The sequence below is a fragment of the Elephas maximus genome, chromosome 1, assembly GCF_024166365.1.
Source record: "Elephas maximus indicus isolate mEleMax1 chromosome 1, mEleMax1 primary haplotype, whole genome shotgun sequence".
NCBI classification, from domain to species: domain Eukaryota; kingdom Metazoa; phylum Chordata; class Mammalia; order Proboscidea; family Elephantidae; genus Elephas; species Elephas maximus.
Window position 1 is genome coordinate 48,854,921 of NC_064819.1, and position 144,179 is coordinate 48,999,099.

Below are 144,179 nucleotides of genomic sequence, written 5' to 3' on the forward strand. Positions count from 1 at the left end.
TTAGCCTACCTGCTCTGAAAATGACAATGTGGAAGGGAAGGTGAAGTTGTTGGCCAATACCGGCTAATACGTCTTAGTGAACTGTTCAGCCCAAAGCCTCAGAAGCCTCGGTTTCTTGCTTTGCTTCTATCTCTTGGTTTTGTTTTGTTCTTCTTTTATCAACAGAGCAGCAGGGCAGCTACCTAAGCTGTGTGCAATAGTGTCTTGCCCTTAAAATGTCTGTGCAGAATAATATTATCCCCTGGGAGCTGCCCCCTCCCCCGCCTCTGGTTGGTGATCCTTCTGTCTGTCCCTGAGCCCATGTGGTGTATAGTCCCCTAAAGCAGTGACTCTCTGCCTTCAGCCCCCCAAGAACGTGCTGATATGAAAACAAGGACTATCTACCCTAGAGCTGGGAAGAAGGCTTATTTTTCACTATACACCTTTTTAATATTTAAATTTAGTAACACATGCATGGATGACCTATCACAACAATTTAATATTCATTTTTTGAAATCGCTTATTCTACTTGTTTCTGGAAGACTAAATAAATAGCAAACCACAAACCTCTTTCATGACGACAAAGGGGGGAAAAATCAGCTTCTGAAGTGACATCAGTAAGAAATATTGTAAGTAGCTATAATTTAGCCCAGGAAAAGCTTTTAGATCTTTTCAAAGAGCAACATCAAAATGTCTAAAGCCAATCATCAACTCTTCCTGGAGAATTCTCCCAACCTTCTGCTCACTCTGAATCCTGCTTTGAAAGCGAGTGCCACGGATTCCTTTGGCCCAGCCCATTCTCCTGTGACCAGACCCCCTGCTGTAGCCCCCACTCCGGACCTCCTCCTCTTCCCAACAGCTGGTTCTCAGGATCACGCAGAAGAGAGGAAGTGGGTCACATAGGGAGCACATGCCAACAGTGAAGACACTTCCTGCCACCAGAGTGGACAGCACAGAGCTGGGGTAGTTTCTTCTTCCTTATTCCATTACCTTGTGTTTTGCCTTAGCAACTCTCCAAGCTGACTGGTGCATGGACTTGCTAGAGAATAAAAAAACTTACTATAGCCAGAAGGGACCAGAAGATACTCTGGTTCAACTTCCTGAGGAGAGTGGCACTCCCAAAGACCCCCAGCAAGTTAGTGCCAGACCTGGAGCTAGAATTCAGGGCTCCATACTCTGAGCCAAGTTCTCTTCCAATGACAGTAATTTCCCAGAGTCACTGTTCAGGGTTTGCCCAAGAAACAATTTTTGTCCTAGAAACATGATGAGCAGACAACTCTATTTCCACCCCACAGCTCACAACATTTAAAAACAGAACACTGATATAAGAATCAGCCACCATGATTAAAGCTAACTGGATACTTTCGTTTCTTAAATTAGATCAAAGAAGGTCGTAGAAGCAGTATAGTTGTCTTACCACTACTGACATTTTCAGTCGGATCATTTCCTGCTGTGGGGCCACCCTGTTTAGCAGCATCCCTTGTCCCCACCCACTAGATGTCAGTAGCATCTCCTCTCTCAGTCTTGACAATCAAAAATGTCTCCAGACAATGTCAAATGTCCTCTGGGGGCAAAATTACCCTGGTTAAGAACCACTGGTCTAGAGGAAACTGCATTAATTGGTTGTCACTAGAAAAACTTATTAACAAGAAAAAAATCTGTTCACAGTGGGGCCTTGTAATAACACAGAAAGCAGAGGGAGTCTAAGCCGTCCCTCTTCGTGGGCTCAGTGCTTCCACATGGCCAGCCTGAGCAATCACACTGCCGGAGTTCTCAGTCCCCTGGCATAGCTGTGAATCAGTGGAGCAGGTCTGGTGCCCTGCAGCCTACCTGCGTTTCCTCCGCCTGGTGCTGTGCTCACAGGGAGGCAGCTGTTAGCCTCCTAGGCGCTCCCAGCTTCAGGCACTGCAGTCAACACTGGGCTCTATTTGTGTGATTTGGGGCGAGTTCCTTTTCTGTGTGTTTCTTTCTTATTGTCTTTTTTAAAAAATCAAAATATGAACAACACATACATAAACCCTTGCCATTGAGTTGAACTCAACTCATAGCGACCCTATAGGACAGAGTAGAACTGCCCCATAGAGTTTCCAAGGAGCACCTAGTGGATTCGAACTGCTGACTTTTAGGTTAGCAGCCTTAGCTCTTAACTGCTACACCATCAGGGTTTCCAACACATGCGTAGTGATTTTAAAATCTAACAGTACAGAGATATTGAGAGTACAAAGTGAAAGCCCCCCCATCTGGCTCCCTTCCCCTTGGATAATATCCAGTATCAGTTTGTGGTGATTTTTCCAAATTCTTTAGCATACATTTACATAGGTAGGTTAGTCTTATGTGTCAACTTGGCTAGGCTACAAACAGTGCTCATCAATTTAACTAAACAGGCCAAAACCGAAAAACTCTTCACTGTCGAGTGAATTCCAACTCACAATGACCTTATCGGACAGGTTAGAACTGTCCCATAGGGTTTCCAAGAAGAGGCTGGTGGATTAGAACTGCCGAACGGTTAACCACTGCACTGCTAGGGCCCCAATCTACCCAAAACCCAACCCAGTGCCCTCGAGTCGATTCCGACTCATAGCGATCCTACAGGATGGAGTAGAACTGTCCCATAGAGTCTCCAAGGAGTGCCTGGCGGATTGGAACTGCTGACCCTTTCTTTGATTAGCAGCCATAGCACTTAACCATTACGCCACCAGGCTTTCCAGGGCCCCAATTTAGATGTGGTTAATATCTTTTTTTTTTTTATCTACTATCAGTTGACTATAAGGAAAAGAGATTATCATAGATAATGTAGGTGGGCCTTATCTAACCAGTTGGAAGCCTTAAGAGCAAAACTGAACTTTCCCAGAGAAAAAGGAATTCTGTCTGCACCAAGACTGCGGAGTGATCCCCTGCCTAGGTTTCCAGCCTGCTGGTCTGCCCTGGGGATTTCAGACTTGCCTGTACCTGCAACCTTGTGAGCCAGTTCTTTAAAATGAATCTCTCTCTGCACGTACAAATGGGTGTGTGAGTGTGTGTGTGTGTGTGTGAGTGTGTGTGTGTGACCTTTTGGTTCCATTTCTCTGATGAACCCTAATACAATGAAGATTAAAATTTTATTATTATTAATGTAATTCTAGGCTTAGTATTCTAGCTTTATTGCTCTGTGATTATTTTAAAAGTATTTCTTAGAGTTTTTTCACGTCAGTACACAAGCCTCCTTCTTCTTATTTTTCACTTTAAATCAACTTTATTGTGGTACAATTTACATGCAATAAAATGCACCTACTTGATGAATATTCACCTGTGCGGCCACCATCACAAGCGGAGTACAGAACATCTCAATCACCCCAGAAAGTTCCCTCAAGGCCCCTTCCCGGTAGATCTTCCCACCCCTAACCCCAGGCAGCCAGGGATCTTCTTTCTGTCACTATAGATTAGATTTGTCTTTTCAAGAGTTTCAGGTAAGTGAAATAATACAGCACGTACTCTTTGTGTCTGTCTTCTTTCTCTCAGTATAATGTCTTGGCAATTCACCATATCGGTTGCATGAATCAGTAGTTTGGTCCCTTGTATTGCTAAGTAGTGACTGCGGTAGTGACATATCGCAATGTGTTTATCCACTCACCTGGTGATGGACGTTTGGGTCATTTCCAGCTTAGAGCTACTGTGAATCACGTCGTGAACAGTTGTGTTCAAGGCTCTGAGCAGATTTGTTTTTCTTTTTTTTTTTTTGGGTGTACTACTGGGAGAGCAATGGCTGGGTCTTTTACTAAGTGTATGTTTAACTTTATAAAAAAATGGCAAACTATTTCCAAAGGTGGCTATACCGATTTACATTCTCCCCAGCAGTGTGTGAGGGCTCCAGGGGCTCTGTTCTTATTAACCTTTCTGAGCATCACATTCCTTATGTAAAATATGCAGACGGTTGTGGAGTCTGCCCCTCAGGGTTTGAGGAAGGATCAGATACGACTGGGCCTAGCCCAGTGCCTAGAAAATAGTAAAGCTCAATACATATTATTACGGGTTAGGGATGTCACCGTCACACTTTTTTTTAAAGGCTCTTGCTTGCCCACACTGGCCTCTCAATTAGTGTTGGGTTCTTTTCCATTCCCTCATCTTCAGACTTCTCAGAAATATAGTAAATTCTTTCTGACTTTCCTCACTAACTCACCAACCCACAGCCATCGGACACCCATTTCCACTGCTTCTCTGAAAAGGCTTTCACCAAGTCCCCAATTACGTCTATGCACGTGATCCCTAAGTCTGCGTTCTTGATCCCAAATGCTGTCCTGAATCCAGAACCCAATTCTAATTATGTGCCTGGCACTGCCACAGAAGCAATTTTATTAGCCTGCAAAACCCTTTTTCCATCTGTGCTCAACCAAAGTTCTCCAAAGGCCACCCTCTCATATGCCTTCTCCGTCTCTTAATTCCTGACTCTCCAGAGAACCTTCTGTCTCTACCATTAGTATGGCCAAAACACATGCATAAGAACTCACAGCCATAGCTCAGACTTTAGGGAAAGGATGCTGCCAAGAAGAGCTATTTAACTCTATTTTCCCCTTCTGAAAAATGGGGACAAAAATAATACCTACCTGTCATGGATGGAATTACGTCCCCCCAGAAATGTGCATATCAGTTTGGCTGGGCCATGATTTCCAGTATTGTGTGGTTGTCCTCCATTTTGTGACTATAATTTTATGTTAAAGAGGATTACAAAAATAAACACACTTTGCCGTCGACTCAATTCCGACTCATAGTGACCCTATACGACAGAGTGTAACTGCCCCATAGAGTTTCCAAGGAGCACCTGATGGCTTCGAACTGCCAACCTTTTGGTTAGCAGCCGTAGCACTTAACCACTAAGCCACCAGGGCTTCCAAAGAGGATTAGGGTGGGATTATAACACCCATACTAAGGTCACATCTCTGATCCAATGTAAAGGGAGTTTCCCTGGACAAGAGATAAAATGAAAGGGAAGCAAGCAGATAGTTGCAAACCTCCTACCACCAAGAAAGCAGTGCTGGGAGCAGAGCACACCCTGGGGTCCCTGGGCAGAGAAGCTCCTAGTCCTGGGAAAGGTTGATGAGATGGCCAGCAGAGCAAGATAGCCTTCCCCTGGAGCTGAAACCCTGAATTTGGACTTCTAGCCTACTTTACTATGAGGAAATAAACTTCTCTTTATTAAAGCCACCCACTTGTGGTATTTCTGTCATAGCAGCACTAGATAACTAAGACATTACCTCATTGGATTGTTAAGAGGACTGAATGAGATAATATGGATAAGGTCTTTAGAACAGTGCTAGTTTTTAATGCCAAAGCAAAAAAATTTTAAAAACCTGAGCAAGTAAGGAAATTGATTTTATTCAGGCTATTGCAATAGGACCACAGCCCAGGTTGTTATACTGTGGTAGCTTGTGTGTTGCTGTGATGCTGGAAGCTATACCACTGGTATATCAAATACTAGCAGGGTCACCATGATGGACAGGTTTCGGCAGAACTTCCAGACTAAGACAAACTAGGTAGAAAGGCCTGGCAATCTACACCTGAAAACTTTCCAAATAAACCATATGTATCACAACAGAACATTGTCTGATATAGCCCTGGAAGGTGAGCCCCCTAGGTTGGTAGACGCTATACAATAGCCGCACCATGAACTCAAAGGTGAAGATGGTGCAGGACTGGGTAACATTTTCTTCTGCTGTGCTTAAGGTTGCCATAAGTCAGAGTAGACTTGGCAGCAACTAGCAATAACAATTGTAGTAGAAAGAGCACCCCAGATCCAAAGATGGGTAGTTTTGTCTAGACTTTAATAGGGGAGAGTAGATAAATTATAGAGTCCCTGGTTGGTGCAAACAGTTAACACGCTTGGCTACTAACTGAAAGGTTCAGTGGCACCTCTGAAGAAAGGCCTGGCAATCAGCTTCAAAAAAATCAGCCATTGAAAATGCTATGAAGCGCAGTTCTACTCTGACACACATGGGGTCACCATGAGTCGGAGCCGGCTCAATGGCAACTGGTACTGATAGACAAATTATTAGGTGGTGCAGTTTTACATTTGGGCTTGTTTTTGTAATCAGAGTGAGTCAGTGAGCTGAGCAAGGAATGTTTCTCTCTGACTAGTTAGTTTCAGGAGGACAAACATTTCAGCTAGTCATTTTTGAGGCAAAGCATGAAAATTTGGAGGGTGCAGTACAGTAAATTCTTTTACATGGCCTTTCTAGCCATGCATGGTCTTGTAACTCCCACAAAATGACTAACTGGGACTATGCAAATAAGGTGTGTAAAACCCTTGCAGGGATTGGACAGTTTACTACAACCTGAACAAATAAGGTGGTTGTGGCCTACCGAAGGGATTGGTCAGTTTTGCCATCCTGCTAGGCTTTAAAGGGCTAATCCCAGAGACGTTCAAGTGGACCCCATTATCATCAAGAAGAGCCTGGAGCAGAGCTCATCCTTTGGACCAAGGGCCCAGGATCCCTGCACTGAGAACCTCCTAGACCCAGAAGAGAGAGTTAAAACTAAAGACAATGAGAGACGGTGGTGGTCGGCCTGCCTGGCCCATGGAGCAAGAGCTCAGCATTTTGGGGAAGGAGGCTTGCCAGCAGAGCTAAAAGAGCTGTAACACTTTCTTGTGGAGGGCAAGAGAGGCCTAAATGTGCCCCATTGTACATCTCCTCCTGTGGGCAGTGCGGGCCTGGATAGTGTTGTGGGAGCTGGCAGCAGAGGCTTAGAAGAGCCCGGTGGCAGAAGCTCTGGAGATCTCATTCTGGGTCTGCCAGGGAGCTGCCAGCAAGGCCCAGTGGCAGAGCAGAAGCCTTGGGAGGCCTGTAGGCTTGCTGAGCAGCATGGTGGTAGCCAGAAGCAGCAGTGACATGAACACAGTGACTGACCTGAACCATACCACGCCTGCCCAGCCATAGAAGATGGACATGAGTAGTCTGGGAAGGGTAAGCTGTTCTCCTGTGGGAATCTGTTGTTATTATTTAATGTTTGCTTTCTATACTGTGTGTGTGTGTTTTTTTTTTTTTTCTATACTCTGTGTCTCATGTGTCCGGCTCAATCACAGATGAGCTTTGCACCCATAGAATGGTTGATGCCAGGGGGTATATGTTCTCATTCTCAGCAGTCTAATGGCTGCCTGGAAGTTTGAAGCACAGCCTGCTCGCATGCGCAATGCAGATAGACAGACACGTACATACCGGGGGTCAGTGTCTGGCCTTGTCAGAGGTAAACAAAGATCACCCACAAATCTTCTGGGAGTCACAAGAAAGGGTGGACAGTGTGTCTTATCTAAGTCATACATGGAAGGCCAGTTTTTTGCAGTGAGCTGTTGCCTGGAGTACAAAATGTGGGGGATTTTGGAAAACAAAGGTTGGGGGGATTAAACTTTGCAGTTTTGGGGGAGCACGGGGATCAGGTAAAGGTCAACAGAGCTGGTCTCCCCCATTGATCAAGTCAACCATAAGGCTGTGCTTGAACAAGTGGAATCAAGGCAGTGGAGGATGCCCAGATGTACACCACTGTCAGCCCAGATTTCGCCTCCTTGTGTAAATTTTTCAGCTCAAAAGCAGCCTCTAAACAAACTCAGATGAAGCAGAGTTGTTCCCAGGCCCACTGGGTCATGCTGCATTGGTGCATCATTTGTCAGGTCAATGGCTGTGTGGTAGCTGTGATGATTAAGGTTGTGTGTCAACTCGGCTGGGCCATGATTCTCAGTGGCTTGGCACCTCCGTGATAGGATCTGCTGTGAGTAGCCAATCAGTTGAAAGAGAGTTTCCTTGGGCTTATGGCCTGTATCGAATATAAGTGGACAGTCCAACAAGGCTCCTGGGCTTTTGCTCGTGTTGGATCCTGCAGCTGGCTCCTGTTAGTCTGACCTCTGGCTCTGGGGCCTTGAGCTAGCAGCTTGCCGGTGGTCTTATCTGCTGATGTTGGGATTCGTCAGTCTTCGCAGCCTGGGAGCAAAAGCCCTGGTCTCTGACCTGCCTGTCTTGGGTTTGCCAGCCTCTGCAGCTACACGAATCAGGAAAGGCTCTATTCTGACCCATGGACTTGGGACATTCCACCCTGTACAACCATGTGAGCCATTTCCTTGGTATAAATCTCTGCCTATATACACACATACGCTTTACTGGTTTTGCTTCTCTGGAGAACCCAGCCCAAGGCATCAGCATTTAAGATTCTGAACAGGATGCATGACCTACACTTCAGTTGTCATCCACTTGTTCCATGGGTCTTGGGAAAGCTCTCTACTGCATGTTGTCGTCTGCTTCTGGGGGATCTCGAAAGAGGCTCTCAAAAAGCCTCAATTTAAGGTCTCCTGTTGGGGAAGATTTACATTCAAATTAACTAAGGCTTGTATGTTTTTATTGTGAAACATGAGCCCAAGGGTACACTCCTTGCAGTTTTGCAACAGTGTTGGTGGTTAGGAAGACAGTGGTTAGGAGAACAGTATTGGTGGTTAGGAGAACCTGGGTTCAAGATTGGTCTTTCAGTGGTGTCTTTTCCAGAATACTAAGTCTCCAATCTGAACATTGTGTAAGGGCTGTATTTGGATGTCAGGGGAACGGAGATGACCTGTTTTTGGTAAGTATGACTGTATTGAATAAGACTTTGGCAGTTTTCAAGGATATTGGATTGGATGGGATTGGAGAGTCTCCTGAGGTCCAGAAGTAGTAAGGAATCCTCATTGACCTACCAGTAATTATTTCATAAGAGAGTAACCAATGTTGGCTGGAGCAGAAGCATCAAAGTGTCATCAGGACCAAAGGCAAGACTTTGGGCCAAGTGAGGTTGATTTCTTCAGAGACTTTGGCTAATTTAAGAGTGCCACTGACAATTCTATTTTTCTAGAGGAATGAAGGTGGTAAGGACAGTGCAGTTTTTGTGCGAGTGGCAATACTCGTTGAATATCCTGAATAACCTTACCAGTGAAGTGAGTTCCTTTGTCACTAGAGAGGAACAAAGCAATTCCCAAGTGGGAAAAATTCTTTCTAGTAGCAGCTTAGCTACAGTGGTGGTAGGCTCCTGGTAGATTGCAGGGAAAACATTCCAGCCATCCTGAAAACATGAGGACTATGATCAGAACATATGCACACCCATGAGACTGTGGGAGATGAATAAAATCTGTTAGCCAATGGAGAAAGGGACACGGGAGCTGGCTGTCATCCTTGCCTCACCTTTGTGTTTCTGGCAGATAGAGCAACTTGAGGTTACCTGCTCAATATGAGGGCGGAAGTGTCCCCACCAATATTTGTGGAGGAGACCTTTAAGATTCTCTTTGCCATGATGTGTAAACTTATCAAGACTACGAACTAAATTTTCAGGCTAGGAACTGAGAAGAGACCAAGTATGTGTCTGGGCCTCCATAATCCATCTGAGTGGATAAAGCATCCAGCTTATTTCCAATTAGCTTTTTCAGCCTCAGGTGCTAGCTGTTAAGTTCTTTAAGCAGAGGTTCTGTCTCTAAAAGAGGTTAAGCAATGGGAAGTGTGTAGGTGATTCAGGAAGAGTTTTCTTGGGAAGCGGTTATCTTAGCATGTTTGTCAGACAAGGAGTTTTCTTTAGCTTCAGGAGTCTGGTACTAGTATGAGCTTCAATTTTAAAAATTGCTAATTCCTTGGATAGTATAAAATATCTCAAAGGCTAGCTATTTTTGGTTCTATTTTTGAAAGTTGTCCCTGAAGCTGTCATGTATCTCTTTGTTTCCAGAACATAACAAAATCATGTACAACTCTAAAAGGGTATCAGCCATCTGGGTTAATGTTAACTCTCTTATCTTGTGCCAGTGTGATAGCTCCGGTAAGGGTTACAAGTTCAGCCACTTGGGCTAAATCAACCTCAGATAGGGATTTGAACTCAATCGGTTGTTGAAAATCTGTGATAACTTAAAATCCTCTATACATATGCCTGAGGTAAGAGCCATCTACAAAGAAGGTGACATGGGGTCTATGAGAGGAGTTTCTGCAAGAACAGAGTGAGGTCAGAGTGAGGAAGAGTTAGAGGATGTGTGATGGTGAGACCATTGTGAGGTTATTCCTCAGAGGGAAGGAGAACAAAAGGAGCCTATATGAGGTTTTGAGAATGGTAGGTACTGATGTGAGAGGGGGACAGTAGTACGATTTTGTAGGAGATGAGTTAGAAGTGGAAAAGTATTGGACTTTCTCAGTGAGTAGTAAGGTCTGAGCTATGTGAGATATGTACAGGTTGCATGGATGACTCAGAACTAAATCATCAGTGGCCTGGATCAATTTTGCAACAGCATCAACAATGCACAAGCAAAGGGGAAATGCCTGAGCTGCTGGGTCTAGTGGGAGACTAGAGTACCAAAGAGGCCTTTGACTTCCTTTGTGTTTTGGGATGGAGACCCTCAAAGCATGTCCTTCCCTTTTGTGTATAAAAAGGGAAAAGGTAATGATTCCAAAATAATGAGTCCAGAAGTAGGAGCAGAGGATAGAGACTATTTGAGGTTTAGACATACAGACATAGAAGGGGAGCTCCAATTAAGGGGTTCAGGAACAATTTTTAGTCCTGGTATACAGGGAGAGGCAATAGCAGAAAGTTAGGGATCCAGTTCCAGCAATAGTAAACTAATCCCTCAGAGTTGTCTTCTGGTCTCAGGGAGAAGGAAATTAATGAAGTGGTTAATTCATTTAGGGAATAAAAAGGAGATATCATGTCCTAGGTAATGCATCTGAGAATTGTATAATTGCATTTTGTCGTGAGAGACCTTATGTCCCTTGCGGGCAAGAGTTTGAAGCAAATATTTGATGTCAACAAGCAAGCTGTGAAAATCAGGTGAGCAGAGACGATAGTCTTCTACACACCGGGTAAGGACAGAATTTCGAGGGAAGGTTAAATCTCTCAGATTTGCATTCAGTGTCCTAGAGGAATGAGTAGGGGCCTCAGTAAACCCCTGAAGCATGACAGTTTATGTGTATTGTTCGTTTTTCCACGTGAAACCAAAAGATATTGTGATTCAGGGTGAAGTGGTACACTGAAAAAAGCAGAACATAAGTCAATGACTGTGAAGTGAGTGGTTTTGGGTAGGATAGAGGCCGGAATGGCATTGGGTGTCTTAGTCAGGGTTCTCCAAAGAAACAAAGCCAGAGATAGACAGACAGATAGATAGATAGTGTCTTAGTCATCTAGTGCTTCTATAACAGAAATACCACAAGTGGATGGTTTTAATACAGAGAAATATTTTATTCTCTCACAGTCTAGGAGGCCAGAAGTCCGAACTCAGGACGCCAGTTCCGGGGGAAGGCTTTCTCGCTTTCTCTCTCAGTTGGCTCTAGGGGAAGGTCGTTGTCATCAATCTTCCCCCGTTGAGGAGCTTCTCAACGCAGGGACCCCAGGTCCAAAGGACGACCTGTTCTCCTGGCTCTTGTTTCTTGGCGGGAGAGGTTCCCCACCCCACGTCTCTTAGGTTCCTCCTAGTCTTGCCTCTGCTGCTCAGACCGAGCCCACTGCAGCTGCAGCAGCCAGAGCTGCACATGCAGTTCAGTGATGGCCTCTCACTCTTCATGGACTGTTTGATTCAAATGATTATTCTTTATTTCCAGCTCTTCATTCTGTCTCTATAAATCTTCTAGAATGATCTACAGCCCCTTTCTGGGACCTCCCTGAAGGACGGTGGTGAAGGGAAATCCTTCCAATGGGCAGAACTTCAAGCAGTGCACCTGGTTGTTCACTTTGCTTGGAAGGAGAAATGGCCAGATGTGCTGTTGTATACTGATTCATGGGCTGTGGCCAATGGTTTGGCTGGAAAGCCAGGCACTTGAAAGGAACATGATTGAAAAATTGGAGACAAGGAAGTATAAGGAAGAAGTATGTAGATAGACCTCTCTGAATGAGCCAAAGAAGTGAAGACATTTGTCTCATGTGAATGCTCAGCAAAGGGTGATCTCAGCAGAGTAGGATTTTAACAAACAAGTGGCTCGGATGATGCATTCTGTGGAAACCAGTCATCCTCTTTCCCCAGCCATTGCAGTCATTGCTCAATGGACTTGTAGACAAAGTGGCCGTGGTGGCAGGGATGGAGGTTGTGCACAGGCTGGCAACATGGACTTCCACCCACCAGGGCTGACTCGGCTGCAGCCATTACTGAGTGCCCAATCTGCCAGCAGCAGAGACCAACGCTGAGTCCCTGATAGTGGTCAGTCCCTTAAGGTGATTGGTCAGCAAACTGGTGGCAAGTTGTTTACATTGGACTACTTCTATCATGGAAAGAGCAGCAGTTTGTTCTTGCTGGAATAGACACTTACTCTGGATATGGATTTGCCTTCCCTGCATGCAATGCTTCTTCCAAAACTACCATCCATGGACTTAGAGAATGCCTTATCCGCTGTCATGGTATTCCACACAGCATCACCTCAGATCAAGGGACTCACTTCACAGCAAATGAAGTGGGACAATGGGCCCATGCTCATAGAATTCACTGGTCTTACCATGTTCCCCATCATCCTGAAGGAGCTGGCTTGAAAGAATGATAGAATGACCTTCTAAAGACACAATTATAGCGCCAGTTAAGTGGCATTACCTTGCAGGGTTGGGGCAATGTTCTCCAGGAGGTTGTATATGCTCTAAACCACTGTCCAATATATGCTGTTTCTCTCATAGCCAGAATTTGTGGGTCCAGGAGTCAAGGTGTGGAAATGGGAGTGGCATCACTCACTATTACCACTAGTAACCCACTCACAAAATTTTTGCTTCCTGTCCCCACGACCCTATGCTCTGCGGGTCTAGAGTTGTTAGTTTCAAGGGGAATAATGCTTCCATCTTGAGACACACCTGTGATTCCATTGAATTTGAAGTTAAGAATGCCACCCAGCCACTTTGAGCTCCTTATGCCTCTGGATCAACAGGCAAAGAAGGGAGTTACCATATTGGCTGGTATGAAATCAGACTGATATTACATAATGGAGGTAAAGATGAGTATATCTGGAATATATGAGATCCCTTAGGATGTCTCTTAGTACTACCATGCCCTGTGATTAAAGCCAGTGCGAAACTACAGCAATTCAATGTCGACAAGACTACTAATGGCCCAGACCGTTCAGGAATGAAGGTTTAGGTCACCCCACCAGGTAAAGAATCACGACCAGCTGAGGTACTTGCTGAGGGCACAGGGAATACGAAATGGGTGGTAGAAGAAGGTTGTTCATAAATACTAGTTATGTGTGACACACTAAGGTTGTATGTCAACTTGGCTGGGCCATGATTCTCAGTGGTTTGGCAGTTATGATGTCGTTTGGCAGTCATATGATAATGTGATCACTTCTCTGATGAGATTTGATATAGTGTGATCACATCCATGATGAGTAGCCAATCAGCTGAAAAGAAGTTTCCTTGGGGGTGTGGCCTGCATTGAATTTAAGTGGATTCTCTGGCAGTGTTCACAGGCTTTTGCTCAGTCTGGATTCTGCAGTTGGCTCCTGTTTGTCTGACCTCTGGTTCTTGGGACTTGAGCTAGCAGCTATCCTGTGGTCTTGCCTGCAGATCTTGGGATTCTTCAGTCTCCACAGCCTGTGAGCAAGAGCTCTGCTGTCTGACCTGCCAATCTGGCGTTTGCCAGCCCCCAAGGCTACGTGAATCAGCAGAAGCCTCCAGCCTGACGTGCAGATTTGGGATGTTCTAGCCTCTATAACCGCAGGAGCCATTTCCTGGATATAAATATCTTTATAGAGATATTTATAAGCTTCACTGGTTTTGCTTCTCTAGAGAACCCAGCCTAAGACAGATACACATATAAATAGATGATAGATAGAGATATACATACATGTATACACAAATATAGGTTTTATATGTATATATAGAGAGAGATTTACTTCAAAAAACTGGTTCACATAATTGTTGAGTAGGGGCTGGCAAGTCCAAATTCTGTAGGTAGGTGACAGGCTGGAGACTCCTGCAAGCTCACATCCCAAAACCCATAGGTCAGGTGATAAGAACAGTGAAGAGTGGAGGAGTTCTAGTAAAATGTCTATTTATAGTCTGGATGGAGTCCCTGGGTGCTGCAAATGGTTAATGTGCTCTGCTGTTAACTGAAAGGTTGCAAGTTGGAGGCCACCCAGAGGTACCTTGGAAGGCCTGATGATCTACTTCTGAAAAATTAACCTTTGAAAATCCTATGGAGCACAGTTCCACTCTGACACAGATGTGGTCACTATGAGTCAGAATTAACTTGATGGCAATTGGTTTGATACTTTGGAGGCAGAACACACCCCAGGGAACTACTCCCTTTTTGCTTTTAATGCCTCCAACTAATTGATTGAACCCTGCCAACATTATGGAAAATAATCTGCTTTGTTGGAGGCCAACTGATGTAATCACATGTAACTATGACAGCAACTAGAATAGTGTTTGAACAAACAACTAGGCACCATAGTCTAGTCAAGTTCACACATACAATTAACCATCACATAGGTGTTGGAAACTAGAGGAAACCTGGCTTTGACTAGTTTGTTTTTGCTCACAAGTCTCAGACTAGCTAATATTCCTTACCACTAGGGTTCTTTAAGGGGAGAATGGAGCATTACAGGATGTAGACATGGAGATGAAAAGTCATGTCAAGGAGGCTTTGGAAGGTTTCTGGTTTTACTGAATATGATGGAATATCTTGGGAATGGCACAGAAAGGGTCCGTTTACTTTAAAAGGTTTGGCCTCCCAGATTCGGTTTATGTCAGTGGAATGAGCAGTTCAAAGGGAGTCAGGTACTTTAGTTAACATAGTTTGCACTTGAGGGCTTAAAGGGGGTTTGGAGGACTTGACAGGAACAAGAAAAGTCGGATGGTCAATGAGAGCTGTTAAAGGGCAAAAGCGTAATGACCGCCCTGACAGGGAACACAACAGAAAGTACGTGATGGAGCAGGAGAATATTGTGGAGCAGAGCTCAAATTCATGTAAAAAGACCAGACTTAATGGTCTGACTGAGACTGGAGGAACCCCCAAAACTATGGCCCTCGAACACTCTGTTAACCCAGAAGTAAAACCATTCCCGAAGCCCACTCTTCAGCCAAAGATTAGACTGGACTATAAAACATAAAAAAATACTCATAAAGAGTGTGCTTCTTAGTTCAAGCAGATACACTAGACCAAGTGGTCGGCTCCTGTCCAGAAGCAAGATGGGAAGGCAGGAAGGGACAGGAGCTGGTTGGATGGACATGGGAAACCTGAGGTGAAAAGAGGGAGTGTGTTATCACATTGTGGGGATTGCAACAAGTGTCACATAACAATATGTGTATAAATGTTTGTATGAGAAATTGACTTGAGCTGTAAACTTTCACCTAAAGCACAATTAAAAAAAAAAAAAAAAAGAGGGCAAAGGTGTATAGGTGCAGAGTCAGGGACTTCAAGGGTGAGGCCCTCGGGTGAGCAAAGAATGGAGAGTAAATCTGTTCCCAATAGTTTACTGGAGTGGTGCAGCTAAGCCGAAAGCTGTATTGAATGGTGAGAGGTTCCAGTAAGACAGAAAGAGGTTTAGATAAAAGCAAGTCACATGGTAGTTTATCAAGTCCCACCACAAGTATGATTGTATACTCTGAGGGAAGATGGAGGGAAAATAAGAGGTCTTAATGGTGGAATAAGAGGTTAAGTGCTCGGCTGCTAACCAAAGGGTCAGTGGTTTGAACCCTCTAGCCACTCTGTGGGAGAAAGATGTGGCAGTCTGCTTCCATAAAGCCTTGGAAACCCTATGGGGACAGTTCTACACTGTCCTATAAGGTCTCTGCAAGTCAGAATTGACTTGACAGCAATGGGTTTAGTTTTTTGGGGGTTTTTTAATGGTGGGATGTGGTGTCCTGTGCCAACTAGGAAGGTAGTGGGGTGTCCATTGATGGGGGTGATTATTTCCCCTTGTGTGTTAGTTGGAAAGTCAACGGGGAGGTGGATTTTTGGACTTTTGTTCTCTTTTGCATGCTAAGACCAGACAATCCCAAGTTCAGTATCCTTTTTTATTTACAGTATCTGCAAGTGTCTACATCTATGGGGATTTTGGATGGAGCAGATTGCCCTGGCTTGTCTCCTTGTTTATCAAGCTGTGAGTTTATGGTATGTGGATTTGACCTTTTCCGCAATGGAAGCCTCATGGTTTTGAGCTAGTGTATGTATACCAGAGGAGCATTCCACCAGTTTACATTATGTTTTTCAATAACATCTCTAATTTCTGGTCACAAGCTGTTAAGGAAGCTAGTGGCCAAGGCAGAAGCAGTGGGTCACTGAGAGTTTGACTGGAGTAGTCCTTCCAAACATCTTCTAATCTATGTCTATGGTTAGAGATGGGTTCATCTCTTTGTTGCCTGCAATATTGCATCTTTGACCAATTAGTTTGGAGGGGAAGACAGTAGGAACGGATTCTAAAAGTCTCTCACCTATGATTTTAGCCTGTATAAGCCTCTTGAAGAGTGGCCCATTTGGCTTTTTCCAACTATGAAGTGACATCTCTGGGGACCACTTGTAGCTGCATAAGTTGATATGACTCGGGGGGCCCAGGGGAATGTACCCCCTAAAGCAGTCCAAGTTGATTACTAAATTCTTTCCTTTTCTCGTGGGGTCTGGGAAGTCCTTAACAATAGCATATAAATTTGAGTGAGTATGTTCAGGTGGGCACCCTGGTCCTTGACCTTCTGTCACAAGTGAGGAAGAGCCAATAACACCTGTTAGGATGGGGAGGTGGGGCAGGGGCATTTAATGGAGGCAGGGATGGTTAAAGAGGAGCAGTAGGACCGATGGGGAAAATGGAATCTGCAGAAGGAGGAACAGTGGATGGAGAAAGGGCTGGGTCGTGCCCGGTTTTGCTGACGGTGAAGGAGCAGAGGGTGGTGAGACAGTCCTAAGGGGCTGTACAGTTTGAGAGAATTAGGAGACGTAGTTCTCGTTTCTCAGCCTTTTCTATGCAAAATAAACTGAGATGAGATCTTAATGCCCCAAAGACTTGAGAATGCCTCCTAGATTAACAAGTTTAGGGAGATTCCAAGTGCCCCAAAGGGGCCACTGGAGCTCTTCAGTAAAACTGTTTCCCATTGTTGCCCTTTTTCGAGGTAATGAACTGAATTGGCATCATGGTGCACAATATATAGTGGGGGGAGGTAGAAAGGGGTTGAGAAGAGGATTAAGAGTTTCCTATTGTACCAAGAAGGATCCTTGGTGGCGCAGTGGTTACATACTCGGCTGCTAACCAAAATGTTGGCAATGTTTCGAACCCACCAGGTTCAGTATATCAGAATCAACTCTACAGCAACGGGAATTATACCAAGCTTCTACAAAAGCTGGTAACAAAACAAAACCAACAGAGCACTCGAACAAAGAGTCAAAATTAAATCGTTATCAGGCTACCACAGACAGGTGTCCAGAGGACAGGGACCAGCAGCCACACTCTCTGTGGGACCCCCAAATTGCCAGTCAGGGAAGGAGCACGCAGGCTTGAGAGGCCTCAGCACCTGGGTAGAGAAGACGTGGTTCCGGAGGAGGGCTTTCAGTCCTGTTAAAGTCATAGTACCAAACTGTCAAAGACAAAAACTCAACACCTAAGGACGTTGATTTTATTCAGGCTGTTGTGATGGGAAGAGCACCCCAGGTTGGGAAGATCCAAGTGTCTCAGCAGGGTGGTTTTGTCTAGACTTCTATAGGGAAGAATAGGCAAGTTATTAGAAAGAAAGGCCTGGTGATTTATTTCCAAAAATCAGCCAATGAAAGACCTGTGGATCACAACAGTCTGATCCACAACCAACCATGGGAATGGTGCAGGACCGGGGAGTGCTTTGTTCCATCGTGCCTGGGGTCGCCATGAGTCAGGTGTTACCTTGACGGCAGGTGACAACAACAGGCAATTTATAGGTCGGGCGATTTTACAGTTGGGCTTGTTCTATAAACAAGGGGAGTCTGTCAGCTGAACAGGAATGTCTACCTTTGTGTCTCGCTAGTTTTGGGGGACAATCAGCTCAGCTAGTCATTTATGAGACAAAGCATGGGGATGTGGAGGCCCATGCCTGGCCTTGTAGCGGGTAAACCAGGTGGCATCTGCGAGTCTTACCTGAACCAGGTGGGGAAGGGCGTTTCTTTGCAGTAAGCTCAATAAGCTGTTTCTCGGAAAACAAAAGGGTGGGAGGATTCACCTTTGCTGTTTTCCTGGAGTGTAAAGCTCAGATACAGGTCACCACTATCGGGGGGAAACCCTGGTGGCACAGTGGTTAAGTGCTATAGCTGCTAACCAAAAGGTTGCAGTTCAAATCCACCAGACCCTCTTTGGAAATCCTATGGGGCACTTCTACTCTGTTCTATAGGGTTGCTATGAGTCAGAATCGACTCAACGGCAATGGGTTTGGCTTTTTTTGGTCTTGTCATGAGGAGGTCTTCTGTCTGCTCTGCCTCCCGCTCAGCCTCTACTAACTGATGGGGAAACAGGTAGATGAAAACAGAAGAAACCTAGAGGGGCTCAGCCATCTATTGAAAAGAGCTCATTACTCTTCTGGGTTTGAGATAAATGTTGAAAGAGAAAGGCAAACAGGCTGGGTTTCCAACACCCAGCACCATGGCAGCCCAGATGGCTGGGACAGAGGGGCGGGGGGGAGGGGAAGGGCACTCTCTGTGAGGTCCTGGGGCAGAGCACGGAAAAGGGGGTGCTATGGATCAAGTTGTTTTCCCCAAAATATGCGTTAGAATCCTAACCCCTGTATCTGTGGAAATATTTGGGGACAGAGTGTTCTTTGTTATGTTAATGAGGCCATATCAGTAGAGGGTGTGTCGTAAACGTCATCACTTCTGAGATACAAGGAGCAGCACAGACACAAGGCCAGGCAAGCACACACGGGGGACAGAGATGCCCGGGAAGGCCACCAAGGAACCCAGGAACAATGGAAGAGACCAGGATCTTCCTTGTGTCCAGAGCCGACACAGAACTAGAGCTCTCCTATTTTTTTTTTTTCTAGAGCTGGTGCCCTGATTTGGACTTCTAGCTGCTAAACATGAGAAAATAAATTTCTGTTCTCTAAGCCACGCATCTATGGTATTTCAGTCACAGCAACACTAAATAACTAAGACAGGGTCAGGTGTTGGGGGGGGTACATCCAGCAGCCAAGGCGTCTGAATCTTGGGGCCCTAACCTCATTTTATATGCCTTCCCCAAGCAATGCCCTTGGATGGTCTGGAACAAGATAACTGCCAGGAAGAAAGATGTGGGATGAGGGCAGCCAAGCAGGACGTCAGGGAGGAAAATGTCAGCCGAGCCTCACAGCAGCCTCCTCCTTAAAGAGCACTCTGCTAGGTGTCCCCTGGGCCAGCCTTCCTGCTGCCGCCCCTCCAGACGCCAGGCCTTGTTCTAGGGCGAAGGAAGAGGACCAGCAAGCAGTGGCCTGGAAACTGCCCCAAAAGTAGACGAAGGCCAGGCCCGATGTCTGAGTGTGTTTTCTTTCCAGGAGATGCAGCAAACGAGGATTCTGAAAGTGAGCAGTGACGCCTCAGAGCAACCTTGGCAAGCGCCAGAATTCAGCCAGCTCTCACACAGAGGGTGTCGCTGGCTGCCGCAGCACTCGGCAGTTACTACACTGCACGGAGCGGGTCTTACAGCTCTCTTTGGCTTCCCAGCTCTCAAACACAGACAAGCTGGGGATGGATGGTTTTCAGAACCATTTGTGTATCGTTAAAGCAAACTGCCTGTCTTCCTAAGGGTTGCTGAATTCCCAGCGTCTCAAACTGCAATGGAAAAAGCCCAGAAAAACAAATACAGCTAGAATATCGGGTTTTCTGTGTGCCAATGTCCTGGCTCCTGCCTCGGAAAATGACGCTTCCACAGACTCACCCTCTACCAAAGCACGGTATTGTCTCGTAAAATAAAAATAAAGCCAGCCACTCAACAACAAAAAAATAAACAAAATTGTAAAAATAAATAAATTAAAATAAAGCAGATGGAGAAGTGTAAGGTATGGCACCACTGACATTCACCTCTGCAGGCCCACTTCCAGGAGTAAGTGGCCACTGGGCACCCACTGGAGGATGCACCGGGTCCCACAGAGAGCCTGGGTCAACAACGCCCTTAAATCCATTTAATGAAGGGACCCATGATACTCATACCTGTCCAAGGATTTTAATAGGACAGGCAAATGGCATCGTTAACAGCACTCTCTGCTGTTTGGGAGAGGTTTTGCATTATCGGGTGTTACAGGTTGAATTGCATCCCGCAAAAAACATATGTTGAAGTCCTAACCTCTATAACTGTAAACTGACCCCATTTGGGAATAAAGGTTCTTCTTTTGTTACGTTAATGAGGTCATACCAGAGTAGGGGAGTCCTAAACCTGATCCCGTCTGAGTTGTGTCTTATAAAAAGGGACAACAGACATGGAGAGAGACCACACAGAAGGAAAAGACCACGTGAGGAGCCATCTACAAGATAAGGAAGGCCAAAGAACGCCCAGGGCTACTGATAAGGAGGGACCCTCTCCTAGAGATAATGCCCTGATTTGGGCTTTTAGCCTCCAGAACTGTGAGAGAGTAAATTTCTGTTCTTTGAAGTCACCCACTTGTCCTATTTTTGTTATAGCAGCTCTGTATAACTAAGACACTGGGCTCACGGTGGGCCTGGCATTTGTCGGCAGCACAGGCCATGTTGTGTAATAGCGTGCAAGGTCCCACTGCGGGAGCTGCCTACCCAGGAGGGGTTCTCACACAGCTGCACAGCCGGAGAGGCCTCATCTACTTCCCACCCCTGCCCTTGCTGAGCTGCTGCAGAGACAGGCGGGCTGCAAGCCCGCTCTCCACACACCCCGCTCTCCACACACTCCGCTCACTTGTGTTCCTGCTAATTAGAGCCAGGAGGCTGTGGAGATTAAACAGTGTTCTTGAAAGCGATCTGGGGAAAGCCATTAGGCCTTCAACCAGGTCCCTAGATTCTGGACTTCATCTCATGTAAGAAAGATGTTGTATGTATATGGTTAAAGTAAATAAAATAATGAGGAGAGGAGAGAAGGGAAAAGAAAATCGTTTTCCAAAGCTGTCCTTCAATTCCCTGAGGAGAGCAACTCTTGGCGTCTAAAAAGGGCTTAGTCTGCACTTGATCAGTGGGCCAAATCGTCCCTGTGCTCAGCCAAACAGCCGTCTCTGCAGACATACCCACCACGTGAGCACCAGCAGTGGCGGCAGAGCTGGTGCTGGTGAGGGCTGAGCCTTCTGAGCTGCCCAGGACTCTGTCCTCACAGCTGGAGGCCACTAAGCAGATTGCTTCATCTCCAAGTCATGCACAGGGTACCCCTCCTCTTCGCCAGGATGAGCCTCTAGTCCTCACCTGGAAGGCACTTTCCACTTCCAAGAGCTGGGACCGCACAGCTAACTCAAGACACCCAGTGGAGGCGAGAGACTGCTCAATCTCCTACCCAGGGCATGAGAAAAACTGGGTCCCTGGAGGGAGAAAGGTCAGGATACAAACTTGCGTCAAAGTGCTGGGAATTTGTGAGTGTCAGTCTGCCCCTTGACATCCATGTGTCTGGGGACCAGAGTTCCAGCAGTGAGCCCATGATTCTACAGAAGGGGCTGGGGTGCGACCGACATGGGAGTAATCTTCTTCCCAATCACATTTTAAAACAGCTTGAACCTCTTTTTCAACTCTGTTGTTGCTGTTAGTTGATGTCGAGTCAGCTCCAACTCATAGCAACCTTATGTATAACAGAATGAGATGTTGCCTGGTCCTGTGCTGTCCTTACCATCACTGGTGTGTTTGAGCCCATTGGTGTAGGCATTACTCTGTCCCAAACAGGTGCTAATGAGGCAGTGGTGGTTCAGTGGGAGAATTTTCACCCTCCGTGCAAGAGATCCAGCTCTGATTCCCACCTATCGTCAGAGGCTTGCCTGTTGCTATGATGCTGAACAGGTTTCAGTAGAGCTTCCAGACTAAGACAGGCTAGGAAGAAAGGCCTGGAGATCCACTTCCAAAAATCAGCCAGTAAAAACCCTTGGAGCACAACAATACAATCCTCAACCAGTCATGGGGATGGCACAGGACCAGGCAGTGTTTTGTTCCATTGTGCATGAGGTTGCCATGAGTTGGGGTCCAACCTGACGGCAGTTAATTACAACAACAACAATGACAAAAAGGATGGCATTGCTTGAGTCCTACTTACTCACCCTCTAAGGAGTTAATGAGCAGTAAAAGCAGAAAGGTTGCAAAGTCAAGCAACAGTCTAAAGGAAACACAAATGAACGAATGAACAGTTGCATATGGTTTGTCAACAAACAAGTACACCGCTGATGGAAAGCATGCTCCAGTAGTCAGGAGGGCGCCTGGTCAGCAGAAACTTGCAGCAGGGCCCCTCTCACCATAGAAACTCGACAGGCTTGAGGGCACACAGGTCACAGACTCAGGAAGTGAAGTCTGAAAAAGTCTACGGGGCAGGGGACACAGGGAAAAGAAGCGCTGAGTCAGGAGCCCCAAGGTCAGGCCCATGGCCCAGGACCAAGACATCCAAGGAACTCTCACACCCTGACATTGTCAATGGAGAGTCAAGGCCATCCACAAACCAGAGCAGGGGTGAACAACAGGCTCAGCAGAAGAAGAGGAAGGAGAGGAGACACAACAGCAGCAAAGGAGGCCCAGGGTCAGGAGAGAGCACCTGTGGCATTAAAAAAAAAAACAAAACAGTGCTATAGCCAGATTATTTACCATTGAAATGAATCAGAAGGACAAAGGCTAATTTAATGCCTTAAGCTGTTCTCTGAAATTCATTCATTCATTCAGCCAGTCTCCTGCCCCATTATAGGAAAAAACTGCAAGTCCCATGCCTATATTCTTACGGGCAAAAAGTGAGGCATTGGTGGTTCAGTGGTAGAATTCTTGCCTTCTGAGCCAGAGACCTGGGTTCAGTTCTTGGCCAACCACCTCATGTGCAGCCAGCACCCATCCATCAGCAGAGGTCTTCGTGTTGCTATGATGCTGAACAGGTTTCAGTGGAGCTTCCAGACTAAGATAGACTAGGAGAAAGGACTGGCAATCTACTTCCAAAAACCAGCCCATGAAAACCCTCTGGCTCACATGGGTTACATCTACAACTGATCATGGAGGTGGTGCAAGACTGGGTGATGTTTCATCTTGTTGTTCATGATCATCAATTAACAACAGGAATAACAACAAGGAGAGCAAGGAAAAGAAACACCATTGGTCATTGTACTTGTAAGCTGCAGCTTTCAGTCCCTGGGAAGCACTTTTCACTCCTTGACTGGGGGGAATAAACACTGAAGTGGACATCCAGGAAACTCTTCCTGGTCCTCGTGGAGTTGAGCAGAAGCCTAACCTTGCTGGTTGATGTCCTCTGACTCAGGGCTTTGAAGGCACCATCCTGAGCTGGGAGTGTCGAGCTACAGAATTCCTGCTAGGTTCTTCATTTCCTTTGCCTCTCGGGTGAGTCCACAGGTTCTGACAAGTGTATGAATGTCCCCCAAAATTTTCGTGTGACACAAAAGAAACCTTTGTGCTGTGGCACTTCGTGGGGACTGGGTTTCTTGCCTGTGGCTTGTGTCCTGTCATTTACATTCATCTGCTGAGCTTCTCTGGAAAAAGATTGGGAACACTTGCGTAAAGGAGGCTCACAGGCTCCACTCGGTGCCTCATCCCACCTCTGTAAATATAAAAATATTTTTAAAAACTAGTAGATTGGTCTAGACCAGAGTTTGGGTTTCTCAACCTTGGTGCCATGGACATTTAGAGCCAGATCATTCTTTGTTGTGGCGGGTGGTCCTGTACTGACATTGTAGGACATTTAGGAGCCTCTACCCATCGATGCCAGTAGCACATCCCAAGTTGTGGGTCAAAAATGTCTTCAGACATTGCCAGTTGTCCCCTGAATCTACAGCTGCACCGTTCAATACGGTAGCCGCAAGTGGTCACGGAGGACTTGAAACATGACTGGTCCAAACTGAACTGAGATGTGCTGGAAGTATACAATATACACTGGATTTAGAATACGTAAATGAAAGGTGAAGAATGTAAGAAGATACTACATTAATATTTTTATATAAGCATTTTCTTTTCTATATTTTTACATTGATTACACATTGCAATGATAAGACTTTAATACATCGGTTTAAAAAATAAATTATAAAAGTGAATTTCGTGGCCCTAAGTTTCTGTTAGTGGTGGTGGAATAAATGGATAGTGGCGATGGTTGCGCCACGCGATGGATGGAATCAATGTCACTGAGTCGTACGTGTAAAAAACGTTGACTTGGCAAACGATGCATTACATTGATTTTTACCACAATAAAAACAAAATAAAAATTGTTAAAAAGCAGAAAAAAATTCATTTCACCTTTAAAAAAATTTTTTTAACATGGCTACTAAAAACAATAATAAATTACTTAAGTGACTGGAATTGTGGCTGGCTTTAGGTTTCTGTTGGTCAGTGCTGGTCAGGTTGCTGTCCAAGCCCCCACCCCCCACACCCCCCTCAGGTAGTTCAAACTCCCGGTGAGTGGCTCGGTGCAGCAGGAGAAACAGATCGCCAGCCAGCACTATCTGCAGTTGCTATGGGCCAGCACTTGAGACCTCACCGGGAATCCTGTCAGAAAATCTCCAGTATTCCTCACAGTGCGGTGGTGCGTGAGTCTCTCTTTCCTCCAGGATAAACCGAGCAGCATCTGCAGCATCGGGGTTTAGAGGGAAGCCCAGCTCACCCCACAAATGCCCCACCCGTCAGCACCCTGCTTTGCCACGGTGATGTGTACACCTCACACAGAAGCCTGGGGAAGTTTCCTCAGTGTGGTCATTGTCTTAGTTATCTACTGCTGCTATAACAGAAACGCCACAAGTGGGTGGCTTTGACAAACAGACATTAATCTTCTCACAGTTTAGAAGGCTGGAAGTCGGAAATCAGGATGCCAGCTCTAGGGGAAGGCTTCCTCTCTCTGTCAGCTGTGAGGGAAGGTCCTTGTGTCCTTAGCTTCTGTCTCCTGGTTCCCTGGAGATCACATGTGCTGTGTATTGCTCTGTCTTTACCCAACTATCTTGCTAATCCTGTCTCATTAACGTAACAAAGACAACCCATGCCCACATGGGATTACAACTACTGCATTAAACAAAAAATCAAACCCATTGCCATGGAATTGATTCCCACGCATAGCATCCCTATAGGACAGAGTAGAACTGCCCCCGTAGGGTTTCCAAGGAGCACCTGGAGACCCTTTGGTTAGCAGCTGTAGTTCTTAACCACTACGCCACTAGGGTTTCCCAGCTACGGCATAGAGGTTAGGATTTACAACACATATTTGGGGGGGACACAATTCAACCCATAACAGTCAGTTTCTGTCCCTGCTGCTCAGTAGGAGAGTGAGAATGCACCCAGGCCTGTCACTCTCCCTCCATAACCACAAGAAAGGAAAATAAAATGAACAGTTGCCATTGAATCGATTCCCACTCATGGCAACCCCATGTGTTTCAGAGTAGAACTGTGTTCCATAGGGTTTTCAATGGCTAATTTTTTGGAAGTAGATTGCCAGGTCTTTCTTCAAGGCACCTCTGTGTAGACTCGAATCAACAACCTTTCAGTTAGCAGCCAAGTGCTAATTGTTTGTACTTCCCAGGGACTCCACAAACAGAAAGGAGATCCAGGTCCTAACAGGAGTGGGCAGAAGCTTCACAATCGGCTGCTTTTCACACACATCACCTCTCCAAGGCCTGCTGAACGAACACTAGGATGTCCCGTTGTATCCATGGCTAATATGCGTTTTGCTCCAGAAACTCAAGTCATAAGAAGTGTTAATTTGTTTCACCTTTATTAAACCTGACAGATTTGATCCCACTAAATCTTAGCAATTTCTGCCACTATCAGCTCCCACCCCAGCCCCTGCAGGTGTTTGAAAGGCAGAAGTCCCAGGGTCGAAGCAAAGGAGAACATTCAAGGCAGCCCCTCTGGCTTTCTGTCTCTGCCTTATCCCACCCAGTACCATGGAGGCTTCTGCACGGTCTACAGGGAGCAGCCAGCAGCCTCCCTTTCCCAGGTTTGGCATCTTCCCAGGACACTACAGCCATGACAGAAATAGCTCAGATTCCTAGGGTGCACCCAGGAGTCCCCAAACCACCAACTGGTGAAAACACCCCCTCTTGTCTCCACTTCCAGCTTTCTTCCTTCCCTGAAAACAAAACAAGAGGCACCAGCTTCAAATGCCTCCCCCACATACACACCCCATCCTCTGGGCACTAGCTAGAATGATCTCCTAAATGACTTTAAGCTTTCAAAACAAATTCCACGAGGGTGGGTTTGAGTTCTGGCAAAGTCTGCTTTTAGTCCTGTACCACAAACCTCCCAGCAAGATAGGAACTCGGAAGCTTGGCTATCTTCTTGGAATACAGGCATGGAAAATGCAACAGACAAACCCAATTTAAGATCTTGATCAATTGCGCTGTCCTGCACCATGGGGAAATCAAGACTCTGCAGGTCAAGTGACTTGCTCAATATCACGTTTCTGGTAAGTGCCAGAGGAGGGACCCAAACCCAGGACCTCTGACTCCATCCAAATGCGGCTGCTCCCCCACTCCTCACTCCATCCAGGAGACTGTTAGACAACATGAAAGGGGCCCTGCCTGCTCTTCGTAATCCCACCCCTGATGGCCCCAGGGAAGGGGCAGCTACTCCTCGAGGCCCTTTTGTCTATTCTTGGGCAAGTCCCTTCCTCTTAAGAAACTCCTCCTATTATGTAGTCACCACACTTCCACAGACCAAGCTTGGACACATTTCCCTTATTCCCTTGATCATCCCTGGAACTAGCCTGAAACGTTTAAACCAGACCTTGTTAATGTGCAGCTAGACAATCTGGTTTATGAGACAGTTTTCTCCCTCAGCTCTCTACAAAAATTGTTCTAGAGAAGTATTCACTGAAACCCACAGGTGTTTAGGGGTTCTGCAAACATGTGATTCAAATTACATTTTTTTAATGGATGGGTGTGGATTCAAGGGGGGCTCATTACAGAAGTCAGTTTAGAGGAGGTGTGGAAACGCAGGGTTGTTTTATCACATGGAGTGGTTATCAGCCGAGATCATTAAACTTGGGATCAAAGTGCTCTGTCATAAAATTCTAGAGTCGGTCTAAAACTTGGCGAGGGCCTTTGCCATACTTTAGGTCCAGTTCTCACACAACACAGGGATCTTCATTCGAGTATCTGCCACTTCAGCAAGCCAAGTCCAGGAAAACAGGAGAAATGGAAAGGGGCGGCTGCTGTCCCCACGAGGATAAGAATCACAGAACCTAACATGACCTCGGCAAGTGTGTCCATCAAGGGCTTCCGGTGAACTTTAAAGAAGGAATATACTATCCTACTCAATAGTCTTATAAAACGCTACATGGGGAAATAATAGAACTGGAAGGATCTAGCTCTTAAAAAAAAATGTTTTAATAAGATATGGGAGGATATGAGACAAATCAAGTAAATGGTAACTTCTTATAACAATGGATGCCTGTTAAAAATTATATCAACAAAATTCGAATTTCACAAGTACAAAGTCAAACAAAAAAAGCCAGATACAGGAAAGTATCTACTGCATGATTCCATGTATATAAAGTTAAAAAGCAGGCAAAACTGAATTACGGTGGGAGATGGGGGCTCTAGACAGCGGGGTGAGGTGGCCCCTGAGTGCTGGCCGCATTGTTTTGTATCTAAGTGCTGGTCCCATGGTGTTTTCCATTTGTGAAAATCAATCAAGTTAGACAGTTATGATTCTGGAACCTTTCAGAATGCGTATTATAGTTTAATTAAAAGCTTAAAAAATATATTAACAAAAATCAAAATCCAGCTGAACAAGAAAGGCTACAGTAATGAAAAATAACCTAAGGTCTGTAACATGAGAGAGAATAACGTTAAAGGCAACCTTACTGTTAACTTCCACTCACATTTTGTTCTCTAACAGCTTCTGGCACTCTCAGATTTATAGGGCAACTTCTATTATGGCCACTCTGACTCAGAATCAACTGGACGGCGGTGGGTTTGGGTTTTTTTTTTCACAATTGTTTTCATTGTCACTTGTGTTAATAGGCAAGAGCAACCGCCAAACAATGTGCACATACACACGTCAGACTTTTTAAAACGTTCTCCCACGACTCCCTTCCCCCAAAGCGCAGCTCAGCACAACCCGTGCTGTTGGAGTGAAAACAACCTGAGTGTGTGAAGAGGCCAGAGCGAGCTTTCTGTGGATTATGTAAGTCACAGGTGCACACTTACCCACCTGAGCCAGCCCACAGCTTATTCATTAATCAGGTGCTTAACAGGCTGTTGCTCCAAGTTCCCCTCTCAGGCGGGTAGACTGGTGGTTTTGGATTGGTTCCCAGCTTTGGGGGGCTCCCCAGGTCCCCTTTTCCACTCCCAGCCAAAGCTTCTTTTTGCAGGCACCCAGGCTGTAAGCTCATCGTTCTGTCAGACTCTGTTCTCTGCTGGATCCCACCAGGAGCAGATTTACCAGGCTTCTCCTCCCTGTTTTTCTCACGTCTGCTCCCCACACTCTTCACATGGCTCAGGTTGTAAACTGAACTCCTTTCTCCAAAAGAGGCTCTGATCTCCTCGCTCTCTGCTTCCTCATCTTATTCCCAAAGCTTTGATTTCTACTTTTATACTAGGTTCCCTCCCTTCTCTGACCACAAGCCCAGATGCAGCCTTGGGCTCAGAGAAGCCAGTTAGACATTCCATTGCAGTATTTTTATTAATAATAATACTGACTTCTTACAATATGCCAAGGGCTTGACTCATATAATTTAATGCTGATAACATCCTCATTTTACCAGGAAGGAAACTGAGGCTCAAAGAAGTAACTTGCCTGTAATCCTAAATAACTGGCAAAGCTAAGATGTAAGCTCTGCCTGGATTTCACGTGCTAACCCATTATAAGAAACAAAAACAGCTGCTGTTGACCCCAACTCACGCTGACCCCATGTGTGTCAGAGTAGAATCCATAGGGTTTTCAGTGGCTGATTTTTCAAAAGTAGATTGCCAGGCATTTCTTCCCAGGTGCCTCTAGATGGACTTGAACCACCAACACTTCGGTTAGCAGCTGAGCTTGTTAAACATTTGCACCACTCAGGGACATCAACCCATCTTACTAATATGTTTGGAGGCCCATACATATTGGTTTGTTAAGGTCCTGCTGTTGAGGGCTTGAACCATTTCCCCAGGTGGGTAACACTCAGGTCATGCCCGTGCCCTCTACCCACAGAGGAAGAACAGTAAAGGGTTTGGTGGAATGTCAAGGATTTAAAGAAGTCTTAGAAGCCTCTGGTTACAACCTTTTGCTTTAAACATCACATATACGTCCAGGGCTCTCTTTTTATCTTCAGTTTTACCCAAATAAAACTAGCAAGCCTAATGATGTATACAGCTCAGCAAGAAGTCGGCTTTGGGGAAACATTTAACTCTCCGTAGATGTTACAAACGAGGAAGGGAATTACCTGCTGAAGACAGAAAAACATCCACGAAAGCAACACCACGCCATCCTTAGGCTGTGGGGTGGGGAGTGGGGTATGTCTATAAAACAAACCAAATCTTGTGGTAGAAAATATAGGTATTATTTCAAACCTGGCTGTGTTCCCTCAATGAGGGGGGCACTGAAAACTAGCTGACGTTGTTGATAGCTGCCACCGAGTCAGTCCCCAACTCATGGCGACCCCATGCACCACGAAACAAAGCACTGCCCAGTCCGGAGCTGTTCCTGTGATCAGGCACAGTTCAAACCATTGTGATCCACAGGATTTTCAATGGTTGATTTTCAGAAGCAGATCTTCAAGCCTTTCTTCCTAGTCCATCTTAGTCTGGAAGCTCCGGCGAAACCTGTTCAGCATCACAGCAACACTCAAGCCCCCACTGACAGATGGGTGGTGATTGTACATGAGGTGCATTGGCTAGGAATCGAACCCAGGTCCCCCTCATGGAAGACAAGAATTCTACCACTGAGCAACCCTGCCCCCTAAGAACTAGCTAGTGTTGCCTTTACTCACTATGCTCGTTGGCTCTGAAGCAGGGTGCAGGCTGCCTTCTGTCAGGCCTTGATAGGGTATGCACAGGGTTACAGCCTTAGAAAGCTACGTCAGACATTTTGGGGCTATGTCAGCACCATGAGGCATCCAAAGGAAAACAAGACCAAATTTTCAGGTCGGTTCTGGTGAAAGAGAGGAAGCTTTTTCATTATTTTCAGAATTTGCTCAAAGTTTCCAGGAAAGGGAAAAACATTTATTCTTAAAAGATGAGTGGGGAGGGGCAAGGGAAGATTTATTTCCAAAGAACAAGTTTCTACAGAGACCCAAATAAAATAACAAATAAAAATGTTTCTTTTATATTTCTATGAGGAGTGGCCATAAAGCAAATGAGACCAACCGCTTAAACCAAATTCATCAACTCAAATTTCCACCCCAACCTTCTCCACAGTTTGCCCTTTGTCACCCCTCCTAGGGACAAAAGAGAGAAGGCTTGCCCCCACCAAGCAGCTGCTCCAATTCTTCAGGAATTACCTCACTAAACTCTGGGACTGCCAACCCCAAATTTAAGAAAGACTGAGGAAGGCCAGCGCCACACTCTGTTTTACACGAAGTCTGTTTCCCACAAGGAGCTTCACGACATGAAGCCTTTTACACGTGTGAGTGTTAAACTTCAAGTTGTTTCCCGCCCAGTAGCAGAGCTGGTGGCTCATGCTCCAGTTTCGACAGATTTGGGCTTGGGAGGAAAAGCCAAGTTCCTCTGTTTGCTCCTTTCCATCATGTCTGGAGACAAGCTCCCCAGCTACCAAAGCACGGCGTCCCCAGGTCTTCCTCCCACACCTCTGAACTTTGTTCCTCCATTAAATCCCACATTCCCCTCTAAACAGAACTGGCCTATGTCCAACCCATTTCTTCAGGTTCTTCAAATATTAACTCAGCAGATGTTCTTTCAAGAGGTTAGTGGGTTCTCCCTCCCTCTCCTTCTGGCCGGTGAGTTGTCCCCGAGGTTCCGCCTGAAGGTCTGAGGAGCAGTTTCCCCACCCCGCCACCTCTGGCTGGAAGTGTCCACAAACCACTGGCTGACGCAGACCTTCGGCACACACTCTCCATCCCTCTCCTTTGTGCAGTAAGGAGCTGAAAGGCAGGGAAAAAAAACAAAAAAAACAAGTAGACTCCGACTCACCACGACCCCATGTGTGGCAGGGTAGAAGTGAGTTCTACAGGGTTTTCAGTGGATGATTTTTTGGAAGTAGATCGCCTGGCCTTTCTTCTGAGGCCCCTCTGGGTGGACTTGAACCTCCAACCTTTCAGTTAGCAGCATTCATCATTGGCAACAACCAGGGCCCTAAGGCAGCAGGTGGAAAAGATGAGGCATGCCTTCTGGCACAGGTAGTGTGGGCTGGTCCGAGAAGCTGTCCTGGAAGAGTGACTTGGTGTCTGGCCATGAATGTTGGACCGTTTTCTCTCCCAGTCGGCTCCCACCAAAGTTGCCTGATATTTAAAATTTTCCCCACCACAAGAGCAGTGCCGGCTCTTTGAACTGGTTGTCGGGGGAAGAGGGCCAGCCTACCTGGAAGGAAACTCCCTGGCCTCAGACCCTCCCAAAAGGCCTGGGAACTCTGTTGAGCACAAAGCTGGGACAGCCAGGGCCGGGCCGTTAGAGGGCAGCCTGGGCCTACCTCACGGCACCGAGCAGATGCGTTTTTTCAATTACAGGGTGTCTCCTAAAGCAGAAGCACTAAGGCTCCAGCGTCAGCAGAAAAACAAGTCAGAAAGACGGGGGAGGGAGGGGTGTGAAACGCTGCTCCTGGGAAAGCCGGCAGCCTGCCCCGCACATGCCAGGAATATAAACCTGTGGAGAGCCGGGCAGCTGAGACACGCGCCCCTGGCCCACTGCACCGAGTGTGAAAGGACCCCGGGGCCCTGAGCCCAGAAGCGGGTGTAAGCGCCCGGGGCCGGAGCAGAGACGGTGCGCGGGGGGTCCGGGCGTGGACGCTGTGCCCTCGCGTCCCTCCGCGTCTCGCCTCCTGGGACAAGAGGACAAAAGAACGCCTTGATGGCTGGCAGAAGCTGGGGGCACGGCTGGGTTTCACAAAGAAGACGAAACCCGACCCCAGCAGTCTGGATATATCATCTCCGCCTGTTGATGAGGTGGCCCACTTCGGGCACCAGCACTTGGCCCTGGCACGTACTATCCCACGCTGCTCGTTGCCCAGGCCGGCCCAGAGGTGCGAGTGTGGCATTCCTCCACAGGACAGACCCAAGCTGGCACCAGGCCTCTGCCACGGGCAGCTCTGCCTTGAAAAGAGCCCCAGGCACAAAGCCACAAGGACAGGCCTTCCTCTCCCCTCCCACAGTGCACTCTTCTTGACCCAGCGAGTGTCCCACCCACTGGGTGTCCCACCCAAAGGAGAGAGCTCGGGACAAGGAAAGAGACCTGGGTGGTGGAGCGGCCTTGCCCCAGGCCGGTTAACCAGGGGCAGGGCACAAAGGGGACCTGGGCAAACTTGTTACTTGTTCCTCCCCACAAGCTCCCCAGGACAGCCCTGATTCATCACACCATGTGCCTGGGACACTTTTAAATGAGAGTTTCTCCCCCAAAAGGCCTTGGCAGATTAAGCTGCCAGGGTAAGATGACAGGTGACTGAACTGCCAGCACTGAGTCCCCACCATGTGCTAAGGCCCCATGCTCTCCCTGCTCCTCCCACTCGGCCCACCCTGGCCTCAGGGCGGGAGGGGTTATACTCCACTTCTGCATGCATGGGCTGTCCTTAAGGCTGTCTCCATGTCCGGACGTTTCTTCCCCCGCCGCCCCCCCCCCCCAAAAAGGGCCCGTTGCTGTGTAGTCTATTCTGACTCATAGCAACCTGTGTGTTATAGAGTAGGGTTTCCTTGGCTGTTATCTTTACAGAAGCAGATTTCCAGGCCTTTCTTCTGTGGTCCTGCTGGGTGGGTTCAAAAAAAACCTTTGGTCAAGCACAAACCATTTGTACCATCCAGGGACCTGACACTACTTTATGGAGTCATTAATCTTTATTGAGCATCATTCACAAGGATTTCATTTTCAAATGCCAGCAAGACATGGCGGGACCCTCTGACAGACTGAGCCAGGCCTTTCTCCCTGCAATTCTCTACTCCTGGCCATCAGGACTGGCCTGCAGGCCTTCCTCCTCCCTTATCCTCCTCCCTTATCCTTCAGTTCCATGGTTTTAGGAGAGAGGGCAAGGGATCCTCTAAACTGGGCATGTGCTGACTACAGAAACAGAATTCACAGTCCAAAACAGAATGTTCTTAGAACTGAGTGCACAACTCCACACCGTGGAATGGGCTCTCAGTTCCCAGCAGCGGTTGGCTAGGTATCCGGACTAAATACCCACCCCTGACAACAATTTCAAAGCTGGAGAAAATATAAAAGAATGCCAAATCTTTGTTGTAATTGTTAAATATTAACAAGAACATTGGCTACTGAAGCAGGAATAAAGAAAGGTTAGGAGTCATTTCTCTGCAATCAGATAAGCATCAGAAGCAAACTTTTGGTGCTGACATTCGCAACTCAAATTGATATTTGAAATTTTCCATGAAATTATCAAAAAATTTAAGTAGGACAAAAATTGCATTGTATTGATATAAGTGTGATTTTCTTCTTCTCCTTTTTTTTTTTTTTTTTGTAAACCAATTCCACCTAAATAGAGAAGAGAGTTCTGTTACGTTCCTCCGGGATGTACTTTTTTGGTCTGTCTGATGGTTCTACCATTTCTATACAGAGATTCCAGAAGCTACCTCCCTTGGCTGTTTGCAGACACACTGGAGGAAACCATTCAACTCAGCTCCAGCCCTCCCAGTCTATTAAACAATCTCACTAGATATCCTTTTAACCTTAGCTGTTAGATTTACAGCCCCATTCACCAATGAAGCCTTATTCTTTACTGTCTGTGACCTTGGGCAGGTTCTTCATCTCTCTGAGCCAGTTTCCTCATCTCTAAAATAGCAATAGTAACAGTAACTACCTCACAGTGTTATTGTATGGATTGTAATATTAAATAAGATAATGCAGATAAAACATTTAGCATCGAATACCCAACCAATAATAAATGGTCAATTGTTAGTTATTATCATTGTTATTACTATGTTGTTGTTGTTAGTTGCCGTCGAGTCAACTCTGACTTGTGGCAACCTTATGAATAACCAAAACATTGCCAGATCCTGTGCCATCTTTGTGATTGTTAGTATGTTTGTATCTCCCAGCACTGTATCAGACAATGTTCTGTTGTGATCCATATGGTTTTCATTGGCTGGTTTTTGGAAGTAGATCACTACGCCTTTCTATCTAGTCTGTCTTAGTCTGAAAGCTCAATGAAACATGTCCATCATGGGTGACCCGGCTGGTATTTGGAATGCTGGTGGTATATTATAGCTTCAAGAATCACAGCAACAGGCAAGCCACCACAGTATGGCAAACTGACAGACAGGTGGTGATTATTACTATACTGTTGTTGCTGGGTGCCGTCGATTCCAACTCATAACAATGTGTCAGAGTAGAACTGTCCCATAGAGTTTTCTTGGCTGTAGTCTTTACAGAAAAAGATCACCAGGCCTTTCTCCTATGGTGCCTCTGGATGGGTCTGAACTGCCAACCTTCTGGCTAGTAGCCAAGCACTTAACTGTTGCGCCACCAGGACTCCTTGGTTATTACAATGTTGTTGTTGGGTGCCATCAAGTTAATTCCTTCTCATAGCGATCCTATGTATGCAAGTACTCGAGTAGTATTAGTAATACCATAGCATTGCTATCAACTGTAAAAGGTTATGATTGACATCTTATCCAGCCACATAGCCAGTGTTTGAATCTCTTTTGAAATATTCCATAGAGCACTCAGCCATTTTCCATGAGATGCAACAAGCTTCCTTGCAAGGCACCCCATTCCATCCATGGCAACGTTGACTGCCGCACACAGCTTCCTTCTGTTCAACATGAAGTCCGCCTCCAGGGAAGCCTGTCCTTTTCCTTGGAGCCATAGTCTGATTTTTCTTCCTCACTAAATGTTTCCCATATCCGAATATAGTTTTCTCATCTGACCACTCCATCCCAACTGACCACTCCCAGTTCTTTCACGCTCTCCTGGCATGGTGTGTTTATAAAACTTCACCATCCTGCTGACTCTTGGCAAATATAGGGGGTGGGCTGTGCCCTCTGAGGTGGCGCCTGAGTGGCACAGCCCACCTGGCTCTGTGCTTCTCTGCTGCAGCTCAACATCAGGCTCCCTCTGGGACCACCCCTGCGGGCAGCTCCTCCTTCCCCCCCACCCAGCCATGTCTCCCCCTTCGTGGTCTAGTAAAATTCATTCGTCCACCCAAGTGAAAAAAGTGACATTTTCCCCCTTATTTTCTTATGAGATTCCATCCATCATCACAGCCTTCACAATCTTTTCAGGTCCTGATACTGGCACCATACATGTTTGCTAGTCTCCCAACATTTAGTGATTAACAAATATGGGAAAGAGTGACCTCTGTGACTTCACACAGGGAACGACTACAGTGTGAACAAGGTGTGGCTGTGGAGTGCCCCCTGCAGGTGCCCAGCCCTGATATTCAGAGGCCCCCACCCAGTCACTTCCACCACATGTCTTCCTTCTCCCCGTCTCCGAGCCACCTCTGCCCATTCTAGGCCTTCTAGTAAGTTGCAAGGAGGAAGTCAAAAGCCTTTAGGGAAAAGGGAAGGGAAGCAGACCTGAGAGGGAGGAAAGGGAAAAAAAAAAAAAAAAACACAAACAGGCAGGAGGAGAGGGCAGTGGTGGTTCAGTGGCAGAATCCTCCCCTTCCACGTGGGAGACCTGGGTTTGATTCCCAGCCAATGCTCTTCACGTACAGCCACCACCCATCTGTCTGTGGAGGCCCGCATGCCGCTGTGATGCTGACCAAGGTTTCAGCAGCACTTTCAGACTAAGACCACCTGGGAAAAAAGGCCTGGCAATCTACTTCTGAAAATCAGCCAGTGAGAATCCTATGGATTCCAACAGTCTGATCTTGTTGTTCATGGAGCCACCGCGAGGACAGCTAGCAACAAATGGACAGGGGGACAAGAAGAAAGAGAAGAGAGCAAAAACGACAGTAGCCAGTGGCTCCATGGGAGAAAGACCTGACGATCTGCTCCCATAAATAACACAGCCTAGAAAACCCTGTGGGGCAGTTCTACTCTGTCACATGGGGGGAGGGGACACTATGAATTGAAAATCGACTCAATGACACCAAACAACAAGGAGAAGGAAAAAACAAGGTAAGACATAAATAATTAGATATCTAAGTCAAAAAAGGAAGACAAAAAGTGGGGGAGGAAGTAAACACAGATGAACAAAAGAATTAAAAAATGAAAAGCAGAGGATGGCGAAGAGATAAACATGGGCAGGGGAAAAGGCAAACACCCAGGTAATTGTTGTTAGTTGCCCTTAAGTCGGTACCACAGAACAAAACGTTGCCTGGTCCTGCGCCATCTTCACCATCATTGCTATGCTCCAGCCTATTCTTGTAGCCACTGTGTATTTTGAGTGCCTTCCAATCTAGGGGGCTCATCTTCCAGCACTGTATTAGGTAATATTCTATTGTGATCTATAGGGTTTTCATTGGCTGATTTTTGGAAGTAGGTCACCAGGCCTTTCCTCCTAGTCTGTCTTAACTCTGGAAGTTCTGCTGAGACCAGTCCACTATGGGTGACCCTGCTGGTATTTGAAATACTGGTGCCATAACTTCCAGGATCATAGCAACACACGAGCCACCACAGTGTAACAAACTGACAATAGGGGGTGAACCCAGCCAATAGGGGGCAAAAAAGAGGTGGGCTGCCAGGCTGTGAGGATGTTTCAGGCTGCCTCTCTGGCCATGGGGTGGTAACCAAGGGTGCAAGTTACCAGGCGAGCTGACAGTGATCTCAACCAGAGAGACGGAAGAGCTTCCCAACCAAGAAGAATCTGGATTCTAAACACATTGATTTCACAGAGGATGTTTTCACTTCCTGGAATCTTTCAGCACAGGAAACACACACATCAGTCCCTGCTGGATACAACGGCCCAGAAAGGGCAAGACTGATTTAAAAGAAGCCTTGAAAACAAAGATCCTACTACATTTTTTTTAATTAATATTTTATTGTGTTTTTGGTGAGAGTTTACACAGCAGATTGTTGTTGTTAGGTGCTGTCAAGTCAGTTCCAGCTCACAGTGACCCTATGTACAACAGAACCAAACATTGCCCCTCCTGCACTGTCCTCATGATCATTGTTATGCCTGAGCCCATCATTGCAAATTAGGTTCCCATTAAATAATTTCTATACAAATTATTCAGTGACATGGGTTACATTTTTTACAATGTGTAAACCTTCTCTCTAATTCCACTCTGGTTGTTCTGTTCCCAGTAATCTAGTTTCCTTACCTCCTTACCTCTTCATCTTTGCTTTAGGGTAATTGTTGACCATCTGGTCCCATACGGGTGATTTTTTTAAAGAAGCGCAGTACTCACATGCTATGTTCTTTATTTTATAAGCCACCCTCTTATTTAGCTAAAAAGTAACCTCATGAGTAGCATCTGGGGTCTTAAAAACCTGTGAATGGCCATCTAAGATACTCCACTGGTCTGACCCCTTCAGAAATAAGGGAGAATGAAGAAAACTAAAGATACAAGGGAAAGATTAGTCCAAAGGACTAATGGACCACATCTACCACTGCCTCCACCAGACTGAGTCCAGTACCACAAGATTGTGCCCAGCTACCACTGACTGCTATAACAGGGATCACAATAGAGGGTCCCAGACAGAGCTGGAGAAAAATACAGAACAAAATTCTAACTTACAAAAAAAGACCAGAATTACTGGTGTGACAGAGAATGGAGAATTCCTGGGAGTATGGCCCCCAGACACCCTTGCAGCTCAGTAATAAAGCTACTCCTGAGCTTCACCCTTCAGCCAAAGATTAGACAGGCGCATAAAACAAAATGAGACTAAGGGGCACACCAGCCCAGGGCCAAGGACTAGAAGGCAGGAGGGGACAGGAAAGCTGGTAATAGGGAACCCAAGATCAAGAAGGGAGAGGGCTGGTATGTGGTGGGGTTGTTAACCAATGTCATAAAACAATACGTGCACTAACTTTAATGAGAAGGTAGTTTGTTCTGTAAGCCTTCACCTAAAAAAAAAAAAAAAACAGGAAAAAAAAAAAAGTAGCCTCAGAGGCTAGTTTCAGTTCAAGGATTAAAGAGTATCTCAGGGCAGTAGTCACAGGATGTCTTCAGTCTCACCCAGCCCAGTAAGTCTGGACTTTGTAAGAATCTGAGTTCTGTCCCACATTTTCTCCCCATTCTCTCAGGAGATCCTACTACATTTTGAAGCTCCCACTTTACCTTATGCAACTCAGCAGAAGCCCAGCATCTCTTCTTGTCTGAGGCTCTCCAAACATTTGGGGAATGCAGCCTTTTGAAAGGTGTTTACTGAATGGACAGGTTATACCAAGAAATGAGTAGGCTGATAACATAAACACATTTATTTCCACAGGGTTTTGAGTTGCTCTGAGGGAGAAGCAGGCCTTTTCCTTACACGTACACCACGTGTTGTACCTATTGAAGTTTCATGAGCTTGCTGTGAAAACCAACCAAAGTAAGATTGTAGCAGAGCACAAAATGGTCAGAAGAAATTTCTTAAGAGCAATGATTCCCAGAATTTTTTAGTGCAACCTACAGCAAGAAACACATTTTACATCCCTACCCAGTACACATTAACTAATTATGGATAATATTACAAAGAAAAAAAATTCCAGAACACTTAATTGTACTCATATGGAACCTGTACATGGATCAAGAGGCAGTTGTTCAAAAGAACAAGGGGATACTTTGTGGTTTAAAATCAAGAAAGGTGTGTGCTGAGCAAATAATCCAAGAAGCTGGACTATATAAAGAAGAATGTGGCATCAGAATTGAAGGAAGACTCATTAACAACCTGTGATATGCAGATGACACAACCTTGCTTGCTGAAAGTGAAGAGGATTGAAGCACTTGCTACTGAAGATCAAAGACTATAGCCATCAATATACATTACATCTCAACATAAAGAAAAAAAATCCTCACAACTGGACCAATAAGCAACATCATGATAAATGGAGAAAAAGACTGAAGTTGTCAAGGATTTCATTTTACTTGGATCTACAACCAATGCCCATGGAAACAGCAGTCAAGAAGTCAAATGACATATTGCATTGGGCAAATCTGCAAAAAACCTCTTTAAAGTGTTAAAAAACAAAGCTGTTACCTTGCGGACTAAGGTACACCTTACCCAAGTCATGGTATTTTCAATCGCCTCATATGCATGCAAATGCTGTATGTATGTGAAAGCTGGACAACAAATAAGGAAGACCAAAGAAGAATTGATACCTTTGAATTATGGTGTTGGCGAAGAATATTGAATATACCATGGAGTTCCAAAAGAACGAACATATCTGTCTTGGAAAAGTATGGTCAGAATGCTCCTTAGAAGGCAGGATGGTGAGATTTGGTCTCATTTACGTTGGACATGTTATCAGGAGGGACATCATGCTTGGTAAAGCAGACAGTCAGCAAAAAAGAGGAAGACCCTCAATGAGATGGACTGACACAGTGGCTGCAACAATGATCTCAAACACAGCTACAATTTTGAGGATGGCGCAGGATTGGGCAGTGCTTCATTCTGTTGTGCATGGGGTTGCTATGGGTCAGAAATGATTCAATGGCACCTAACGATAACAACCCAGTACACACACACACACACACAACACACACTAGTTACCTAGTGCTGCCATAACAAAATATACCACAAGTGACACTAATTTTTACTATAACCAAAAAACAACATAATTCATTATTTTCTATTCTATTTAATTTTTAAAAATTCTGATCATAGCTTACTAACAAGTTATAAATCACAGTTTGAAAAATACTGGTTTAAAATACATGAAAAAGTAAAGATGAAAAGCCTTGGCTGGAGGGCTTCCAAATAGAGATGGCAGATAGAACATCCACATTTATCAGCTCTCCCTTCTGAGTCAGGTCCCATTAAAACAATAATAAAGCAACAAAATAGCATAAACCCACAAGGACAAAAAGCACAGAGAGAAGACATCCACAGAAAGCAGATTTCAACGAGATTTAGAAGACAGACCACCAAGTCTCCATCTCAATGAATGGTATAAACACCCACACCCATCACAGCAGACATTTTTAGTTGTCTACTCAGAAGCTCCTACCTTATTCTTCCTTGTATCAGGACGCTAGAATTTATTTTAAATCCCCATGTTTTACTCAAGGTGATGTTCTCGGGGAAGGCTAATGTCATCCCCAGCTCCATGAACTAAATTTGATGAGTCTAAGGTAATCATATTAATTTATTCCCCTTGTCTTTAGGAAAGGGCAATTAAACCTAATAATGGCTGTAGAACTAAGATGGAAACTTGGCTGAAGATGTGGATTGACTCTGGAAGATATTCCAGTTTTAAAAAGAGTCACAGGAAGAGATAGTCTCAATTTCTGCCTCTGAAATATGAAGTGCTGCCATTTTTTGCCCATAAAGAGAGCTAGTTAATATACTCTTGAAGAACAAACAGATCTTTAAAACCTGGGTCTTTGATCACGTAATTAGCCACTGAGTTACTGAATCACAGAGCTACCTTACCTCTGGACTTCAGATTATGCAACACACTAAATCCACTTCCTGCGTGAGCCAGTTTTAGTTGAGTTTTTCTTTACTTGTAGCAAAGTTTTCAAACTGATATACCAAAGTCCATGATCATAAAATTCTACAGCACTAGGTTAAGTTCCACCACCCTTCTCTCAGTTTGTTATATTATGGTGACTTTTGTGTTGCTATGATGCTGAAAGCTATACCACTGGTATTTCAAATACCATCAGGGTTACCCATGGTGGACAGGTTTCAGTGGAACTTCCAGAATAAGACAGACTAAGGAGAAAGGCCTGATGATCTACTTCCAAAAATTAGCCAATGAAAACCTTATGGATCACAAAAGAACGTTGTCCAACTTGCTTGCTTTGGACAGGTCCTCAGGAAAGGTCCATCGCTGGAGCAGGACATCATGTTTAGTGAGGTAGACACCAACAAGGATGAGGGAGAGGCTCAGTGAGATGGATTGACACAATAGCCACAATGATGGACTGACTGAACATGCCAGTGACACTGAGGATGATGCAGGATTGGGCAACGTTTTGTTCTGTTGTACTTAAGGTTACCCTGAGTCAGGGTCAGCTTGACACCAGCTAAGAGCAGCAACAAGCAATATCCTGAAGACCCTAAAATACCCAACCCTTACCCAAACCCACTGCTGTCGAGTTGATTCTAACTCATAGGGACCCTATAGGACAGAGTAGAACTGCCCCATAGAGTTTCCAAGGAATGCCTTGTGGACCTGAATGGCTGACCTTTTGGTTAGCAGCTGTAGTACTTAACTGCTATACTACCAGGGTCCCCAAAATACTCAAGGAGGGGGAAAAACTAGGTCATATGCTTAGAAACAAGAACGAAGCTGATACTGGACTAGAAGAGCAGAATTGAATGCTCAAAGACAACAATACAATCAGCTCCTTAAAAATTCTGAGAGAAAACAATTTTCTACCACCCCCACGTGTCTGTCAGTTTGCCGTACTGTGGGGGCTTGCATGTTGCTGTGATGCTGAAAGCTATGCCACCGATATTCAAATACCAGCAGAGTCACTAAGACAGACTGGAAGAAGGACCCGGCAGTCTAATTCTGAAAAGATTTAGCCAGTGAAAACCTTATGAATAGCAGTGGAACATTGTTTGATATAGTGTGGGAAGATGAGCTCCTCAGGTTGGAAGGCACTCAAAAGATGACTAGGGAAGCATTGCCTCCTCAAAGTAGAGTCGACCCTAATGATGTGCATGGAGTAAAGCTTTCAGGACCTTCATTTGCTGATGTGGCATCACTCAAAATGAGAAGAAACAGCTGCAAACATTCATTAATAATCTGAACATGGAATGTATGAAGAATGAATCTAGGAATATTGGAAGTAGTTAAAAATGAAATGGAACACAGAAACATTGATATCCTAGGCATTAGTGAGCTGAAATGGACTGGTATTGGCCATTTTGAATCAGATAATCATATGGAATACTATGCCGGGAAAGAGAAGTTGAAGAGGAATGGTGTTGCATTCATTGTCAGAAAGAACATTTCAAGATCTATCCTGAGCAACAAGGCTGTCAGTGATAGGATAATACCATATGCCTACAAGGAAGACCAGTTAATACAACTATTATTCAAATTTATGCACCAACCACAAAGATGAAGAAATTGAAGATTTTTACCAACTTCTGCAGTATAAAATTGATCAAACATGCAATCAGGGTGCATTGATAATTACTGGAGATTGGAATGCAAAAGTTAGAAACAAAGAAGAAGGATCAAGTGTTGGAAAATACAGCCTTGGTGATAGAAACAATGCTGGACATTGCATGATAGAATTCTGCAAGACCAATGACTTCTTAATTTCAAATACCTTTTTTCACCAACATAAACAGCAACTATACACGTGGACCTCACCAGATGGAATACACAGGGGAAGAGGCAATGGAAAAGCTCAATATCTCAGTCAGAACAAGACCAGGGGCTGACCGTGGAACAGACCATCAGTTGCTCACACAAATTCAAGTCGAAACTGAAGGAAATTAGAACAAGTCCATGAAGCCAAAGTATGACCTTGAGTATATCCCACCTGAATTTACAGACCATCTCAAGAATAGATTTGATGTGTTGAACACTAATGACTGAAGATCAGACGAGTTGTGGAATGACATCATGGATATCATACGTGAAGAAAGCAAGAGGTCATCAAAAAGAAAGAAAAGACTAAAATGGATGTCAGAAGAGACTCTGAAACATGATCTTGAATGTTGAGTAGCTAAAGCAAGAGAAAAAAATGAAGTAAAAGAGTTGAACAGATAATTTCAAATGGCAGCTTGAGAAGACAAAGTATTGTAACAACATGTGCAACAACCTGGAGGTAGAAAACCAAACCGGAACAACACATTCTGCATTTCTCGAACCGAAGGAAAAATTCATGCCTCGAGTTGCAATACTGAAGGCTTCTATGGGGAAATATTAAATGACTTAGGAAGCATCAAAAGAAGATGGAAGGAATACACAGAGTCACTGTACCAAAAAGAATTGGTTGACATTCAACCATTTCAGGAGGCACCAGATAAGCAGGAACCAGTGGTACTAAAGTAAGAAGTCCAAGCTGCACTGAAGGCACTGGCAAAAACAAGGCTCCAGGAATTGACGGAATACCAATTGAGATATTTCAACAAACGGATGCAGTGCTGGAAGTACTCACTCATTTATGCCAAGAAATTTGGAAGACAGCTACCTGGCCAGCTAACTGGAAAAGATCTATATTTATGCCTATTTCCAAGAAAGGTGATCCTACCAAATGCAGGAATTATCGAACAATATCATTAATATTCACACAAGTAAAATTTTGATGAAGATCATTCAAAAGCAGCTGCAGCAGTATATCATCAGGGAACTGCCAGAAATTCAAGCCAGATTCAGAAGAGGACGTGGAACCAGGGACATCATCGTTGATGTCAGATGGATCCTGGCTGAAAGCAGAGAATACCAGAAGGAATGTTTACCTGTGTTTTATTGACTACGCCAAGGCATTCAATTGTGTGGATCATAACAAATTATGGATAACATTGCAAAGCATGGGAATTCCAGAACACTTCATTGTGCTCATGAGGAATCTGTACATAGATCAGAAGGCAGTGGTTTGAACAGAACAAGGGGATACTGAATGCTTTAAAGTCAGGAAAAGTGTGCGTCAGGGTTGTATACTTCCGCCATACCTATTCAATCTGTATGCTGAGCAAATAATCTGAGAAGCTGGACTATATGAAGAAGAACGGGGCATCAGGATTGGAGGAAGACTAATAAACAACCTGTATTAAGCAGATAACACAGCCTTGCTTGCTGAAAGTGAAGAGGACTTGAAGCACTGGCTGATGAAGATCAAAGACTACAGCCTTCAGTATGGATTACACCTCAACATAAAGAAAACAAAAATCCTTACAACTGGACCAGTAAGCAACATCATGATAAATGGAGAAAAGACTGAAGTTGTCGAGGATTTCATTTAAATTGGATCCACAATCAATACCCATGGAAGCAGCAGTCACGAAATCAAAAGACACATTGCATTGGGCAAATCTGCTGCAAAAGACCTCTTTAAAGTGTTGAAAAGCCAAGATGTCACCTTGAAGACTGAGGTGCGCCTGACCCAAGCCATGGTGTTTTCAATTGCCTATTACGCACGTGTTTTCAATTGCCTACCCACAACCATTATGCCTATTATCCTCGGAAATTCTATGGGGCAGTTGTTGGGTAGGTTATTATGCATGTGAAAGCTGGATGATGAATAAGGAAGACTGAAGAAGAATTGACACCTTTGAATTGTGATGTTGGAGAAGAATATTAAATATACTGTGGACTGCCAAAAGAATGAACAAATCTGTCTTGGAAGAAGTACAACCAGAATGCTCCTTAGAAGCAAGGATGGTGAGACTATGTCTCACATACTTCAGACATATTGTCAGGAGGGATCAGTCCCTGTAGAAGGACATCACGCTTGGCAATGTAGAGGGTCAGCGAAAATGAGGAAGACCCTCAATGAGACGGATTGACACGGTGGCTTCAGCGACGGGCTTAAGCATAACTATGATTGTGAGAACGGCACAAGGCCAGGCAGTGTTTCGATCTGTTGTACATAGAGTCGCTATGAGTCAGAACCAACTCTATGGCACCCAACAACAACAACCTAGTATTCTATAATCAACCAAGCTATCAATCAAGAATGAAAGCAGATTAAAAAATGTTTTTAGACATGCAAGGACTAAGAAAATAGGCCTCCCATGCATCTTTTCCTGGCAGCTAGTTGTTAGATTGAAAAATGAAGAACATGAAGAACAAGGGATATCAGAACCACTGAATCCAATTGGCAGAGTGTGAAAGATGACAGTCCAGATGTCAGATGGGAGCAAGAAGATGGAGGGACCCAAGAAAGGAATACACTTTGACAGAGTAGATACTATGGCAGGTATAGTGATGAAGTGATCATCAGGAAGAAATCAAAGCTATTGTATTAATTATCTATTCCTGCGTAATAAATTACCCCATGACTAGCAGAGTTAAAACAAAAAGCATTTGTTATCTCACACGGCGAGATTACCAGATAGTGGGGTGGTTCTGGCTCAGGGTCTCTCTTCAGGTTGCAGTCAAGATGCCAGCTGGGGCTACAGTCAACTGAAGGCTTGACTGGGGCTACAGCATCACCTTCTAGGATGGTTGACTCACATGGCTATTGGCTGGAGGCCTCAGTTCCTTGCTGGCTGTTGGCAGTAGGCGTCAGTTTCTTGCCACATGGACCTGTCCATAGAGCTGCCTGAATAGCTTCACAATATGGCAGCGAGCTTCCTCCAGAACAATCCATGAGAAAGATCAAGGAGGAAGCTGTACTACCTTTTATTACCTAGTCTCAGAAGTCACACGTCCTTACTTCTGCCACATTCTATTTGTTAGAAGCAATTCACTAAGTACAGCCCACATACACGAGAACGGAAACTGGGCTCTACCTTTTGAAGGGAAGAGTATCAAAACATTTGTGGATGTATTTTTAAGCTACCGAGAATATGTACATAAAAATAGCACACACGCAATAAGTGAAGCAAATAGGTACCTGAAAGAAAAACAAAAGGCAATAGAAAAATATAATCATAATGCACTACTCGGATTTGCTGTAAACAACATCAACATAGTTTTGGTGATAAAACCAGTAATTGTCGAATTACTTAAGAATAGCGATGTAACTCTACCAGGAGAATGCAGAGGTGAAGGGGGAGTATGAAAATGCTAACTCTTCATCTATCTTCATAGGAAGTCAGCCAACATTACCTATAACTGACAGATCAAAGCTAGTGCTATCCAGGTCTACCAGGAGAGCTCTACCCCTATTCCCAGAAGACCCTGTCCATCCCCTTTGCTGTATCTTCCTCCAGTGGGATCTGGTTTCAGTGTGTGGATTACCAGGGGAAGTAAAAGGAGCCCCAAAGGCCTGCATCTGGATAAAACACAGAGAGTGAAATAAATTTGTTTTTCAAGAAAGGGAGAAGGACAAGACTCAAGCCATAACCCTCAATTCCTCTGGCCCCTTGTCCCTCTTCGATCTCACCTGTCTTCAAACTTTGAACCCTTCTCTAGTCACCCAGACACCTTCTTCCTTCCTGCATCCAGACTGCATTGCTGGAGAACAACACTGCAGACCATCTGTGCCAGGGACACCATAAAGACACGGTGTCTTAACTTCCACGGGCACTCAGGGAAGAGCCCCTTCTACCAGCCCCTGCTCAGCTCCCTCCCCACTCCTCTCAACAGCAAAAGCTCAGTTTTCTCATCGAGCCTCATCACATCCTTGTCTTCCCACACCATGTGTGACCTTACCTCCACTAAACAGGGACAGCAGAGCTCTCAGGCGTGAAACTCCCCAACCCTCCTGACCTTCGCTCACTTTGCCCTGGCCTCACTGGTATTCTTGACACCCCTGGTCTTCCCTCCTCTAGAATCCCCTCCCTGTTTGCTCAGCCTCCCCCTGTCCACTCGTCTCCTCTGTCTCATCATTAAGATTCTCTCCAGTTAAACCCAAAACAATAACAAAGATGAACCACCACAGAAACATTCTCCCAGTAATAGCAGGAGTCACACAAAACAGTTGCTTTAATGGGGCTGCAACGTCAAGCTGATTTTTATTGGGTACTGGAATGGGTGAGTTTTCCAGGTTCAAATGTTAGGCGTGGGTAGAACAGATTCACCAAGGTGCCAAGGTGAATGTGAAAAGTGTGTGGCTGTCCTGGTTCATCACTACCCCAGACTTTTTATGGCACTCATAACCTTCCTCCAGACACACCTGGAGAGGGACCAATTGTCTTCTTGACATAAATCCCGTTACAATCCCTCTGCCCCACTGTCCAAACAAAATAAACAAAAACAGGCACGTCAAAATCCTCCTCCAGTCCCAGTACTTCCACCTCCCCCCCCGCCCCCGCCCCAGCTTCTGCCCTTTGTCTCTCTTCTTTGCCAGATTCTCTAAATAGTAGCTTCACTTGGTGTCTTGATTTCCTCACTTTTTAACCTAGTGTAGTCTGGCTTCTGGCCCCACCACGCCTCCCAGTCAGCTAATTTCCAGACCCAATGGGCACTTTTCATTCTCATCTCAATAACCACCGTCTGTGGCATGGTGACTGACCACTGCTCCTTCTTAAAGTTCACGTCACCCCTGGCTCCCAGAAGCCCTCTTTCCCCTGGCTCTCCTCCCACCCTCTAGCCTTCCCTTCCCAGCTGGCTTGTGAGCTCATTTTCTGCCAACTGCCTGTATCTTCCGAGAACTAGTCCTCACCCTACATACCCCACCTGGGCGATCTGACCTTCTACATCTTCTACATTGTTTCATAAGCCCTACATACCCTCATGGCTCCTAAATCTGCATTTTTGTCCCAGTTATCTGTAACAGGAATCCCTGGGTGGAGCAAGTGGTTAGTGAGCCTGGCTGCTAACCGAAAGATTGGAGGTTCGAGTCCACCCAGAGGCACCTCAGAAGGAAGGTCTACTTCTGAAAAATCAGCCATTTAAAACCCTATAGAGCACAGTTCCACTCTGACACACATGGGGTTGCCATGAGTCAGTCTACTTGACAGCAACTGGTACTGGTTTATCTGTAACAAGATTCCCAAAGGGAATGAAATACGAAAATCTAGTGCAACGAAGACTCTCAGGTACAGGCAAAGGCCAAACACTCCAGAAGAGTAAGAGGGAGCTAGAGATACCCTGTTGGGCACTTGGAGGGATGCTGTGGGCTACATTTGTCTGTTTCAGAGAAGGAGAGACATTCTGAGTTTGGTGGGGTTCTGCAGGGGATGGCATCTCACAAGCATAGTGAGGAAGGGTCCCACCCTGCACCCATACAGAAGTAATGGTAGCCCAGGCTCTCCTGGGAGGGTAAAGAAAAATTGCCCCAGGCTTTCCTTGCAAGGGTCCATGGACTCCACATCTGAGCATAATTAACAACCAAGTGGCCAACAGGAGAACATCGAGCTGTGCCTGTGTGTATGTTCCACCTTCGCACCAGCGCAGTTTTAACTCTACAAGTGTGCATCTGTTTTCAGCCTTCTTTGGGAAGGAGGCTGTTTTGAGTCATTTTATACAAAGAATCCACTGAATGGGCATTATTACATATTTAGTTCCAACAAATCCAAACCACAAGTGCTGTATGAAACCTAAATTGGATGGCCCAACTAAGCATAAACAGAATGGTTTACTGCCACCTGCATTCTTATGTGTGTCACCGAGTAACATCCCAACCAATCCCCACAGTGATCAGGGCCACCCTGGCCACCAGCTGGTTGAGTGTCAACCTAGAAATGATTTTTAAGGCCACTTATCAGAACTCAGTAATTAAAGCATATTAGAAATTAATACGACGCTTTAAACACCATGGATCAAATGAAAAGAAAATCACTCGTGTTTAGTGTGTAATAATAAAATAATAAGGTTTTACCCACTGTAGAAATGTCCATATGTTGGGAGATGTTAACAGAGGAGAAAATTTGAGCCAGGTGATACAAAAGACAAAAATGGAGAATGTGGCTTGTCCAGGGTCAGGGTAGGAGAGTTTTGTGCCATGTGTGACCCCCTATTAATTGCTAGGAGGCAGTGGTGGGTCAGTGGTAGACTTCTTACCTTCACACCTAATGCAGAGTCACTACCCATCAGTCAGTGGTGGCTGCAGGTTGCTATGATGCTAAACGGGTTTCAGCAGAGCTTCCAGACTAAGGCAGGCCAGGAAGAAGGCCTGGAGACCTACTTCCAAAAGCCAGCCAATGACTATCTTATGGATCACAACTGTCCCATCTACAATCAATTGTGGGGATGGCACAGGACTGGGCAGTGTTTAATTTCATCTAATTGTGCATGGGGTCACCATGAATCGGGGGCCGACTTTACGGCAGCTGACAACAGCCAGAAGAGCCACTCTGGTCACTGTAAGTCACTTTGGGCTCAGTTGAAAGAGGACCATGGATTAATGTCACCCACCAAAGACAAGAGAACAGTGATGCAGATGTCCACATGCCTGGTCTAAGGTCCCTGGCACTAGATGCTCCTCTATCCAGGGGACAGATGATGATTATGGTGACAGTGTCAATGCCATGGGGCTAGCATGGCCTGAGCAACAGCTCAGTTCCTACCTTTTTAAATGTTGTCTGTAATATAACTCCCAAATTTATATCCCAGCCCTGACCGCCCTTCATTTCTCCAGACCCATATATCCAGCCAGCTGTTCAAATCATCGACATGGATGTCTATAAGCATTTCAAACCTAATATGTCCAAAACCAAACTCATCTTCTCAACAAACACGATTCTCCTCCCGTTTCCCTGTTTCAGCTGCGTCACGATCCACTTGGCCGCTCACACCACGTGCCCAGGTCAGCCTGGGTCCCTCCCACCCAACCCTGGGTCCATGTGCCACCCTGCATCCTCCCTGCTCCCACCTGACCCAAGCCTCCATCACCACAGGCCTGGGCTTAAGTAATACAGCCTCCTAGGTAGTCTCCCTGCTTCCATTCTTGCCCACTCCCATAATATCTTCTCTACACGGCAAGCCTAGGAATGATCTTAAATCACAAGCCAGATGTTTCCCTCCAGGCTCCTGAAGATGGTCTAGCGGACTCACGTGGTCCAGCCCCTGTCAACCTTATTCTCCGTGGGAGTACTTCAACCTGCCGTGAAAACACTGCCTTACGTGGGTTCCATTCCCGATTAGTTCTTTCGCATGTGCCAGTACTTTCCAAAAAGAAATCAAGTTCTTTTTCAGGCTAAAATACAAAATACGGTTTGGCTCATCTCCTAAGAAGGCCACACTCTGAGCCAACCTTGTAAAAACGTTTGCCCATTTTAAAAAATTCTTGAAAAGCTATATTGCTGAATCCCAGCCGGGCTTCCTGCCCACGTGCTCCTCACCCGTGTCCCTCTGCCCATCCGCCCTCTCCGGTCAGCACCACAGCTGGGCCCCGGCCGGTCGGAAGCTGCTGCTTCGGTGAGGGCGGTGGATTTATGGTGCAGGGTTACCCGGCGCATAAATCCGGGCCTCGGCAGTTGAGGGCTGAGACACTTTTACAGCCTCCTCCCTCAGCCCCGGCGTGGATGGGAAGCCACGGGAGGGAAGCACATCTGGTTTCACTTTTTTTTACTCACTACTACAGCTCCCATCTGACAAAACCCTCAGGCTTGCCAGGGTCCCTGACCAAATGATCCGTCGTGGTACTCTCTGCTAAAATCTTGCTTTGCTTGTCTCCTCACGGGGTAAAGAAGCCATCAGGAATAAAAAGGTCGCTACCATGGCATTGAAACAACGCACTTGCCTAGGACTGGACCTGTGTGGCAACCTGTCAGCCTGTCTGAAGATAAGGGGGGCCGTGTCTGGGGGAGGTGAGGAAGAGCCTCTCAGTCTGGAGGAGGTGAGGAAGAATCCCTCAGCCTTGGGGAGGTGATGAAGAGCTTCCCAGCCTCTCAGCAGGGGACGCGGCAATGCATGCTGGGACGGTGTGCAATGCGTGCTGGGACATGTAGTCTCTGCAGGAAAGACAGCCATCTGGTCGACAAGGACAGAGGCCACTCGTGGTACAGGGTGAGTGAGTTCTTTACTACCCCATAGCCCTACATTCTTGGGCAGGATTTACCACAGTAATGATTACCATGGCTGAAGGTCATGCTGCAAAAATGTACACTGAGCACACATCACTTCCTTGACTCCGTGCCCCAGAGACAAGAAGCCACTCTGGTTAGGTGCTGCCTTCTGAGATGACTTCTCTCATGTCCAGCATGGGTCCCAGAGTTCCTTGCATCAGGACATGGGGCTTCTTTCAATAGGATTGAGAATGCCATGCTGAAACCAGCTTGGAAAAATGTGTTCCTTCTTGCCTGCTCAGCCAGTAGCCAACCAAAAGAAGCCAAACCCAGTGCCGTTGAGTCGATTCCGACTCATAGCGACCCTACAGGACAGGGTAGAACTGCCCCATAGAGTTCCAAGGAGTGCCTGGTGGATTTGAACTGCTAACCCTTTGGTTAGCAGCTGTAGCACTTAACCACTATGCCACCAGGGTTTCCCAGCCAGTAGCCAGACAGGGTAAATACACCAGCAGGGATGATAAGAACAATCAGAAACAGACCCCCCTGCAGAAAGCCCCTTCTGCGGGACACAGCCTTAGGTCTCCCTGTCCCTAATCCCTACGTACAGCCCCAGTCAGGTCCAGGGGTGGGAATATAATATGTCATCATTTGTGTCTAACACTACACATTAGCCCAAACAGAGCAGGAGAAAAGCAAAATGAAATCTAAATGGAACATGGCACCATGGCCCTGTGACAACAGCCAAAGTGGCCGAATCTGCCACAGTTCTCCAACCCACTTCCTCTCCAGGATTCCAAAAGTAGACTCTAAATCATCCCCAGCTCAAAACCCACCTGAAGTCCTCATGGTCTCTTATATAAACTCTTCTCTAGAAATATGCTTTTACAGTCCTATCTCATTACTCTCCTGTTCATGTCCTACATTCTAGTCAACAAGGTTATTTGCTAATGCCAACAGTAAACTTTATTAAGCATTTACTCTGTGCTATGAGCTGTTCAGGAGTCCCTGGTTGGTGTGCAAAAGGCTAACGCATTCAGTTGCCAACAGAAAGAATGGAGGTTTGAGCCCACCTAGAAGAAAGACCTGGCAATCTACTTCAGAAAGATCCACCATTGAAAATTCAATGGAGCATGGTTCTACTCTGATACATGTGGGATCACCATGAGTCAGAGTCCACTAAACAGCAACTTTTTCTTTTCCAATGAGCTGTGCTATACATTTATGTTCATTACCTCATTTAATTCTACATCATTCTTATGAGGTAGGTACCGTTACGCCCATTTTTCAGACAATGAAACCTGAGGCACAGAGGTTAAGATTCTCACACCACCTACTGTTCATGAGTCGGAATCGACTCGACGGCACTGAGTAGGTTACTGTTCATGAAACCTGCAACCGAGCAGGTAGCTCTCCTGGAGATGACCACATAACCAAGCAGATAGTTACCACTGGAACTCCATGGTCACCTACCTCAGAAAACCCTGACATCACCTTCTCCCACACTCTGCTACCGTCCTTTTATCCCGGGCCCACTGACTGCCCCCACCTCCTCCCAGTTCACTCTCAGGAGTGACCCACTTCAGGGGTCCTCCACATGGCTACACTCTGGTTTTACATGGGAAACTTCCAAAAATACTGATGCCCTGAGAGGACAGCCTGGGCATAAAGGAGGTTTAAATGTCCCCCAGGTGATTCTAACGTGTGGCCAAAGCTGAGTACCACTAACACAGCCTGATACTTCATAACCAAAACTAGAAGCCACCTGAGGGAACATCAGAGCTACAGATACCCATCACCTAACCCCAACCCCATCTTCTTCCTTCCTGTTAGAAAGGAGGAAGTATCCCACCAAAGGACAAAGCAGGCTGCTCCTCCATGGCCTCACTTTACTCTTCCTCCCCTCTCTCCCTCTTCTTGAACTGCCTACTGCAGCCCTCCCATAAGAATTAAAACACATTTTTTAAAACCTCCATTTATTGCCCTTTACCACTTCTATTACAACCAATCTTCTTGAAACACTTGTCAACACAGTCGATATCCACTTCCCCACCTCTCCAGTCTGACCTGCACCCACTCCACAGGAAAACGTTGGCCAAGGTCATCAGTGACTGCCATATCGCCAAACCCAAGCATCTTACAATGAGACCTTTCAGTGGTGTCAACACAGGAGCCCATCCCCTCCTCTTGGCTTCCATGAGGCCACCATTTCTGGTTTTTCTCCTATCTCCCTGATTGCCTCATTCTCAGTCTCCTTTGCCAAATGAAGGAATTCCTCCCCAGAGCTCTACCCTGTGACCTTAGCTCTTTTCCTTTTCCCCCCTTTACCTATGTTGTCTCATCTACATCCACAGCTTTCATGCCTATAACCCCCAGGTTCATCCCACCAGACAGCTCCTCTCAAACAAGCCCAGATGCACAGCTGCCTGTTTGAAATACCCATTTAACTGTAAGAAGGCATGTCATAGTTAGCATGTCCTAACCATACCCTTCCTCCTTGACAATGCAGCTCCCCTAGATGACCCCAGCTCAGACTAATTGCAATTAGTTTCTAAACTCTGTTGATTTTAGAATCTTAATGTCTCTGAAATCTGCCCCCTATTCTCACTGTTTAGGGGTAGATTACATCCCTTTTCCTTTCTCATCTGGATTACAAAATAATCTTTTATGTTCAAACCACCACAGTCATGTCCACAGATCTTTGACACTCCTCCCTTCCAACGGTGGAGTCTCCTGTAGCCTTGAACATGGGCTCGGCTTAGTGACTCTCTCCCAGCAAACAGAATGTGGCTGAAGTGACAGTATGTGATTTATGAGGTGAGGTCATAAAAGGCATTGCCACCTCCACCTTGCCCTCTTGGATTACGCATTCCGAGGGAAGCCAGCTGCCATGTCACAAGGACATACAAGAAATCTGGAAAGAGGTTGACACGGTAAGGAACTGGCAATCCACCACCAACAAACACCAACTTGCCAGCCATGAAGGTTAGCCACCTTGGAAATGGGTATCCAGACCCTGTCAAGCCTCAGATGTCTGCAGAGTCAACCAGCATCTTGACTGCCACCTTCCGGGGGACTCCAAGCCAGATCCTCTCATCTAAGCAGTTCAATTCCTGGCCCAAAGAAAACTGGGTGGTTGTTTTAAGGCATTAAGCTTGAGGTAATTTATTAGTAGCAATAATAACTAAGCCCTTCATCCCTTTTCCCCCTTATCACAGCCAGAATCATATACTAAAAATATAAGGCTGATTATGTCATTTCCTTATTTTAAATGCCCAAGGTTCTCCATTGCCTCCAAACTAAAAGCAAAACTCAGTCAAGACTCTTCAGGATCCAGCCCCTGTGGCCTCATCTCTCCAGAGCTTGCCTGAGGACTCTTTCCTCGGGCAGGCCAGAATTTTTCTATACCTGATGCCCCTCTGCTGGAGCTTCTCCTTGGGGAGCTAGACAACTCGGAGAGTCATGCAGGACTTCATCAACACACCCATTAACACCTCCCAGGGCATCCCCTCTAGCCCAGGAAAGACTGCCTTTTATACCTGTCACACCAGCACCACAACAGTGCCGAGCTCATGGAAAGTACCCAAGAAGCCATTTTGATAAACAAGAGGACAAAATGCATTGGAAAAAAAAAATTATGTAAGACTGTCTGATTTCCATCGCAATCACTGACCGAATCCCAGGGTGTCCACCAGACATTCTCCTTCAGCGCATCTGGATAAAGCAACCTTTTGTGGAGACTCTGATCCAGGCTGGAAGCCTGATAAACCAGCTCTGACCGTTGCTCATTTTCCCCTCGGCAAGTCTCAAGAACAGCCCTTGAGATATTTGGAGGAGTCCACGCTGACCCCTGATGGCCCTAACACCTGACACCTCCTTTCAGGAGAATGAGCCTGAACAGACACGTGTGTGCCACTTGAAACTGACCATGATGTTGGAACACTGAGATTTCAAGTTATGGGACCGATTGAGGGCTGTGTACCTATGAGAGGCGAAGGTGTGTGGGTCTGAAAGCAGGAGTCCTGGCACATTTATTCATTTATTATTAGGCTTTACCTTTTAGAGCATACAGAACTGTGCAGACAGTACAAACAGTTCCCATACACCTCCTCCCTCCGCCCCCACAGTTTTCTCTATTTATATTAACATCTTGCCTTCCTGGTACATTGGCTACAATTCATGAAGCAATATTGATACACTATTATTAACTAAAGTCCACAGTTTACACTAGGGTTCACCCTTTATGTTGCAGAGTCCTGCAGATTTGGATGAATTATAATGTCATGTGTGCACCATTGGGGTATCATGCAGGATAGTGTCACTGCCCTGAAAATGGTTGGGCTCCACCTATCCTATCCATCCCTTCCCTCTCCCCCTCGCCCCCAGCAAGCAGTAGTGGCACATTTGTCTCGAACTCCAGTGATTTAGCTGGGACCCTGCAATGTGCACAGACCTGGAGAAATGAGCAGTATTTTGTACTGTTCGTCACATATGTTAGGAAATACCAGTTTTAGTTATTCTTATGGGAAAGGTGTTTGTGAATGGCGATGCCTAGAAACAACCCAAACTCCTCATTGCGACCTACAACATGCCACAGAACTTTGTGCCACCACAGAGCAGTATGACCTCCTCCCGCCAGGCTCCCTGTCACCTGGGCCTTCTTTCCACTCCTCAGACGTGCTCGGGGACTCCGTGCCCTCCTCGTCCTCCTCCTCCAAGTCTTTGCATGGTTGGTTCCTTTCAGCCATTCTGCTCTAATTCAAACATCACCTCTCCAGAGTCATCTTTCCAAAGGAGCCTACCCCTGTGTAAGAGAGCTGGAGAAAGGAATTTGAATTAGGGTAAAGGAAATGTTGACAAGACTAGGTGAGACAGTATGAGGAATTCTCATTTCTTCACACCAAAACTCTTAGTCACTGGGCATTAGAGGTGGGAGGGGTGAGGATTACACCTACTTTTCTGATGGAGCCTCTGGGTGGTGCAAGCATTTAACACACTTGGCTGCCAACTGGAAGGTTGGAGGTTTGAGTCCATCTGGAGGCATCTTGGAAGACAGGCCTGGAGATCTGCTTCTGAAAAATCAGCCATTGAAAACCCTCTGGAGCACACTTCTACTTTGACACACATGGGGTCGTCACGAGCTGGAACCGACTCAACAGCAACTTGTTTCTTTCTGAAATGAATACTTTCAGGGTTTGCTGCACAAAGGAAACTGAAGGAAAATAATCCAAACTTTTATCGTTTCACTATAATGATAAGGGTTTATTCTATTCTCAGGCATTTGCTAACTTCCTTTAAGTCACGAAAACTGAAAGATGCTAAGGTCTTAAGCATTGGCAGCTTATAACCCTTACACAGGCCTCTCACCTTGCGGCAAGGCTTTCGTATCCTAGAATGGGAAGGGGAGGAGGGGTGGTGTGCCCTCTCCGGGCCAGGCAGTCTCCCTTCAGCCAATGGCAAGTCTCTGGAGAAGGCTGTAGGGGAAAGCTCTTGGCGATCACTGGCGGCAGCCACCGGGCACAGGAAGGGCCTCTAGGCCAGGCACCAACAGCAGCTGTACGCTATCCACGAAGGGCCTATGTACTATGGATTATTTCACATTCTCTCCCTGTCCCCAGGAGTCCCTGGGTGGCACAAAGGTTAAGCACTCCTCTACTAACTGAAAGGTTGGCAGTGTGATGCCACCCAGAGGTGCCTCGGAAGAGGGGCCTGGCGATCTACTTCCAAAAAATCAACCATTGAAAACCCCATAAAACACAGTTCTACACTAACACACGTGGGGTTACCCTGAGTCGGAATCAACTCTATGGAAATGGGTTTTTTTTTTTTATAAGGGAGGGAAAAGCCATGAAAACAACCTGATTTGTAGTGTTTCGTGGTGTAAATACCCCTACCATGGCCAACCAGCCAACAAATTTTTCTGAGTACTTAATCAGCCCATGGGAGCCCCTAGGAGCAGCTCCAGCCCACCCCTGAGAAAGCCCTCCCCTCCCCATCATGCCCACCTTAGAGACCCCGCCACAACCCCTGGCTAGAGAAAATAAAAACTAGCTTCTCCTTGAACCCAAGGTTGGAAAGGAAGAGGGCTGACATGTCTTGGGGTTGTTAACCAATGTCATAGAACAATGTGTGTGTGGACTGTTTAATGAGAAACTAGTTTGTTCTGTAAACCTTCATCTAAAGTACAATAAAAAATTTAAAAAAAAACTAGCGCCTCCTCAACAAACACTGGCAGACTTTTCTCTAGAAGAAACTTGAAAGAGGAAAACAAATTCTGGATAATAGTGATATTCATGAAAAATAACCCCTCGTCACTGAGAACAAACCAATCCATTCTATGGGAAATACACCACATGGTCCTGCTTCTAGTCAGGTACTCAGTGCTGCTAAGTGGGAGAGTATCTTGGTGGCAGGGAACTTGCCTCCTGACACTCCTTTGCCCTCCAGTGTGGGGGTCAAGTGCTCAGTTCACAGAAGAAGTTCACAGTTATCTCAATAGACTGATCGCTGCCTGTACTGAAGGTGTTCACCAGGTGAAGAAACAGAGTGAGCTCCAAGGCAGAGGTGAGCCAGACCGAGGTGAGGTACGGGGCTAAGCTCCATGCATTTGACAGATGCAAACAGCCTCCATCTAGACCAAGCTGGAAGCCAAATGCTTGTGGAGACTTCCCTGGCTTCAGCTCAGGGCTCAGCCACAAGCCTGGCTGTGTCCCAGGTAAACTGGAAATTTCAAGGTCAGGCCAGGTATGAGAGAGCTAAGACAAGTGTGCCCCCCCCACCCCACCCACCTATACCCTACCAACACAAACCACATCCCATCCCAGCCAAAGGGGCCGCCACAAAGGCAAAGCCCCCACATCTACAAGAAAGAGTTTAGCATACAGCTCTCTGGACCAGATGGCCCGGCCCTGCCAGGGAATGGCTCTGTGCTACAGCACCTCATCATCATGAAAAAAAGACAAGAGAGCAGAAGAAGTAAATGTTGCACCTGTATTTCACAGGCGGATAAAAGCAATCACTCTGTTGCTTCATGGGTTTATTGTGTGGACTCTTCCTGAGCCCTTCCCTGTGTGCCGGTAACTGCAAAGCTGGAGGTACACAAAAGAAGGCACAGTACATGTTCTCCGTCAGAATCCCTCAGCCTGGGAAGTAGGGAGTCTGTCCCTGTTTGCCTGGGGGGCTGGGAGACTAGGCTGAGCACCTGTGTGGGTGAGAATGGCCGCAGATCATGGAGCATGGAGCTAAGACAGCAGAAGATAGAGCCCAGACGTGAAGCCAGGATTCAGCTAAACAGACAGGCCTACCAGGGAGTCAACCAAACCCCCACGCAGAGAGGCAAAAACCAGATAGAAGGCAAAAGGACTGGAGTCGAAGCCCCTAAGACAGAGCCAAGTAGGTGTGGACTAGAAAGTTGCAGACAGCTCCCAGGAGATTCCTGCAGCGATAGAAGAGGGGCCTTGGTAAGTAGGAGGCCTGTGTCTGCCCCCTGGTTAGGAAGAGAGTTATTAAAAGCCACTAACACTTTTTTTGGAGTCTCTGGTTGGTGCAAATGGTTCAAGTCCACTCAGAGACACCTCAGAAGAAAGACCTGGAGATCGACTTCCAAAAAATTAGCCATTGAAAAGCCTCTGGAGCACAGTTCTACCCTGACACTCATGGGGTCGGCATGAGTCGGGGTCGATTCCACGCCAACTGGTTTTTGATCACTGGTTCAGGAACTCTCAGGGCTCCACGTGTAATATTTCAGCAAATCTACAGTACCATCAGTGGTACCACTATTGTGTGTGCCACCAAGAAAGAAACCCGAACAAACTAAAATGCACCTATGATTTTAAATGTATTCCAATTTCAGAAATGTTAAAATAAGGGGAAAAAAGGGTGTATCATAGAATCGATGGAACATAGTGATTGGACATATTTGATAAAATATGTGAAGAGAAAATGGATACTGAGAGTGAATTCCCAGAATACACTGAATAGCAGCACATTGTCTGGGATACACTTTATGACACTAGGAATCCTGGAAAACCACAGAGGCAGACGGGGTACAGCAAAAAGAAGGGAACAGTATAGCGGTAACTGGCTTAGCTGTCTCCAAGATAATAAAATCTATCTGGAGATCCTTATCACTCAGGTAAACCAGTAAACCAAACCAACCAACGCTGTCAGGTTGACTCCAACTCATGGCACTCCATGTGTGTCAGAGCAGAACTATGCTCCGCAGGATTTTCCACAGCTGATTTTTTGGAAGTAGATAGCCAGGGTTTTCTTCCAAGGCATCTCTGGGTGTGCTTGCATCTCTAACCTTTCACTTTGCAGCCAAACACATTAACCATTTGCGCTACCCAGGGACTCTTCTCTCCTGAATTATATCCATGAAAAAAATGCTTTTACAAGCATCCAAACAGTCTGAGCTTTATGAAGGCTTGTAATCCATGATCCCTTTCCTCAAGTACAAATTCTGTTTCCTCTCCTGGTCTGGTTGGCTATTACTGGGTAAAAAAGGAAACAAAAAAACATACACACATACATGTACAGGAACCCTTGTGGTACAGTGATTAAAGTGCTCAGCTGCTAACCAAAAGGTCAGTGGTTCAAACTCACCAGTTGCTCCACGAGAGAAAGATGTAGCAGTCTGCTTCCGCAAAGATTTACAAAGAAGAAAGAAATCCTGCTGGGGAAGTTCTATTCTGTCCTACAGGGTCGCTGAGTCAGAATCGACTCAATGACAACAGATTTGTTTTTTGTTTTCTTTTAATTACGTGTGTGTATGTGTATGTATGTTGTCAGTTGCCTTTGAGTTCATTCCAAGCAGAGTAGAAGTCCTCTGTAGGGTTTCCAAAGCTGTAACCTTTCAGAAACAGATTGCCAGGCCTGTCTTCTGAGGCATCTCTGGGTGGGTTCAAACTGCCAATCTTTCTGTGAGCACTTACCACTTTGTACCATCCACAGACTCCTTTATAGGTATGTGTGTGTGTGTATGTGTGTGTGTGTCTGTGTGAGCACACACACATGTACACAGAGAGAGAAATGATCTGGTAAAGATACATAATGATACACCCACAAACTTGGACAAGTTGCCTGGATGACTATGGGTGAGAGACACAGGCAGTAAGAAAGTAGGTCTTGTTAAAGGGAAAGGTGTGGGCAGAGCTGTAATGCAAGTGGAAAACAAAATGACCAAGTAAGACGTCTTTGATGGTGAGCCTTGAAGATACAACCTGAAGAACAATGAGGAATGGGAAGAAGGATGTCTGTAAACATGGACCGCGGCAGTACAAATAACACAATGTCTATCGTGGAAAGGCTAGGCTAAGAGCTGTCTCTTTCCCTACGTTCCCCTGGTACCAGTAACATCAGCATGGGCAGCAAATTTTCTCTCTGAGAGCTGCTCTTCCAGGCCTGAAGATTGGAGAGAAGGAGCCAGTAAGACAAAGAAGTGCTCCTCAGTGAGGCTGTGTTAGGGACTGAATCGTGTTCCAAAAAAATTTGAAGTCCTAAAGATATTATTAATTAAGTCAACATGAGGTCACACTGGAGCAGGGTGGGCCCTAACCCCATGGGAGTGCTGTCCTTATAAAAGAGGAGAACAGACACAGAGAAACACCCAGAGGAAAAAGAGACGCGTGAAGATGCATCTATACACCAAGGACACCTGTGGTTACCAGAAACTGGGAGAGACAAGGAACCTACCCCGAGAGACTTCAGAGGGAATGTGGCCCTGCCGACACTCTGAACGGGTACTCCCAGCCCCCATAACTGTGGAACAATGAATTTATGGTGATATAAGCTCCCACTCTGTGGCACCGCATACAGGCTGCGAGCCCTCTGAGGACAGTGCCTACCCTGTGTCCCCTTATGTGGCAGGAGAGGGGTCCTTGTGGCCCACACAGAGCAGGGACTCAAGGATTAGTTAGTTCTGTTTTTCCAGTGAAGGCTGTTTCTTCATTACAACCCTCTTCAGCAGTGATAAGCACTGGCCCTTGTGATGGAGGGCATTCCTGCTTTCGCTTAGCTGGGCAGACCAGGCCCCTGTCAAGGTTGACCCTCCCACCCAGGAACTACAGAAGTGTTCACACAGGTGCGTGAAGGAGGGTCTCACCTTCCGTGGAACAGAACAGAGGCCCCATGCTCCATTTAAGCATAGAGGTCAGAGTGGCAAAGCCCAGGAGGCCCTCATTCAGAGGACACCGAGCCCTGGAGACGGGACGTGATCTGGTAGGAAGAGGTCCCTTGTCTGACTCCCAGTCTGATGCTCTGCCACACCATGTTCTCTGCTTCCCTGATGGCTGCCTGCCGCACGTTATGAGGGTCTGGGCAGCAGCCTGATTTCCCAGGAATGAGCCAGCCTAATAGGGGCGGGAGTAGTGATAGAGCAAGAGCTAGACCCCAGCACACTTGAGTGCGTAGAATGGCAGACCTCTGATGCAGGGTCCCTGCTGGGCAGGCTCACGATGACCAGGATTCACCACATAAAGCATGCTGTCCACTTGAAGGGTCCAGAATGAATCTCATTTGGAGGGCAGAAGAGGCCGCGTGTAGGGGATGGTGGGTCCTTGTCTGCTCCCCAGCCCCCAGCATTCCTGTCCTTGTTCATGTCACCTCCTTTGGAAAGACCTCTCTTAGTGGCTCCGTGGAACACAGTTAGCAGTCAAGGACCAACCCGTCTGGATCTGTTTCTCCTTAGCAGTTCTCTCGGGGGTCACTGGGCACCCGATGTAGAAATGCATGACGGGGACTGTCAGGAGAGTAGGGTGACTATCTTTGAGCTGGGAACAAAACAGCCCAAGCGCTGTAGAGGAGAAAGAAGCACTGAAATTGAACATGCGTGTATGTTTGTGTGTGTAACCTGGTAAACTATAAGCTCCCTGGAGGTCAGGGACAACATCGGATACACACACGCACACTCACACAACACTTTCACACGCACATACATTTGTAGTACGCACAGGTTCTAGATAGTAGGCAATCAATAAAGATGTGTTGAATGATGAATGATTAAATGCGTCAGTCAATGAAATGTATGCATTTGCTTTTAAGGACGGGGTCTAAGATTTGAAATGCGGTGTAGCAGAAGCTTCACTACAAGCGTTTAAGAGGGAATGACTGAAAACACTTGGGGGCCCTGGGTAGCTGGAAGACTCTTCAAGGAACAGCAATGCCCGGAGTGTACAATTCTCAGCCCTTACTAATGGTGAATGATTGATTACAGACAGGACCTAAAGACTTAGACAATTCAGAAGATAAAAAGGGAACTACTCAGCACACCTCTTATTAAATGCCCTTGTTTACCTGGCATGTATACAGACATATATGGTATATCTATCTACCTATCTGTGTGTATATATACCGAAACCCAACGCTGTCGAGTCAATTCCAACTCAGAGCGACGCTATAGGACAGAGTTTGACTGCCCCATAAGGTTTCCAAGGCTGTATTCTTTACAGAAGGAGACTATCACATCTTTACATCTTTCTTGCTTGGAGCAGCTGGTGCGTTCAAACTGTCAACCTTTCAATTAGCAGCCAAGCGCTTTAACCACTGTGGCACCGGGCTCCATATATATATTTATATATATATGTATAGTTAAAGTGTGCCATCAGTTTGATTCAAACTCATAACAACTATATATAGGTAAACAAGGCCGTTTAATAAGTATACCAAGTACACTTACTATACATAATAATAATAATAATATATATTATATATACATATATAATACTATGTTATATGTAATATATACTAGATTATATGTAATATGGAAACCCTGGTGGCACAGTGGTTAAGTGCTATGTTTGCTAACTAAAAGATGGGCAGTTCAAATCCACCTTGGAAAGTCTATGGGGCAGTTCTATTCTGTCCTACAGGGTCGCTATGAGTTGGAATCGACTCCACGGCAAGGGTTTGGTTTGGTTTGGTTAAATACATAACATAGAAATATATGTAAAGGCGGTGCCTGCACTTGCTACTTCCAGATAGCCAGTATCCTGACTTAATGTGGGCCTGAAGACACTTCAGAATGACAATCACTTGAATTCTGAAAGAACATGCCAAGAATATGACGAAAAACACTGAAAATCCCGAAGTTGGCTATCTCCCTCGTGTCACCTTGACACTAATTCCCGGCAATAGTCCAATTAGATGCAAATCAGATTTCCCCTTCATTTCATCTGAGCAAGTAAACTCTGGTAGAAGCATCCGCCAAAGCAAAACGGGGCAAAGGGGGTGAGAAGGGCGCTATTGCAGAGAAAAGGGCACTGGGTGTGGGGACCAAAGGCGACTCCAGTCCTCCTGCCCAAACTCTTGGTGTGGCGCCGCCTTCTCTCCGGACCGCAGGCCTGCGCCCTCACGTCTGTGCCGCTGCTCCTCACTCCTCAGGCCCGGGTCTTTCTTCGGTTTCCCATTATTCCTCCCATAGTATGGATTCCTCAATGGAGGATAAACTTTCCTGCACATAGTGCACAGTTTTTATAACTGATTTTTCTGAGAACCAAATCTATCAGGTAGAGTCCTATTGACAAATTACTGTAAATATATTTGCAAAGCAGGTTCTCTTTGTCTCTCTGTATTATTTCTTTTTCTGTCTCCCTCAGTCTCCACGTCGATGCCTCTCCCTGAAACACATGCTCACGCACGCAGGCGTGCCCACGCACATGCAGGCAGGCGCACGCACATGCAGGCCGGCACGCACCGTCCCCCAAGTGCGCGTTCTCTGCTGACTCACCCCCCGCCCCGCCACACACACCATACTTCCGGCGAAGGCTGCTCGGCCTCCTTTCAGCCTCCCTGGTCCAGCCCTCACACGCTGAGTCAGCAAAGCGGCGGTGAACCGGCGCCAGCAGCAGCAGGACGCACAGTGAGTGGACACAGGGCTCTCCCGGGGCCACAGGGCAGCCATGTCCACAGACATGCGGTCCCAGCCCCAGACACCGGGAGCTCTGGCTCAACATAAAGCGCCTAGTGCCAAAGCCTTCTTTCGGCAGCTCAAGGTCACAGTAGCAGATTGTGAAAGAGTGGAAAAGCACTGAACAAAAAATGGGTCATGGGGACTTTCCTTTGGGTGAGGACTGAGCGCACGCTGGCAAGGACGCAGCAGATCATGGGAACGCAGAGAGGGGAGGAGGACGACTTGGAGGGTGGAATCCCTGGAGGGGCCAGGTGCCGGCAGCCTTTGTTTCCACCTCTCCCCGGGGTGGGCTTTGAAAACGCGCCACGGAAACGTCCTAAAGAGGCAATGATTGGGAAATTGTTTCTATTTAAATAATTTCCATTTTACTTCAATAAATTCTGCCGTAAACATTCATTTGTTTTGCAAGAACCGAGCATTTACTAGTGGCAGCTACTTTCTTTTGTCCCTTGGTAGGACCAATGTGCTCATAAAATAAACATTCTCTTGTCTTCCAGAACCACTGATAGGAGGTATTGGTGACTCGCTGGACTTTCTATGCAATTTCTCTGTAAACCTAAAACTGCCCTAAAAAAATAAAGCCTATTAAAAAAAAAAATCTGATAAATCATCCAGGCCAATGAATCCTTCCTTCTCCTCAAATATGGGAAGGCTGGTATTCTAGAACAGCAAATATCATTGACGCCCTCAGTGGTGACATTGGTTTGCAAGGGACTGAAACAGCTGTTCTGAAAGAAAACACGTTTCTGATGAGGTAGTAACTATACTTAACGTCTTGTCTTAACACAAAATACAATCCCTTTACAAAAGGGACACTTTCTTTTTATCCAAGCCCCACTCAACGATTTGAAAAGGGTCTGAAGTTGTGACACTGTGTGTTGTTGCCGTTAGTTACTGTCAAGTCGGTCCCTGATTCATGGTGATCGCAGGCATAACAAAATCGGATGGTTGTGATCCATAGGGTTTTCATTGGCTGATTTTCTGAAGTAGATGTCCAGGCCTTTCTTCCTAGCCCATTTGAGTTTGGAGGATCGTCTGAAACCTGTTCAGCATCATAGCAACACACAGCCTCCACTGACAGGTCGGTGGTGGCTGTGGCCATGCGGTGCATTGGCTGGGAGTCAAACCCCAACCTCCCACATGGAAGGCGGGAAGTCTACCACTGAATCACCACTGGCCTCCCTGAGACTATATATAGCAAGTCATTTATAATAAAACCAGAACCACGGGAACTCTCTGCACTTGGATTTTATTCTCAGCAAAGAAGTCACCACATTATAAGATGATACCCTAGGTGCCAAATGTCTAGGGAGAGGGCCAGAAATAGAGCTAGGAATTCCCAAAACTTTCCCAGTCTCCTGTAAACTGGTAGCGGCAGTTCTGCCTGCTGCCTGCCGCAAGTGCTTCTCCTAACTGTTTCCTCCTGACATCTCCTAGTGACTGTTAGCATTTTAAACCAGTTTTACCAGTTCCTGCGCCACCAGCCGCCTTCTCAGAATGTCTGTACTCTTGGCCCCTTTCCTGGGAGCAGGCCTGCAGGGAGCAGACAGGATGTGTGCTAGAGGGCAACGGTGCAGCCTGGGAGGGGAAGTGGGGGCCAGAGAAGCCACAGACTGTCAGAGCTCCACAGAGAGGTCCCCCACTGGCCACACAGACTGCTTTACTGGGACAGCCAGGTCCTTCTTGGGACTGAAAATCCCAGCTGGTGTGTTTCAGCTCAGGTTTTCTCTCCAGGTTATCATTCCCTGCGGCGTTTCAGTTCCCCTCTCTGTGAGCCCAGTTGTTTCATTTGCCTTGCCCAGTGATTCATGCTGGAGGCAGACAGAGGACGGTCGAGAGGGCACAGAGACGGCTGTGAGTGCCTCCCTCTGCTGCAGGTCTTGGAAATGGCTGGTCTTAAGGATCCAGAGATACCAGGAACCAGGATTTCCTGGTGTGCCAAACCCAGAGTGTATGCTGCTGCCTTGCCAAGGTGCAGGGGGAGGCGGGGGGCGGAGCGGGGGAAGGCCAGAAGCAGGAGGCCAAAACCTAAACTGTCAACAAATCCAGGGTTCCTGGCTCTGCCTGACAGCTCCACAAATTCAAGTCTCTTAACAGGTGCCGTCACAGCTAAGCACTCAGCTGCTTAACTGAAAGGTCGGCAGTTCGAACCCACTCAGTGGTTTTACAGGAGAAAAGACCTGGTGATCTGCTCCCAAAAAGATTTGAGCATAAGAAACCCTATGGAGCAGTTCTACTCTGTCACATGGGGTCCCTATGAGTCAAAATTGACTCGATGGAACACAACATCCTTTTAACGAAGGAGGTGAAAAGGAAGGGGAGATGTCATGTGGAAAGCCACAGGTGAGCCGGGCTTCCTGGAACAGCCTCTGCTGGGTAAAATCAAGAATATTCAGCTCCTTTTAAAAATATGCTTATCTTTCCTTTTGAATACTTATCAATTATGAAACTGGTTCAGTGGTAGAATTCTTGCTTCCCAAGCAGAAGTCCTGAGTTTAACTCCCAGCCAGTGCATCTCATACACAGCTACCACCCATCTGTCAGCAGAGGCTTACGTGTTGCTGTGATGCTGAACAGGTTGCAGCAGAGGTTCAAGACTAACTGACTGGGAAGAAAGGCTGCAGATCTACTTCTGAAAATCAGCCAGTGAATACCCTGCGGTCACAATGGTTCAATTTGCAGCCGATTCTGAGGATGGCGTAGGACCAGACATTTTGTTCTATTGTGCACTGGGCTGCCATGAATCGGGGAACAAACCAATGGCAGCTAACAACAATTTTGTAATAATCGTTGTTGTTAGGTACCATCAAGTCAGTTCTGATTCATAGTATCCCTGTGTTCAGCATAATGAAACACTGCTTGGTCCTGTGCCATCCTCACAGTCTTTGCTATGTTTAAGCCCATTGTTGCAGCCACTGTGTCAGTCCATCTCCTTGAAGGTCTTCCTCCTTTTTGCTGACCCTCAACTTTACTAAGCATGATGTTCTTCTCCAGGGACTGGTCCCTTCTGATAACGTGTCCAAAGTAAATGAAATGATGTCTCACCAGTCTCGCTTCTAAGGAGCATTCTGGCTGTACTTCTCCCAAGACAGATTTGTTTGTTCTTCTGGTAGTCCATGGCATATTCAATATTCTTCGCCAGCACCATAATTCAAAGGCATCAATTCTTCTGATGTCTTCCTTGTTCATTGTCCAGCTTTCGGGTGCATATGAGGTGATTGAAAATACCACGGCTTGGATCAGGCACACCTTAATCCTCAAAGTGATTGCTTTTCAACACTTGCAAGAGGTGTTTTGCAACAGATTTGCCCAATGCAATACATCATTAGATTTCTTGACTGCTCCTTCCATGGATGTTGATTGTGGGTCCAAGTAAATTGAAATCATTGACAACTTCAGTATTTTCTCTGTTTATCATGATGTTGCTTATTGGTCCAGTTGTGAGGACTTTTGTTTTATTTATGTTGAGGCATAATCCATACTGAAGGCTGTAGTCTTTGATCTTCATCAGTAAGTGCTTCAAGCCTTCTTCACTTTCAGCAATATATAATAATTAATTATACAGAAAAGTACAGAAATAATGCAACAAAGCCCCAGATATCTACCAATCCATTTTACACCTTGCCATATTTGCTGCAGGTCTTTTTCTCTTCCAGAAAAAGATGTAACCACTCAACAAAGCACCCAGCAGCAGCACCCTGAAGGAATCCTAAACGCCTTGAGTACTTGAGCTGATGACATGGAATGGCTCAGGAGTTCAAGTGTTCTGTGGAACGGCTCAGGAGTTAATGAACACTGTTCTGTCCTCAGAGCTCCTGCCACTGCACGTGACCACAGTGCTTTGTGGTCCCAAGTTGGTACACAGCTGTCACAACTGCATGCTGTCACATGAATTTCCTGCTTGCCCTCATGTCCTGCCTGGCGTCAAGTCCTGCCCTCCTCATAGGCTGACTGGCCACTTTGCAAATGCAGTGGCTTCAAAACCCTTGAGCGAACAGGCCCCCTTAGCCCTCCCTCTGATCCTGGCCCCCACCACCTGTCTGAGGCTATCTGCACGCACCTTTTGACTCAAGTGCCACATCCTAAGCACTTCTGTGAATATAGGCTTTGTGGGAAGTGTATTCATGTGACATTAATCCCAGGGGTAATAAAAGAAGGCCATTGTCCTTGTTCGTCCTGGATGGTAGCGGGAAGACCTGGTGCTGTGTCTGGACATCCCACCAACCAGGTTCTGGAAGCTGGAGCCTGGAGGGTGAATTCCCGCTGCTGCACACAGTGGGACTCAAGGTGCTCCTCCAGCTACTTTCCTGAAGCACCCAAGGCATTGACTCCACCTGACTCTGGTGTCCAGCCTGCACTGCAGTCTAACAAATCTCACCCAAGATCAGTCGCCTCACGTTCTTAAAAATGAAAATAATGCCAGTGAGCAAGTCTTATTTTCCAGGGGCATGGGTAGCGGGACAGGGGTGGCAGGGGTAGGGAGCTGAAAGTCCACCAAACAGAGCTGGGTGTATTTGCAATTTCAAGGCCATTCCGAATCTCTTGGCTCCAGGGTGGCAGTGTTTCAAGGAGGGGTAGATGGATGTGCAGACAGTCACACCCTTCCCAGCTCCCAGCCTTTCGTCCTTCTTCAGCTTTGAGACATACGAGCCTGTATCTGGGTCTGTTCAGCAGCCGTGTCTGGCCCCCGACTCAGCAGTAACAGGGTGGGGGTGGACTGCTGCCAGGCGGGTTCCCCTGACTTTTGAGAGGAGGAAATTGACCTTGAGGTCATAAAACTCTGATAGAAACTTAGACAGGACCACATCCTCCTCCATCCCATGTCCCGTTTATTTACAAACGTGCATGCTCACAAACACCACATGCCCACTTGGTGGCCTCCATGGCACGCCTCCCCCCTGCGGAAACTGGGTCTTCACAAAGAGGGTGAGAAGGGAGGGAAGGGGAGAGGCCTGTTGAAAGTGCAGGACTAAGAGGCTTCCCAGAACAGCCTGCTGGATAAAATCAAGAATACCTAGTTCCTTCTTTTAAAAAGCTATCTTTCCTTAATTATGAAATAATTGGCTATTTGGAAAAGTACAGAAGTAAGAATACATAAGCCTCCTGGCCAAGCCCTGCTTACCCCCTGCTAACGATTCGAGTTTTGCATTCATGCTTCCCAGTCACGGTGTGGCTGGTGGGCGAGCTGGGTTGAGACTGAGAAAACTTCCTTTTCATCAAGTCCAGGTCTTGCAATGCTAAGTGTTGGCAACCATGCCAAATAGAAGCCTCCCTAACTGAGCCAGGGAAAACCCACCCTTTGTCTCCTCTGGACAGCCGACAAGATGGAGTCCCTCACAGGTGGACGAGGCCTTCCTGAAGCACTGGAGCTCTCAGTGCAGATTAAACTGCAGCACAGACCCTCGGCACCCCCAGTGGAGAGTCAGGAGGTCAGGAGGTTGGGGGAGGGGGTGATGGTTAGCATTCCCTACAAGCACTCTTCCAGAAGCCTGCCAGCTTCCCCACAGCAGCCAAGGTGATTATGTGAGTGACCACTGCGGCCTCAGCTTCAGCTCGTGGGGGGTGGGGGGTGGCTGCCAGATTTCTGCCGTCCTAGCACCCTAACAAACGTTCCAGAGAGAAGGGCTTGAGGGAAAGTAGGCAAGCCAGTTTTATCAGGCTTCAAAAGAGATAACAGACCTTATAGAGAGAGCCGTGAAAAGTACATGTAAAAGGCAAAAAGGGAGAGAAGAAGGAAACTGGGTTATTGACAGCTAAGCTGTCCAAGGAGTCCTGATGGTTAAGTGCTCGGCTTAACCCACCCAGGGAGAAAAGACCTGGCAATCTGCTCCTATAAAGATTATAGCCTAGGAAACCCATGGGGCGGTTCTACTCTCACATGGGGTTGCTATGAGTCAGAATTAACTAGATGGCACACAGCAACAAGAAGAAGCTGTCCAAGGGGACAGTAGAGGTTCAGTGGTAGAATTCTCACCTTTCATGCGGGAGACCCAGGTTCAGTTCCCAGCCAACACACCTTACACACAGCCACCACCCATCTGTCAGTGAAGGCTCGCCTGTTATGATGCTGAACAAGTTTCAAAGACAAACTAAGAGGAAAGGCCTGATGATCTACTTCCAAAAATCACAGAATGAAAACCCTATGGATCACAATGGTTCGATGCCAGCCAATCATGAGGATGGTGCCGGCTCAAGCATCCTTTCATTCCATTGTGTATGGTGCCACCATGAGTTGGGGGCCACCGAGATTGCAGCTAACAACAACAAGAAGCTGTCCAAGAAGAACCTATTAGGAAGTCTTTCTATTTTATGTATTTATTTTTAGAGTGATAGGAATGCCAGGAGGAGCCTGAGTGATGCAGCACATGAGGCTAGGTCTGACTCGACGGCAGTTAACAACAAGAGAAACAGAGTGATGTCAGACCTCCTGAGACTTACCCCGTCAAGCCCTATTCATCCCTAAATCAAATTCCTAGCCTTCTATGTTGCTAATTCTTAAAGACTTTATTATTTTGCTCAGATACAAGTAGACCTGACAAGATGTGCTCTGAATCTTACCTTAGCTGCTAAACCATTGGTAGGTGCGGTCGAGCTGGTTCCAACTTCCAGCGACCCTAAGAACAACAGAAGAAAACACTGCCCGGTCCTGGGCCATCCTCACAATTCTTGTTGTGCTTGAGCTCATTGTTGCAGTCCCTGTGTCAATCCACCTCCCTGAGGGTCTTCTTTTTCACTGACCCTCTACTTTACCAAGGATGATGTCCTTCTCCAGGAACTGGTCCCTTCTGATAAGACAGAGATCCCCAGGCTGAGGAAAATTCCACTGCCTCAAGCAGCTTACTTGGCACACCCCATAGCTTTACATTAGAATCCTGGTTCCTTTGCTTGGCACATCCCATAACTTTACATTAGAATTCTGGTTCCCCTCTCCTTAACTGCTGCCCCAAAACTAGAGGACATAGGCAGAAACTGGTTACGTGCCAGGATAACCTTTTAGACCTCATACATGGTTAACTTCCCCACCTCTGGGTGGCGTTTAATGGCCATTTTCTTTTTTTAAAAATTACACTTTAGATGAAGGTTTACAGAACAAACCAGTTTCTCATTAAACAATTAGTACACGTATCGTTTTATGACATTGGTTAACAACGCTACGACATGTCAGCACTCTCCCTTCTCAACCTTGGGTTCCCTATTACTAGCTTTCCTCTTGCCTTCTAGTCCTTGCCCCAGGGCTGATGTGCCCCTTTTGTCTCGCTTTGTTTTATGGGCCTGTCCAATCTTCAGCTGAAGGGTGAATCTCAGGAGTGACCTCATTACTGAGCTAAAAGGGCATCCCAGGACCATACTCTCAGGGTTTCTCCAGTCTCTGTCAGGCCAGCAAGTCTGGTCTTTCTTTTTCAGTTAGAATTTTGTTCTACATTTTTCTCCAGTTCTGTCCGGGCCCTCTGTTGTGATCCCTATCAGAGCAGTCAGTGGTGGTAGCCAGGCACCATCTCTTTGTACTGGACTAAGTCTGGTGGAGGCCGTGGTAGATGTGGTCCATTAGTCCCTTGGACTAATCTTTCCCTTGTATCTTTAGTTTTTTGCATTCTTCCTTGCTCCCGAAGTGGTGAGACCAGTGGAGTATCCTAGATGGCCACTCACAGGCTTTTAAGACCCCAGACACTACTCACCAAAGTAGAATGTAGAACATTTTCTTTATAAACTGTGTTATACCAATTGAGCTAGATGTTCCCAGAAACCACAGTCCCCACAGCCCTCAGCCCAGCAATTCGGTCCCTCAGGGAGTTTGGATGTATCTATGGAGTTTTCCATGACCTTGCTTTGTACAAGCTGTAATGGCTTCCCCGATATTGTGTACTGTCTCACCTTTCACCAAAGTTACCACTTATCTATTGTCTATTTAGTGTTTCTCCATCCCCATCCCTCCCCTCCCTCATAACCACCAAATAATATTTCTATTTGTGTATAAACCTTTCCATGAGTTTTTATACTAGTGGCCTCATACAATATTTGTCCTTTTGTGATTGGCTTATTTCACTCAGCTTAATGCCCTCCAGATTCATCCATGTTATGAGATGCTTCACAGATTCCTATTTGTTCTTCATCACTGCATAATACTCCATTGTGTCTATGTACCACAGTTTGTTTATCCATTCATCTGTTGATGGGCATCTAGGTTGTTTCCATTTTTTTGCTATTGTGAACAATGCTGCAATGAACATTGGTGTGCATATGTCTATTTGTGTGACAACTCCTATTTCTCTAGGATATATGTCCTCATGTGTCTGTTGGCCTCTTGAATGTCTTCTTTGGTGAAGTGTCTCTTCATCTCCTTTGCCCATTTTTTAATTGGATTGTTTGTCTTTTTGTTGTAGAGGCATTGGATTTTATTATAGATTTTAGAGATTAGACTTTTGTCTGATTTGTAATAGCCAAAAAATTTTTCCCAGTCTGTAGGCTCTCTTTTTACTCTTTTGGTGAAGCCTTTCGATGAGTGTGTTTAATTTTTAGAAGACCCCAGTTATCTAGCTTATCTTCTGGAGTTTGTGTGTTGTTGGTTGTGGTTTGTATCCTGTTAATGCTGTGTATTAGGGCCTCTAGAGTTGATCCTATTTTTTCTTCTATGGACTTCATAGTTTTTGGCTTTATATTTAGGTCTTTGATCCATTTTGAATTAGTTTTGTATATGGTGTGAGGTATGGGCCTTGTTTTTTTTTTGCAGATGGACATCCAGTTTTGCCAGCACCATTTGTTAAAAAGACTGTCTTTTCCCCATTTGATGGATTTTGGGCCCTTGTGGAAGATCAGGTGACCATAGGTGGATGGATTTACATCTGGGTTCTCAATTCTGTTCCATTGGTCAGTGTCTCTGTCATTGTACAAGTACCAGGCTGTTTTGACTACTGTAGCTGTATAATAGGTTCTGAGGTCAGGTAGTGGGAGTCCTCCTACTTTGTTCTTCTTCTTCAGTAGTGCTTTACTTATCCAGGGCTTCTTCCCTTTCCACAGAAAGTTAATGATAATTTTTCCATTTCTTTAAAGAATATTGTTTAACCACCATTTTCTGAACATGTGATGCATGAAGTTATATGTAAACCCCATTGAGCATTCACAGTATGATTAAGAATGTTGATGATGTAACTTGTATGAACTTCCTACTTGTAAACCCCTTAAAAGTAACCTTCCCCCTCGTCCTCGCTGAGCAGTCCCAACTGTCTCCTTTCCTTGTGCAATGAAATAAAGGTACCTTTCTACTGTCCCACTTCAGTCTCTCATTTATTGCCTGAGACAAGTCATGCCAAGCAGGACCTGGGATTTCCACCCAGCAACACTAACATATCCAGAGTATGTGAGACGAAGTCTTGCCGTTCTCGCTTCAAAGGAACATTCTGGCTGTACTTCTTCCAAGACAGATTTGTTGGTTCTTCTGGCAGTCGATGGTATGTCCCATATTCTTTGCCAATGCCATAATTCAAAGGCATCAATTCTTCAATCTTCCTTATTCATTGCCCAGCTTTTGCGTGCATATGAGGTGATCTTAGTCCTTAAAGTGACATCTTTACTAAACAATACCTGAGGGCAATTGATAAGGAACAAACTCCATCCAGTCTGAGCACCTGTCACCAACACTGAATTACGACCTACTATGCTTTTTTATGCTGTCAGCCTGGCAGAGTGGAAAGACTGGATGAGGAGCCAGGCAGTCTCCCCTCCCCCATCAGCTCCCATCTCAGAGCCCTAGGGAGTCAGGGAGCAACTGTAACCGGTCTTTGAATCCATATTCCCAGCAAATATTGTCTAAAGCAGCACCATCCAATATGGTAGCCACAAGCCACATGTGATTACTGAGCACTTGAAATGTGGCCAGCCGGCAATGTATTATAAGCGTAAAGTATACATCAAATTTCAAAGACTTACTCAAAAAAACTTGAATGTATACTATCTCATTAATAATTTTTTAGTACTGATTACATACATACATACCGATTACATAATATTATGGTTTTATTGGATTAAATGTATTATTGAAATTATTCTCTCATGCTTACTTTTTTAATGTGGCTACTAGGAAATGTAAAATTACACATTTAACTCACATTACATTTCCATTAGACAGCACTGGTCTACAGTGAATAAAGTACAGCTGCTGTCATATGCACTGGGTTTTTTTTTTTTTTCTGGGCTGTCATATGGGAATCTGGGAATTTTTTTTTTTTTTTTAGTTCTTTTGTTTGCAATTCTCTTTTTTTTTATTGTACTTAGATGAAGGTTTACAGAACAAACTAGTTTTTCTGGGACTATTTTGACAACGAAAGGAACCTTGGTATTTAAAACATTTGGAAAACCCAATTCCGATGAATGATCTGTAACTTTCTTTCCAGCAATAAAGTTTATGATCACATTCTCTCTACTCTCACAAGTTAAACTAGAGCTTTCATTTCAAAAGGGAAGTCAGGAGTCACTCCCCCTACAGTGAGCATATGACCATGAAGATCCCAAGGCTCAGGGACCTTTTCCCCTCTATGAAGTGAGCAGAGCAAGCTCACTACTGTTCTCTACCTGGGGGAGGAGATGTCCATGACTAAAAACTCTCCTGATAAAATTTTTGCAGAGTCTGAAGGAAGAGCCCCTAGAGTGGGAGATAGAAAATGTGATATCCACCAAAATCTCAACATGTCTGATACCTTCTGATGGCAAAGAGATTAAGCCTATTCTATAGGATGCAAGGAAGGAGGGTCAAGTGGAAGAGTGGATAGAGTCCCTAGGTAATGCAAACAGTTAATGCACTTGGCTCCTAACCCAAAGGTTGGAGGTTTGAGTCTACCCAGAGGTACCTTGGAAGAAAGGCCTGATGGTCTACTTCTGAAAAATCAGCCACTGAAAATCCCATGGAACACAGTTCTATTCTGACACGCATAGGATCACCATGAGTTGAAACTAACTCAAGGATGACAGGTATTGGGAGAAGAGGAGAAGGGAGCCATCAGAATCTATTCCTTTGATCCTAGGGATGGATACTGCAAGTTCGTACCACTGAAATGAATGCATTCCTTGATTATAAAAGCTACCCCACCCACAGAGGCTGCTATTTACAGATTCCTGGGAGTTTTAAGTTGTATCTAGTGGAAGAAAACAGTCATCTCTTTCCACCATTGAATAGTAAGAAGGAAAGGATTTAAAAAAAAAAAAAAAAAAAAACTATTTTTCATAAATTCCCCGATTTTCCCTGAGGAAACAGCATGTCTAGTGCAGATTTCCTTCCTTTTATCCTTCTAAAAATCTCACTGAGGCATAGCCCACCCACCAGGGAGAAGCTCAGTGTGCAGGTACAGGCTGCCCACAAATGCTGAAAGAAGAAAGAAAATTTGTGGGAAAAGCTAAAACTACAGAGGGGCCTGTCATCTCTTTTTTCTAATGAAGAGGAATAAACAAAGTGTGCCGGCCTTGGGTAATGGTTGTTTATATGGTTTTAAATGAAAATGATGGCAATATTTTCATGCTAGATAGCAAAATGGAGACCGGGCAAGAATTTAGGAATCAAATTAAAAATAGTTGCCAATCACCCATTATGAAAAGATAAAGAACACACTAGGTGAAAGACATTTGAATGTATTGGAGAAAAATGCCGTGTAAACATAGGCTTCATAGTTTATATGTTAAATGTTTGCAGAAACAACCCAAGTGTCCATCAATAAATGAAAGGAAAAATAAAATGTGGTACATAGATTCAATGGAATATTATTAAGCTATAAAGAGAAATGAAGTTCGATAACATGGATGAACCTTGAAAACGTTGTGTGCAGTCTAGTTGATTCCAGCTTGTAGCAATCCTATAGAATAGAACTGCCCTTAGGGTTTCCTAGGCTGTAATCTTTAAGGGGTAGAAGGTCAGCGACACAGAGGAAGACTCTCAATGAGATGGATTGCACAGTAGCTGCAATAATGGGCTGAGACACAGCGAAGATTGTGAGGATGACACAGGACAGGGCGGTGTTTTGTTCTCTTGTACATAGGGTCGCTATGAGTCGGAACCAACTCCACGGCACCTAAAAAATATATATATTTTACCACAATAAATTAATTTTTTTTAAGGTGAAAATACTATTAAAATAACTATTATTAGAGAAGTAAAGATAGTCCATTATGCTAGACTTCCTATCAGGGGGACTGAGAAAACATTGATCTTTCTAGAACAAAACTGAGAGCCTGTGTTGGTAGTAGTAAAGAAATTAAACACAGGGTTTCCCACTCATCCACTCCGCCAGCCTGGATCATCCTTTCAGGGTGCTTAGAGGGAAGTTGTGGTGCAGTATCAGTCATGTGGCTTATATTTACTGTACAAAATCTTGTCTTTAAAGCCAGCTGGGTAAGGGTAGGAGAGAGTTAACCAAAGAAAACAGAAAATGCTACTGCAACCGATGCTATTACGTGAAGAACGCTTCCTGCAAGCAGCAGCCAAGTTCCTGGAGAGGGGGAAAAAAGTGTGTGTATGTGCGTGTGTGTGCGTGAGTGTGAGTGTGTGTGTGTGTTTAGCTTCATATTCATAAAGCTTTTAGATGCTGTGTGCCTTTCTCCATCCTTCCTTCCAAAAAAGTCAAAGCACTCATGCCAACAGCAGCAGCCTCGGAAACCTTGCGCTTCCGCCCCAGCGCTGTCCGGATCACTAACCGCGCGCGCCTGCAGAGCCTGCGACCAGTGTGGGCGCTGCGGGCATCCTGGCCGAGCAGGGTGGCGCGGCCCGGGCTGTGCGCTCCGCGGGGTCAGGCTGGCCCACTTCTGGCCTGGGGCTCTGGGGGAATGTTTGGGTTTCATTTTCAGTAGTGTGGTGTTCAACCCTCAGCGTCGAGGCAGGCCCCTGCATGCCACCCTCCCACGCCCTTTGTTTCTTCCCGGGCCGGGGGAGCCAGGAGGGTGGAAAGGGAGAGGAAGGGGAGAGGAGCTCGTCCCAGAACCACATTTCAGGCCCGTCAAATTCCTCCCGGCTTCTCCCTTGGCGGCTGGAGGTGCCCGGCAGGAGGAGTCCAGCTTGTTTACAGGGCTCATTATGCGCGCTTTGCAGTTGCTATAGCAACCACCAGGGGTCAGTTTATAGGAGAGGAAGTTCACTTTGCCGAGTTCAGCCTTCCAGCTCCTGTGCGAAGCGGAGCTGAAAACAAAGACCCAGACACCCAGGGAGGAAACACATTGAGAAGTTTCCTCTGAGCCTAACCATCGTCCAGAGCAGAAAGCTTCACGGAGCGAGGCCACGTTTCTCCTTGCAGAAAGAGTGGTTCTAGATCGGAGGGGGAAAGTCTTATTAGTGCCTCTTCCCGGTTTCCACTCTCCCACCTTCCTCCAGCCCTTCTGCTTCATCTGAAGGGCCCGCAGGCATCTTTTGGGAGTTAGATAATACGGGCAGCCTCCAGTTTTCATTTAAAGCAGTCACATTCATTAGTATAACTTATTAACTGGGGATCCGAAGGATCTTCATCACCTGTTACTATTCCCATCTTCCTCTTGGGGAGAGAAGCAGCACACCTCTGGAACAGAAGTCTCTCTCCAGGTCCAAGCGGACAAAATTGAGTCACCTCTACCCGTACAGAGCATGCTGGGGAAATTCCCAGGGGGCCTGTCCAGTAAGACTTCCCAGCACTAACCTAACTAGGGTTGCCAGATTTAACAAATACAGAATGCCCAATTAAATATGAATTTCAGAAAAACAATAAATACTTGTTTTGTGTACGTCTGTCCCCTATATTTGGGACAGGCATTACAGTAAGTCTGGAGTCCCTGGGAGATGCATATGGCTACTAACTGAAAAAGTGGAGCTTCGAGCCGCCCAGAGGCACCTGGGAAGAAACGCCTAGCAATCTACTTCCAAAAATTCAGCTACTGAAAACCCTATGGAGCACAGTTCTACTCTGACACATGTGGGTCTCCATGAGTCACAATCCACTGGACAGCAACTGTTTGTTTTTTTAATAGTAAGTTTGTCCAATTTCACCCAGTCCTAACTTACCATTCCTCCTTACTACTGTCTCCTCCAAAAATGTACAATAGATGAGTTCTCTCTTAAAAGCAAAGTGCCACGTACCATTAGGATCATCTGACCCTTGGACTATCCTGCTGATCATCAAAATCAGAAAGGATACCTAGGGTTATTTAATGGGGTTATTTACATATATGCAAACATATGCAGTATATGCAAATAACAAACCTGAGGCAAGTCAGCCTAGCAACATGCAGGTGAGTTTCCAGATCCAAACACTGGCACAAGTTAAAGAGAAAGCAGCTCTGTACTGGGCTGCATGAGGTGCCTGCTTCCACTCTTTCCTTAATAGTAAAAGTCAGCTTTCTAAACTCTAATGGTTTTTAGTTCTTTTACAGAGATAAACATTTTAAATATGCATTTTGTTTTCAGTAATAAACAAGATTTGTTTCCTAGTGTAAATTTCAACCAAACAGTTTGAAGTATTACATTTGTTGTTGGTCATCGCCCTCAAGTTGGTTCCTACTCACAGCGGGAAAATTATTCTTGTTGTGTGCCGTTGAGTTTGACTAATAGCAGTAGAACTGCCCCCCTTGAATTTCTTAGGCTGTCATCTTTACCAGGGAGCCCTGGTGGCGCAGTGGTTAAGAGTTCGACCGCTAGCCAAAGGGTGGGCAGTTTGAATCCACCAGCTGCTCCTATGGGGCAAGTCTACTCAGTCCTGTAGGGTTGTTTTGAGTCAGGATCAACTCAATGGCAATGGGTATCTTGTTTTGTTTTTCAATCTTTACGAAGCAGGCTGCCAGGTGGGTTCCAACTGCAGTGAGCACTTAACTGTTGTGCCACCAGGGCTCCTGCAGGAAGGCTTTAGTGAAGAACAAAGCCCAGTAGAGCCTGTATCCTGACTACCTCCGTTTGGTTCTGCGTGACACACAGACACTGGGAGAAAATGAAATTTGCATTTACCAAGGTCACACTCATCCCAGCGCATCTTGGGGTGCCTCTTCACTGAGGGAAGGCTGGCTCAATGCAAGTTTTGCTGAGTTTTGTAGAACTTGTGGAATACCTAGACCACTAGTTCCAATGCAGTAACTTGTGGCAGCTTCTGATCTGTTTTGACCCTAAACCATGAACCCAACTTAACGCAAATAAGCCAAGGAGCATAAACCGATGTGAAACAAATCAACCAGGAGAAATGACATGTCTCAGAAGTCCTGTGCCAACTCAGACTGCCAGGGTTCCCACAGCCCTAATCTGAAACAGACAATTAAAGGAAAACTGTCAAGATAAAAATCATATACAATAAAAATGTCCTCACCTGTTACTACCTCTAAAAATCTCAATACAGTTTTTACCAAGGGAAAAATAAAGTGCTGTTTTAGAAGCTGGCATTCCAAGTCTGGAGCTGTGAGTTCTAATTTCGTCTTCTGAAAGTGACCATGGGGAAATCTGTGAGCCACTCCGTGACTTAGTTTCCCCACAGGCAAAAGGCAGATGCTGAGTCATTCTGGTAAGTGCTCCAGAGGGGCATTGCGAGAACACATATCAATCACTCTGAGCTGTTCAGACGGAGGGCAGGAAGTGTAAGATGTGGTTGTACTCTTTACTTCTTAAACAAGCAACTTGACTTAGCAATTGGAATCAATTTCGCGTAGTTGGGTTTACAGCACTTTGAAAGGACTTAATTTTCAAAATCCTGTTTTCATCTATCTAAAAAGCCAATGGTTCTTTTCTTTTTTTAAAATCATTTGTTAATAAACCCTTCATTTGAAGCTCAAGCTGTCAGGCAGTGCCTCTTTAAAACCCCTCACCAGCTGTTAAATGGGATAATCACCTGTTTATCCTCCTGTCACTAATTCAAATGCTAATTGCTCTCCAGACTGGCTTATTCTCCCACCCCAGCCAGACCAGGTGCACAGCACAGCACCCGGAAAGGATGCTACAGTCTATTCATTTCCACAGGCACAGACTAGAGAGGGCAACACACACACAAAAGAATGAATGAAACAGATAAGTGTGATGGTTTAACAAAATGATCAACGTAATCAGTTTCACTAAACTCTACATGTGAAGATTGTGGAAATGGCAAATGTCTTTTTACATATATATTTACCACAATACCCCAAACCAAACCCATTGCCATTGAGTTGATTCCAACTCATAGTGACCCTATAAGACAGAGTAGAACTGCCCTATAGGGTTTCCAAGGAGCGCCTGGTGGATTCGAACTGCTGACATTTTGGTTAGCAGCCGAACTCTTAACCACTATGCCATCAGGGTTTCCATTTACCACAGTAGAAAATAAAAATTAAAAAAGAATGAATGAACATGTTGTTTATAACTGAAAAATTAGAAATTACCTAAATGTCAAATTACAGTGCAACGGTGAAATAAACCAAGCTAAACTATGGAGTGCAGTATGATGCTTCTGAAGATTGTTAAATAACATGTAAAAAATGCCTACTTATGTTACGTGAAAAAAGGTAACATCGTATGCACTATTGTATGATTACAAATGTGGAAAAAATTTTGCACAGACTATGATGAAGAATATACAATAGTCTTAGAACTAGAATTGAACAATATGTTAGAGTGGTGACTATGAGCAAGGACATTCTCAATGTGGGGATACATGTTAAGTTCCTGTTTTTGTGGAGCTTACATTCTGGAAGTAAAAGACAGGCACAGTGCAAGTAAACAAATCAATCAATAAGTATTCATAGACAATGGGTGCTGAGAAGAAAATTCACAAAGGGTTATGTGATAGACTGACTCTTTAGTTTGGGTGGAGACTGGGCAGGGAGGAGCTCCCAGAGGAAACCTAAAAAATGAGGTCTCTGAGAAAATCCTAAAATGGGAACAGGCGCGGTTAAAGACCAGGCAGCAGTGTAGAGTGTATGAACAGGGGAGAGAGAGGGTGGTAGGAGACGAGTTTGGAGAGAAGGGCAGGAGCCAGGTCATGTTGGGAAGACGAGTGCAGAGTGGAAGCCGAGAGTTGTTGTTAGGTGCCGTCGTCGACTCAGTTCTGACTGGCAGTGACCTTATGTACAACAGAAGGAAACAATGCCCTGTCCTGACCCGTCCTCACAATCATTGTTATGCTTAAGCCCACTGGTGCAGCCACTGTGTCAGTCTACTTCCTCAAGGGTCTTCCTCTCTTTTGCTGACCCTCTACTTTACCAAGCATGTTGTCCTTGGACACAGAGACCAGGTAGTAATTATTGCAGAAACCCAGGTGAGAGAGATGGTGGCATTGACTAGGTGGTAACCATGCAGATAGAAAAAGGAAATGGATTCAGGAAATATTTTGAAGGTAGAGCTGGCACAAATTGCTAATGAACCAGATTCTAAAACCAGAAGAATTTTCTATGACTCCTAAATTTTTGGCCTTAACACTGAATAGATTGTAGTACTGCTTACTGAGCTGAGAAAACCTAGTGGAGGATCGGTTTTGTGGTGGAATATTGAGAGTTGTACTTTGGCCATTTTAAGTTTTAAATGCCTATTAGATCTTCAAATGATGTGATATCAAGGAGATAGGCAAGTAGCCCCAGGGTTTGGATTTCAGGGGAGAAGTCAAGGGCTGGAGATGTCGGGTTTTTTTGGAGGTATTTGCATATTGCTTGCATTTAAAGCAATCTAGAGAGATGGTGTGGCTGCACAATCAACACCCATGGAAGCAGCAGTCAAGAAATCAAACAACATATTGCATTGAGCAAATCTGTTGCAAAAGACCTCTTTAAAGTGTTAAAATGCAAAGATGACACTTAGAGGACTAAAGCGCACTGGACCCAAGCCACGTTATTTTCAATCGCCTCATACGCATGCAAAAGCTAGGCAATGAATAAGGAAGACAGAAGAAGAATCGATGCCTTTGAATTGTGGTGTTGGTGAAGACTATTGACTATACCATAAGAATGAATTGCCAGAAGAAGGAACAAATCTGTGTTGGAAGAAGTACAGCCAGAATGCTCCTTAGAAGCAAGGATGGTAAGACTTCATTCACTTACTTTGGACGTGTTATCAGGAGTTACCAGTCCCTAGAGAAGGATTTCATGCTTGGTAAAGTAAGTAGAGGGTAAACAAAAAAGAGGAAGACCCTCAAGGAGATGGATTGACACAGTGGCTGCAACAACAGGTTCAAGCATAGCAAAGATTTTGAGGATGGCATAGGAACCAGCAGTGTTCCGTTCTGTTGTACGTAGGGTGGCTATGAGTTGGAACTGACTCGGCAGCATCTAACAACGAGAGATGTTTTAGAAAAGAAAGACATCCCAAGACTGAGAGTTAGAGATTGGGCTCAGGAGGAGAAGCGAGAAGAACAGCCAGTGAGTTAGGAGGAAATTCAGGAGAGTAAGGTGTACCAAAAACCAAGAGAAAAAATTGTCTTTGAGAAAGAAAGGATTATCCACTTTACCAAGTGACTGGGAGTTTGAGAATTAGTAAAGAGAAGTAACCTCTGATTTTGAGAACAAGGTGACCCTTACAAGGTCAAAGAGTTTCAGTGGTGCCTTGATTACAGTAGATGGCAGGAGAATGGGAGATGAGGCAGGGGACTCAGTGACCACTACCACCCATTGCCGTCGAGTCGGCTCTGACTCATGGCGAACCATATGTGTCAGAGTAGGACTATGCTCCACAGGGTTTTCCATGGAAGTAGATTGGCAGGATTTTCTTCCAAGGTGCCTCTGGTTGGACTCCAACTTCCAACCTTTCAGTTAGCAGCCAAGCACACTAACCATTTGCACCACCCAGGGACTCCTTGGTGACTACAGACAACACATTTGAGTTTCTCTTGGAAAGGAAACAGAGCTGGGGCAGAGCTGGAGCTGTGTTAGCTGGGTCCAGGAAGGGCTGTTTTCAGTGAATGACTTTACAGCATATTTGAATGTTGATAAGAATGATCTAAATGAAAAGGATAAAAGAGTGGAGGAAAGAGAGACAGTAACAAAGCTACCAAAAAGCTAGAGAAGATGGAATCTGGAAAAGGTCAAGTCTGACCTTTGATGGGAACAGGGGCGCTTCGTTCCTTGTAACAGGAAGAACTGATATAGATTCTGGCAGAACAGGAGATTTGGAGGGAGACCATAAGGGGGTTCCCTCCGGTTGTTTCTATTTTCTCGATGCTCCATAAGATAAGATCATCAGCTGAATGTGCTCAGCTCTGCCATTGCAGCAGGAAAGCAGCCATAGACAATACATAAATGAACAAAAACATGGCATTATTTCAATAAAACTTTATGGGCACTGACATTTGAATTTCATACAATTTTTTTATGTATCATGAAATATTCTTCTTCTTTTGTTTTTTTTTATCCAAAAATCAGAGAGCTGACAAAGGTCAAAAAAATGATTTATTTTAAGCATACTTTTAAAATTCCTCAAGCTGGTCATAGGGGGACATTAAGTTAAACTCGTTTTGGTCTTGTAATTAAATTCATCTTCATTTTCAACTATTTTTTCTTAAAGGAAATTACATTCTCTGTGATTTTCTCTCTGCTGAACTTTAGTTCTATGTGCCGTCCATTTATTTAAATCTACTCTCTCATTCTCTTAACAAAAAGACCGTTTAAAATGGAAAAACCATTCATAGTTCATGGGCCCTACAAAAACAAGTGGCAGGCTAGAGTTGGCCCACGGGCCATAGTTTGCTGATCCCTGTCTTAAAGGAAAGCATTCAGTTCCTGTGATAGACTGGGGAAGCAAGCAAAGGCCTTAAACAGTGTATGCGCTCCAGACAGCTTGAGGTGGTGCGCCTGCGGGCTGCGGGGTCCCCTCAGCCGTGTGTGAAACAGTAGAGACTTCCTCTTACCTGCTGGGAGCAGAGGTGGTTTTCTTTTTCTTTCAAGTTGTTTTTTGAACTTTTCTTTAAAAACCATGTATTAATTCTAGCATTAAAAGGTCCTGTGTGTCTTGCAGCAGAGAGAAACAATCAGTCCTATTATTTTGACAGTTAACTTTCTGCTCCTTAATGGGATCCCCGCCTGTAATAGAACTGAAGCTTCTCTGAGGATTTAAGTACCTGCTTTTCACTTCCTGAGATATCTATAGGTGGCAAAGTTCATTCCACACATTACATTTCAATTTCAAAAAAAAAAACAAACCAAACCCATCACCATCAAGTCAATTCTGACTCATAGCGACCCTATAGGACAGATTAGAACTGCCCCATAGGGTTTCCAAAGAGCACCTGGTGCATTTGAACTGCTGACATTTTGGTTAGCAGCTGTAGCACTTAACCACTACGCCACCAGGGTTTCCTTCAATTTCATGGAAGTTATTTTATTATTATTTTCTATTAAGCAACATGATACGTAGTTTATTAACTGTATTGAAAATACTGAAGTGACCAAATTATCTGGATATTCTAATTTACGCTTAGCTTTAAAAAAAAAAAAGACAAACTTTTCTTAAGTCTTGTCTGTCTTTTCGTATAAGAGAGAATAGGAGACTAGATTTAAATAAATGGACAGAACCTTAAACGAGAAAAAATTTCAGAGAGAAAATCTCAGAGAATGCAATTTCATTTATGAAAAAATAGTTGATAATGAAGATAAAGTTAATTATAAGACCAAAACGAATTTAACTTAATGTCCCTCTATGACCAGTTTGGGGAATTTTAAAAGAATACTTAAAATAAATCATTTGATTTTTTTTTTAACCTTTGTAAGCTCTCTGATTTTTTAAAGATAGTATTTTGTTTGTATATTTTCAGACAAGCTTCCCAGCCACTAAAGGGCTGTGAGTTGGAATTGACTCGATGGCAACAGAGTAACGAGTAAAGGTCCATGAAATGAAGTTAAATATTTCAAAGGTATCTTAATCATTAGAATGGTACAGTATTTTTTAAAATTAACGCATCTGAGCTGTACTTCTTTGGAGGAGTTAGAGATCTAGCTACCAGGAGTGTGTACTTCAGTCAAGTATCAGTCCTGGCTGATGTAGGAATTAATACCCAGAAGAAATTGCACTTCCTTATGAGGCAGCCCGAAGTCATGCCAAAAGTGTAGGCTTTGCAAAATACCCACGAGGCTGCCAATCCTGTCCACCCCACTTACTAGTTGTGTGACTTGGGATGGCTCCTTGCCTCTGTGAGCCTGGGTTTAATCCCTACGACAGGGATGATCTAATACCTAATGCTTAGCTTGGTGGGAGATTAAATGAGATAATGTAGGAGAAGCTCCTACCACAGTGCCTGGGAGACTGGGAAATTCTCACCACTCCTGGGACCCTTCTCCTAGTTCCCAAGCTAAATACAGGCAGGCTCTACCACCCTCTGTACACTGAAGAGAGAGGGACAAAGCAGAGCACTTAGCACACAGTCAGCACCCAGGAAATGTTTGGGGGTTGTCTTGGTCATCTAGTGGTGCTATAGTAGAAATGCCGGAAGTGGATGGCTTTAACAAAGAGAAGTTTATTCTCTCACAGTCCAGTAGGCTAGAAGTCTAAATTCAGGGCACCGGCTCCAGGGGAAGGCTTTCTGTCTCCATCAGCTCCGGAGGAAGGTCTTTGTCATCGGTCTTCCCTTGGTCTGGGAGGGTCTCAGTTCAGGAACCTCAGGTCCAAAGGAAGCGCTCTGCTCCCGGCGCTCCTTTCTTGGTGGTATGAGGTCCCCCTGTCTTTCTGCTTGCTTCTGTCTTTTATATCTCAAAAAGATTGGCTTAAGACACTGTCTAATCTTGTATATATCAATATAACTGCCACTAATCCATCTCATTTCATCATAGTGATAGGATGTACAACACATACAGAAATCACATAAAATGGTGGACAATCACACAATACTGGGACTCATGGCCCAGCTAAGCTGACAGATATTTTGGAGGGACACAGTTCAATCCATGACAGGGGTTGCTGAGTTAATTAACAGGCTAATTAATTAATATACCCAAGGACTATCCATAAAAGAGCAGCAAGATCAAGATCACAATGCTTCATTTCTGTGGAGGTTTTCCGTCTTCCCAATGAATGAGTCATGTGCCATATATTGCACAAGGAGAAGTGGAAGCTAAACAGGGCAAGGGTTATGACATGTGGGGAAAGATGCTTCTCTCTTTATTTTCTGCCGATTTATTCTTTCACCTAACTTGCTTTCAGCCAAAGCTCTAGACTTGTTTTATTGGCTGCTCACTGCAGTCTACAAAGCAGCTCTGCAGACCATAGAGTTCCCACCATTGTCCTTTCCTCCCTCACCCCATCACCACCACCCACAGGGTCCTGGATGACTTGGATGGAGCAAAGACTTCACAAGCTTACCAATAAGATTCTCTCTCAAAATTCTGAACTAACAGACGCCGACACAATTGGCAGATGTTGATGAACTCTGTGGCCAACAGAGGCAAAGCTAAGGTCAGTGGCACTATTGCACCGTATTCAAAAGGAGTAAACAAAGGAGTAGTCAGATGAAAGAAAAAAAAGGGAGCAGACGTGTAAGAAAAAGCAAAGACGAGAGTCCATGTAGCTCCAGAGAGAGAGAGGGAGAGACAGAAGAAGGATGAAGAGGGTAGCTGCCCAAGTGTCGAAGTCATTCAAGATAGATCCTGGTATTCACGCATTCCAGGCCTTGCTCGAGAGTCCCTAAGGATTCACAGCTAGCTGCTGAGTGTCCTGTCCTTTGGCCAAGGATATCAATCTGTGACATTGCAGATTGAGTCAACAGGGCAGTCCGTACCATGAAATAGAACATTCTCTGCAATGTGGAGACTTGCCACCAACCATTGTTGTGCAACAAGACAAAAGAGTATAGATAGAGATGACCTTTCAGATACTTTTTCCCAACTCATTCATATTGTCTTACTGTCAGTTAAAAGTCAGAACCCGGATGTACTCCAGAAAATGTGGCGCAGTTACGGGCCCCCCTGACATCTATACAAGCCCTTACCCGGATGTGTTTTTCATACTCCCAGGTGTATAGCCATGTACTTGCTTGATTTCTTGGTGCCATCCAGCTGAAACCTGGACCAGTTGCTCATGTCATCCTTTTTTCATGACTCACTCTCCCAGTGTGCATTTATTTCTCACATTAGTTATAGTTTTGAAAGCATATGAGTTATTCATTAAAGCACTGTGGTCCACAGTCAAAATTACCTCCCTTGGTACTTACTCAAAGAAAAGGCCAGTTGTATCCCTTTAATATAAACTTAAATCTATCTAGTCTACAGAAAGTAAGCCTTGTACATACTCTCGGAAGTCCAATTTTGCTGGGAAAAGTGAAAATAAGACTGCAGTGATGGGTGGAAACATTACACAACCTTTTCAACCTGCCTATGTCTGTCTTTACAATAAGATGCTTTTTTTTTTTTTGTAAAAGATGAAACTCAGATAAGAAGAGACCATTTGGGAAAGGTACAGGACCTCCTGTTTGTGTCTCTGGGCATAGAAGGCCAGCCAAGGAAAGCCGTGGTAGAGTTAGGATCAGAGCAAGGGTAGCTCACTTTGTTCCTTAAACTCAGTATTCCTCTTTCTCACACCCTGCTCCGTTCCAGTTGGGGAACAGGGTGATCAGGTCTCCACCCCAGGGCCCGGGATGATCATCTTTGGCAGGGCTCAGAGAGGCACTTCCTTGTCCCTGCACTGAGAGCATTGCGCACCTGGCAGGTGTAATGAAAGGAGTTTTGTTTGAGGTGTAGTGTAAAATCCTACTTACACAAGCTTTTATTTTTCTTAATAAATAGCCCTCATCAAAATGAGCTTGAGTTTTGAAGTGGAAGATTGGAACATTTCACAGTATTCCTAAATGTAAAATTTTCAATTCCTCCTCCAAACATTATGTATTACCTACATATTTTTATTTTACTCTTCACTAGAAAAAAATGGATGATGCCTCTAAATAGATAATATTTCTAAATATAAATACCTCTTTTTATAACCCAAACGTCCCCCTGGTTGTCAGGCCTCTGTCTCAGATATCTGCACAAAGACCAGCACCTCCCAGGTCCTCAGGGACCCAGGGAGGGTCTACAGTCGCCAGGCAGTGACTCCCACCACCTCTTTCTGCGACGCCCCTCCAGCCCAGCGCTCAGTGCAGGAGTCTCAGGTGTCGGGTCCCAGCTCCCACAGACTCTGCCCTCTCGCTACAACAACCAGGTAGACCAGCACCTCCCTCTCCACTGCACCCCTCAAGATGAAGTGGCACTCTGTGTGACAGAAGTTTTCCTGAAGGCTTGGTGCCACCCAGGCGTGACAGTACAGGAAGGAACCCAGTGTTGAATAGCAGCCTCTTGTTCCTAGAGGCCTCTCTCAGATACAGTCTTCCATCCCTCTCTACCTAGAGGCCCCAGCCTTGTCTCTCTGACTGCCAAGGGAAAACTCAGAATTCTTGTTACTTTACTGTGTAGAGCAATTAACCTTCTAGGCTTCAATATCTCACCTACAGTATATTTTAGATCCTGATTTTCAATACCAAAAGCCCATTAATGTGTTTTCCTAAATAAGAGACATTTGCCTTGGCAATTAAACCTTAAACCAAAACAAGAAAAAAAAAAAAATTGCCATCCAGTCAATTTCGACTCATGGTGATCCCATGTGTTACAGAGTACAACTGCTCGGTAGGGTTTTCTTGGCTGTGATCTTTATGGAACCAGATCGCCAGGCCTTTCTTCCCCAGTACCACTTGCGGGTTTAAACCGCCAACCTTTTAGGTCAGTAGTCAAGCACAAACCATCGGTGTCACTTGGAACTTTCTTAACCTTTAGCAACCAAAAAAAATAATAATAATAAAAATATTTAAATTATGCTTTCATTAATTGAAAAATGCTCTTGTGACCTCCAGGCTTTGCTCAAAGGGCACCTTCTCAATAAGGCTGACAATGGTACCCTATTTCAGATTGCAATCTGCCCTTCCCCGACTCCTACTCTTCCTACCCTGTTGCCTCAGACTGGGCCCCTTGGAACAAGACTGAGCCAGACAGTGCCCACAGGAGGTTCTTGGGGGGTACTGGGGAGCACACACCGGCAGCAAGTGAGGAAGGAATGGACAGAGAGGGAAGCTGGCACCAACAAGACCTCCACCAGCAGGAAAGGCAGCTCTAGAACTGGCATGGCCTCAGAGTGTCCCAAATTGAGGAGAGGCCCAGGCCTTTGTATCCCCAGGTCAGCCTGACATGGGTCACGGGCCACACCCCCGGAGGGCTGTCACTCTGGGCCAGGCAGTCCCCAGTTCCCTCACTGGGGGCCATCAACAGCGGATACTCCCAGCAGCTGGGGGATGGAGTGGGGGGTGGGGTCCTGCTCTGCTTTTTCTTTTTCCATGACATCTACCACCTCCTACCATACTATATATATTTAAAAAAAAAAAAAAAAATTTGCCATCAAGGCGATTCCGACTCACAGAAAGTTCCTGTGTGTCAGAGCGGAACCGGGCTCCCCATGGTTGGCAGTGACTGAGTGTTTGGAAGCAGGTCACCAGATCTTTCTTCTGAGGGGCCTCTGGGTGGACTCAAACCTCCAACCTTTCAGCTCTCAACTGAGCACGTTAAACATTCACACCGCCTGAGGACACCACCCCTTACTCGTGTCCCCCGGCCCATTCACACCACCACCACCCCTGCTAGAATTTAAACTACCTGTTTTTTTTTTTTTTTTTTTTTTGAGTGCGGGGCTCTTCACCTACTTTCCTGTAGAACGCCCCAAGAACAGAGCCCCCAGCACCGTGTGTGCGGATGAAAGGATTCACGTCTCAGGTGAAATGCTTAGCTGAGACTCAAGTTCTCCCCACAACCAAACAGCACAGAAATGGAAGATCTGTTCTCTCTCCTCCCGGGGCAAATTTGTGTAGCTTTCCTTCCCCTTCCTATTACACACCAGTGGTTTCTATCCTCTACTGGTGACAACCAGCTGCATGTCCTTGAACAACTCCCCTGGTCTCTCAGGGGCTCACCCTCCTGATTCATAAATGAAATGGATGCCAACTCCTCTTCCTGTTTATGTAGTCTAAGAATTTATGCATTCTAAGCCCTTATTGTTTGCCGAGCACTTCTCCTGTTATTATTTTAAATATTCCACCTTCTCAAATTCTATGAAGAAAGTGTAGTGCCACATAGAACATTCTGTTAATCCTTCCTCAACAGATAACTCTAGATCCGATTCCGAGGAAGAACCTCAGGGTCTACGTCCTGACAATTTCCCGGTAGCACATGCTAGCACTCACAGAAACACACAGGTAAAAAGTCTTCCTCTTTTCTGAATTCCTCCTGCCACAATCAGATGGTGGGCCTCCATATTTAAAAAAAAAAAAAAAAATCATTTTTCATTAAACTCAAAATTCCTCTTAGGGAAAAAAAAAAGATATTTAATCTGGGGCCCCTCAAGTGCCTTAAATATAACAGATTGCCAATAAATGTTTGTGGAAATTAATTAATTAAAAAATCCATGCATCTCTGGGCTTGAAATCTTATCCCTCAGTGTTCTCCTTTCCCAAATAAATGAAGTTGGTTAAAACAACCAGACTACACCCAGTCTCAGCCTTGCACAGCATATTTGGAAATACCTATATCTGCTTGCAGACAATGATATCTGCAACTATTCTGCTTTAAGTGTTGTTAGGTCTACAGCTACTTTTACTGAGTGGTGGGCATTCAGGTTCATGTGCATTGTCATGTTTAACCCTTGCAGCCACATATATGAACAATTAGATAACCCATTTTACTAATAAGGAAACCGAGGTACAGAGATGTCAAGTGGCTTGTGCAAGGTAATAAAACCTGGTGGAATCTGGATTCTTAACTGGTTCTGTCTCAGTGCTGGGGCTGAACCCATGATGCTGTCTCTAACAGATTGCATAATATCCATCCGAAGAAGGAATAGAAAACTAATTGGTGGGGGGAGGGGGATTAACTTACTTAGAGTGCTTCTAAAAAGTGAATAAGGAAAAGTAATATATTTACAGCTAGAATGCAATTCCTTCAGAGGCCAGGCAGGTAAACAAAAGTATCAGTGGTGGGGTACAAGGTGGATTGGATTGAGGGCCAGGGGAGACTTTTGGCAGACTGGGGATACAGCCGTGTCCCCAGGATCCTGCATTTCAGCAGGTGTTTGTTTTGTTATATCTTCTGATTTCTTTTACAAGAAGCTAGAAATCTGGAATTTTATTTAAATTCTTCTGATGTGTCATTGTTGGCAACTAATTCAAATGTTTTTATTTAAAAAAAATAAATAAATAAAACTACATGTGAGCCATACTAAAACCCACCAGGAGACTACCATTTTGTGACCTCTGGCCCAGAGAATGGTGCCATAGTGCTTGAGGTTGGAGGAATCTTTTAGAATGCCGCCACCAAAAGGGTACACAGAACGAGTTCTTGTTTGGTGCTGTTTTCAGGCTAGTTATAAAAAAAAAAAGGCAGACTTCCTCCACTCCACCCATTTACCATGACCTGGAGCAACCATAGTCAAACCTTTACTGGAGTCTGAGTATTTATCTCCAGTTCTCTAAATTACGTGCTTATTTTGCAGTGTCTTGATTTGTTCCATTTTAGGCATTAGCTATGGACTTCCCACTCTGGAAAGTGGCCATTTGACTCTTTCATACCCATACCATCAGCACATACATACACCCTTCATGTCTTCCCATTCAACCACCAACATTTTATATTACTAATTTTAATTAGATCATTATCCACTATTTGCATTATCATGACTGTGAAAATGCCATCACAGCTGAGCCACGTAGTATACTATGATTACGTTTCCTTCCCTACAAAATTCTATCTCAGTCTCTCCACTAGCTGTCTAAACCTTCTCCCAATTCTTCCAGACTATTAGGCATTATATCAATTTTATCTTGAACTCTTCTGGAGGCATCTGACCATTTTAAATCAGGACAAATTGCCCTCTGTGGCACATATGAAGCCACTCTTCCAGGATCTGCTGTCACCATCACACTGGGAATTTCCTTCAACTTTCTCTGTATTGGTACCCCTTTTTCCAACATTCTATGTTGTGTTCTTTTTTGTTTTACTTCCTTCTTTTGGAGGAGCCAATCCTTCAGTAGCTTCCTGAGTAATCTGAGAAGTAAATGCTTTGAGCCTTGCATGTCTGGAAAATGTCTTCATCATTCTCCCACACACTCAACTAAGAGCTTGGGTATTTGAATTTCTACGTTGAAATTTGTTTTTCTTCAGATATTTAAAGACGTTGCTCCATTATTCCTTAGATTCCAAAAGTACTATTGAAAAACCTTTATAATTACTATTGCTTTTATGTGACCTTTCTTTCTCTCTTTGATTCTTTCTAGCAGATCAATGCTTTATTTTTATTTAGTAAATTTTAGGGAAAATATTATAAATGTGTGCATTTACTCTGCCATCTTTACCCCAAAGTCCCAGTGGCATATTTCTAATGCCACCCGTCAAAACAGAGCAAGTTAGAAGTTGCATGTGTTGAGCATTACAAAGGCCACTGGCACAGCAGCAAAACAGCTGGAGTCACTCGGGTGAGGCGAGTACCACACTATCACAACATAGAATGACACACGTAAGCCCAGACGCCAGAGCCTCACAACGTAGGGCTTTAGACTGGCTGACCTGCCTTTGCTCTTTGTGCTTCCCCTCCACAGGAGGCAGAGGCAGCCTCTTGACCTGTTTCACAAGGCTTCTCAGGGTTTGCCCACTTGCTTGAACTTTTCTGCTTCACTGGTGTGGGTGGACGATCAGGTATGCTGGCAGGGTTCTGTTTCTTATACATTGACATTGCCAGGTTTATGTTTGTTATTACTTCATCCTTGGAACTGAACGATAATAATACTGCAATCCTAAAAGACATACAATGGTCAAGAGGTCAGCTAGATTACCCTAACTCCAGGGTCCAGTCATACTTAGTCCTAAGCCCAAATCGCAGTCCTGCTAGAATAGTAGCGGGCAGCCAGAACTGTAGACATGGATAAGATGGCGCCTGGACCCTAACTGCAAGATGGAGCAGCCAATATGCAATAGATCTACCAGAGATTCAGTCCTCAACAAACATTTACTGGGTGCCTGTTAGACTCTTTGGATACAAAGCAGCACACAAGGTGGTAAATAGATTCTCCATCAACACCACTAAACATGCGTTGTCGTGGTTAGTTGTCATCAAGTCGATTCCAACTATGGCAACAGTGTGCACAACAGGACAAACAAACAGTCCTGCACCATCTTCGTGATTATAGGACTATATCAAATAATATTCTGTTGTGATCCATAGGGTTTTCATTGGTTAATTTTTAGAAGGAGCTCTCCAGGCCTTTCTTCCTAGTCTTAGTCTAGAAGCTCTGCTGAAACCTGTCCACCATGAGTGAACCTGCTGGTATTTGAAGTACTGGTGGTATAGCTTCCAGCATCACAGCAACACGCAAGCCACCACAGTATGAAAAATTGACAGACGGGTGGTGTACCGAACACATACACAACCACAGTTGTTCATGACTCACACCAGAATCTCTTTACTTATAGACAGAAGATCACCTCAGTAGGTTTAATGAAAATGCAAATGCGTTTTAAAATTATTTTCAGAATGAGTAATAAGAAGTGACCTAGAAGAGAACAATGGAAGAAAGATCGTAACTTTCATAATTCAGTTTAAGAAAATGGTCTTGGGTCAGCCAAAATTGAAAAGAATTCTGGGAAGGTGTGAAAAAACCCACTGCCATCAAGTCAATTCCAACCCTACAGGAGAGAGTAGAACTGCCCCATAGGGCTTCCAAGGCTGTAGTTTTTACCAAAGCCGGCTGGTGGGTTCGAACTGCCGACCAAGCGCTTTAACCACTGTGCCACCAGGGCTCCCTGGAAAATGTGAAGTAAGGTTTAAAAAGACCAAGCTGACCCAGTTAGGAAGAGAAAGATTGAGGTAGTTAGGCTAGTCACATGCTTGAAGGCTAGTTCATGAAGACTGCTCTGAGTGAAAAGTGAATGGAAAGTGCTGGAAAACCACAGAGAGGAAAAACAACAATTAACTCAGGAAGCAGAAAGGAGCCACTGAGGGAAATCCTCCCTCCCCTTTCCCCAACACCAGATTCCAAAAGTACTTAAGCCAATTTTTTTTCAGGGCTGGATTTAAAATTGGAGCCCTAACGGCACAGTGGTTAAGAGCCACAGCTGCTAACCAAAAGGTTGGCAGTTGGAATCCACCAGCAGCTCCTTGGAAACCCTAAGGGGCAGTTCTACTCTGTCCTAAAGGGTTCCTATGAGTCAGTATCAGCTCAATGGCAATTTTTGTTTGCTTGTTTGTTTTGTTGGCTTTAAATTAAACAGGTTGGGAAAGCATCTGCTTCCCCAGCTCCACACATCCATTTTAATTTTATTTTTCCCCAACTTTTTATCAAAAAAGGAAACAGCCATAAAGTTAGAAGGCTGGTATAGTAACTATTAATGCTAGTCACTTAGATTCAACAACTTTTGACATTCTGCCACATTTGTAGGCTGTCTCTCTGAGCCATTTAAATGTAGGTTTCAGTCATAATGACCCTTCATCCCTAAATGATTCAATATGCATTGCCTAAGAACAAAGACACTCTTCTAAATAGACACATGCAATTGTCACAGCTAAGAAAATTAACAATAATTCCCTTTGTTGTTGTTAGGTGCTGGCAAGTCAGTTCTGATTCATAGTGACCCTGTGTACAACAGAATGAAACGCTGCGCAGTCCTGCACCATCCTCATAATCATTGCTATGTTCGAGCCCATTATAATAGCCACTGTGTCAATCCATCTTGTTGAGGGTCTTCCTCTTTTTTGCTGACTGTCTACTTTACCAAGCATGATGTCCTTCTCCAGGGACTAGTCCCTTCTGATACCATGTCCAAAGTACGACAAAATGCCCAAAGTATGTTCAAAGATGAAGTCTCACCATCCTTGCTTCTAAAGAGCGTTCTGGCTGTACTTCTTCCAACACAGATTTGTTTGTTCTTCTTGTAGTCTGCGGTATGTTCAATACTCTTCACCAACACCATAATTCAAAGGTACCTATTGTTCTTCAGTCTTCCTTTTTCATTGTCCATCTTTCACATGCAAATGAGGTGATTGAAAATACCATGGCTTGGATCAGTGCACCTCAGTCCTCAAAGTGACATATTTGCTTTTTAACACCTTAAAAAGGTCTTTTGCCTAATGCAATATGCCATTTGATTCCTTGACTGCTGCTTCCATGGGCATTGATAGTTGATCCAAGTAAAATCAAATCCTTGACAACTTCAATGTTTTCTCTGTTTATTATGATGTTGCTTATTGGTCCAGTTGTGAGGATTTTTGTTTTCTTTATGTCCAGGCGTAATCCAAACTGAAGGCTATAGTCTTTGGTCATCTTCAGTAAGTGCTTCAAGTCCTCTTCACTTTCAGCTATGTTGCATCATCTGCATATGGTAGGCAGTTAATGAGTCTCCCTCCAATCCTGATGCTGCATCCTTCTTCTTATAGTCCAGCTTCTCAGATCATTTGCTCAGCATACAGATTGAATAAGCATGGTGAAAGGATATAACCCTAACACACACCTTTCCTGATTTTAAACCACACAGTATCACCTTGTTCTGCTCAAAAAGTTGCCTCTGCATGAGTACAATTAAGTGTTCTGGAATCCCCATTCTTCTCAATGTTATCCATAATTTCTTATGATCCACTCGGTCAAATGTCTTTGTGTAGTCAATACACAATAGCATCCTATAGGGTCACTATGAGTTGGAATTGACTCGAGGGCACTGGGTTTAGTCAATAAAACACAGGTAAACATTTTTCTGGTATTCTCTACTTTCAGCCAATGTCCATCTTAGTCTGAACAGATATCATCAGCAATGCTATCCCTAGATCCACGTCCTCTTCTGAATTCACCTTGAATTTCTGGCAATTTCCTGTCAATGTACTGCTACAATTCTTTTTGAATTATCTTTAGCAGTGGAAGGCACTCGAATAATTCCCTACTAACATCTGATAGCCAGTGCATATATAAATTTCCTCAATTGTCCCCAAAATGTCTCTTGTAATGATTTTTTGTTTGTTTTTTCCTGTCGTTGCTGTTGGGGTGGTGGTGGTAGTTTTTTTTTTCCTCTTCCACCTCTCTCTTCCTCCTTCTTCTCTACCTTCTCATTGCTTTGAACCAGATTCTGATTAAGGTAAGCACACTACATTTGATTGTTAATCTTATTAAGACTCCATATTTTAATCTGAAACCATTCCCTGCCCTTTTTGTTCATGATATTGATTTTTTGAAGATTCTAGGACATTTTTTTCTTGTAAAATTTCCCATATTCTGGTTTTGTCTGAGTGTTTCCTCATGCTGTTGTTTAACTTGTCCCTGTCGATCCCCTATATTTCCTGTAAATGGAAGTTTGGGTCTGGAGGCTTGATTAGATTTAGGTTAAACATTTTTGGCAAGAACACTTCATAGGTGATATTGTGTACTTCAGGTTACATCCCATCTGGAGACACATGAAGTCCAGTTGTCTGACTTATTGGTGCTCAACCAAGTTTAGATCGCTTGTGTAAGGTGTGACTGCCACAGTTCTCCACTGTAAAGATACCTTCTCCCCATGTAATTAATCAGTAAGGAACTCTGGAGTGAGATACTGGCACATGTGAATATCCTTTCTCCCAACAACATTTTATTCAATGGTTTGGCAACCATTGATGATTCCTGTCGATATTAATTATTGCATTAACAGTGCATCGATTATAAAATAAAACCACTGGGTGGTGCAAACAGTTTTCAAGCGATTGCTAACCTAAAGGTTGGTAGTTTGAACCTACCCAGCAGTACTGCAGAAGATTGGCCTGGAGATCTTCTTCTGTTAAGGTTACCATCAAGGAAATCCTATGGAGTAGTTCTCTGTAACACTGGTCACCATGAGTCAGAATCAACTCGATGGCAACCACCAAGAACAATTGTAAAATGTTTAAAGGATGACTGGAAAGAAGAAAAAGGAGGATTGAGTAAAGAAAGAGAAAACAAGGTTACTAGGAAATAGAAAACTGGATACGTAGAAAACAATTTAGAAAGTTTTACTCAGGGTACTCCCTATTTACTTTCACTTGTCTCCAGAATCATGAGCCCTTTAAGCAAACGCTGGTCTGGAGCAACAAGCAAAGACAGCATCTTGCTCAGGGCTGTCTATTCAGCAAGGAGTGAATGCATCCCAGTGAGTTTGGGTGTTTGAACTGTGTTCTGAACTTCATCCCCGACCTTGGCCAAGAAAGAGCTCACCAATCAGAAGGAGGGGTACCACTATGCCTCAAATCAGGAACTCGGGACAGTGACTTCCACATGACGAGGAAGTGGTGGTGCCAGCTTGGGGAACCCTTGACCTCTTACACAGGTTTACAGAACACAGGCAACAATAGCATTTATCCTGAACTCTCAGTTACAAATCTTTAGTTCTTTAAAGCAGTACTTGTCCAAAAAAAAGGTTTTTGTTTTGTTTTTTAAAGAAACAAGGGATCACTTTGCTAACCAGTTGTATCAAAGAATTGACTCAACAGCAACTAACAACAACATGTATTTAAAGTCCTTCAGGTTATTTCAAAACACACATCTTTTTTAACCTGCCAGCCCAACATGGAAAATTCTGTTCTAATTTGGGACATAGCACTCTTCCAGTTGTGGCATTCAAAGACCCTAGCCCCCAAAAAGACCCTAATCCCCAAAACGAAAATTAACGCTTACTTTAAAAAAAAAAAAAAAATTTTTTTTTTTTTTTTAGTAAACGTAAGGAACAGAACAAAGACCCTTAAGTAAAGAGTTTAATATCGGATAGGGGAGAGAAGTCATTACAAAATCTCTAACACAAGGGAGAGTATGATCTACGCAGAAGGAACGGACCAAGCTGGGAAGGCAGCACGGAGCCCATCACCACGCTGACGGGAGGACCCAGAGAAGGTGTCTCCTGGCCAACACCCCCGCAATGGAAAGTTACTCTCAACTGGTGGGAACCGACTCCTGGGAAGCCAGCCAGTACTGATTCACCAGGTAATTATGAGGAGGCTAAAGGTATCTGCTCCAGACGAGTTACGGTCTCATCACTCCCTCGAGAGGACTATCATTACCTATTTCTAGGGGAATTTTTTTTTTAATTTGTATTTTTAAAAAATGTACTTTAAAAGTGAAAATTCAAATTTACTTTAGTTTTATTTTAATGCTTGCATTATTTTTAAGATTGGGAGGAGAAGGAGTCATGTTATCAAGCAAATAGCATCAGGGTGCTTCAGCTGCTAATGGGTTGAGAATTTGGAATCATGACTCCAGACAGCAGATGCTAGATAAATGCTGAATAGGCAAATTCTTCAGATGCTTTTTTTTTTTCTAAAGACTACAGTGTTGCTTTTTAATTTTTTTAGCAATTTCACCCCCACCCCTGCCTTCTAACCTCCCAGCCCCCCACCTACCATTTTCTGCATCCTGTCGTATATGTTACCTCATTGCCAACAATTTCTCCCACTCTTCCAAGGTCCTCCTTCAGAAGTGAATACAAATGCATCAGAGAAGAGCTTTGCCGTGGCTCAGAAAAACTTCACTCAACCAAACATTCCAACTATTCAAAAGGGAGCTGACAAGAACCTTTTCGTGAAGAGCTGTACTGCCAATTACATAATATCAGTATCAGCAATGAAGTGCCTGAGGGGCTGGAAGTAAAAACTGACTTTAAACATAAAATGTAGCCCGATGCTTCCAATGCACATTAAAATTGTGAGTTTTTTTTTTTTTTCTAACAGACATAACTCTAAGTATTTCTAATAATAAAGGAAAACGGCATCCTTATCTACTTTTAAAAGTTTAGCTCTGGAAAAACCTCTTATGTTGTTGTTAGTTGTTAGTTACTGTCAAGTTGTCTCTGACTCATGGCAACCCCATGTACCTCAGAATGAAACGTTGCCTGGTCCTGCACCATCTTCATGATCATTGGTATGTTTGAGTCCATTGTCGCGGCTATTGTGTGGTGCTTTCCAACCTAGGGGGCTTATCTGCCAGCACTATATTAGACCTTGTTTTGTTGTGATCTATAATGTTCTCCTTGATTAATTTTCAGCAGTAGAGCACCAGGCCTTTCTTCCTAGTCTGTCTTAGTCTGGAAGCTCCACTGAAACCTGTCTACCACAGGTGACCCTGCTGCTATTTGTAATACCAGTAGCAGAGCTTCAAGCATCATAGAGACATGCAAGGTCCCATAGTATGACAAACTGACAGACAGGTTGGAGTCTCTATTGAGAATTCCATTTTAAGGTTCTGAGTCTTTCCCTTCAACAGTATTTCCTTTTTTCTCTTTTCTTTCATCATTAAACAAAAAGACAAGCGGTGTCTTCTCTTACCATGTATGATGTATGACTATTAAACAGCAGGACGTAGATGTCCTATTCTTGCTGCTAAAACAGAGCTACTTAAGTCAAAATATCACCTTAGTTATGGTGAGGTTCAAGTTCCAAGACGCCAAGCATAACTTCACAAATGAATGTCTTTCCTGCTCATCTCGAATCACCTTTGCCATAAAGAAGGTCATTCTCTTTTTTCTTGGCTACTGAACACAACAGGGGCTGCCTAAAGGACAGCTGCATTAGGACCTGGGACCTCCAAACCCAGGCACATCTGAATTAAGGCATTGCCCATTAAAGACATAGCACAAATCATTAGGAAAAGAACAGCCTGAGACTGTGGTCATGCTGAAAGCAGCCACCAAACCAGGGCTGCTGGCCACCCTTTGATAGTTTTCAGTTAGTTCTCTCTCGAGCAGCACCCTCCTCACTGGAGGAGGGTGGGCCCGTTGAGCTGGGTGGGCAGGCCTGTCAACATGCCCGGGGTCTGACAAAGAGGACAGATGAGTCACCATGCAACAGCTACACAAATTACCAACATTACAGTGAGCAATGCAAATGCTCAGTCCCCATCACAGGACAGAAACCGCGAGTCACTTAAAGCAAGACTTTAAAAACGCAAGCGTGCGTGCAAATACGGTGCCTTTCTCCCAGCTAAACCTGAGCTATTAAATCATTACTGTTTTGTCTCAATCTTTTTTTTTTTTTGTCCTTCTTTTTGTTTCTGCCCAAAAAGAGCATCTAACTTTCTTCCTTACTCTGAAGGTTAAAATAACTCTCTGCACCTTCATTGGCTTATACCATTGGCATCAAGAAATGGCTGAGGACCAGTTTATAACACATCAGTAAGAACATTCAAGGGGGACAACACAGCCAGGCTAGTCAGCATAAAGGGTCCTAGGGCTTTAACCTCGCTCCTCCTCAGTTTCTTCATCTGTAAAATGGAGTGATTAAAAAAACTACTTCATGTGGTCGCTATATGGATTAAATTAAACAATCCGAGTGAAGTGTTTGACAGAGTACCTCATAAGCCAAAAAACCAAACCCATTGCCATTGAGTCAATTCTGACTCATAGCGACCATATAAGACAGGGTAGAACTGCCCCCATAGAGTTTCCAAGAAATACCTGGTAGATTTGAACTGCTGACCTTTTGGTTAGCAGCCATAGCACTTAACCACTGCACCACCAGGGTTTCCCAGTACCTCATAAACCAGAAAAACCAAACCCACTGCCGTCGAGTTGTTTCCGACTCATAGCAACCCTCCCTATAGGACATAGTAGAACTGCCCTGTAGAGTTTCCAAGGAGCACCTAGCGGATTCTAACTGCCGACTTTTTGGTTAGCAGCCATAGCACTTAACCACCACGCCACCAGGGTTTCCCAGTACTAACCATAAATGTTTGTTATTAGGATTGTTAACGATTATCACCATGTGACCCCAAGCAATGCTAGATAGAGCTCTGAGCAGTCGGATATTTCTCTGATTCTCTGCACAAACACAAAGGAATTTCCTCCTCCAGGAAGCTTGGACTGCAAGATAAATACTGAACGATAAACACTTAAATCACAATTAGAGAAGGATCCAGAAGTTCACACAGCATGCAGCCACGGTGCAAGACTGGCTTCTTCTAATTGATCAGAACCCCCTGGCAGTGAGCTTTGTAAAGTCACTCGCTTGCCAACCTTGTAATCAAACAGGATTCAAAAGAGAAGTCACCCAGTGGTTTCCTTAGAAAAAAAAAAAAAATTTTTTTTTTTCCTCAGAGTCTGAATTTAATTCAGTTGAAGAAAAGGACTGAGATACTTGAGGACGAGTTGGAAAGTAGGGGACACAATTACATCAAAAATAAGTCCACAATAGTGTATGAGCCCACTTTTGTGAAATATCTAGAACTGGCAGGTGCATAGTGACAAAAGCGTAGTCGTGGTGCCAGGGACAAGGACAAGGAGGGAATGGGGAGCTATTACTAAGTGGGTGATGAAATGGATAGTGTGGAAATGGATAGTGGTGATAGCAGCACAACGTGGTAAGTGTAATTAATGTCACTGATCTCTGTACTTAAAAATAGTTAAAATGACAAAATATACATATTTTATTACAAAGAAGTTTCCTTTTTTAAAAAAGCCCAGTGGTTCCACTGTTATTTGAATTCGTATGTTCCATGTACTAGATTTGTGGGGTTTTTTTGTTTGTTTGTTCTCTGCATGTGTAGATATGTGTATGTGATTAAATTATAGTTGCAGACTTTATTTTTACTTTTGCCACGGATGAAATGAAGTCTGCTTCAAGATATGATTTTCTATCTAAAGAAGCTTAACAAGTGACTATTTAGCGTTAATCAAAAGTGACACGAAAGGTGGAGTTAAAACAATTTCCAAGAAAATTGAACTACCCTATGAAATGGCAAAATCTACAACTTGCAACTGTTGGTAGAAAACCAATCTAAATGCAAATGTTCATTTCTGCAGCAATCCGAAAGCTCAGTCCAGAGTGCCCAAAAGGTTTCTGATCTTTGCAAATGCTGGTTGTTTCGTTCTCTTTCTACACACAAAAAAGTGTGAAGAATCAAGGGCGTGGGCCAGTTTAAATCGGAACCACCAAAGACCAAGCACAAAAAGGTAGACAGGACAGCCCAGGGAACTTTTGCGGTGGTACAGCATTCTTATAATTCTTCTGTAGAATTGCCTGTACAATTAGTTTTACTTATACTGTGATTCTAAGCATTAAATCTTGCTACTAATCCTTTACCTCGAAATTCCTACCACCCACCGTGAGGTAATAAAAAAGTGAACCCTGAACGCCTTCCTCGGGTTCCCAAAAGCTAATTGCTTAAAATATAAATTATTCTCAAAGGCCTAGCTTTACTCCAAGTACAAATGTGTCAGTTGCCTTGATTATTGCCTTTAGTCTGTTTATTAGTCCTTAATACTGATACATATGCTTCCCCATCATCTACTCAACGGCTTCGGAAATGAAGCTCTACGTATGTATGCTGGCTTGCTTAAGCAAGATAAAGGTGTGAAAGTGCCTTAACCAGAGGAGAATGCTACGCAGGTTAAGGTGAAATGACCAAACCAAGCCCATCCCCTCCAAAACAAAGAAAATAGTGTCAGCTGTCCTTAGAAAAACAAAGCAAAAAGTCTAAATGCATTTCCTACACTAGTGGCTTCAGACTTTCTTTATTTTAATACTAGATTTTATAGTAAGAAATATATTTTACGTCTTGACCCAGAAGCAGTCACATAAACTGAGATAAAGATTCATGAGTCAATACCGCCCCCAAGTACAGGTCATGCAATCTGGTGTTTTCTAATTCTACTTTCTTTTGTTTTTTAAATGCTCCAATGACTTGGCAAATGATTTCACTATCTCCTAATGGGTTGCAGCCCATAATTTGAAAAGCCACGCACCAGAGAATCACCTCTGGAACAGCTATAGAGCTGGGTAGTGCGACCCACTCACAAGGCAAAGACCAGCTGTCCCATCCCTACTTCAGCCACTGATTGTACGTGTTTCTCAAATGCCAGCTGTGGCCAACAAAAAGATGGAAACAGTTTTGTTATTACTGAAGAGAAAAGCCCTCAGAGCAGAGACTGAGGGTATCATGCTGAAGGATGATTACCTAGTAGGCTTTAGGACTTCTAACCAAACAGAGCAGTCGAAGCTCCAGAGACACCGCTAAAATAACAGCAAAGAAATTAAAAGAGAACAGAAGAGCAAAAGAACATGAATATACTGTGGACTGCCAGAAAAATGAACAAATCCGTCTTAGAGGAAAACACAACCAGAATGCCCCTTAGAAGCAAAGATGGCAAGACTTTAGCTTGCTTACTTTGGACACATCATCAGGAAAGACCAATTGCTAGAAAAGGACATCATGTTTGATAAAGTAGAGGTCAGGGAAAATGAGGGAAACCTTCGATGAGATGGATTCACACAATAGCTTCAACAATTGTTTCAAACACACCAATGATCATGAACATGGTACAGGGCTGGGCAACATTTCATTCTGTTATACATAAGGTCGCCGTGAGTTGGAGCCGACTTGATGACAACTAACAACAACAAGAGGAACATTCCTCAGCAAATGAGTGATTTCAACTGTTTTTTGGAGGATGGAAAGCAGATAGAAAAAGCCAGGGTGCCTGCCTAAGGTAGAGCGTAAGAAGTGGCCCAGTCCAATTCCAGAAGCCTGAAAGTTTTCAGCTTTGAAGGATACCAGGTGCCCAGAAAGATGGGCATGAGTATTAGGCCTGAAACAGGGCAGTAGGCTGGATGTCCGAATATAGGCACATTGGATCTTCATGTGCTCTTTCTTACCTTATGCTACCAGAAGCTACCCACCCCCCCCCCCCAGTATACACACCTCAACACTACCATCACACACATACTACTTCATTCCCACCCCAGTCAGGGATTAGGGATTACGCTCCAGAGAAAATGTGCATGGGTTCCACAGATGTAAGGACATCAGATACAGTGTGTTGTTTTTAGGCACCATGGAGTCAGTTCTGACCCATAGCGACCCTATGTACAACAGAACAAAATGCTGCCCGGTCCTTTGCCATCCTCACAATCATTGCTATGTTTGAGCCCATCGTTGCAGCCATTGTGTTAATCCATCATGTTGAGGGTCTTCCTCTTTTTCGCTGAGGGTCAGATAAAGTGTAAAGAGGGACTTGGGGTAAGTACACCCAATGCAGGCTGAGACACACCAGGCAAATGCCCCTCCCAACCCTTGCTTTCCCAAGCATTTGACCAAACCAAAAAACCAAACCCACTGCTATCAAGTCGATTCCAACTCATAGCGACCAACTAGGTAAATATAAGGACATTTATTTTCTGGATAAACTAAGTGGTCCCAGAAAAGAAGAAGCCTTTAGAAAAATTTGGGAGTCCCCAACAAAAACTTCCAGCTTATCACTCACCCTACTTTGAATGCCCACCATTAAACAGCCCAGCCTTGAAAACATAGTGCTTTCAATCAGCTAAGGGTCTACGGGCATGTGAGGAAAGCCTCCAAGATGTGAGAAAGCAAAACAATACTAAAAATAGGAACCCAGAAAGAACGAGACACTGCAGGAAATAAAATTCCTACACTCCCTAGAAAAAGAGAAACCAAACCCACTGCTATTGAGTCAATTCTGACTCATAGTGACCCTACAGGACAGAGTAGAACTTCCTGATACAGTTTCCAAGGAGGGCCTGGTGGATTTGAACTGCTGACCTCTTGGTTAGCAGCCGTAGCACTTAACCACTACGCCACTAGTGTTTCCTAGAAAAAGAGAGATGATAGTAAATCTGTAAAATCAGAACAAAATGCTTTTTAAATGAAAGAATCAGAAAACAAAAATTATGATAATCAAGTTAAAATTTTAACAATTAGAAGACAAAGTCAAAGAAGTCTCCCAGAAAACAGAACCAGGGAGAGATAAAAGAAGAGACTTGGATGCTCAATCTATGAGTTTCAAGCCCCACTTATAGGAATTTCCAAGGTAAAAATATAAATTGTTGTTGTGTGCCATTGAGTTGATCCCGACTCATAGTAACCCTATAGGACAGAGTAGAACTGCCCCATACAATTTCCAAGGAGTGGCTGGTGGATTTGAACTGCCGACCTTTGATTAGCAGCCTGAGCTGTTACCCACTTTGCCACCAGGGCTCCAATATATAAATTACCAGGAAGGAAATTATACAAACACACACAACTTTCCCACAACTAAAAGCTAAGATTCTCCAAATTGTAAAAACCACAAAATAAATGAAAATCATGTATTATAAAATGCCAGGGTTAAAAAGAAACTCCTCAAGGGAACTACATCACAAACAAGAAAATAAGAATCAGATGGTTTCAGACTTCCCTCCACCAACACTGAATGTTAGTAGACAATGGAAAAATGCTTTCACATTTTGAGGGAAAATTATTTGCAATCTAAAGATTTATGTTTGTCCCAATACAAATCAAGTAACAAGTAGAATAAATACATTTTATAACAGGCAAGAACTCAAAATTTATCTTCCATACATTCTGTCCTATGAAGTTGCTAGAGGATATGCTCCAGCAAGACAAAGGAGTTAAGAAATAAGAAGGTATGAAATCCAGGAAACAAAAGTTCAGAACCGAGAGAGGCAGGGCCAAGATGGCTCACTAGGTAGATGCTACCTCAGATCCCTCTTGCAACAAAGACTTGGTAAAACAAGTGAATCAATCACATACATGACAATCTATGAACCCTGACCATCAAACACAGATCTAAAGAGTTGACCTGAGTGACAGGTGAGCGAAAAGCTGCGCCTTGAACCAGCGACTGCTTCTGGAACCTGCGACCCACTCCAGAGCCTTGAGCCCTCGCAGTTCCCTGGTGCCGAGTGGCGGGGCTGATAGTGGCTTGCTGAGGCGGGGCAGGCATGGGACACAGCCCTAACCCCTAGCCCCCTGGGGTAACCTCCGTAGAGACTCAGCCAGTGCAAGCAGGCTACACACTGACGGGGCTAATGAGAGAATGAACGAGCAACCACGGGAAAAAGCGACTGTTTTCAAAGCCTGGAACCAGCGTACCAGTCAGAAAATGTTGGCGCCAGACTTTGGACTGGGTGCAGGTGAGCTGAGCACGGCATCCTGAGACGGCGCAAACACCAGATGCAGCCCTAGCCCCCAGAAGTGATCTTGGGGGAAGCCCAGCCAGTGCACACAGGCAGCGCAGCGACGCGGCTCACAGGAGAAGTCACCGGGAGGCAACAATTGGTTTTGGAGCCTGGAGTGCGGCGTCCCAGCCGGGGAACCATGGCGCTGGGCTATGGACCGGGAGCAGAGGAACTGACCATGCCTTCTGAGACAGCACATGCACAGGATGCGGACCTGACCCCCCGGGGCAATCTTGACCCAGCCAACACACAGGCTACCCGCCCCTCGGGAATCTCAGATAAAACAGTCCTCACCAAGCAAGTTAAGTAACTTTGTCTATATTCCTCTCTTCTATCTATCTGATCCCTCCCCTCCCCTTCCCAGGTGGCTTCATTAACATTGGAATTTCCTGGGCCAGAGGGTGAAGTGCTCTGTGGTTTTGTTTGTTTGTTTGTCTTTTCCTAACCCATTCTCCTGGCCTGAGAGAAGCAGCTACAAAAAAACCTAGGGACCAAGAACCCTTCCCTGACTTCCCGAAATTGGACTAAAAATACAGAACCAGCTCCAGCCAAGCATATGAGATCCACAGTCTTGGGCTTTCATCCCTACAGGGAACAAGGTGGCTATTGTAATGCAAAGGCAATTCTGATAGTGATCTGACTGTAATTGTTTTAGCGGATTACCAGAAAGACAAGTTTCCCAGGTCTGATATCTCTGCATATTCAACAGAGCCCTCACTGACCCACAATGGGGAACTGAGGGCTGAAGCTCCCCCCATACCACCTAACCTCCTGCCATAGGGGTCTGAGGATAGTGACATCTACCAGTCTGTAGAGGTACATGCATTGGGTGCCTAAGCTACAGCTGCAGAGCCCACCCACCAAAGTGCTTTAGGAATAGAGACACCTCACGGGCACTTGGGGGAAGCCTGTCAGCATCATGGCCCCCCTGGAATGTGACCCCCTACTGCTACTAGAATCTGGTGCACACAACTATCACCACTACTCCTCTAAGCAAATAGGTGACAGTCTACCCCACACACTTGGTGACACAAAATCAGATTCTACTCAAGAATAGTGAACAGACTTTTAGGCTTATATTTCTGGTAATGGCCCAAACCAGCTGGTAAGAGGACATAAGTGATTCAAAGGCTACAACAATCAAGACAGCACAATCTAGTAGCCCATCTACGTATATTGAAAGAAAACAAAAAAAGATAAGACTCAGTGAGCAAATATAAAACAAATCATTACAATATCTTATAGATGGCTTGGAGACAGCAGTCAATATCAAACCACATAAAGAAGCAGACCATGATTGCTTCTACAACTCCCCAAATTAATGAATCAAAATCTTTCCCAAATGAAGATACAATCCTGGAATTGCTAGATGCAGATTATAAAAAACTAATTTACAGAGCGCTTCAAGACATCAGGGATGACCTCAAAAATGAAACGAGGCAATCTACAGAAAAAGCCAAGGAACACACTGATGAAGCAGTTGAAGAAAACAAGAAGATTATTCAAGAACATAGTGGAAAAAATAATAACCTGCAATAATCCATAGAGAGACAGCATTCAGAAATCCAAAAGATTAACAGTAAAATTACAGAATTAGACAACTTAATAGGAAGTCAGAGGAGCAGAATCGAGGAATTGGAACGCAGAGTGGGGGAGCTGGAGGATAAAGCAATTGACACCAATATAGTTGAAGAAAAATCAGAAAAAAAGAATTAAAAAAAAAAAATGAAGAAACCCTAAGAATCATGTGGGACTCTATCAAGAAGAATAACTTGCGTGTGATTGGAGTTCCAGAACAGGGAGGAATAACAGAAAATACAGAGAGAATAGTTGAAGATTTGTTGGCAGAAAACTTCCCTGACGTCATGAAAGACGAAAGGATATCTATCCAAGATGCTCATCGAACCCCATATAACATTGATCCAAAAAGAAAATCACCAAAGCATATTATCATCAAACTTGCCAAAACCAAAGATAAAGAGAAAATTTTAAAAGCAGCCAGGGAGAAAAGAAAGGTCTCCTACAAAGGAGAATCAATAAGAATAAGTTCGGACTACTCAGCAGAAACCATGCAGTCAAGAAGGCAATGGGATGACATATATAGAGCACTGAAGGAGAAAAACTGCCAGCCAAGGATCCTTTATCCAGCAAAACTCTCTCTCAAATACGAAGGTGAAATTAAAACATTTACAGATAAACACAAGCTTGGAGATTTGCAAAAACCAAACCAAAGCTACAAGAAATACTAAAGGAAATTGTTTGGTCAGAAAATCAATAACATCAGATAACAACACAACACAAGGTCACAGAACAGAACATCCTGATATCAACTCAAATAAGGAAATCACAAAAACAGATTAAGATTAATTTCAAAAAGAAAAAAATGCTCAAAGCAGGGAATCATTGAAGTCATTATGTAAAAGATCACAATAATCAAAAAGAGGGACTAAATACAGGAGGCATAGAACTGCCATATGGAAAGGAAAACAAGGCGATACAGGATGATACAAGTTAGGTTTCTACTTAGAAAAATAGGGGTAAATATTAAGGTAACCACAAAGACGTCTAACAATTCCATGACTCAAAATAAAAACCAAGAAAAACATAACGACTCCGCAAACATAAATTCAACTACTATGAAAATGAGGAAACACACGGTTTACAAAGAAAAACGTCTCAGCACAAAAAAGTAAGTGGAAAAATGAAATTGTCAACAACACACATAAAAAGGCATCAAAATGACAGCATTAAACACATACTTATCTATAACTACACTGAATGTAAATAGACTAAATGCACCAATAAAGAGACAGAGAGTCTCAGACTGGATAAAGAAACACCATCCGTCAATATGCTGCCTACAAGAGACACACCTTAGACTTAGAGACACAAACAAACTAAAACTCAAAGGATGGAAAAAAAAATATGTCAAGCAAACAAAAATTAAAAAAGAGCAGGAGTAGCAGTATTAATTTCTGACAAAACAGACTTCAAAATTAAATCCACAACAAAGCATAAAGAAGGACACTACGTAATGATTAAAGGGAAAATTGATCAGGAAGACATAACCATATCAAATATTTATGCACCCAATGACAGGGCTACAAGATACATAAAACAAACTTTAACAGAACTGAAAAGTGAGACAAATGCCTCCACAATTATAGTAGGAGACTTCAACATACCACTTTCGGAGAAGGATAGGACTTCCAGTAAGAAGCTCAATAGAGACATGGAAGACCTAATTGCTACAATCAACCAACTTGACCGCATAGACTTATACAGAACACTCCACCCAACAGCTGAAAAGTATACTTTTTTTTCTAGTGCCCATGGAACATTCTCTAGAATAGATCATATATTAGGTCATAAAACAAACCTTTGCAAAATCCAAAACATTGAAATATTACAAAGCACCTTCTCAGACCACAAGGCCATAAAAGTGGAAATCAATAACAGAAAAATCAGGGAAAAGAAATCAAATACTTGGAAACTGAACAATACCTTGCTCAAAAAAGACTGGGTTATAGAAGACATTAAGGAGGGAATAAAGAAATTCATAGAATGCAACAAGAATGAAAACACTTCCTATCAAAACCTCTGGGACACAGCAAAAGCAGTGCTCAGAGGTCAATTTATATCGATAAATGCACATTTAACAAAAAGAAGAAAGAGCCAAAATTAGAGAACTGTCCCTACAACTTGAACAAATAGAAAGCAAGCAACAAAAGAATCCATCAGGCACCAGAAGAAAACAAATAATAAAAATTAGAGCTGAACTAAATGAATTAAAAAAAAAAAAAATGAATTAGAGAAAAGAAAAACAATTGAAAGAATTAACAAAACCAAAAGCTGGTTCTTTGAAAAAATTAACAAAACTGATAAACCCTTGGCCAGACTGACTAAAGAAATACAGGAAAGGAAACAATTAACCTGAATAAGAAACGAGATGGGCCACATCACAACAAACCCAACTGAAATTAAAAGAATCATATCAGATTATTATGAAAAATTGTAGTCAAAACAGCCTGGTATTGGTACAAAAACAGGCACATAGACCAATGGAACAGAATTGAGAACCCAGATATAAATCCAACCACATATGAGCAGCTGATATTTGACAAAGGACCAGTGTCAGTTAATTGGGGAAAAGATAGTCTTTTTAACAAATGGTGCTGGCATAACTGGATATCCATTTGCAAAAAAATGAAACAGGACCCATACCTCACACCATGCACAAAAACTAACTCCAAGTGGATCAAAGACCTAAACATAAAGACTAAAATGATAAAGATCATGGAAGAAAAAATAGGGACAACCTTAGGAGCCCTAATACAAGGCGTAAACAGAATACAAAACATTACTAAAAATGATGAAGAGAAACCAGATAACTGGGAGCTCCTAAAAATCAAACACCTATGCTCATCTAAAGACTTCACCAAAAGAGTAAAAAGACCACCTACAGATTGGGAAAAAATTTTCAGCTATGACATCTCTGACCAGCGCCTGATCTCTAAAATCTATATGATTCTGTCAAAACTCAACCACAAAAAGACAAACAACCCAATCAAGAAGTGGGCAAAGGATATGAACACACACTTCACTAAAGAAGATATTTGGGCAGCTAACAGACACATGAGAAAATGCTCTCGATCATTAGCCATTAAAAGGATCATAGCCATTAGAGAAATGCAAATTAAAACCACGATGAGATTCCATCTCACCCCAACAAGGCTGGCATTAATCCAAAAAAACACAAAATAATAAATGTTGGAGGGGCTGCGGAAAGATTGGAACTCTTATACACTGCTGGTGGGAATGTAAAATGGTACAACCGCTTTGGAAATCTATCTGGCGTTTTCTTAAAAAGTTAGAAATAGAACTACCATACAACCCAGAAATCCCACTCCTCGGAATATATCCTAGAGAAATAAGAACATTTACACGAACAGATATATGCACACCCATGTTTATTGCAGCTCTGTTTACAATAGCAAAAAGCTGGAAGCAACCAAGGTGTCCATCAATAGATGAATGGTTAAATAAATTATGGTACATTCACACAATGGAATACTGTGCATCGATAAAGAACAGTGATGAATCTGTGAAACATTTCATAACATGGAGGAATCTGGAAGGCATTATGCTGAGTGAAATTATTCAGATGCAAAAGGACAAAAACTGTATAAGACCACTATTATAAGTTCTTGAGAAATAGTATAAACTGAGATGAACACATTCTTTTGTGGTTACGAGAAAGGGGAGGGAGGGAGGGTGGGAGAGGGTTATTTACTGATTACTTAGTAGATAACAACTATTTATCTTATCTTATTTTAAAAAATAATAAATTAAAAAAATTTTTTTTTTTTTTAGTAGATAAGAACTACTTTAGGTGAAGGGAAGGACAATACTCAATACAGGGAAGGTCAGCTCAACTGGACTGGACCAAAAGCAAAGAAGTTTCCAGGATAAACTGAATGCTTCGAAGGTCAGCGGAGCAAGGGCAGGGGTTTGGGGACTATGGCTTAAGGGGACTTCTAAGTCAATTGGCATAATAAACTCTATTATGAAAACATTCTGCATCCCACTTTGAAGTGTGGGGTCTGGGGTCTTAAATGCTAACAAGCGGCCATCTAAGATGCATCAATTGGTCTCAACCCACCTGGATCAAAGGAGAATGAAGAACACCAAGGTCACACGATAACTACGAGCCCGAGACAGAAAGGGCCACATGAACTAGAGACTTACATCATCCTCAGACCAGAAGAACTAGATGGTGCCCGGCCACAACCGATGACTGCCCTGACAGGGAGCACAACAGAGAACTCCTGAGGGAGCAGGAGAACAGTGGGATGCAGACCCCAAATTCTCATAAAAAGACCAGACTTAATGGTCTGACTGAGACTAGAAGAATCCCGGTGGTCATGGTCCCCAAACCTTTTGCTGGCCCAGGACAGGAACCATTCCCGAGGACAGCTCATCAGACATGGAAGGGACTGGACAATGGGTTGGAGAGAAATGCTGATGAAGAGTGAGCTACTTGCATCAGGTGGACACTTGAGACTGTATTGGCATCCCCTGTCTGGAGGGGAGATGGGAGGGTAGAGAGGGTTAGAAACTGGCAAAACGGTCAAGAAAGGAGAGACTGGAAGGAGGGAGCGGGCTGACTCATTAGGGGGAGAGTAAATAAGAATATGTAGTAAGGTGCATATAAGCTTATGTGCGACAGACTGACTTGATTTGTAAACTTTCACTTAAAGCACAATAAAAATTATTTAAAAAAAAAAAGTTCAGAACCGGAGGTGGCGAACAGAAATTCTGGATGATGCTGAAGGAAAATCCTGGAAGAACAGAAGGCTCCAGTGAAGGGTCTCTAGGGAATAGTTGTAAAAACCAAAACCATTGTTTCAGAATTTCAAAATAGAAACATTCTGTTTATAAGAAGTACATTCAGGAAGGGTACACTAGCCAGCCAGAAGCTGTAGCCTGCCACTTATCGTTTCTTTACCAAATAAAATCTACTGACTTTCTTTTCCACACAAGTACATCCCAAAATTGCCTCGTAGTCAGCTAGGGAGAAGGGCCTTGGGATGATTAAATATGCAAGATGAGGCCTTGTGATACTCAGCAGGCGAGGAGAAGGTAGACCCTAGAGACAAAGGTAAGCAAACTGAAAGCACGCTGTTTGAAAGGGGTGATGATAATACACATTTGAAAGAGGTCATAATATTTATCTAGTAAAATATTTAGGATCCATAAAGTGGTCACAATATTTTCCAATAGGAATAAAACCTTTAAGATCAAAGAAGTAGTCCTGGGGAGATAAACTACCTGTTTTCATCATTTTGTTAACTTCTTAGTTACCATTGTAATTTCACAATATCTGACACCAAGTTCTATTTGTTACCGAGGCTGACTTACTTTGCTCCCTTCCCAAAGGAAAAGATACAGAGAATTATAATGTTTGATCCTTAGGAAAGCAATATTTATAAGGCAGTTAACAGATCTGTTGAGGAACGTGGTAAGAATTAAAGACAGATATATCAAAAACTAAGGATTTTTTAAAGCAGACAATTAATCACAGTAAAAGCAAAAATTTGTTCATTAAAAGAAGTGTAATCATAATTCACTACTTGATGATATAGTCAGTAATATTTATATAGTTTTAATAATGTAAATACTATACTAAATAATGATATAACTAAAATATGACATAACTGTATTGAGGGAATGCGATAAAGTGTGTGATTATATGGGGGCTTGGGGAGGCGATGGTAGCAGACTGTAATAAAGGAATTATTTACAAAGGTGTAGACACAGGGTGTAGGCAAACAAAGGTAGTGCAGTCACCCAGCAGATAGCAATAGCAGCGAGTCATTGCCAAGGCTAGGCCTGAAAGCTCATGTCCAAGGGGAGGAACAACTACCAGACCTAAGAAAGTAGCTGTATGGATAGGGCTGCCTGCATGAAGAGAAGGAGGGGCCATATCCAGGAGAATATACATCCTGCCCCTTTTTACCCCTCCAATCCAGTCTCCTGCTGATGCCTCCCATTAACCAGCCTCCCTGGGCAGGGCCAGGGTAAGAAGAGTGGATCGAGAAGAAGCAGAAAACGACCTGCACAGAGTGCTGAGACTTCATCTTTAGTGACCGGAAGACAACAAAATAAACAGTGTCTAAAGTTAACAATGGAAACCCTAGTAGTGTTAAGTGCTATGGCTGCTAACCAAAAGGTCGGCAGTTCAAACCACCGGGAGCTCCTTGGAAACCCTGTGGGGCAGTTCTACTCTGTCCTATAGGATCACTATGAGTCGGAATTGACACAACAGATTTAGGTTTTTTTGGTTAAAGTTAACAATGCACCTTAGAAGCACGAACGGTGAGACTACATCTCACAGACTTTGGACATGTTATCAGGAGGGACCAGTAGAACGTCAGTGAAAAAGAGGAAGACCCTCAACGAGGTGTATTGACACAGTGGCTGCAACAATGGGCTCAAGCATAACATGATTGTGAGGATGGCGCAGGACCAGGCAGAGTTTGGTTCTGTTGTACATAAGGTCCCTAGGAGTTGGAACCAACTCGACGGCACCTAACAACAACAAAGTTAACAAATGAAAAAATAGCACCATTAGCCTACTATTTAGAATTTCTCTAAGTATACACAGAAAGAACTAGCTAACATTTGGAAGTGATCGCTTCTGGGAAGCAGGAGGAGTTGGGAGAAGATCTGTGAGAAAACACTGTTTTTCTTCATAAGTCTTGGTACCATTTGATGCCTTAAATGCATGTGAATATTACTTGATTAGAAATAAAACATCATGAAATGTTAGGGAGAAAATGCGAAACAACAACAAAAAGTAGACACAAGGGGAAGAAAAATGCAGGAGCTTTGTCATCTACACAGACATGGATTTGGACCTCGCCAGCTGTGAGATCCTGGATAAATCACCTCAGCCCTCTGAGACTCCTCATATTATATCCTGTTGAGCATGTAGGGCCACATCCTGTCCCTGAAGGTTCACCCCACACCATACACCACCTCCTCTCCAGTCACCCTCTGGAGCCCTTTTTTGTGACGATTATGAACCAGGTAACTTTACATGCACCTGTGGAATTCAACCTTGAGCTCAGGAAGGCACATTAACCCATTGCTGTTGACAGAGTAGAACTGCCTCATAGGGTTTTCTTGGCTATAAATCTTCATGGAAGCAGATTGTCACACCTTTCTCCCATGGAGCCGCTGGTGGGTTTGAACCACCAACCTTTCGGTTAGCAGCCAAGCAAATAATCACTGTGCCACCAGGCAGTGGCATCACTAGGGGGGTTTAGGCCACACCCCCTGACACTCTCAGAGGGGGTGGCACCAAAAAGACCTTATGGTTGACAGCGGCGGGTGTGTTGGTGCTGCCGCAGGAGGGGTTACCAAGGCAGTGGTGTCACTAGGGTTATTGTCACAGGTCACCCAGTGTGGTGACCCACCCTACTGTGGTAAGCACTCATTAATATAACAAAAGAAAACTATATTTCCTAACAGGGTCAGATATGCAGGCACAGGGGTTAGGACTTTGGCATAAATTTTGAGGGGTCACAATTCAATGCATAACACTCTCTTTGTGAGAGAGGAGCAGGAGGAGGAAGCTCCTCTGGCTTCTGCTTGGGGTTCTGTGGTACACGGAGGCAGTCCTCGAGCTGCGGCCACCATCTTTGATCAGGGAATGGGATATGGCTGACCCACTGAAGATAGTTAAGGATCAAGATAGAAAGACCTGGACCCTTGGAACTATTACGGAGCCACGGAATCAACCCTGGATACAATCTCATGGTTTAAACTGAGGGTCATAAGATTTTCTGTTGCTTGCAGCTAAACCAATCCTAAATGAGGCAATGTGTGCCATTAATAGAGATCAGTTTTGGGATCAGAGTCTGTCTCAAACTGTCTGAGCAGGCATGAACACCCTTTTGTTTAAAACTCAGCTCTAAACCAGTAATCAGGACATTATTACAATGACAACCGTGATGTCTGTGGGTAAAACCAGACGACTTTCATGCCCAAAGAAATAATGGAGGCATTCATTCACACGCATTCACAGCCCAAATACTGTACCTTTTGATGGGCCACAGGGAAGATGCAAACGGCTTTCCTTCAGGGCCGCCCGCCAGGCCAGTCACCACACACTGAGCTCTTCAACTGGGAGTCACTTTGCTCTTTAGGGCGCTGAGAGAGGGCTTGTCGCAGAGGCTTTCTCAGCTGACTGCAAAGACAGGAGCAAGTCTTCCTCCCTGCCATGAGGTGCCATCTTTGGTGTGTGTTTGTAGAGAGAGGGCACCGTCTGGATTCCGTCCTTCATAAGAGGCCATGGGGGTGTCACGAGAGGCTCCAGAAAATGTGCAGCATGCTGTGGAATTGTTTTCTTCCTAATGGACGGGTAAGGGACCCCTCTTTAGTGCTCACTAGGATTCCAGAAGAGGCAGTGGTAGTTCAGTGGTGGAATCCTTGCCTTCCATACAGGAGACCCAAGTTTGAATCCTGCCAGTGCGCCTCACACGCAGCCACCACCCATCTGGCAGTGGAGGCTTCTATGTTGCTATGATGCTGAACAGGTTTCAGTGGAGCTTCGAGACTAAGAGATTAGGAAGAAGGGACTGGAGAGCTACTTCTAAAAATCAGCCAAAGAAAACCTTATGAACCACAACATTTCCATCTACAACCGATCATGGGGATGGGGCAAGAATAGACAGAGTTTCATTCCGTTGTGCATGGGGTCACCATGAGTCAGGGGCCAACTGAATGGCAGCTGACAACAGCAACATGATTCCAGAGAGGGAGATAATTTCAGATAATGTGCCTAGCTCCCTACAGATAATGGAGACAAACCCTCAAATGCTAGTGTGCCAAGTGTCACCTAGAAAGCTTGTTTAAAATGCAAATTCTAGGCTTCAGCTCTAGGGCTTTGATTCAGTCAGTAAGTCTGGGCCCAGGCCCAAGAATCTCCTTTTTAAATCAACCCCACATGTAATTTAGCATAAAGACATCAGACACTTAGAAAAATAGATATAAATAATTCAAATCCATAAATGATCCCAAAAATTTCATCCCTCAACTCTCTCCTCCTGGCTCCTCCCACCTCCCTGCCCCTCCCACATGCCCCTGCACCATGACACACACCCTCATACCAGAATTACTAAAAATGTAGTGGTGTGACCACCAGTCGTGAGAATTTTTTTTAGTATATCACAATTATTACCACCAAAACTCTCTATGAAGAACGAACTCTCTTCATAGATAAACCCAGCAGACATCTACTAAATAAACATTGGCCAGGAGCAAGATAACCAGTGGCGCCTCAATCCTTGGTTAGTTTACCAGCCCCTCTTCTAGTCACTCTTGCCCCCATTTACCGTCACCATTTCAGCGGATGCATAGGGAGCACCCACACTCCTTAAGCTACCTGTCCAGTTATCCTCTGCCCAATCCAAGCCACTGTCCTGGTCTTTCTCCACTCCCGCCTTTTTCTTCCTACACTCTTCCACTCTGTGATCAGTCTGACCCCAGAGGTTCAAAGACCTCCTTTCTGTGGATAACTCCCGAATCTTTCCCTAGTCCGAAGCCTCAACACCCACCAGTTGCTGTGTATTTGTACTTCGACACTCCACTGGTGCCTCAAGTTCAACACATTTGAATTCAACTCACCCCTCACCAGCAGCTCCTCCTAATGCTCTTGTTTTCTCTGTCTGACACCCCTGTTTTCCCTGGGCCAAGAGCTTCCGGTAGCCTTTGACACTCCTTCTTACCCCCACATTCAACCTATTCCTGAAATCTTGCTCCCTCCTTTTCTGTTTCTCTCCTAGCAGTTCTTTCCATTTATACTGACACAGTGTTAGCCGAGGATGTTTGCTTTCATCCTGACTTCTAGTCAAGGCTCTTTGGTTGCAAGGAACAAATAACCAATCAACCCAAAAGGTTATCAAAAGGCATGAGGGCATTCACTGAAACAAAAATAGAAATATAGCTTGTCCTTGTGAGAAATAAGATTAGACCCGAGACGGCATCAAGGACAAGGCAGCCTCTGCCTCCAGCTCTTTCTCCAGCTTTTTTTTTTTTTTTCTTTTTTTTTTTCCTCTGTCTTGCCTGGACTTCTTTCTGCAGATTTGTTCCATTCTTCTGCTTTTCTCTACCTAGTTTGTTAATGTCCCAATTATGCCAACCCCAGCCCCTCATGCATGACCTTTCAGTTCACATGCTCTCTAGTCTAAATACAGTCTCTGTCACTTGGTTCAGCTCTGGAGAGAGAGGTTTGATGGGTCGCTGGCCAGCCAGTAGATTGGACCAGCCTGGTCAGGAGCCCAGCTTTGATGCCAGCATCTAGAATAGGCCAGGTAAAGTCATGGGTATTAAGATAGATACCCATGGTCTGCTCCTTCAGCAGTGGCTACTGATGGAACTATTCCCAGATAAAGAGGCACTTTGAGATGTATCCCATAATATTCTGGTTTCTAAAAGCTAGGCTAGAGACTAACAACATGTCCAAAACCAAAATTTTACCTATCTATTACGAATTGAGAAAAATAACAATTTGTGTGTGTGTGTGTATGTGTGTGTACTTGTGTGCATTGGGAGGTGGGTCATACTTGGGTATAAGATTCCAGATGTCGTTTCTTGGGAACGATTGATCTTTACACAGATATAAGGTCCTTTCTGCTTATGGAGGAAAACATGTCTTTTCATTATGAAATGATGGTGGGATGAGATGGCTTTGGATATTTGTTAATGCCCTTATTTAGCAAAATCAAATGTTGGGATGCTGATGTTAGTCTCTTCAATGTGGGGTAAACTTGGTTTGTCCATGAAATCCAAAAGCCTTTGAAACAGTATACTACCTCTGACTAATGTAATAGCTTCTTAAACTGTCTATTTCAAGATGGCTTCTCCATCTATTTTGCACATCACTGTCCTTAATCTCTCTGATTTTATAAATTTTTAAAAAATCTTCAAAAGCTTTGCAAATGATTAGGAGATAATGTACAAAGTCCTCAACCTCCACAAACCAGCTCCAGCCTGACTTCCCAGAACTTCTCCCACTGTACCCCCCTCACCACTGCGTGCTCCAGACCAGCTTCATTCCTACTCTTCTTGCCTTGCTCCTTCCCACTGCCATGCCCTCCTTTCCAGCCTGCCTAGGTGTTATGGATTGAATTGTGTCCCCCAAAATTTATGTTGAAGTCCTGACCCCTGATACCTCTGAACATGACCTTGTTTGGAAATAGGGTCTTTGAAGGCATTATCAGTAAATTTAACATGAGGCCATACTGGAGCAGGGTGGGTCCTAGTCCAATCGGAGTGGTGCCCTATAAAAAAAGAGAAGAGGCACAGAGAGACAGGCAGGAAAGATGGCCATGTGATGACTGAGTTATACTGCATCTGTGAGCCAAGGTACACCTGGGGCCACCAGAAAAACTGGAAGCCACAAGAGCCTTTAGAGAGAGGAAGGCCCTGCCGACACCCTAAATTCAGACTCCCAGCCTGCAGAACTGTGAGACAATACATTTCTGTTGTTCTAAGCCACCCAGTTTGTGGTATTTTATTACAGCAGTCCCAGGAGACTGAGACACCAGGTCAAATGGTAAACCCTCCATGAAGAGTCCTCTGATACTCTCATTTAAAATGAATCCTGCCACTGAATTCCTTTTACAAAAACAGCACAGATTCTTAGGATGCTTATTATATGCTGCATCATATTGTGTTGTTTGAGCATGTCCTACAATACCCCACTAATGTAAATCCTGAGGGCAGCAGCCCTGCCTACAGAGGCAGTGTGGTAAGGATGAGGCCACATAACATAGGACTCAAAGCATGACTCTGTTCCTGAGATTTGAAGGAGGTCTCTTGCCAGGTGTGAACCTCCATTTGTTCATCTTTAAACTGGAGGTGATAATACCAACCTCTCAGAGTCATTGTAAGAAGAATTGATGCCTTTGAATTATGGTGTTGGTGAAGAATATTGAATATACCATGGGCTGACAGAAGAACAAACAAATCTGTCTTGGAAGAAGTACAGCCAGAATGCTCCTTAGAAGCAAGGATGGCAAGATTTCTTCTCACATACTTTGGACATGTTATCAGGAGGGACCAGTCCTGGAGAAGAACATCATGCTCAGTAAAGTAGAAGGTCAGCAAAAAAGAGGAAGACCCTCAACGAGATGGACTGACACAGTGGCTGCAACAATGAGCTCAAGCATAGCAATGATTGTGAGGATGGCGCAAGACAAGGCAGCATTTCGTTGTGCTGTGCATAGGGTCACTATGAGTCAGAACTGACTGGATGGCACCTAAGAACAACAACAAGAGTCATTGTAAGGTAATGAGAGAACCCATGCTAGGTGTGGGATGTAATAATTGACCATTAAGCGATAGCGTTCTTTCTTGCCTGTGTACAACGGACACTCAGAAAATATTTGTCCATCTGAGAATCTCTTGAATAAATAAATCAAGAAGGAGGACTATTGGGGCCCAACATGGGATCTGACTATAAAATTAATATTGAGATTTTATGTGATTCGCAATTTATCTCTGAGGAGAATTCTAGCAGAAGAGAGGAAAACTGTCGGGAGCAGCACAGCACATTAGAATAAGTGCTCTGCTTCCCAGGGTGACCGCGTCAAAGGACAACAGTCATTTGGAGACATGACACCACATGTTTCATTTTTTTTGTAATGTAGTTCCTTTCCTTTGTGGCCACCTCAGAAATGAACAATTTGGTTTTCTCAACCTCTCTATTTTCTGCTCACTCTTGGTTGACTTGTCAACGATCACCTAAAAACCAAAACCAAACCCATTGCCGTCCAGTCAATTCCACCTCCTGGGTCCTGATAGGACAGAGTAGAGCTGCCCCATACGGTTTCCAAGGCTGTAATCTTTACGGAAACAGGCTGCCACATCTTTTTCCCATAGAGCAGCTGGTTTGTTCAAACTACTGACCTTTCAGTTAGCAGCTGAGCTGCTTAACCACTGCGCCACCAGAGCTCCTTAATGACCACCTATAGGGTCGCTATGAGTTGGAATCGACTCGATAGCAACAGAATGACCACTTAAGTGGCTCAAATCAGGCAGAAAGACTGGAAGATTCAGAAACATCTGGATGGACCATCTACCTCTTAACTTCTCCTTAAGTAAAAATCAACAACTGTATGGGAGAAGCCATCTTTTATTACTTGCAGCTAAAAACATCTTAACTGATACAAACACAAGAAGTACTTTTACCCACTTCTTTTGTAACCAGGAATCTGGTTAAGGCTAAAGCATGTGCTTTGGGGTGTCCAAAGGGAAAGCAGGGTTAAGGAGTGACGGAAAGAGCATTTGTGACCAATGTGCTAAAGTACACAGAACTCTTGCTACATACTGGGCACTATTCTAAACACTTTCTGTGTTTAATCTCACAGACAAAAGCAAACCCATTGCCATCAAGTCAAATTCTGGCTCATACAGACCCTATAGGACACAGTAGAATTGCCCCATAAGGTTTCCAAGGCTGCAAATCTTTAGGGAAGTAGACTGCCATATCTTTCACCCACAGAGTGGCTGGTGGGTTCAAACTGCTGACCTTTCGGTTAACAGCCAAGCTCTTTAACCACTGAGCAACCAGGGCTCATGGTCCTTATAAAATTCCTGTGAGGCAAACAGACATTACAGACCTAAAGTGCAGAAGGGAGTCGCTGTTTGTTAATGCTCTCGGCTGCTAACTGAAAGGTTGGCGGTTCGATTCCACCCAGAGGTGTCTCGAAAGAAAGGCCTAGTGATCTACTTTCACAAATTAGCCATTGAAAACCATATGAAGCACAGTTCTACTCTGAGACTTGTGGGGTCTCCATGAGTCAGAATCGACTCCATGGCAACTGGAAAAAAAACACACAGAAGAGGAAAAGAAATGACAGAAGGTCACACAGCCAGCACTGTGAAGGCAGGTTTGAAGGCAAACAGCTGGGCTGTAGGGCCCGCCTGCTCTATCACTACCCTCTTTGGCCTCCGTAGTAGCAGCAGGTGCCCCGGCTGCCATCATTTTGGGGCCAGTCTGGCCCGAAAGTGTCCACACCCTTCATTTTGGTTTCAGTCTTTGAGAGAAAAATGAAGACAAGTCATAGAAGGCAGAGAATGGCCTCTCCCGTCCCTCAAGCCCACATTTTCCTCTAGTAACTGTCTCGCTTCCTCTCTGCCTCTAAGCTGCATCCCTCTGACCTCCCGGGCTTCCCCCAGCCTTGCCGGGCTCCCCGTCTCTCTTCCCTCTCTGCTGCTCTGTATCTCCACCTGCCTGCTTCCCTTCCTGCCCTCTGTGTGCGGGCCAGGTAGCCTCTCCCTCTGCCCAGGGCCAAGCCCACGGTGCTCTTCTAAATCCCCACTGCCAGTGTTCTTTTTGGAAATGTGTTCCACCATCAGATATCTTCTAAAGATAACGCAGATGGGTTGAGAAGAAAAATAAAAGTAACTGAACATAATTAGAAAAAGCTACCCTTACTGTATAAATAAATAAAATAATGGCAATCTTATAGACTGAATTGTGTCCCCAAAAAACATTTGTTGAAGTCCTAACCCCTGGACTTCACCCCTGTGAACATGATCTTGTTTGGAAATAGGGTCTTTGAGGGTATTATCAGTTACCACCGGGTCTTAACCCTTTTCGTGGTATCACACAGAGCCACAGAGGGAAGTCGGCCTTGTCAAGACTGAGGCAGAGATTGGAGCAGGCCACCAGAAGCCAGGAGAGAGGCATGGGGCAGATTCGCTCTCAAAGCCTTAGAAACAATCGACACACTGATATCCTGATTTTGGACCTGCAGCCTCCAGAACAATAAGGCAATAAATTTCTGCTCTTATAAACCACCCACTTTATGGTACTTTGTAACAACAGCCTTAGGAGACTAATTCATGCAACAATGCCCAATTTTTAAAAATTTATTTCAGTTCTGTACACTTATGAGGCTTATTAACACAAATATTATCACCAAGACAGATGTCCTCTTTTATTAAAAGAAATGTCCACTAATAAAGCAGTAATGGATTTAGTGTATTCCTTTCCGAGGACAGTCAAGTTAATGGCATTTGTTCTTTTTCTAGCTAACAAAAGATAGTTGCTGTACCTTGGTCACATGATTACAACTCTTTGGTGACAATACACACAGATTAGATTAGATTGCTACCTGCTACCGTGAGCCTGGTACTGGGCTTTGGCACCAGGGAAACCAAATTGGTGGATAAAACAGAATCCCCAGCAGCTCACTTGGTGTTTTTTAAGGTGATAATAAATGTCCCTGGCAAAGTCCCTCCTGATGCCAGAAGACATTTTATCAACAATTATCAGTTGAGCAAAGGTGAAGGGGGTGGGGGGGCGCTGGTCATTTAGCAGCAGCAAGCTAGAACTCAACCGGGCTGTCTACCACTCCATGACCCTTGTAGTCACTGCTTCGCTTTTTGGAACTTCTTTCTTGCTTATCTCTGTGAGTAAACTCCTATTTATCCATCAAAACAGGCACAAAGAATGCCTCCTCGACTCCCCAAGACACAGTCGCTTTCTCCGCACTTTCCATTCTGTCTCATAGAATCACTTATCATTGCCTCCTTCGTTGTGTAATCATCGGTTTGCAACTTTATAAGGCTGAGAATTCACTTTATTCATCTTTGGAATCCTCATCCTCTCCCCACCCCGACCCTCAAGACACATAACACTGCAGCTGGCAAAAGGGGACATGTGAGGTCGGATGGATGGATAAAGAATGGAGAAATGCTAGGGGGTTACCATTGCTGAGAAACATTTATCCATGGAGTGTATCACTTTGCTCACAAACATTCCGAACTTTGGTCTCCTCTCCTCCTCTCCCCTCCTCACCCAAACTGTAAAGAGACATAAAGATGGAAAGAGGCTCGTCAATGATACAACATTCTTCCTTGGAGATTGCTTTTTGGCAGAGTAAAGCTTTTCAAAAGTGGGCTTCTTGGCTTTTGTACGGCAGAACAATTTTGCAAGTACCAATTGCGGTTATAAGAAAAGATTTTGCTGAGAAGTGAAATGCCTCCCATCAGTGCCTCAGACTGGTGACAATTTCTGTGCTGCCTTGAGAAAGAAAGAGATCTCCCCTGAGCATCAAGTACAATAACCTCCAGGTCCTCTTGCTCCATCTGTGGAGAAGTGGGCATGAAGAAGGCCTTGGCCCACGTCTTAGTCATCTAGTGCTGCTATAACAGAAATACCACAAGTGGATGGCTTTAACAAAGAGAAATTAATTCTCACAGTCTAGGAGGCTAGAAGTCTGAATTCAGGGCACTGGCTCCAGGGGAAAGCTTTTTCTCTGTCAGCTGTAGAGGAAGGTCTTTCCCTAGCCCAGGAGCTTCCCAGTGCAGGGACCTCGCTCTCGGCTCCTCTTTCTTGGTGGCTTGAAGTCCCTCTCCTCTCTTCTTGCTTCTCCCTTTTATATCTCAAAAGAGATTGACTCAAGATACAACCTAATCCTGTAGATTGAGTCCTGCCTCATTCTCATAACTGCCTCTAATCCTGCCTCATTAACATCATAGAGGTAGGATTTACAACACTTAGGATAATCATATCAGATCACAAAATGGTGGACAACCACACAATACTGGGAATCATGGCTTAGCCAGGTTGACACGTTTTTGGGGAACACAATTCCATCTATAATAGCCCATGAACCCCAAGGCTTACATAGAGGAAAGGATGGCCATAGTTTACCTCGGCAGCTCCTATTCCCTCTGCCCAGAATGCCCTTCCCCAATCCGTTTACCCACACCCTTAAGTCTCATCCTTATGGGAAAACACAAATTCCAAATGCTACCTCCTCTAGGAAGCCTTCTATGGGTCCTTCCAGACAGAATGAACCACCTTCTCCATTGTTTTCCCTAAAACTCTTTGTTTATGGCCCTATTCTACCCTGAGATAGAGTCATTTGTTAGCATGTTAGGCTCCCCCATTGGACAATAAGCCCTTGAGGTCAGGGACTGTATCTAATCATCTTTGTTCCCGCCACTCCTATTCACGCACATTCTCATTCTCTCTCTCTCACACTCCCCCGTCCTTGCATGACCCAGAACTTGGTGAAAAAGCACGCTGAGCAGCACAGGGACTCTCTTCCCAGCTTCCGTGAGTACGTGTAACTAATTTCCTCCAGTGCTCAAAGGTGAGAAGGGTTTCCAATTCTGAAACACAAATCCCGAGCTTAAGCACACCAACCCCGTCCCTTTTTATGCCACAAGGAGACAATCCACCCTCCTGGGGACACCCCTGCATTTTTCAAATTGACTTTGAAAATAAAATACTCGCATTTACAAAAATCAGAGTAGTTTCACTTTTGTGACCTTGCTTCATGAACATTTTTTTTTTGCTGACAATAATGTTTACTGGGACTCTTAGCATCATAGTATTAAAACTCCAGAGCCTCAGAGAAACGTCATCCACACCTGCCGTTTTGTAGGTGAGGAAACTGAGGCCCAGAAGGACAAGGTGACTTGCCCAAGGTCACTCAGCCAGGACTTGGGCCCAGACCCCTGATCCACAGAGCACGCTGCTCAGTGATGGGTCAAGAGTGCATTGGACAAGGATTTTTGTTTGTTTTGCTTTCAACTTCAAAAACAGAATTGAAAATTGCAAACGTTACGGCACTGTGGAGTCTCAGGAACAGACTAACAAAGTGGAAAAAAAGAAATTGAAGCAGAAGAGGCACCACTTCCCTTCAGGAGCCCCAGCGCGGTGCCCCGGGCTCAGGCTGGGTGCACAATAATGGTGTGCTCTGGTCTGTGGGGGCTCCCGCCCCAGCCCCGGCTGCCAGAAAGCGCCTGTTGCCGTCCATCCAGCTCTGTGGTTTGGACAGCTGGGCTTGCTTCTTAGGACATGTGGGAGTTTCCTGATACTCTGGGGTGGGCCAAAGGGAAGGAGCCGGTTTGATGCCTGTAATCTCGCTCTGCAGGACAGCCCAGCACCTGTGGTGAGGAGAGGCAAGGAGAAACAGAAAGAAAAGAAGATAAACTTGACAAAGGCACTTGTGTGTGTGGTTGCAGCTCTGGGCAGAGAAGCACGATAGCAAGGATGGGGTGGAGGAGGGGAGGCCGGGAGGCAGGGCCATGTGGAGATGGAGAAAAGGAAAGTGTCAGGGAGGCAGCTGGGGGCACGGCCACGTTGCTGCCACCCCTAACCAGAACCTCGAGTCGTTTATAGCTAGTAGACAGCAGGGTTGAAGAGCTTTATCCAGGTGTAAGTGAACGACAAACGGGAGAGTGACGACCCTCAGCTTCCTTCCCCACCTCCGTGGGCCTGGGATGGCTCCTGCCTCAGTGTACCCATGGGATGAGGCACATCTTCCAGCCCACATGGTGAAAGGGTGAGTGCACGAATGTGAGGGGGCATTCTGGGGACTGGAGGCCCTCCCTGGGCCTCATTCCTCACCCCGCCTCCCCACTCTCCTGCCGGCCCTCAGTCCAATCATCCACTTCCCACCTAGCATGCTTCTCCCAAGACACACAAGGGCCGGGAGTGGCCTCACTCACTGACCTCGGCAGAGATGGCCCCTTCTGAGACCCCTTCCTCTGCACAGCCAGCTCCTCACCCCCACCTCCCGCACTAAGCCTACTTGCTGGGACCTGTGATTCTGTTCCGGACAGCTCAGGGTCTCCTCTCTGCCCCACCGAGACGGTGTTCCCATGCGCGGGTGCTGCTCTCCTCACGCAGCGGGATGCGTTTACCCCAAGGCCCCTGTGCCCTTGAACACTGCACCGGCTGCACCTGGATTAAAGAAGACACCAATACACGGCTGGCCAGCCAGCCAGTGACAGGGCAGTCACCAAGACTGGCGCACCTGGGGGGCCCGCCTAATATTTGGCCAAAGACTTGTTCTTTGTTCAAATAAAAATGGAGGTATATTATTCTACCATAAAAATTAAAAGAAAAAAAAAAAGGTCGTGGGACCGTAAAGGAGCAGGTAGAAGAGGACGGTAAGTGGAAATTAGGGTGGAGGGAGAGCTGTAATTAGGGCTGAAAGAGCAGCTGCAGCGAGAGGCCTGCTCAGACAGCCTTTGTAGGTTCAAATGGACACCCTGGAAACGGGGTGGCCGGGGGCGGCTCAGGGAGGCGGTAGGCGGCCTATCACACCAGGAGCGGAGGACCTGGGGAGGGCCAGGCCATGGTCACTGGGAGACAGTGGCTGGCCCAGGTAGCCTGTGATTCCAGACCAACCACACAGAAGGGCAGCCTGCAAGCTGCCGTGGTGGTGCACTGAGCACCAGAAAAGCCCTACAGCCCTGCCCGGTGGCGGAGCACTTTGTTCCTCTGGCGGGGAAGCTCTGTGCTCCTATTGCTTGTGGTAGATACTTCATCGAGGCTGGGCAAGTACTGGTCCGCATACAGGAGGCGCAGGCAAGCTGTCTGCCTCGAGGAGCCCACGGGGGCGGGAGACAGGTGCTTTTCAAGTGTGGTTTTGTTCCAGCCTGCCTATAACCCAATCTGGTATATATTATATCCTCATTTTACAGAACTGGAAACCAGAGCTCAGAAACGTTATCATTTGTCAAGGATGCACAGTAATTGGGGGAGCCAGGGTTTGAACCCAAGACTCCAAAGCCCCTTCTCTTCACATTGTCCAGGCTGCCCTCCAGAGAGGGATCTGCAAGCAGCACTGCTGTGACCCAGCATCTAAAGCTGCAGCTAGAGAAAGGGGCAAAGGAAAAGCCAAAGCCACTTCCTGCTCACATGTAAGCAAGCCTCTGACCCATTCCCTCCCAGTCTCTGGTGGGGCAACCCCAACCACCTCTGAAGCCTTTCCTGGGCCAGCACACACCACATGTGTTCTGGAGTCAGGGGATGCCTCTGTCGTGACTTGGCCATGGAGGCAGAGGCAGGAGCTGCAACACACCAGGGACCAGGCTCCTCTTGGCAGAGGCTGGGGCCTAAAGGTGGAGGGACAGCCCAGCTGTCTGAGGGCACTGGATGGTTTCAGTTCACAACAGTTTGGGGAAGCACCCAGCTACTTTCAGTTCAGGATCCTAGGCAGGGAAGGAGTTTCTCTTCACATTTTTGTTGGCTGTGGCGCACACGTGAGGCTGAAGCCAGGACATCCTGGCCAAACGCTGGCTAACAAGTATCTGCCCACAGAGGCAGCCTCAGTTCCCTGGCAGGGTGGGGAAGGGAGGGGAGATGCATGGCTCAGCCTCAATGTCCTGCAGACTGGAGCCTGTTTTTCATCTCCCCAGAAACTTCTTAGACACAAGGAAGGCCATTTCAGAAAGCAGGGAGCCACAGAAGACCCGGAGGATGATGCTAGGTTTTGGGGTGAGATGCAGTCCACGCAACTCTAAAAGGAATATATCTGACCTCTTCTTCTACGGGTGGGTGGGGGACAGAGGAGGGCAGAGTATAGACAAGAGGGCAGTATCTGCCCTGGCCAGATTTTGTGGGAAGGGGCAGGGGCATATCAAGGTTAACATGAAGTCAGCGCAGCTTGGCTAGATAGCGGTTGATGAAGAGGCTGCTGCTGGCCAGGCACCCACCCTCACGCTCATCCTCACCTGTTACCCATTAAAGAGTTGGTGGTTTCCATAGAAACAACATAAGCTCAGTAGAGGAGGGGTTCTCTTGTCCTCTTCCTCTTCCAGCGTTTACCCCTCGTTTTCAAGCTCCTGCTTCTCTGTCTTCCCCTGGAACATCTCCTCCACTCAACTCTCCCCACTTTCCTAACTTCTCCTCGCCCTGACCCCTGCTTCTACTTGTCTGAAATGTGAACACATTGGGTACTCTGCTGTGCTAGCTGAGAGGCTCCCAACCCTGGCAGCTATGGCAAACTGCTAGTTGGCCCCAGTATCTTATTCTACCTTTCTGCCAATTTTTAGCTGAGCATGAGACCCTCCAGAAAAAAGGCTACAATTTGCATCAAAGTGTGATCCTTTGACTAAGCTCTGGCCAGTGGGAAGTCAGCAAGTATGTCATGTGCAACTTTTAGGAAGTGACTATAAATGGGGGAGATGCACTTTTATCCTTCCTTTCCATCTTCCTTGTTAGTAGGAATGTGGACATGATGGCTGGAGCTCAAGCAGCCATTTTGGCATATGAGGTGTGTGTTAGGATCACTGTATGTCCATCTTAAAAATGTCCATCTTAGGGCTTCTTAAATCATGGTGTTGTGCTCAATGCCACAAGTGATCCTCTGAGATGATCACCTCACATCAACCACATTCTTACAGCCCACAGAAGGGGTTGATTTTTCAGAGGGAGGCTCATTGAGTTCTAAGCCATCTTGTGGAAGAGGGTCTGGTACATCACATTTCACCTACATGTCTGGGTTGGGCCCATGGTGGCATACGTTTGTGATTCCCTGTGTGACTTGCAGGTCCAACCCAACAGCATGTTGCTTCACGCCTCTCATCACATGCCTCTTACCTCCTGCCCCAGAGCTTCCCTGTCACTGCTGAGGAGAGAGGTGCCCTGGGACGCACTACCCAAGCACACATACCAACTTCCAGGCCAGGCATTGGGCTGGAGGACAGTCTCCCTGCAAACAGGCGGGTGGAGAGTCCGCTGGCTCCCGCTCCATACTGGCTGGCTGCACGTGCCGTGGCTCCCACCGCAGATGCTTCCACTGATGTGTTAGCATCCGGTGCAACCTGGAAGTGTGGGGGCCTGATGTCCAACTCATAGCAACCCTATAGGATACAGTAGAACTGCCCCATAGGGTTTCCAAGGAGCCGCTGGTGGATTCGAACTGCTGACCTCTTGGCTAACAGCCGAGCTTTTAACTACTCTGGCACCAAAACCAAAAAAACCAAACCCACTGCTGTCGAGTCCATTCCGACTCATAGCGACAGAGCAGAACTGCCACATAGAGTTTCCAAGGAGTGCCTGGTGGATTTGAACTGCCAACCTCTTGGTTAGCAGCTGTAGCACTTAACCACTATGCCACCAGGGTTTCCACTCTGCCACCAGGGCTCCACATTTAAAGGGTAAGTAAAATATATCTCTTAGAGGTTATACAGTTTGCCCAAGGACAAGAGCAAATGACTGAAAATCCCTGGCTGTCTACTGTCCAGTCCATGAAACCAGACTGCACCCTGCTTTTATGCCCACCCCTTAGAGACCACACCGTTTGGGAGTCATTAGTGCCGCTGACCAAATTTCTGGTTCTTCTCCTGGGCACACAGTACAATGGCCCTACCCTGCCCTCCTGAAGTCAGAAATGGCCCCATGTTGGCTTACACCAGAGCAACGTAAGCAGAAGTGACTTGTGTTTGAGTGGTGGCTCTAAGAATCGCTGGTGTGATTCTCCAGGCGTCTCTTTCAGCAGTCCTGGGGAGGGTGCCTGCTCTGGCAGCCTGGGTCCTGGGGTGCAGATGGTGTGGAAAAGATGGACGTGTGTGAGAATGAAAAGTCCACCTCTGGCTTTTCAGCCACTGTGAGTTGTTGTTGTTTGTTTTAAAGAACAGAAATGTATTTTTTCAGTACTTGGCTGGGGGTGGCGGTGGGAGGGTCCTTCGTTGTCCATTTCAGTTTCTAGTAGCTGCCGGCAATTCTAGGAGTTCCTGGACCTGTAGATAGATGCGCCTGCCGTATGCGTCTGTCTTCTCATGGAGTGTTTCCCTGTGTGTGTCTAGTCTGCTCTCTTGTGTGTGTGTATGGTAAATATATATGTAACAAAACATTTGACATTTCAACAATCTTCGCATGTACAGTTAGTGACATTAGTTACCTTCATCATGTTGCTCTAAGCCAGCCTCAGCCAACCCAACTTGACTAATAAATTGAACCTGCTGCCATCGAGTGCATTCCGACTCATGGTGATCCCATATGTTTGAGAGTAGAACTGCACTCCAGAGGGTTTTCAATGGCTGTTGCCTTTCCCAAGTACATCAACAAGTCTCTCTTTTGAGATTTCTCTGGTTGAATTCGAACCACCAACCTTTCAGTTAGTAGTCAAGCACCTAACCATTACATGCAGGTTATAGTCAGAGAGTCTAGCTCATCTCAATTTGTTTTCAAAGGAGACACATTGAAGCCAATTTCTTAAAATGTCAAAGATCTTCTCAAATTCCCACCGCCCTCAGCTTCCCAGGAAGGGTGTGTCTGTGTTAGTTGAAACATTCACAGTGAGGGTTCTGACAAGCCTTCAAGATTAAAGCTGAGGGATGGGCTTTTATTTCAGAGCTCAAAGGCTGATGGCCAAAAAAGTTGTTTCCAGGTTTCTGCCATTGAATCAAACCTTTCCACGGCCCTGACTTATATATGCATGTGAAAGCTGGACAAGGAATAAGGAAGACCGAAGAATTGATGCTTTTGAAATCATTGTGTTGGTGAAGAATGTTGAATATGCCATGGACTGCCAGAAGAACAAACAAATCTGTCTTGGAAGAAGTACAACCAGAATGCTCATTAGAAGTGAGGATGGTGAGACTTCATCTCACATACTTTGAACATGTTATCAGGAGGGACCAGTCCCTGGAGAAGAACATCATGCTTGGTAAAGTAGAGGGTCAGCGAGAAAGAGGAAGACCCTCAACAAAATGGATTGACACAGTGGATGCAACAATGGGCCCAGACATAACAAAGATTGTGAGGATGACTCAGGACTTGGCAGTGTTTCATTCTGTTGTACATAGGGCCGCTGTGAGTCGGAGGAAACTCGATGGCACCCCTAACAACTTACAGTCAGGGTAGGCATCCCTTACCAAGCAAACTTAGTTTTTAAAAATCTTTTTGATGTGAAAGAAATTTAAAGTTTTATACTTAGGAAGAGACAAATAAAAACAAAGGAAATATCTCCACTTGCCATGCCTCTAGCTCCTCAAAGAAACCTCATTCCACTGAATTCCATTCTCTCCTGGGCCAGCCTACCCTTGGGGGCAAAGATGGCTAGTGGAAGACTGTGCTGGACAAAATCAGGAGAAATCAATCCACTTCTTCTTAAAATCCTTCAGCCTGCCCAGGAGCTGCCCAGTTCTGGGTGAAGGGACCCAGTTGATTTCCTTTCAGTGACCAAATGGCAACAGCCCAGGGTACTGGTGGCCATGGAGTTGACTCTGACTCCTGGTGACCCCATATTTGTCAGAGTAGAACTGTGTACCACAGGGTTTTCAAGGGCTGGTTTCTTAGAAGGGGATTGCCAAGCCTTTCTTTTGAGGTACCTCTGGGTACTCCTTTCGTTTAGCAGTAAAGCACGTTAGCTGTTTGAACCAGCCAGGGACTCTGTAGTCCAGGATGGGGAGAGAGGACTTGCCTCCGTGGCAGGCAGTCTAGCCCCAGTGCAAGCATCCCTTTTCCTTGTGGAAACACGCCCAGACCAGGGCTGCACTTCCTGCCCAAACCCTTTGCCCAGGAGAATTGAACACTTCAAGAACATACATTCATCACTGGAAACTGTAAGCTTGTTGCTTAAGAAAAGGGGGTTGTGGCTCCTTTTGAGCTTGTATCCTTGTGAAATCTTCGCACACTGTGGCTCTCATTGTAGCTTACACGGTCCTTCTCGGACCCACCAGCCTTTGCTGCACTCTGCCGATTGCCAGTCCTCTTTCTCCCACCCACTCCAGCTCTGCAACCCTTCACGGCTATTCCCAGCCCGTCTCCTCCATGGAACCTGTGCCCACGGAGTTCCCTCCTGGCCATAAACTTGTACTTTATTTCAAGCCAGTAACGGAATCCCTAACACTTCATTATACAATTAATAGTCCCGTATGTGTTAGCTTCCTTCGCCAACTTCATTGCAAGCCCACAGGGCAGGAATCACGCCTCGTTTTCTTCTCTTTTCATCCCATCCTCCGGACAAGTATTCGGCTGGGGGCGTGGCGGTCACTGCACAAGCCCTCTGTCTGTCTCACTTCACATGGAGGTTCAACGCAAGACTGTTTTCTATTCTTAATCTGTAAAACTGGATTTGGAGGGCCAAAGCATCAGCTACCAACTCTTTGCAGATATTTGATGCTGGCACCTCTCACTGTCAAGCACCAGTACTCTAAGAATTCTAAACCCTTCTCTATTTGGAGGGCAAAATAACCCATGTTTCTGATACTTTGCTGTTTGCAAGATTATCTGGGTGTCCAAGGAAAATTAGAAGACCTTTCCAAGACTGAAAGCATCAAAATGAACTAAAATTTAGAAGATCTCTACAAGAATACCCTACACACAAGCTCCACTCCCTCTGCCCTAAGCTGCTGTGGTCTGTTAACTGAGTTTTTGTGTAATTCCTAACTCACCTCCTCCCTGCAGCGCAGCTCCTTGTTATTCACTTGGGATCAAAGGCCACTGTGATGTCTACAAAATACAAGCCTACTTGGGAAAGACCACTCCCTAAAATCTTCCCATGCTATCGAAATTCTTTAGCGTACTGTGTAAGACCCCACTTACTTCCTCCACTGACGCATGTGCAGCGTTGTGAGGCGTTGTTGGTTCTGTGGGAGCATGCTCGCCTTCCATGCAGGAAACTCAGGTTCGATTCCCGGGCAATGCACCTCAAGAGCAGCCACCACCCGTCTGTCAGTGGAGGTTTGCATGTTGCTGCGATGCTTAGCCTGGAGCTTCCAGACTAAGATGGACTAGGAAGAAAAGTCTGGCAATCTACTTCTGAAAATCAGCCAGTGAAAGCCCTATGGATCACACAGTTCTACATGCGTGGGGCTGCCAAGAATCAGGGGCCAGCAGTTAACAACAACTTCCTCCAACCCCACTTTCACCCTCACCCCCTCAGGGACCAGGACTTATTAAAGTTCTTTCATTCCAGCATCCACCCTGAGCTTTCGTGCTTGGGATCCTTTATAAAGCCTTCCTCGGTCTGGAACGCCTTTCTCGGGTCCTCTTTTCTTACCTTGGCTAACTTCTACATTTTTTTTCCACCTCAATTTAGAAGTCAGCCCCTCATGGAAGCCTCTCTTGAGGCCTCCGGTACGGGTTCCGCACCCACCTTGATGCTCTTTTCCTCCCCCAGCTCAGCACGATTTAGCAGACTGGGTTATAGGGGGGACAGCAGACGGACAGCTCTCCCCCACGTTCACCTGGGCCATAACACCAGAAGCACCTGCACCCTCTGCCACTTTCGTTGCTGCCCCTCTCTTCTTTTGGGAGGAGCAGTGTTGGAGGAGACAGAGAAGAATAATGGGGAAACGGTTGGTTCATAACCCAGTTGCCATTGAGCTGACTCCAACTCATGGCAATCCCATGTTGGCTCATAAGTAAGGTTAATTTTAAGTTAAAAATGCAGGTGGTAAGCCGCTAGAGTATAAAAAATAGTCAGAATGGGAAAATAACCCCAACAAGTATCTTCAGTGCCCATGTAACTCATCCACCTGGGCCTGCCATAAAGAGCGTTTTCAACAGAGAGAAATAATTTAAATGGTAGCAGCAATTCAGCCCTCCGTGCCTCCAAGGGGAGGGAAATGGGATGCATGAACCACTGTTCTCTTGCCAGTGCTTCTTCCATCGTGGTCATCCTGCCAAAGTGACAAGCAGGCAGTGAGAAGTGTAGTTTAGGGGAAACTTTGCTGTTGTTGTTGTTGTCATCATCAAGGTGGCTCTAATTCATGACAACCCCATGTACAACAGAACAAAACACTCCTGGGTCCTGAGCCATCTTCATTATCATTGATATGCTCAAGTTCATGGTCTATTTTAAGTGCCTCCCAACCTAAGGCAATCATCTTCCAGCGCTGTATCAGACAATATTCTGTTGTGATCCATAGGGTTTTCATTGGCTACTTTTCAGAAGTAGATCACTAGGCCTTTCTTCCTTTAGGAAGAAAGGGGAAACTTAAGGAGATCTATAAGATTTCTGCTTTACTTTCTGATTTTAGAGCCCAACATTGGAAACCCTAACCCTCTGTACAGAAAATACATTTGTGATATATTTCACACATGGAATTCTGCTCCCTGAAATGGTAGGCTTTGCATAGAAGAGGATAATAGAAGATCTGAGAAAAGTCACAACAGTCTTGTGGAATTGCAAAAATGTTGAGGGCAGACTTAGGCAATACTCAGGGATGGACAGCATGGAATAGCGACACCGCTGAGCAGGAATCACAAAGCATGTGGTGTTTAGGGGCCTAAGGGTGGGCCATCCTTCCCTGTAGGACTTCTCTATAGACTGCCCTTGCTCCTGGAAGGCCACCAAGAGTTCTCCTGCCCCTCAGTTGCTTGTCAATCCCAGACTCTTATGGGACATTTGAAAAACTATTGTATCCAGATTTTTAATTATTTACTTCTACTTTAACTATGTCAATCCTCTATTGAATTACACTGTACATTCAGGCCAGACCAGCATTTTCTTTTGTGTGAGGTACGGTGGATAATGAGAAGCCCCACAAGTTTAAATGGGAGAATATCAAGGATATGCATTTAAGGGAAAGGGAGATGAGGGTTGAGTGGACTTCCCATCACTGCACACATCACACTACATGGAATTGCCTGTCTACTGTATATCTTTCTCACTAAGCCTCAGGCTTGTGAACACAGAAAGTATGTCTCTCTGGTTCCCTCTATCTCTAGATTCTAACACAGTGCCTGGGGCTACTAGATGCTCAGTAAAAATATTTTTGGTTGAATGGCTTGCTAAGTGAATGACAGAATGTGAAGGCCAATGAAAAAGCAAAGTTAAGAAGCAATAAGGGATTGAAATCCAAATAATAAAGGAAAGAGAAGAGAAGGGCTCAAAAAGAAACTAAGTTTAAGAGGAGTGTCTGTTAATGTTGTGAAAGTTCAGAACATTGGTTGTGAGACTGGAAGGAAACAGAAACTTGGGGTGACAATTGAAATAAAAAAAATTTTTTAATTGCATCAAATGTCATAAGGACAAGAAAAAAATAAGGCCAAGTGCTCTAGACTTTCTCTACATCCCTATTAAGCTCTTATTATCAGAAACAAGCACAAAAACAAGAACTTCCTCTTCCAAACTGTCTTGTTCACGGAGCTACAAAGTGTTTTGTAATGAAAGAGGTGTCAGACAAGAAGTCTACGTGGATTTTCCATCTATTCTTCAAAGCCTGTGGAAGCAGTCAACATCCAGTCAGGAAAACAGGAACTGCTCTAGGTATTTCAAGCGGAGGGAATTTAATACAGGGACTTGGTTACAAAATATTGGAAGGGCAGATAGAAGGAAAAGGGAGAAAAATAAGATTATCTATAATAAATAACAGTAGGACTCTGCTACCACCCCTAGGCCTAGAAGTCAAAAAGAAGGATTGAATTATGGAGCCCACAATGGCATACCCAGAGGCTGCTGGTGTGCCTGCTTCTGCATGGCTGCAGTGTAGGAAGCTAGGGCCTGATGCTCCTGCTGATGCCACTGGGAGCCTGGAGGAGCCACTGTTGGAGCCAGAGGTCCCAGCCACTCTTCTGCTGAGGCTGCTGCTGCAGTTGTTGGAATCCTGTTGTCTGAGCAGAGATCAAAAGGCTAAACTTTGCTGTTGCTGCTGCCGCTTCCAGGGGAAACAGGAAAAAAAGTCCCTTTCATCCTTGCCTCCTTCCAATCACTGACAGTGCCTGCCATTAGCAAAAACTGATAGGCAGAAGAATGACAAAGAATCTGAAAAGATGGTTGTCAGGCTTCTAGCTCCTTAGTTTACAGAAGAGAGCATGAAAGGGTGAGAACAGAGAAGCAAGACATACATCTGGCTGACCCATAGTGTGGGGAGGTCCATGTTTTAAGTGACCAGTTTGTGTGTTGTGTGTGTGCGTGCATGCGTGTGTGTGTGTGTGTAGGTAGAGGCACACACAAACACATACACACACACTTCTGTCTGAGGCAAGAGATTATTATACAATTTAAGTGTCCCAAATTCAGTCATTGTACATGTCAAAACAACAGTTTTAATTATGTTGTTGGGCTATACTATAGCATCCTAGCAGTCTAGAGAGGCTGGCTGGCTCATTCTATTGGTCATTACTCATTAGCACAAATCTCATGTACATTTTGATCCTTTGGGGTCTCCCACAGTTCATGGTAGGTTAAGCATAAGCGCTTAGTATGTTCACATTAAGTATTTAGGTAATTTGTCTCTCCCAGGTCCCACAAGGGTTTTTAGTATTAAAAACAACCTAAATGAAGGTATCATTCAAAGGAATAAAAGTTTCAATACTCTTGATCCTAGGAATATTCAGGAGATAACTTTCCTCAAGGGACTTTCAATAAAATAATTTCAAAAAAAATTCCTCTCTGGAAAGTCTTCTAGTGACAAGGATGACCTCTTGAGAATGTTTTTTGCCTTTCTGGTTTTGTTTTATTTGGTTTGGTTTGGGTCTTTTGTTTGTTTTTGTTTAACGGGGGCCTCTGTTTCGTTTTGTTTTTTTAATGCATATTTCCAAATTTACAAAAAAGTTGCAAGAACAGTATAAAGAACTACCACATCCCCTTCACCTAGATTTCCCAATTGTTAACATTTTGTCACATTCTCTCTCTCTCTCTCTATATATATATATCCGTGTTTGTGAACACACACACACACAGACACACACACACAGTCGATCTCTGTATCTGCAGGTTCCAAAAAGCAAAACTTGAATTTGCCGCTCACTGGTCACTAAGCTGAAGCCACGCAAATGAAGGGCTGTGCAGCATCCCCTGCTGTAGCCTCCCGCCAGCTCACAGCTCCTCAGTCTGTCTCCAGCACTTGTAGTTTGAGCATTGTTCGCCTCGCATCTCGTTCATTCGTTCACTACTTGTGTTGTGCGTACCCTTCATCTCTGTGAAACAATGGCTCCTATGAAGTAACGAAGTGGTCAAACAATCCCTCAAAGGCTAAGTGTGAGAGGTTGAGAAGTGTGAGAGGTTGAGTAGAGCGAGAGGAAGGAGTTTCAGGCTAGCTAGCTAGCTCTGGAAAGCACTGCAGCCTCAAGAACTTCAAGATCAAGGGCTAATTGCATCGGTTGAGGCCCAGGCAGCATCAGCATTCCCAGAGGTGCTCCAGAAACTCATAGAAGAGAAAGGCTACCGTCCAGGGCAAGTCTTCAGTTGTGATGGAACAACTACTTACATAGTATCTACATGGTACTAGGCATTCTAAGTAATCTAGAGATGATTTGAAGTATAAGGAGGATTTGCGTAGGTTATATGCAAATACTACGCCATTGAACATAAGGAACTTGAGCATCCAAGGATTTTGGTATCCAAGGGGGTCCTGGAACCAATCCCCCATGGATACCAAGGGATGACTGCATATATCTATGTGTACATGTACATATCTGTGTGTATCCTTGTGTGTGTGTATGTGTGTATACATCTGTATATCCTTGTGTGTGTATGCATGTATCTATATATATAAACAATATATGTACATGTGGTATGTGTGTGTAAATACATACATTCGTTTTCTGAACCCTTTGTGGGCAAGTTGCCAACATGCTGCCCCCTCACTCCTCTATATTCAATGGATATTTCCCAGAAACAAAGACACTCTCATACAAAACCACAATACAGTCATGTGCATCAGGAAATCAACTTTGATACAATACTACCATCCAAACCAAAAACCCTGTTCAAAACTCTCCAACAGTCCCAACAACATCCCTTTTTCTTTCTGGCCCATAATCCAATCCAGGATCACACCTCATTATTAGTCTCCTTCAGTGTGAGCGTTACTTGGCCTTTCTTTGTCTTGTACTTGACAATCTTAAAGAGCAAGGTCTTTCATTCTGTAGAATGACCTTCACCTGGCTCAGTCCATCTTGCCTCCTGACCAAACTCAGGCTGTACACTCTGACCTGGAATGCCTCGGAAATGCTGTACGGTACATCATCTCTGGGGTACACTAGGCCTACGTGTCCCACTTGTGGCATTGTTAACCTTGATCACCTGGTGATGTTATCTGCCAGATTTCTTCACCATAAAGGTGGTCACCATTTTCCCCTATGTTACTAAGATGTATTTTGTGAGCAATACCCTGAGATTATGCTTTGTTTTCTAGTCGCAAGGTGCCAGACCATTTCTCTCTTGCTTGTGGGACATCTTCTGCAGATATTCCCTATTAATCTATCCTAGCCAGGTCTAACTTGCCACATGCTTTAACTAATTTTTTTTTCTACCAAAAGAATGGGCAGTAAGGTAAAATAGCCAAGGGTTTAAGGATGCCTGGATGCCAACCCATCTTAATTTCTCTGAGTCTCAGTTCCCAGATCCATTAAATGAGGGCTAAAACAGGACTAAATAAATTTGAGAAGGCCCTGGGTGGAGGGAACAATTAATGCACTTGGTTGCTAACTGAAAGGCTGAAGGTTTGAGTCCACCCAGAGTCCCCTTAGGAGAAAGGCCTGGCAATCTACTTCCGAAAAATCAGCTATCGAAAACCCTATGGAGCACAGTTCTATTGTGTCATACCTGGGGTTGCCATGAGTTACACAGTCCACAGCAACTGGTGTTATGTAAGTGTGACAGTTCCATTCAGCTCTGGCCTGGCACAATTTTAAGATCTAATTCTGCTCGGAGGTCTGTGTCTGTACTCTAATTGGCTTTTTGGCAACAGTCGTTCACTTTATTAATGGATTGGGTAGTTTGGGGGAAGACGTGTCTTCCTGAGTCCCCCAGATACAGATGGGCATGAGGAAAGAAGCAAGAGTTTTAACATTCTCTGTTGAATGGCCACAGGACCTCTCACTTCCCAATGCTCCCAAATGTGGACACGCCCTTACTGTGCCAACTCTTTGAAGAAGGATTCTAACGTGGCACTTCATGACCTCCATGAAAATGATCATAATTTCACCACAAGAAAACAGGTTTCATCTAACTCCTTCCCCTGTCTGCTTAGTAAATTAAAACACTGACACACATACAGAGACGGAAAGTTGATTAGAGGTTGGTTATAGCTGAGGGGTGGGGGGATAAGGAAGTGACAATATGGTAGCTAAAGGTTACGAGGTTTCTTTCTGAAGTGATGAAAACCTTCTAAAATTGACTGTGGTGATGGTTGCACATATCTGTGAATATACTAAAAACCAGTGAGTTATACACTTTAAATGGGTAAATTGTATGGTATGTGAAAAATATCTCAATTAAACACATTTATAAGAAAACACCATAAGAGAATACTAAGTCTCTCAGGGTTAATGGTACAGATGGGGAGAGAGATCTTCCAGATGTGGCCGTCAGCGAGGTCAGGTGAGGACATGAAGAGGTGCTGGAGAGCAGGGTAAGCACCACAGTGGGGAAAGAGGTGAGTGCAAAGGCCTGCAGATGCGGGGAGGCGGGCTGAGTGAAGAGGGCCAGTGCCCCTGCTGGCAGACATGGCTTTGCTGGTGGAGCTCTGGGTCTTAACTGGTAGATAAGCACCAGGTTACCTCTGCCCAGATAAAGACTTCAGGGATGCAGAGATCCCTGGCAAGGAGGGGCATGGGGTTGGACCACCCTACCCAGCTCAGGGACTTCACTGTCCACCACCCGTTCACTCTCCCAGGAGCAACAGAAATAACCCCTGGGTGGCATCAACAGTTACTTGCTGGACTACTAACCAAAAGGTTGAGGGTTCTAATCTACCCAGAGGTGCCTTGGAAGACAGGCCTGGTGATCTGTTTCTGAAAAGTCACAGCCTTGAAAGCCCTGTGGAACAGTTCTGTTGGGCACATATGGGGTCACCGTGAGTTGAAATCGACTTGACAACAAATAGCAAACTTTATTATTAGTAACTCACTTGGCACAGTGGTTAAGAGCTTGGCTGCTAACCAAAAGGTCAGCAGTTTGAATCTACCAGCCAATCCTTGGAAACCCTATGGGGATGTTCTACCCTGTCCTATACTGTCGCTATGAGTCAGAATCCACTCAACGACAACGGGTTTGGTCTTTTTGGGGGGGTGGGGGGGTGGGGAGGGTTTATACATAATGAAACTGGATGCCTAGAACAGAAGCGAGGTCTCCTGACACTTTTTCAGAGGTCTGTCCTGAGGCTGTAGATGACTTATACCTGTAAATTCACACTGATGCTATGTCGGTATCTGCTTCTCCATGTCATCTTTATCCTGGGCGCAAGGAGTGCTGGAACCCAACACAATCCTAACCTGTAGGAACAGAGTCAGATGAGAAACTCGGAGAGACCTGGGGTCTCATTTTACAGTACCCAGCCCCTGTGAAAGGGAAACCCTTTCATGCTTGCCTAAATGTGGTTCTGAAGGTTCCAGAGGCGGCATTTCTTGCCAATTCGGGACACCTGGGAGTGTGCCCCAGTGCTTCCCCTGAGCGTTCATCCTCTACTCAGGGGTTGGTGTGGACTCATTGGGGACCAATATAAATCACAGCCTTCTGATTCCCAGTGGCTCTCTGCTTCTGCAGAAAGCCAGGGAGTGCTAAGGAAAACAGGCTTGGGTTTGGAAATAAAAAGGCAAAGACACTCCTAGAAAATTTATCCAGGATGAGGAGAATGACAAGAAAGGGGCTCCCTGGTGACTGAGGCCCACAAGGGCCAGGAGGCATTGAATTCAGATGGGTCCTTGGCAGGTCGAGAGCCAGGTAAGGTCAGAGGCTGAGACTCGGCTCAGCGGCCCCTCCCTGGACATGACTGACTGCCCCCTCTGGATGCATTTCCTCCAGGCTTTGTTCCAACAAGGGCTTCTTTTGAAAGAGGAGGAGCCCAGGCACCGCAGGAGGAGCCGGAGGCTGAGCAGGACCAGCCTCCGGGCCTGCGGGCTGCAGTGCTTCCAGCCTGCTTCCAGCCTGCAGGTTACCTCCTCACCTTCTTACCACAGGGGCTAGGTAAGCCCAGGATCCAGGAAAGAAGGAAAGGCCCAGGTGCAGGAGTGGGACAGGACAATGGCTCAGTTGTTGCTGGGTGAGGAATGTCCCCGTCACCACCATCATGTCTGATTTTGAGCCAGAAATCCACCCTCAGAGACACATACAAAGCTGTGATTACCAGGAGCAGCACACACCTTGGGAAGGGAGGTCGGCTCTCCAGCTTCAAAGGAGCAGCTTTGCCCTGCACAATAGCACAGGTTTGAATAGCTCTCTGGCACATTTGTTTTTTAAAATGTCCGCATTCTATTTTTCCACCCGATCATGTCTTCATCCGTAAGGACAAAGATCACAGCTGAGCTGCTCACGAGTGAGCTGTTGGTTTATTACATCAACGCTGTCATTAACTGTCCTTCTCTAACACACACTCATTCATACACTCGGAAAAAGAAAACAACACATACAGAAGAAACAATGTTGCCTTTCTGCATCACTATATATTTGAGGACTTTTATAGCTAACTGAGGGGACTCCCTGGGTGGCACAATTACGGTTAAGCGCTAGACTACTAGCTAAAACATTAGAGGTTTGAACCCACCCAGAACACAGGTCAGGTGATCTGCTTCCAAAAGGTCACAGCCTTGAAAGCCCTATGGGGCAGTTCTACTCTGCACACATGGGGTCGCCATGAGCGGACTTGATAGCAACTAACAACAACATCACTGATAGTCCCGGGTGGCACAGTTAATGGTCTCAACAAAAAGGTTGATGGTTTGAGCCCATCCAGAGGTGCCTCAGAAGAAAAACCTGGCAATCTACTTAAATGAAAGACCCCAGACACTGAAAACCCTAGCCCTATGGAGCTGTTTGACTCTGACATACATAGGGTGGACATAAGTCTGAGTCAACTCGGCGGCAACTATGGTGATAGCTGTTTGACATTCACCAGGCAGCTAGACTAGGCAAGGAAAGCTGGTGATGAGGACCCAGGCACCTGCTTCAGCCCAGCAAACCAGGAAAACAAAGCTGGAAATTACTTGAGAAAGTTTTCATCTTTTTAGCCTCCTAAGGCAGGGTCCTAAGCAGGCGGTGAGTCCACATCCCGTGGGCTGATCTGTCCTGAGAAGTCAGATGCCCAAGGGAGGGATGGGTATAATGTGGTGATTACCCACGTGGGCTTTGAAATCGGTCTGACTGGTTAGAATCTGGCTCCACTACTTACCACCTCTGTGAACTTGACCAAGTCACTGACCTCTCTGAGCCTCAATTTCTTATTCCATAAAATGGGAATTGCAATTGTTCCTACTTCACACAGTTATTACACACATTGTGTATTTAAAAGTGCTTAGCAAAAGTGAAAGAACTCAATGTTAAAGAGTCTAACCCCTTCATTTTAAGTTGGTGTCTTGGTTATCTAGTGCTACTGTAACAGAAAGACCACAAGTGGATGGCTTTAACAAAGAGAAATTTATTCTCTCACAGCCTAGGAGGCTAAAAGTACAAATTCAGGGTGCCAGCTCCAGGGGAAATCTTTCTCTCCCTGTCGGCTCTGGATGAAAGTCCTCGTCATCAATCTTCTCCTGGTCTAGGAGCTTCTCAGAGCAGAAACCTCACGTCCAAAGGACACGCTGTTCCCCTGGCTCTTATTTCTTGGTGGTTATGAGGTCCCTTTGTCTTTCTGCTCACTTCTCTTTTTTATATCTAAAAAGAAACAGATTTAAAATACAACCTAATCTTGTAGATTGAGTCCTCCCTCATTAACATAACTGCCTCTAATCCAGCCTCATTAACATCATAGAGGTAGGATTTACAACACATAAGAAAATCACATAGATGACAAAATGGTCATCTATCAAAAGATACTGGCAATCATGGCCCAGCCAAGTTGACATACATTTTTGGGGGCACAGTTCAATCCATAACAGTTGGGTACACTGAAACTCAGAGAATGTGAGCTAACATAACTTATTTCAGAGTCAGGTTCAAAACCCAGACCACCTCACTCACAGTCCAGTGATTTGGAATCTTTTCCAGTTATTGTTATCGGTATACATCAGTCAAAAGGATCCTAGGTGGTATTGTCATATACTTATATGACAATTTATGTATATGACATTATATTCATGAGGAACCTGTACATACATAAACAGGCAGTGGTTCAAACAGAACAAGGGGATACTGCATGGTTTAAAGTCAGGAAAGGTGTTAAGTCCAGGGTTGTATCCTTTCACCGTACCTATTCAGTCTGTACACTGAGCAAATAATCTGAGAAGCTGGACTATATGAAGAAGAACGGGGCATCAGGATTGGAGGAATACTCATTAACAACCTGCAATATGCAGATGTCACAACTTTGCTTGCTGAGAGTGAAGAGAACTTGAAGCACTTGCTGATAAAGATCAAAGCCTATAGCTTTCATCATGGACTACACCTCAACATAAAGAAAAGAAAAATCTTCACAACTGGACCAATAAGCAACATCACGATAAAAGGAGAAAAGACTGATGTTGTCAAGGACTTCATTTTACTTGCATCCACAATCAACACCCATAGAAGCAGCAGTCAAGAAATCAAAAGACGCATTGCATTGGGCAAATCTGCTGCAAAAGACCTCTTTAAAGTGTTGAAAAGCAAAGACGTCACCTTGAAGACTAAGGTGCGCCTGACCCAAGGCATGGTGTTTTCAATTGCCTCGCATGCATTTGAAAGCAGCACGAGGAATAAGGAAGACTGAAGAATTAACGCCTTTGACACTTTGTTCCTTACTCGTTCAGAAAATGACTTGGTGTTGGTGAAGAATATTGAATACACCACGGACTGCCAAAAGAACAAACAAATGTGTTTTGGAAGAAGTACAAGCAGAGTGCTCCTTAGAAGCAAGGATGGCAAGACTACATCTCACATACTTTTGGACATGTTGTCAGTAGGGACCAGTCCTTGCAGAAGGACATCGTGCTTGGTAAAATGGTAGGTCAGCGAAAAAGAGGAAGACCCTCAACAAGACGAATTGGTACAGTGGCAGCAATAATGAACTCAAGCATAACAAGGATTGTGAGGATGGCATAAGACTGGGCAGTGTTTCGTTCTGTTGTACATAGGGTTGCTGTGAGTTGGAGCTGACTCTATGACATCTAACAATATGTGACATTATATATAGGACACTATATGTATGACAATATGTATATGGCAATATATGTATGACAACATATATATGGCTATATATGACAATATATACATATATGACTATATATATATAAGACAATGTAAAAAAAAAATTTTTTTTTTTAATATACAGGCCTTGTGGGGACTATACCTCTAGGCTGGTAGAGGGGCTGATCTTGGAGGGATACTCAGCTCTAGAAGGCTGGGAATCCCTGGAGAAGGGGGCAGTATGGCCACAATCTAGACCCAGTCCTGGGTCCCACCTGCCAAGGAGAAAGGAAGCTGTCCAGGCTGAGCTTAGTTCATCCTCAGGTCAGCCCTGTGGAGTCATTTCAGTCTAAGAAAGCTGAGAAACTTGCCCAAGACCTTATGATGGATGATTCGCATGGCCC

General features: G+C 44.9%; 1 long non-coding RNA gene across 5 annotated transcripts; it reads right to left on the reverse strand.

Moving 5' to 3' along the window:
* Nucleotides 1–22,098: 22,098 nt before the first annotated feature.
* Nucleotides 22,099–116,820, reverse strand: LOC126075359 (uncharacterized). Of its 5 annotated transcripts, none has more exons than XR_007517194.1 (5): nucleotides 116,651–116,820; nucleotides 115,064–115,374; nucleotides 55,622–55,738; nucleotides 54,075–55,483; nucleotides 22,099–23,879 (listed from the first exon to the last, which is right to left on the reverse strand). It is a non-coding gene; the product is annotated as an uncharacterized LOC126075359 (long non-coding RNA). The 5 variants fall into 5 exon arrangements; XR_007517192.1 differs by having other exon boundaries at nucleotides 115,064–115,580; XR_007517193.1 differs by lacking the exons at nucleotides 115,064–115,374; nucleotides 116,651–116,820 and adding exons at nucleotides 60,769–61,458; nucleotides 63,412–63,493.
* Nucleotides 116,821–144,179: the final 27,359 nt, after the last annotated feature.